Source organism: Gadus morhua, chromosome 12 (assembly GCF_902167405.1).
Source record: "Gadus morhua chromosome 12, gadMor3.0, whole genome shotgun sequence".
Classification (NCBI taxonomy): domain Eukaryota; kingdom Metazoa; phylum Chordata; class Actinopteri; order Gadiformes; family Gadidae; genus Gadus; species Gadus morhua.
Window position 1 is genome coordinate 20,746,573 of NC_044059.1, and position 144,179 is coordinate 20,890,751.

At 43.2% G+C, this 144,179-nt stretch overlaps 2 protein-coding genes across 2 annotated transcripts; one reads left to right on the forward strand and one right to left on the reverse strand.

Moving 5' to 3' along the window:
- The first annotated feature begins 29,150 nt into the window (after positions 1-29,150).
- On the forward strand, positions 29,151-84,448 carry LOC115556180 (BMP/retinoic acid-inducible neural-specific protein 3). The gene is made up of 9 exons (XM_030373334.1): positions 29,151-29,495; positions 55,605-56,070; positions 65,545-65,735; positions 70,397-70,587; positions 77,451-77,556; positions 77,798-78,034; positions 79,273-79,495; positions 82,222-82,564; positions 83,519-84,448. Exons 2-9 carry the CDS (start codon positions 55,805-55,807, stop codon positions 84,287-84,289), a joined length of 2,328 nt encoding a protein of 775 aa, XP_030229194.1. The 5' UTR covers positions 29,151-29,495; positions 55,605-55,804; the 3' UTR covers positions 84,290-84,448.
- On the reverse strand, positions 52,475-54,052 carry LOC115556181 (zinc finger MYM-type protein 3). Its single transcript, XM_030373335.1, has 2 exons — positions 52,909-54,052; positions 52,475-52,812 (listed from the first exon to the last, which is right to left on the reverse strand). Exons 1-2 carry the CDS (start codon positions 53,848-53,850, stop codon positions 52,504-52,506), a joined length of 1,251 nt encoding a protein of 416 aa, XP_030229195.1. The 5' UTR covers positions 53,851-54,052; the 3' UTR covers positions 52,475-52,503.
- Positions 84,449-144,179: the final 59,731 nt, after the last annotated feature.

Below are 144,179 nucleotides of genomic sequence, written 5' to 3' on the forward strand. Positions count from 1 at the left end.
CCTCTTCCGTGAACTGCCATTCACTACACTATATTACACTTGGATTGAAATGTGTGTGAAACTCCATTATAATTTCATCCTCTAAAAACACAGGATATTTTGGTGAAAGGACAGAGGATGGTCATCTTCAATGGCTATATTTGGGAGCGTCCGAGAGAGGGTTAAGTGTCCGGACAGTAATAGCATAATGCCAGGGTGAGTGTGGACTTGTGGAACTGTCTGTTCAGCGGTTGATATCCACGTCCGAGCAAGGGTTACGCTCCTCGGGCCACTCATCTATAACGCCACGGTGTGTGTGTGTGTGTGTGATGCTCCGTCTGGTCAGTGGTTGATGTTGATGGCCCTGCAAGAGACGGTTAAGCTTCTAGGATACCTAAATATAATGCCACTGTGTGTGGATGTGTGGAGCACCGTCTGATCAGGGATTAATGCTGATTGCCCTGTCCGAGGGATACGGTTGTAGTACACTTATATATAATGGCGTGTGTGGATGTGTGGAGCTCCATCTGGCCAGCGGTCGTGTTCATTTTCTCGGAGATAGTAACACCTCAACGGCACATTTCATGTACAGCAATGCTCGTTATAACACTACAAAACTAAGGTACTAAAAATAGGTTTAAAAATAGGTTGTAGCTATTGGGATAACATGCCCTGCACCTTCCTACAAGAAATCTTTTTTATTAAACCCATTCTATCTAGAGTAGTATCTAGAGTAGTATTTTATCCATTCTGGGCTACTGTACAAACATGGCGGTGCAACATGGTGGCCCCACTTGCGAGAGGACCCGCCTCCTATGTAGATATAAATGGCACATTTTTAAGTAACGAAAACACCCCAAAAAATTATATTGACATTAATTTAAACATACATTTGGATATTAAATCTAATAGATGCCTTTTGCACCTTGAAGCAAAAGGTGGACTTTCTTATATAATATTTCCGTCTAAAATCCTGTCATAGGAGAAGGGAAAGCACAGGGTGCGCCTGCACTAGAGTGTGGGGAGAGTTGATACCAATTATCATTGTTCCTGTGAAGTTCTTTCTGACCTGGACCCCGGGCGCTAGATGCAATATTCCGGGAGGAGATTTGTGCCGTGTTCCAATACCCGTACTATCCATACTTACTAGCGAATTTTGAGTACGTAGTACGTTCCAATTCAGATCCGGCGAAAAGAAGTATACTTCAAGGACCCGGATGTCGTACTCAAAACGCAGAGGCGGACAGAGTACACAGCTTCCTTACTTGAGTAAAAGTACAGATACCCCTTGCTAAATTTTACTCAAGTACAAGTAAAAGTACTACAGTCAGATGTCTACTTAAGTAAAAGTACTGAAGTACTTGTTTTTAAAAGTACTTGAGTATCAAGAGTACAAGAGTATGTTTTCTAAATATTGCATTACTACTGCCACAGTGCTTACATTTATGTATAGAAATGTAATTTTCATCTTTTTACCATAGCAATAGCACAATAGTATACAGTATAACAGTATACTCAAGAACATAAAAACAATTGCTCAGCTTACATAAATATGCAATATCAGAAAAGAAAATTCAGCTAACAATTCTATGTATGTGTGAGTTTCTCCGTTTTTTTATCAATCAAATCAACAATCGTCTCTCATCTAATTCTGACCATGGAGTTGGCTTTGGGGGAAAGCGAAGGTGATTGCTGATAGGCTGAAGGCTGTCCTAATCAGTTTGAGAGGGAATCACGTTTGAGAGGGAAACAACAAATTGAGGGTTTCCGTGATTTTTCTTTTCTCCTTTTATTTTTCAGAAGGAGTGACGGGTACTCACGGTTATGGATAGAAATGTAACGGAGTAAAGAGTACAATATTTGCCACTCAAATGTACTTGAGTAAAGTCATGAGTACTCCCAAAAAAATGATACTCGAGTAAAGTACAGATCCCTCAAAATTGTACTTAAGTACTGTACTCAAGTAAATGTACTCCGTTACTGTCCGGCTCTGTCAAAACGGGCTAATCGTGAAGTGTGGATCGAAGGAAACTTTCCGTACTCAACGGCAGCCATCTTAGCTAAGTAGCGGAAGAGGCGGAGCCAGGCTTAGACAAAGTCGGCGCATTTTCCACATAGCCTGCATTAATAGTCATTTTGTAGTTTTTATAGCTTTTTATTGCTGCTAGGCGTAAAGAGTTCACAGTTCAAAGCGGGATGTTTATTGCGGGGGAGGAGCCGCGGAGGCAGTCGTGATCGTAATTTCCGGTTAGTGCACCACGGAGTACTCGATTTGGAACAGCACTCACATCTGAAAAATTAACTCTGGAAGTACGGGTATTGGAACACGGCATTGGTCTCCCACGGAGGGGGACACAAAATCTTCCTCAACCAGTAACAACCTATAGCCTCTCAATAGCATTCCCACCAATCTATCCATGTGTGCTTTCACCCGTCACTGTGGCCTTCAAGCACATAGCACATCGCTGCAAATGAACTTGCATATGCCAAGAAGACAGTGCTTCAGTCTTACAACCACTTGCATCACAAAATAACGAGTCACGTTTTGTGCTGTGAAAATGATTGTTGCAGTTTAAGTAGACAGGTGCACAGGGCACAAAGCTCATGCCCAGCTTATGGCAATGAATATGTTGTGGTTCTCAACAGGGATCCCAAACCTATCCATGCCATGAGCCAACTGTGGAGATACTTTTTAAACACACAAAATATATAGTAATATTTAAAATGTGTGTGTGTATAGTGTGATTAGTGCTGTGGTCCCCCAAACTATTTCTATGGGTAGAATGATGGTTTTAGAAACAGGACAAATCTTAAATGGACAACTAGTTTCGGTATTGCTTAGCTAAAATTTGTTTGCAGCTATACATTATTATATAGCTTCCTTTGGAGTTTTTTGAACAACCATATATGGGGCAATCATTGCCCCCCAGCCAAGTCCAGACAGATAATCATTGAGAAATGCAAAGTTCAATATCTGGATGGTCTCACCAGGCTGATTCAGCAGTTGACAGAGAGTCATCTGGGATTGCAATTGTAATGATCCAGACTCATCCCCTTCAGAAGCAGCTTGAGTAGTCTTTCATTGGGAGGTTTAGATTCTATTACGCCAGTCTCCATTGGAATGAGGTGTCCTGCTTGGGGATTTGAAGGGACTTCATAAAATATTCAGGCACTTTGAAAAGCTCCATGGATGCTCTTCTGGGATTTAATGCAGATTAACAGATCTGACAGAGAGAAAGAAAATACAGTGATGAGAATAGGGAGTCCCTGCACACACCAACTTGGACTTCAGAATGGCCATGAAAATAAAATTATGGATTCAATAGATCCTTGTTTTTGTTTCATAAAATTACCCCACATACATAAGGTTTGGTTGACACAAATAAAAGCCATCCACGTTCAGTACCTTCAAAAGGTTAAAGAATGTGGTTGTTTTCTGTTGTGCCTCTAGCTGTCTGAAGGGTGAGCCTTGAGTTTAAAGCAATAAAGCAATTCCACAAGTGGAATGGAGTAGAGCTCACAGTTCAAAAGATGAATCACATTTCTGTGATGTTGCTTCAGGAAGCACATGTGCAAATCCAAATATGCTGGTTTTGAGTTGTGAGACAAATTTGAAGGAACTACTTTGTCACCAAGTACTTTTTAACAATTTAATAATGCCATTTGTCCAATACCAATGTGTGTGATATATTTTTCAGCCATAAATGTGGTATCAAACAAAATTAATCCTTTCTACAACCGGCTTAAATTCTCAAAATAGAAGAATGGCCTGCTGGTTACATCCTGTTTATTCCAATTTGTTCATTCAGTGCACAATACATTTATTGCACTTTGTTTTCTTTCTCAGAATTCTTTTGAGGTTATCGGGGATTGGTATTGAGCCAAATTGTGTCTTTCATTAAATACCTCTGTTGGCTTGTTGATGTGTTTGGGATGAATAACTCTAGCGTATCCTTGGAATAAAATGGTACTTAGTGCTGGGTGGCTACAATTTTGTAAATTTAACAAACGTTCAATTTATATTTGTGAAGTAGTTTTTGATATTCATAGTTTGTTGGCACGTTGTTTGGATAATCAAAACAGACATTCTTCTTGTTTCAGCAAACAGAATAGATAAACATGCAATCAAACATGTGTCTCGCCAGCAATGAACTTAGTTCCCTTTCTCTTCTTTTGTTTTACATTGATATCAAAACACTTTAAAAAGCGATGTAATGACATCGGGAGAAAACGTCTGCATAACATTCCAGCTATTAATTATGTATCCTGTCAACCATATTTTCTACCATTTCAGCCTCTGTGTGGCTCCAGTGCATCTCTATACATTTCCATCGAACGAATACACATATTAATATCCTTATACTTATATAATATATAATATAGTTATATGTCTATTCCTATACATCTATATCTTTGATTAAAAATGAAATAATAGAAAAATATCATTAGTAATATGTTGTTATTTTTTATAAATAGTACTGGTGTCTAGAAGCATACATAAGAAAAGGTTGCAAACTTTAGTCAAGACTTTTCCCATTTGATAGACTTTTAAAGCTCACCATATCAAGCTCTGGATCTCTGGATAACAAATGCGTGGTGGTGTTATTAGTAATTTAAAAGTTTGGGAACATTGAAAAAGCCAATTACTTCCAGATGAAACCAAATAGAAATATCTTCTGAAAAGTCAAGTAATTCATAAACAAATCAATTCTTAATGGCAGATAATTTATAAAGAATACATTGAATAGATTCAAGAAAACAAATCTTCATGCATCATTAATCATGCGTATTTGTATTCCCTGTATTGGCTGGCGTTTTCTCTGCTCAATAAAAGCTATTGATATAATCTTGCATGGAGGTTAATTGAATCGATGTTACTGGCTATATTTATCCAAATTTTCATATATAAATGCCAAGCTGTCATCCATCAAGGCTTCTCAACTGAAGGGGGCATAGAAAAAAGCATGAAATATCTTTAACTTTCAATTTGTTTTCTGATAAAGAAATGATAAACATTTTTTGGGACATGAGCCAAGATATATGACGGAAACGCCAATCATTCTCGGCATCAGGTCCGCTAATTCAATTTACCTTTCAGATACTGTGATATCGCCTATGAAATGAGTTGAATTTGATTAACCTGACACTGTTTTTTTGTTTTTATTCCAGAGCCGTCTCATTGTGCTTTATCCTATGCTTCAATTCCTCATTGTAGCCTCAGCCAACAGGATGCAGCCCTCTTCCACAGTGTGCCCGTGTGTGTTTGGTGTCAGTGAGCTCTGGGTCTTGGCAGATGCACGCGCCAGTGGAGGGCTCTCGTGGAGGTGATTAATCAAAGCTGACATTTGCATGGAAATGGGCAAAGTTGGAGGGCTCATCTCAGTAATAACAGTGTGCCGCAAAAAGCCATTGTCCAATATGCAGATAGTAACTTGCATAATATATTTGCCCGGGCGAACATTACTACTTTATATATCGGCGCAGAATGCAACGGAATCATTAGACCAAATAGTTCAATGGCCATATGAGATTTGTTCAACAAGCCATTTAAACCAGAGTTCAATTTCAAGAGCCAGGCATATAATATATCAGTCATGTCGGACATGGAGACATGTCATTTACCATCCCAGAATGGAACACACAGGGAATTATCCTGTGTCAATGTTGTTTATGAAATGTTTTGCTTACCCAATGTGAACCTTGCTTTCACAATGGCACTAACCCTATCGGCTCTTGCTTTGTGCTCTTAAGCAAATCTCTTTAACTATTACCATTTATGCTGGTTAAGGGCCTTCCTTTTCCGTTCACATTTTTTGAGTTAGGAACAACAACGAAAAATGTTTGACGCAACCGTCTGCCACAAACAGTAACAAGCCGACCAAGTATTTAAACCCCCATCTGGGGCAGATGGAAATTTCAACACAAATGAAATCATTGAACTGAAAGAAGGGCATCAGTTTGGATTTGAACAACATGAGTTAAAAAATATATATAATTTGGGAAGTTAGTTAGAGTATCGAAGCAGCTTATAATAAGAGATAGTTGAACAAACGACTGTATTCAAGATCAAATAATGCATACTTCCTAACGTTTAACATCCCCCAAAACATGATTTTTGGTAAACTGGCACTTCAACATACCGCACACACTTTCTGGAAAATTAAATTAGTTCCATGAGCCCATGTTTGAGGGCTATGATTATTTTCAAACCATTCCGCCACAACTTGCTACGTTTTCTTGAACTAAGATATGAAGTAACCAAAGCACATAGTAAATGTAGCTTAATGTGATTGCATTTCTGTTTGGTCAACATGGCATTCAGCACAAGGTACATGCCAGACGACGGTAGCCAGTGTAGAATTATATAAGCAATAATTCATCAATTAATTACATTTGGATCTAATTATATTGAGGTCCCTATGCCTCTGTGGTGTACCTGGTTAAGCTTCATAAACTATATTTATTGACTTGATAAATGTGAGTTTGTTTTGCTTCAGTTTTTTTTTAACAAAGACCCAATGTGTACATGCTAATTTGTTTAAGTGTAAGATGGTGAAGATTGAAATGATTATTATTCAAATTGGAGTGGGCCTACATATGAAGTAGCTGTATATTTCAGCTAGCAATTTTCGTCATTCCAGGAAGCCAGTTGTTACCTTCAATAGTCCTCTGTTGTAGTGGTGGACGGGGAAAAATAAAAAAAGAATCAGATATTCTAAAGCAGTCATTTTGCCTCCAAATGAGGTGAGTATGAATCCCATTGGTCATGTTTCCATCACCTTTGAAATGAATGACATTCAAATCCAAAAGAATCAGGTTGTACCTGAGGAACGACATTGTGTTTTGTTGCAACGCTGGCGTTGTTGTTGTTGCAGGTGTCCATAGCTTTGAGGGAGGTTGTTCACTGGCGGCTTTGTGGTCGTCAATTAAAGGATTTCCTCAATGGTAAAGAAGCATGAAATTGCTTCTGTTTGCAAAAAAATTGTGGGACAGCTCTTCCTTTGGTCATACCCTATCATTGCTTAAACTCTTCTCACAAGGAGATACACTAGTGGTAGGTACTAGAGATGACACCATTTCCGCCTAGCTCACATTTGCCTAGCTAGAACAACATAGCCAACATTTGTCACAATGGCTGATACCCACCACATAATGTCAATGCCTTCCCATGTAGGGAACAGTAATGCATGGGGATAAGAGAGGTTTGCAGCCTGATACTACATCATAATGATAGTAATACATTGAAATCCTTAAGTACAAAAAAAGAGCTCAGTGTTTCACAAAGCATTTCAGAAGAACACTGAATTCAGTAACAATATATTAATTTCATAATAAAATAATGAAACGATAAAATAACAAGGTAAGGGGTAACATACCTTACTTGTGCTTTACGATTTATTTTTATGATGAAGTAGATACCAATGCAATATATCAGCCTGTAGCATTTAGCAAATCCTTTACATGAACAAGCAGTCGGGCAATGAAAGGTAAACATGTCTACTTTATTCATGAATATGAAGGGGATAAAAGGGTACTGGAAATGAATGGAATACAGTAGGGGAGAAGAAAGGGAAGAGTGGGATATTTAGCTGTTTTTTCTAATTTGTTCTCATTTCATGCTATAATATGGCAAATGCAAAGCTATATTACCGTTGTGACAGCTGTTGGCTAGATCTGACTAATTGCTTGCTTCATAACATTTTTGTTTAATTAAAACATGTCTTTGTCAGGGGGGTTTGTGAGCTTGTCTTTGCTAGCAATTAGCCATAGCATATTTTGTGTTGTGTGTGTGTTTAACACAATAATGCAATACATAAATGGACCCATCTTCCCATGACATTTTTTCATATCTAAACGATGACACCATTCCACAAAATAATGAGATGGTGAGGATAAAGAAATACGTTGTCAGCCTGAGTCACATCACCATGCTAATCATTTCCCTCTTTATCTCACCCAAGATTCATATGTGATCTTGTGCACCTTGCACCAATTACAGTTCAGATTTTGTCTATTTGTAAACAAATTAGCATTTAACTTTGAAGGAATAAAGCATCTTTAAAAAAAACACCTGACCGTAGGAAAATGAGGAAAATATATCTGCAATGTTTCTCTTCCCTCTTTCCTTTGAATAATGGAGGTCTGCTTGTGTGTCTGGTGAAGTGTGTGTGTGTGTGTGTGTGTGTGTGTGTGTGTGTGTGTGTGTGTGTGTGTGTGTGTGTGTGTGTGTGTGTGTGTGTGTGTGTGTGACAGTGTTGTGTGTGTGTCTTTGCATTGGTGTATGTGTGTGTATGTGCAGGTGTGTGTGAATGAGTGTGAGTGTGGACAGGGCCGTCGAGATGTCAACACATCACATCAAGCATAATGAAACTTCACCTGTTTCGCTATTTCTCCTTCACATTTTTTCCCCTCGTTTTTTTTGTATTTTCTATTTAACCGCCACCTGTGGCAGTGGGGGCTCCCAGAGCCCAATCGCCTCATTAAATAGCCCTAAAGCATTTTGACTCTCACAAGACGCCAATCCATCACAGCTAGACCACTTCTGATGGTGCTGGGAGACCGGAGGGGGTGGGATACAGGGGAGTCGGGAGAGGGGGCCGCTGTGGATGCCATGCATAAAGGCTAGCAGAGACGAGCAGAAAAAGAGGAAGAAGAAGGGAAAGAAAAAAGGGAAGAAGAAGAGAAAGAAAAAAGAAAGAGCTGTCTGTGTGCGTCGAAGCGAGCTGTCGCCTTGTGAGACGAGATGCCAACGCCCCCTCCGGTGGTGGAGGATGGTGTGTGGGTGTGGTGTGTGTGTGTGGCGGGGAGGAGTATGGACAGGGTGGTGTGGTGGTGGTGGTGCAGGAATCCAGCTCGAGCAGCCTGACTTACGCATCGCGCAAACTCATGAACGAGGCAATTAGCAGAGGCCCCTGCGGATACTAGCACATTCCTCTCGCACAATGATTATTTCTCTACTTTCCTTCCTGTGCACCCCCCCCCCGTTTTATGCCCACCCACCCATCCACCCATCTCCCCTGTTCCTCCCCTTGCTCTTGCCTCTTCTGTGACTGCTAACTTCCTGCGCTCATTGCTTGGTAGTCCTTCTGTTTATAATTCAGCCATCAAGCGTACTTTGGGAGAGCCGTGGGATGTCTTGTTTGAGACACAGTTTAGGCAGTTATAGTGTTGAAACAGTGGCTCCTTCTCCAACTTGCTCCCTGAGCAACTTACTTCCCTATCCGGCTTCCCTCATGGACTGACATGACGTATAGGGGTGGGAAGCCAATTACTGACACACACTTTGAAACCAGCGTCCTTCATAATAATGGATGTCTCAAAGAGAATTTGTGATTAAATTGTCAACTCCTAATCATTGAGTGTGTCCAAACTGCGATATCTTTATGTTAAAAAGAATAGGTGGGACAACTGTGCACATAATTTGACAATAGAAGACTCCCAACCCCCCCTCTGTTTTATCTTCAGAAAGCGCAATGAAGAAATTCATGAACACTGCATATTTGAAAAATAAGTTTGAAATTAAAAAAAGTGGGTGATACCATTTAAGTTTGCACAGAAGGGCTAATTCCAATTGTCACACAGTATGGTATTCTAGTAATTCCATTAACATTAATTAGAAAAATTAAAGTGCTTTTCTTTTATGGGGAGAGCAAGTGAACTGAATTTAAATGTTTCTTTCATCCTCTGTGTTCTGGTATGCATGCAGAATTATGGGACTTTCAAATACTATTTTGTTTAAAAGTTTGAACATTAAATATTGACTTTGTTAAGACATGATTTAAAAGGGAAATCTAACCATTACATTTCTGTTGAGCTAGACTCCTAATGGAAATTCGAAATATGCATGTCAGTAAATGATATTGGCCATCTATTGTGAGATCAATATTGCGATTTGTTGCACTGTATTACACATACATAACCAGGTTATTACAGAGCAGTTATGGGGTTCTTGCATCCTTCTCAAAGAGCCTAACGATAGGCTGCAGACCTTGGGAGTATATTCTACAACCTTCAGCCTGAACTCAAACAGTGGGATGTCTATATATTTGTATATGCAAATATGTCTACTAACGAAAGAACAAAACAATTATCTCATGTTTCCAACCTAGTCAGGGAACTCATTGAACAGTGAATAACAAAAATCGTCTTATTCTTAATGAATCCATAGCAGTTTTTTTTTTTTTTTTTACGATACACTTAGCTACCCAGATGTTCATGCAAATGCATTAGTATTCATATTTCAGTGTTGTCCTAATTGCAACCTATACATTGACATTTTTTACATAAGCATGTGTTCCTCCAGAGATGCATAGTCGGAGGTAACAGAGTATAGAAAGTGATGATTCCACCTGGCATTCGTGTGAAATTGTCATCCATGCATCAGCAGCAATTCAACTAACCAACTCCATTAGACCAAAACTGCACAAGCATTCACTATGTTAATGTCTCCTCCTTTAGCCCCGAAACCACACGTTTCAATCAGACACGCCGCCTCCTGCCACACGCCTGGCTGTCCATGGAATGGAGAGAGAGAGAGAGAGAGAGAGAGAGAGAGAGAGAGAGAGAGAGAGAGAGAGAGAGAGAGAGAGAGAGAGTTGGTGCTGCATGTATGAATGTATGTAAAGACAGACAGTCAGAAAGACAAACAGGGAGAAAATGTGAACATCTACATCAGCCATTAGAGGGAAGATTTCGATTTTAACGGGATCCCAGGGCACATATCAACACTCTCTCTATTTCTCTCTCTCACAAACAAGCACACACACACACACACACACACACACACACAACACACACACACACCACACACACACACACACACACACACACACACACCACACACACACACACACACTAGGCCACCGAGATGGCAGGTCAGCTGTGGAAGAATAAAAAGTGGCCTTCTCCCTCATCCCCATATGTGCATGCTGAGATATTAATAAGCATCCTTCATTATTCCCCACAGCAGGCTCTTGTTAACCTCTGTACCCTACTTAATCAATCCCAAGGAAAACAAACATTGTCAGGCCTTAAGTGTTCCCACCCAGGTGCTGTTGCCTGGTCCATATGGGAACGTACACGACAGTAAAAAATGGACCGGATGATGCAGGATGCATAGGGATATTATAATGTGTGCGTTGGTAAGTAGGTACATCTGTCCACGAAATAATGTAGAAGCCTGTCATTGCTGGCTCTTTTAGAAAATACATAACCGGAAGCCCTTTGAGATAATTGTTTGAATAGATAGATGGATGGATGGGAGGTTGACGAAATGGATAGATAGATGAATGAATGGAAAGATGGATATCATCGTGGATTGATAAATGGCTAGAACAATAAACAGATAGATACATGGATAAATATGGATGAATATACAGGAAAATGCATGTTCCAGAACATGTCATCCCGGATCAAAAATTGGCTAATTGCAGAAACAAGATGGTTGTTTTGCAGCCCAAACTGAATGCACATATGAGGTTTTGACTGTGTGTCTCTAAAAGTCAATGCCGTTTGGTTCTTTATGTTGATCTTTACTGCACTGCTTGTCATTTTATTTCATTCATGAAATTCACAGAGGCTTGTGTGCACCCCTGTGTGTTGGGGAGCATTGGCAAACCAAAAGCTCCTAACACACACTGTGAATGTGTTAGCCTTTGGTAAAAAACAACACTGAAAACCTTTTAACAGCTGTCTGATTCCACATTGGAGTCAGTACACCAACAGTTAAACTACCTCTCTATTTTTGGTTTTTGGCAGAAAAACTAAGAACGTGTAAATATTTGGCACTTGACCAATCAAGTGGTAGCAGTTCACTTGGAAATTATACATCTCCAGAAAACCAATAATAAACTCAAGGCAATTTCCGCCAAATATCTGATGAAAAAATATGTTTTCTCTCTTTTTGGTTAACATTCATTAGGGATTAAGATGCAGCTGCTGGAACCTGAATTTCAAACATTCAATCACAGAGGCAGTTCACTGACATAATAATAGGCCATAGAATAATTTCATCATAATATCATTGTTATTTTCCACTAGTCTGTAATCTGTCTTTGAATGCAGCTCCCCAAACCCCCCACACACACTCATTTATAGCCACACATTGCGTGGGTCTATTTCTCGACAGACACCTCTGCATAGAAAATAAGGCTACATTAAACATGTGACATTGAACAGACTCTCCCGGCTCTTCTATTGATAACCTTCTGGAAGAACTCTTATTTAAATGGCTCCTTTGTTGTTGAAGGCTGTGTAGGTGGGGGTGTGATGTTCCGTTACAGCATCAGCTTATTATATCCAGTTCAACTGCTGATCTGCAGCAGCATCCACAACAGCAGGAACACCCCCGGGGCTGGAGACAGGCGCGGGTTTGGTGCCTACATATACGAAATTAGCACGAAACAAAGTGACAATTTTTAAAGAGGGGTCTTTACCCGCTTGGATGCAGCGGCATGTGTCAATGAGCGACGCATGTGAAGAAAATACTTGTGGTCCCTGCCGTCGCGAGATCGCATCGGCACTCGAGGGGAATGATAGTGGTAAAGAAGAGTATGGGCACAGCTGTGAGGGTTGGGGTGGAGTGAGGGTTGTAGGGTCGGGTGGGGTGTGAAAGGAAGAGGTGTAGGGGTTTGGGGGGGAGGGAAGGCAGTGGGCCTTCCTGACAAATGATTATGATATAATCCTTATTCCTGTTACAACGGATGAAGGCAGGGAGCCAGCTGGAGCATTCTATTCCGTCCTTGGCGGATGGGGAAGCCTCTCTTGTTAGAATCATCTGTCAATGCCTCTTGGAGGAGCAGATAAGAGGAGCAGAAGCGTCCGCTCTGCAGAGGAAACAGTCGAAGTCAAATCGATCACTTCTCGCCTTCATTTCGGCAGTGTAGACGGCTTCAAAAATGATTAGAGTTCCCAGAACAGGAAGTTAATTCCCCGCGATTGGGTCTCTATAACCAGACTGCGACATAATCAATGCAAATGATCACCCACTCTGTCCGTGAATCAAGGTTTCCTGGTAGACAGCAGCTTAATCAAGGACTAACACTCATTATTTAAGATAAGCAGCACTGCCATGATGGCTCTTCTTGTCTGACCTGTGGGTGTGTGCGTGCGTGCGTGCGTGCGTGCGCGCGCGTGCGTGCGTGCGCGCGTGTGTGTGTGCGTGTGTGTGTGTGTATGTCTGTGTGTCTGTGTGTGCATTTGGGTGTGTGCGCATGCGTGCATGTGTTTCATTGTTCGTCAAAAGTTCTTTGGCTTCTTTGAAAGAGGATCTCACATCACTATTTCTGTCTGCATGAGCTACAATGGACTACATTGAGAATGGTCACCTGCCGACAGTACGGGAAAGGTTTCAGTTGTAGAGAAATGCCTGCAAAGTTGTTTCTGTTCACAATATTCAAACAACAATCATTCATTTATCAGGACAAAGAGAAAATAAAATTGCATGAGTAAAAGCATTATTCCTCGTAATAATGTTTAAGTAATTTGTAAACATTGTACTTAAAGGTACTTTACAAATAAAGCAATACCAAATTATTTGAAATACAAATGCTGCTATTGTGTAAGGAATTAACCACAACTAGGAGTCTTATTTGAAAGAAATTTTTGATGTGGTTGATAGTTTATTTGTATGTCAGATTTGTAGCAAACTGATTCAGAACTGTTAAAAGGCAGAGGTCTCTCATTGTACAAAGTATTGTACAACCTTGGAGTATTGACATTTCTCGAAGGATTCAATACTTTCACTTACTTTATTTATCTGTGCTACATTTCAGAAAACTCTGTATCCGAAGGATTGCGGTAAGAACTGGCGCTGAATTCCAAAGTTCCAATTATGGTCACATCCTGTGAGACAATCACCAAAATCAACTCATTGAAAACTAATCAACCCAAAAATCCACTAATTGAAAACCACAAAGGATTACAGAAAGCTGCCGGGTATCTTTTTAGAACAGAGAATCTGATTTGAGAGGAAGCAGTTGTCCAACACCTTGGGCACTGAGCCCACTCTCCAGGGAGGATGAAAGCAAAACAACATACAAATAATAATAAAACAACGCTTTCAATGACGAATCGACAATTCAACACTACAGGTCTCAACTGAGCCCTCTAGCTAGCCGCCCCCTCCCCTTATAAAACAATGGAGGCTTTTGATTGACATTTGCTTATTTCCAGCTCACATGATCGGGAGTTGGGCTTTAAAGGGTGGAACAAAGGCCCGGGGGTGTCGGAGCAGGGGACCATGATAATGACGGTCCCAGCTGGGGACTCGAACCACCCTTAGATGTGACCCCTTCACATCCGGCCGGGTTCCCCACCTCCATCTTAATCAGCCTCTCCTTCGCTTTCTCCGTGACAGCAGTCCCTGCTGGTTGGAGGGGAGCGTGGACGATAAGCATTTAGCAACATTCTGTGTGCTGCCATTATTGCATGTAGAAACAAAGCGGCCTGTTTTGCGCCAGATAAAGGAACTAAATGTCACTGAGAGACGAGGGACCGTACTGCTGGAGTCAAACCAAAAACACATTGCGGAGGTCTGTGGGGGAATGTTCAGCTTGAGAATGTTGTGGGAAAGGATTGCATGTATTATATAATTTTTCAGCATCTGGTCGATTCTTATAATAACGTTTGGGGGCATAAACTCTATGCATTTTTCATTACAGTATACATCGTAAGTGGGTGATATTATCTTGCAGAAAACTTCTCCCCAAATGATATGAACGGCTTGCATAGACTAGAATTTATGTTAATGAGTGTAGGAAGAAGGGCTTCTGTCGAATACAGTGTGCTTAGTTAGTATGTTCGTGTCTTTGAGTACATGCAGATCTTTGCGTGTCCACACGCGGGTGTGTGTGTCTGAAAGAAGCAAAGAGATAAAACTCATGTTTGATCAGAGGGAATAACGTAGAATTTTCCATTCTGAAGAGGTGGCCTTGAATATGTTGGTAGAATTATTTAAAGGGGATGTAGGTAAGATTCAAGGAATGTACAGAGAGAGCAGAAAAGGATAGAAGACACCTTGACGACCAAAAATACGTCTCAGCCCCTTCTGCTTCGTTTCTCTCTCATTGAGAAGTGATGCATTTCACACACCTGTGATTGACAGTCAACATGGATTCCCCGAACCAATCCCGAAAGAGATTGAGCAGGAGAGGATTGATCTCAATCTTAATTGGCTCATATGCAGGCAGGCGCAGTCAACTTGAAACAGATATTCTCAGCGCATTTCACTCTTTCACTCCCTAATAGCTGAAGGATGGCTGTGCCAATTTTAACAAATAACACTCAAATAATAGCTCACCAACAGCACCTTCAACAACCATTCCAAATATACAAATCCTCACCAGCCATTAACTAAAGGAGTACTTCAGTAAGTGTTTCCGAGGGCTTTGCTCTTGAAAGACAGGCCAGCCACGGTCAGGTCAAACCGTAATGTGATCATGTGAGTGTTGCGAGAATACGGCGATAATGACACCGTAGTGGGGAGACATTAACACACAGTCTAGTACGCCTTCCATCAAAGGGGCAGGCTGAGCCCTACCTCTTTGTGACTGGCAATTATTTGACTTCATATGCGGTTTAGATCACATTCACTGTGATGAATAAACATTTTTTGTCCCAATACAAATATTGCTATGCCTTTATTACAAGCAGAAATACACCAACATTTGTTTTCATATTACTATATGACTTATATCAAATTTTTTCCACGTGCTAGTAATTTCTGTTTGTTGTCGAAACAACCTTTTAACCTTTTTCAACTTCTTAACCTGGACACGACTTTTACACGTTCCAGAGTGAAGTGAGATGCCTTGCTACATGAGTAGGATTTATTCAACCTCCATGGAGAACGTTACAGACAGCAGGTAAGGTACACACAACAGTGTGAATGCCTGACCAACGGTCAGTCATGTGACAAACAGTTTGTCTTCTGAATGTTCCTTATGGCTCATATGCAATAAAGGTAGGTAAGGTAAACAAACACTAACATTATAAAATGCTGTAGGAATGGAATAACATACAGTATATGCACATAATAACTGAACAACTGTATCCACATTTCTTCTGTTCCAACAAGACCGCATAATATATATTCATACAAATCAACACTATTCAGACAACAATTGTGGACATTGAGAACAACCAGAGTGGCTACGGTGTCATGAGCGGCTCCCAAGTCGCGCTACCTCATAACAACGCAGGCAGCAGGACTTGAACGTTGCTAGCACGCTAACGCCGACTGTTGCCGAATGACCGCAAGCGGACGGGAGCTCATAGGCATCCGTCCCCCCCAAATCCACCTCTCCTGTCCTCCCCTGCCACCACGCCCCACGGCCGGCGGTCGCTCCAGGGGTTTGAGACCGTGTCCCTCTGTAACTCCCACATGGCGGCGGGTGGACTTGATGGATAGAGCCCTGAAGCAATCAATAAGTGCTCGCGGACCCGCGGCCGGCGAGACCAGCCTACATATTTCAGCGCTATTAACCAACTTCACTTACCACACTCAGGGCGATGTTTTTCAATTTGACCTGCCTCTTTTTATCAGGAGATATATATGAAAAAATTAAAGAGGCCACTTTGGCTTGGGGATGGGCGGGTGTCGGGGGGGAGAGGGTGGATGTGTGGGAGGTGGATGCTGAGCTCCTTTATGGGCGGGTGTGGGAGGGTGGATGTGTCGGGGGTGGAGGCTGAGCCAGCCCTCCTTTATGAGCAAATGTGGTGGGAGAGGGCGGATGCTTACGTTGAGCCAACCCTCCTGTATGGGCAGAATTGGTGGGAGAGGGTGGATGTGTGGGAGGTGGACAAGCTCAGCCAGACCTCCATTGTGAACGGGTGTGTTGGGAGAGGGTGGAGATAGACGCTGGGCCAACTCTTCGTTATGGGCGGGTGTGGGGGGAGAGACTGGATGTTTGGGAGGTGGAAGCTAAGCCAGCCCTCTGTTATGGACGGGTGTGGGCGGAGAGGGTAGATGTGTGGGAGGTGGATGCCGAGCTACTTTATGGGCGGCTGTGGGGGAAAGGGTGGAGGTAGACGCTGAGACCAGCCCTCAGTTTTGGACTGGTGTGTGAGGGAGAGGGTGGATGTGTGGGCGGTGGACACTGAGACCAGCCCTCAGTTTTGGACTGGTTTGGGAGGGAGAGGGTGGATGTGTGGGCGGTGGACACTGAGACCAGCCCTCCGTTATGGACAGGTGTGAGAGGGTGGATGTGTGGGAGGTGGACAAGCTGAGCGAGCCCTCCTTTATGGACGGGTTTGGGGGGGATAGGGAGGAGGTGTGGGAGGTGGACACTGAGCCAGCCCTCCCTTATGAACGGGTGTGGGGGGGAGAAGGTGGATGTGTGGGAGGTGGACACCGCGACAGCCCTCCCTTATGGACACCGGCACTGGGAGACAGCAGGTGAGGGTTACCCCTCGTCAAAGATTTGTGAACAGTGACTTAGGAGATCTCTTCCAAAGCGCTTTTCTCAACCAAGATAGTGTTTACAAGCAGGCAAGATGATTTATGTCCTCACCCCCTCCATCCACCCTGCCTTGTTTTGGCCCCCCCTCCTCCTCCTCATCCTTTCCCCCGTTACCAAGATACAACATGTAAAGCAAAGTCAATTAAATGGCCAGCAGACACGCAGCGTCGTTATCGGAGGCGGCAACTTGGCAGAATTGGAACCGCTACCTTTGGCCATTCATTTGACCTTTAATTATCTTTTCCCTCAAAACTGGATCGAGATAAAGCTGTGCACTCAATGGAAACATGCTGCTATCTATCCATTCAATTACCCCGGGCTGCTTTGACGAAGGGGGACAAAAAAACATTTACTTCAAAGATGAGAACATGGAAGTTGAGGTTTCTTCTACATCATTTAAAAGTTACAATTTGTTTTTGGTATACTTACTTGTATTTAAAATTGGTTCAATCACTCTCGATACATAATGGGGTTCACCAATTCATGACAATGTAGCTGTGTATGTAGTAGAGATGCGCGGATGGCCTATTATTTCATCCGCAACCGCATCACAAAACGCTTGATCCGCCCGCAACAATTTTTTTTGACCAATTTTCAAAACCGCACCCGCCCGCCATCCGCCTGTTGTTTTATGCGCTGCTGACGCGAGGCTAGAAAGTTCTTGCCTGTTCTTGAAAGGAGACTGATCCAATGCCGCAAAGATATTTAAAGGATGAAGTCCCTAGTATGAAAGCCTATTGGCTATGTTGTAGCCTATCCCCAGAATATTATCAGTGAAGTGACGTCTGTCTCCGATCGATGCACAGGGAGAAACTTTAAAATAGCCAAGCACATCGGCAAACCTGACCTTACCATAGGCTAGTAGGCCTACACTTTTTTATCATTGTAATAAAACGCAATTTGGTACACCATTTTAATATGGTAATATAGCCTACTGTGTTGTTTTTTTTGCAAAATGAAAGATAGCCTTTTAAGGAAACGCCGACTCGAGCCTATTAATTCCGAAATTTCACCGCATTGAAGGCTATATAGGCTACTGTAAAAAGCCCAACACTTGCTTGCTTGCCTTGCAAATCAAAGTTTTCCGACTATTTTTCTTACCTTCTTTCACGAGTGGTAGGCTACAATGACTGGCTGTTTTAAAATATAACTTATACGAAACAAAATAACCCAGGCAGTTTCATCTACTGTCTCATAACTTGCAGGTTTGTGGAGACGCAACATGGGACGGATCGTCACTTAATTTAAACTTTTTTGCTTCCGTTAGTGTGTGTGTGTGTGTGTGTGTGTGTGTGTGTGTGTGTGTGTGTGTGTGTGTGTGTGTGTGTGTGTTGTGTGTGTGTGTGATAGAGACAGAGAGGCCAATTTACTGCCTGATGAGAATTGGATTATTTCAAAATGTGCTTGGAAGTAGGTAACGACATTTAACAATGTGTATATATTTTTAAATTTCGTTGGTTAAACCGCCAACCGCCCGAATTTAATTAAAATATTATTTTTTGTCACGTCACCCGCCCGATCCGCGGTTTAACCGCGGAGTCCGCGGTTGCAACCGCCAACCGCGCATCTCTAGTATGTAGCTAAATATTTTTCTACCACAACCCTAATTTTTTGCTTGAAATTGATTCAATAGTAAATTCCATGAATCTACCACCAGCTAATTTAACCCAGGGATGTTGTTGTAGGTAAAGAGTGATGGTAAGAAAATCTTAATAAAGGATGGCTAGGGTATGATTTATTAGTATCATCCATGATTTCCAACAGTGGAGGGAGAGTGGTGGCTTCAGTGGAAGTGTTGCATACTCCCTGTTAAACTATAATTTCACAGGGAAATTATATGGGATTAAGAAAGGAGAGAAAGGGGACTCATTTCAGCACTTTATTTGAAATAGGCAGACATTGAATGTGAATCTGGTAATTGAAGCTTTTTAGATAATTGGACTGAACTCAATTTTGTCACACTGGAACCATCCAGAATATGAGCAGGAATAACTGGGCAGAGTCCTTCTCAGTGTCTTATATTACGCCTTTAACCATCTTCAGAAGAGGCAGGAATGAAACTTCACATAGAGGAAGCACTCTGACATCAGTTTACTTTTTAGAATAAAAAACAATAATTTGATTTAAATCAACTGTGCGTTTGAAAGCTAATTGCGTTTTGTAAAAAGAAACACAAAAGCAGCGCATTCACCTGTGATCAAATCGGATGCCAGATTTCCCCATTCAAACCCAGCAGCAAACAATGGCCCCGGGAGCAATGCCGCTGAAATTAATCACATAGTTGTGGGACACTGGAATGAGTCCGCAAACAGAATTAACAAAGCAGATGAGGCGGCAGACAAGGGCATGTCCCGTAGTCACCATAGCATTAGTGGCACAATAGACCCACACTGAAGCGTATATCTCAGACCTAGCCTCCCACACTCCTTTTTTTGTGTCGCATGCCGGCGCATCTGGGTCTCTATTAATTAATTTGGCATTAGCGAGGTTGGCTTTTTTTGTCCAGTGCCGCAGAGTGCACAGAGGTATTTTAGGGCTGTTAAATTAGGGGTGGGAAACATGGGAATGGCTTGCTCCAGAATCACTGCGAATTACAGACAGATTGGATCGCAGGGGAACAAGAGCGCGAGAGCTTCCTCTCTTGGAAGCTCTTGTGTAATTTAATATGGCTGTCAATCACGGTTTTCTAAAAGGCCCCTTAATCTCCTGTCTGGAGCAAGGAAGAGACAACAATGCGAGGGATTGGCAATAACTATTTTTCTCTATAAATATGCACTCAAGCCCCTGCAAACAGTCGTCTAACACTTACAACACACACACTGAATGGCTGTGATGTTGAATCATACACATTGTCCTCGATGTTTATTTGAAGAAACAACAAAAAATTGAAAAATTGGAATGATCGGCATGTAAACATTTCAGACTGAACCGTGTTAGAAGACAGAGTGAATATGTATGATCATCAGTTTAAAAAAAAATTAAAACGCACACCTCAAGAAAATTATTTTGAAGCACCAATTTCATAAACCTTACGTTCTTATATGTTCAGACACACCAGTAGATTAGATTGCAGTATTCTCTCTGCTGCTCTCAACAGAGCTCTGACACACAGCCCCACGTATCCAGTGAATCCCGATTCCAGATTGTGTGCTCTACCGGTCTCAGTCGGCGGTGGAGGACATTTGGTAGGTCCAGCACTCCAGACGCTGAACTGGCACGTTCAGATTTCCCCCTGCGCGCATGCTACCTCATCAACCTGATCAAACTAATCGCACTCCACATTGACATGCAACTAATTTAATGACACTCTAATTATTTATTTGCGATCCTTGATTACTTTTAATTTGCAATCAATCAGGGCCCTGCTGTATTATTGGTAGGCTGTGGTAATCGCTGACACACATAGCAGGTGACGAGTAGGTGATGAGCTAGGCACTGCCATGGTAATGGTGTCATCGTTGACTTGTCGTTTATATTTATATTTCCGCCAAAGGAACAAATCTTCAAAGCTACTGTTCTGTCCTTGCAATCAACCCTGATCCATGCTTTCTTTTTATTTTACATTGTTTACATGTGTTTAACATACAGCATACAAAGTCAAATGATTTACATATACAAATGAAACACACACACAAACACACACACACACACACACACACACACACACACACACACACACACACACACACACACACACACACACACACACACACACACACACACACACAGTGGTTCCAGGGATCAGAGAGTGTGAGGAGGCAGAGGGATAGAGTTACGAGCGCTTGCGCCGTAGCCAAGAAAGTTCCCCAGCAAGCTGCTGAGCTCTACACCTGATTGAAATTTTCAAGATGATTCATTTGGGTAGCCAAATATACAGCAGGGGAGAGAGGGAGGGGGAGAGAGAGCTGTCACTTATCTTCCAAAGCCGCCATCAATTCCCCTATTGAATGTTGTGAAGGGGGCTTGTTTATTGGTTTAGAGTGACATTTCATGAGGAGGGTGAAGCAGGTTTTTTTTTTTTTTAAGTCTTTAGAAATGAAGTCGCCTAACGAGGTTTCGTTTGATACACCTGTGATTCTAATGACGTGTCATCCTCAGCCTCATCAGGTCACAGATCACTTTCTCTGCCTGGTTATCCCGCCATTCAAACATGACCATTTTCCCTGTGTTGCATTTTAGGGGTGAAAGTGACTACAAGGGCATTGGTGGGCTCTGAAGTGTCTAAACTGTTGATTCTTAAACACCCATTATGGTAGAACTAATCATGTTTTCTTACTTTATTATGAATTTAATTGAAACAACATCAGCATGCCGTATTCAGCCGATCATTATAATAATTACATGGCAATGCAGGAATATCATCAAAAAAACATTTAAAGCAAGCACCATTGTTCCCACAATCCATTGGAGCAAGGCAGAGTTTAGCAGATTAATTCACTCAGCATCACTCATTAACATCCTTTTCTAAAATGGTAAATTAACAACATTTTGATGTGCTTCCGTTTCCACTACTCCGCTTTGAAGTTCATTGCTATCGCCAAAGAAGAAGGGAGTGATCACTACGCAAATTGAAAAAGTCCTAATTACCTGAAGAAAAAAGAGAAAAAAAGAGCTGTGCCCTGCCGTGACCAAGACAGCGTAGCTGCCAGTTCACCCTTGAAAAATGAGCTATGGACAATGTGGTGCCAAAGCCATCCTGGCTGGGACAGCTCGGGTCGGGGTGGATAGGTGTAATGAATGATTCAGTGGAGCGGAGAAACCTGGGTGTCCATTTATGGTGCCCTCCTCATGCCCAAATCACGGCCTTCTACTGCTAAAGTTTACAGAGCGAACAGGGACGTTTTTCTTTTTCTGTCTTTTATACATTTCATTTTAATGGCACAACACCTTCCATTCCGCTGAGTCATGCTCTCAGCCCATCCTCGGCTGAGCTGCTCTTCCCCAAAGCTGTCACAAAACGCTTCTTCCCATCTGCTTTGTATTATCTCTGTCAGCAGAGGGCTAGCAGATCTATCGGGCGGGGGGCCAAGCTGGGATGTACAGATAGTGACAGAGGTAACGTGGACCGGGTCACTTCACATGTCTTTCGACTTTGTCCTTTTTTTCTTACTTTCTGCACTCAGTCCCATTCTGCAAACCTGCTCCGTGAACATGTCAGATGAAGTTATTTATTTTTCACTTACGGTCCTCTGGTAAAACAAGCAGGGAAAGAAACGCACCCCCACCCCCGTTCTTTTGTATCTTCACGCCTGAGCATTGTAAGAAATATTAGTGACAAGGATTTTCTTTAGAGGAAGCCGATATTCTGTCTGCAGGAGATGTTACCCAAGGGGAACAAGGTACCAACATAGTAAAATAACAAGCTATTACCCACAACCTCTGGGAACACTGTGCCACAAATAAGGAAGGCTGTGTGTGCCTGGATGCTATCCTGCGTCTACAGACTGGGGACACATTAGCAACAATGGTGGACGGAAGGGAAGACTTTGTCTTTTACTGCACTGAAGATGAATCGTCTGTTTGTTCTCCTTATATTTCTCAGCTACTGCTGAGTCCGAAATCGACTATGCTGCTTGTAATGGTGCAGATATGAACGATCGTTTACTGACACAAGCTCTGACCGCTGTATTGAGATGTGGGGGAGCGTGTGTCTATGTATGCATCTATGAGGGTCGTGTTAGAGTATATGTACGTGTATGTGTGTGTGTGTGTGTCTCTCTCTCTCTCCCTCTCACAGACAGACAGAGAGACAGCGTGTATTTGTTTGCATCACTTGTCTGTATGTGTGTGTGTGTGTGTGTGTGTGTGTGCGTGTGCGTGTGCGTGTGTGTGTGCATGTGTGTGTGTGTATACCCTCGGATGGAACAAACACATGGGTTTCGCCCAGGGGTCAGTCTCTCGGTAGGAGTGCGTTGCTGCCTAGTGGTTTATCTGCAATACATCAGTGGTGATGGATGGGTAATGGAAGAGCCAAAGCCTTCTAGTTCACTGCACTATATCACCTCTGATAAATCTCCCAGCTATCTGTTATTTGGCTGTCAATGATAGCTCTCCTTTGTGATAAGAGCATAAGTATGAAAGCGAAAAATAAAATGCACACAAGCTAATCCACGTCAGTCCTCTTGATTCACATGAGGGCCTATCCAATTTTAAATGGAACAGAAGCGGTTGATAAGATCCTTGCTGCTGAGATGTTCCAGGGGAATGTTATTGCTTGGCACAAGGAGGAAGGTCTGTGTAAGTCTGTGTGTGTGTGTGTGTGTGTGTGTGTGTGTGTGTGTGTGTGTGTGTGTGTGTGTGTGTGTGTGTGTGTGTGTGTGTGTGTGTGGTGTGTGTGTGCGCAAATGCTGCAATCCTCTCCATAATCTTGACGCCAGACAATGTGTGCTTGGCCGCGAAGGGATTTGAACCGCAGCATTTGACAAATCCTATCCTATACCAAGGAGCTATTGCTGTATGCAAAAATAAATAGACACACATAGTATATGACTATCTATTTTGTTGCTTGTCATTGTGCCACGCAGTTAAATAGTGCATTCAACTTTAATAAGGCATACCTGCGCCCTACTGGGTATCTGGAACAGTGTGGCTAGAGAATAGAGTGTGGCTTTCAAACATAACATGAACATTATCTCACTGCAATGTTGGGTTGGTGGGAGATCTGTGTTTACCTAAGGGTAGACAAAGCTGCTTACTTTCCCCAGCACCCCTCCACATGCCCTGGCCCGGTCTCTCCACACACACACGCACGCACACACACACACACACACACACACACACACACACACACACACACACACACACACACACACACACACACACACACACACTCTATCTTATCCAACCCGCCATCCCCACTGAATTAGCAGCCTCACTGTTAAGCACCGTGCGGCCCCCCTCGCTGATGAACACCCCCCCCCCCCCCCCCCCTGCAGCCCCTCCCTTGAGTGAAAGCATTGATTTCTATCTCAGTATCACTGTGGCTTCACGCCCCACGCAAGGTCAACCCACTGCCTCATCACAGTAACAGTCTCCTCTACTAACATATGGGGGACGGCGACACACTGACAATGATCATCCTTTGAGGAGGCTACTTTAAGATGTTAAGATTAGCAAGATTAGAAACGGGGTAGGTTAGATTACTATGCAACAATCAAACAAAGGGTATGGGGGGGGGAATGGTTGAAGTATATAACAGTCAATAGGATAGCCTTAACCAGCGATTATTTGGAGTTATCCCACCAGTCTTGCTCATGCTGCTGCGAGCCGTCACGATAGATCCGTTGACTCATTCAGGAAGTCGGCCAAAGGACTCACCGCCAATGTAAAAAGAGCCTCAAAATAGGGCTGTTGTCTTTTCAACCACCCGCACATACAGACTTTGTCATCTCATTTCGTACAGGATATAATCACCTTAGCTGTCAAAGCCAAGAGTATAGGGGGTCCGAGTCTCTACATTCGCTGATAGGCCCAATAATTCTAACTTTGAATCTCGGTGGATGTTAACAGTGGCGCTGGGCTAAAGGTTTCTCAGATTGATCTGAACACTTTCGTTGCCGGTGTTCAGCAACAAGCAACTGCGAAATGCAATTGAGGAACCGAAAAAAAGGGCAAATCCTAATCCCGTCTATGGCTTGTATTATAATATGAATCTGGATCTGGGGAGTGCAAGGGGAATAATACAAAGATATCATGAAGTAATCTCCGGGAACTTTTGAGGTACATTCATTTCCCATGCCCACTAATCCCACCTGTTGTAAATATAGAGTAGAAAGCCCCTAGCTCTGATGGTGTTCTGAGGAAGCAATAGCCGGTGAAATTGAGCCAAAATGAATAGGGGCCCATACTGGAACAGACCTAAGCTCATTCCACAAGCCCTGTGGAATGGAGTTATCAGAATCAACCGTCCTCTGTGCCTGCCGCTGAGGGATATTGGAGACGACGAAGGTCAAATTACATGGGGAGGGGGCTGGGTAGGAGTTAGGGACGCGGGGGACAGATGGACATGGTGTTCAGCTTGTTCTACCGCGACACAAACCGACTCTTGAGGATCTGAGGCATGCCTGTCCCTCCCTGCAGCCCTGCTCACGGAGACACATGCTATGACAACACACGATATGCAAGTGGTTGTCAAAAGTCAGTAATGTAAGAGTAGATGAAAAGGGTACTTTTTTTCTTTCACACTTCTGTGACATCCTTTCTTCTGTCAGATACGACGTGGTTTTTCGAAGAAACTTAAAAAATCGACTAAGGAAGTCCATTGCAGCCGAAATGGCACCGTATTCCTCGTGATGCAATTGTTTGCAAGTGTACAAAAAATAACATAATTGTTGCGGTGTCAGGGGCATTCAAATGTTCTGCAGTCTCTTCAACAACTTTGCGCTGTCCCCTGTCACCCAAACGCCTGTCTCTTGTTCATTTTAATAGGCACCGTCCGTGGCAACTGAATAAGCTTGGTCTGTGGCCGTTTAAACAACAGTGTCCTGCAGATCACCGCCAAGACCACCACTACCACAGCTACAACTTAATTTCAATCGTTTTTCTCCATGCCTTTCTTTCATTTTTATTGAGTGGCTTGGGTTTATGGTCCCCTAGCCCTGGACAAAAGCGCAATCTGTAGAACAAGCCCAGGCCAGTCTCCAACACATTCCATAGTCCTCCCGGTAAAGTGCTGCGCTTGGAGTGTAAAAGTCTCACACACACGCACACCGCTCATCAAATGGAGACACCCCGGCTGCTGCTGCAAATCCACCGGGTGACCCACCGCGTGCTGCTCTCCTCACCACAACGTGGCAGGGATCCATTTCATGGACATCACTCATTAATATGCTAATGGAAAGCCATTAACACTTGATCGGGAAAATTAATGGAATTAAAAGAGGTATTGGGTCACGTAGGCGAAAGGGTGGTTGCCAAGAGGGACAAGGGCACCATTATGGAACAAAAGCCTGTGGGGATAAGATGATATTCCTTATTTTCTGGGAGCATGAAGTAGCACTCTCTTCCAAATAAAGCACAACCCTAAGTGATTAGCAGTGCTGTAGCATAGTGTTTATATGAATTTTATGTGTGCACGCTGCGGTGAAGACGTTAGACTCTCGACGAGGTAATTACTGTTGCGCAATATATTAGAGCCCTTCTTAAAGCCTAACAAAGGTTTTAAGTGCAGGTGTTGGGAGGGGATCTGAGAAGCAGATGAGGAGCGGCTGGTGGCAATCTGTCTGGCAAAATGTTGTTATTGAAGAGATTACAAAACAAGCAATCTGGCACCACGGACCTCACAATGTTATTGAGAAGACCACAATAAAAGTATTTCAGTACCATGGACAGCTCATCCTTGCCGTTTGTTTTTACACAAGCTCACTCTGTCTCTGTCTCTCTCCTTCCCTGTCACACACCCACACACACAAACACACACATCCAGGACACACACACGCATACGCACATCCTGGACACACACAAACACACAGACAGACACCCACGCACCCTCACATCAACATTGACAAGAACATGAAATGTTAGCTACATGTCACAGTCACAGAGATTTGATGGGGATGAGACATAAATCAAGTCGTGCCTCACACATGCTAACTCAAGCACATCCCTGCATATCAATCGCAGACCACAGAATACACTGGGGGACCCCCTGGCAATTAACACCATTCCAATGCTTGGATATATATATTTTTTATGTTGATTGCATTCACATCAAACATATTGTTGCCTATTTGTTTTCCTATGTGTTTGTCTCTGACAAGTCGTTACTGCACACCATGTGTGTATAATCAGCGGACCTATAGACACATCATCCAGAGTGACACGCAGCTCAGCCGATAATCAGTGGCATTTGTGTAAAATGTTGACAAGAACCTCAACACTCCTACAGGCACAGAGTCACAAATCAATTGGAGAGAACATGCTGTCGGATTGAAGGTGCAGCAAAGCAGCAGGGATTGTTATGAATAACTGCATCGGCCCTAATCTGAGGAAAATAGGACTTATTGACGTGTACAGGCTGTAATATGTCATTTACTTCAGAAAGGTTTTGAAGGTTGGGGATGGGTCCTTAGGATTCATATATATATATTATATATATTGATTTCGAAACCACAACTATTATAGAGACCAAAATGTTGCTCATGTGACTGTTTGTATTAAATGATGCAATATAAAACCATTTCAATGATGCCTCCTAAACAACAGCTGATGTTACAGAGGGCTGAACTGTGAGACACACTCATTTTTTAAAAGGATAAGAGCTGTCAAAGTCATTGTAAGAAAGGAAATACGAAAAGGACAGCCTCTATTCACGCACTCAGTCACTTTGCTCTCAGAACAGTCTACAAAGGCTTAATAGCATGTCATTCCGACTTTGTAGACTCTAAGCTACTTGTTAAACCTGCTGCATGGGTTGGCCTACAAGACTTCCTATATATGTCCAGATGATGAGCCATGATGCTGACAATGCAAATAAAATATGAAATATTACTTTACAGTGTTCTTATTCATCATTATCATTCATACAGCTTGTACGACATCTCAGGGACAGGAAATGGGGGTCATAGCTTAGGCCTATATCATGTCCTGCTATTAGATCAGACGGAGGACAGACTACGGCTGCGTTGACGTTATGTTAAGATAAGTAATGGCTTGCGTGTGGTACTTACCTATAGGCCTACTAATAAATCAAGAGGAGGGGAAAAAAAAACTACGTTGTTAAATGTTGGTCCAATTTAGTGTGACATTAAGTTAATAGTGTGCGCATAATAATTTCGTTTTAGTGCACATCAGTGGATTTTCATTTTCAGTCAAGAGAGGCTGTGTTGGCTTGTTGTCATTCCATGCACGCCGTGCCACGAAGCCATCTGAGTCAGTCCACCCTCTCTCTCTTCCTCCCTCCTTCCCTCCCTCTCTCTATCCCTCTCTCTCTCTCCCTCTCTCTCCCTCTGTCGTGCAGACATTACAGAGGGATACTTGTATCTTTAGACATGTGACTAAGTATGCGAGGCGGGACAGAGCGAGCTTGAAAGCCCATATGTCGGGCGTCTCCACGCTGCCCTGGAACCTGCGGACAGCCCAGCTCCCACCTCTCCATACTGAGATCTGGATCGCAACCCCCCCCCCCCCCCCCCCCAGCTCTCTCACACACACACACACACACACACACACACACACACACACACACACACACACACACACACACACACACACACACACACACACACACACACACACACACACACACACACAGCTCACACACCACACAGAGACGATGCGGGAGTAGGAGGCGGGTCAAGTAGAGAATTTTGCTGGCGTTGAATTTTCAACAGAACGGAATATTCACCCATCGCCTTCTCCAGTGCAGTTGCTGCACATTCCGTTAAGCACCCGCGCGCCGCCACCGCCGCCGCCGCCCCCGCATTCCAGTGCGACTGTCCAACACGAAGAGATCCGGCGCGGGAAGCGCGCACGCATCCTCTTCTCCTGCAATCTGTTTTTTTGGTTGCGCTCCTCAAAGATTCTCTCTCTCTCTCTCTCTCTCTCTCTCTCTCTCTCTCTCTCTCTCTCTCTCTCTCTCTCTCTCTCTCTCTCTCCTCTTCTTCTCACTCTCCCAGAGCCTCATCTTCTCCTTGCGTCTCACTGCATATCCTGCTGGATGATTTAATTCTGTAAAGTCATTATCCCCCCCCCCCCCCCCCCCCCCAAGAAAAGGTCAACGTCGCTGCTTCCAGGACCGCTAAATGATATTGGGATAAGGACTTTACTCCTCCAGTGCACCTTGAGAAGCCTGTCGGAGCCCAAAGTTTTGCAGCTGCTGTTTACGGAAGGCAGCAGAGCAGTAGCAGCGGCAGCAGCAGCCACCGGTGACTTTACACTCTTTCGGGGATTCTTCTGCGAATGTTGGAGATTGTTTTTCCGCCATAATCTTTGAAAAGTGAGATGAGATGAGGCTCTACCATGTCAGCAACTGCACAACAACGGAAACAACGGGCTTTCAAGAATCCGAGGGAGAATGGGAAATACTGAGTTAAACTTTGTCTGTTTTTTCGAACCGCGGTAGGTTATCTTTCTTATTTATCTATAGGCCTATGTGTTGTTTGCTGAAATACTATGATTAACAGGAATTGAGTATAAATGCCGTAAAGACAATACAACAATTATAAAATGCTATTCAATTCGATTTGTCTGTGATACGCTCTGGCTAAAAGCTCGCCAACCAAAACACGTAACCGAACCCCGCTGTGTCTTGGAACAGCGCGGAGAGTGTGCGCACTGCTCTCTACCGCTTGATCGCCATGCAAATAAAACACAAAGAAATACGAACACTGAAACACAAGGGCGTGCGCATGGAAGCGCACGAACACGCCTTTCACGCACACAAAGGTGCTTGCGAACGTACCCCTGTGACACACACGCGCGCACACACACACACACACACACACACACACGCACGCACGCACGCACGCACGCACGCACACACACACACACACACATTCTCCGACTCCGTCAAACACACACAGAAAAAAGTGCACTATAGCCCCACGCGCAAGACCATCGCATGAGCACTCACTCTCCCACTTCCACTGTCTCCACCCCCACGCCCACGTCGCCACCTGTTTCTTTTCTTGTAATCTCTCTCTTTTCCCCTTCTCTGCCATCGTTTTTTTTCCATTTTGTTCTCAGGCTTGTGGCAGGGCAGCTCAGTGACAGTCCCGTGCAGTAAGTGAGCATGGGAGTAGGGGTGGGGGTATGGGGGGGGGGGAAGGGTAGGCTACATGCCAAGCGCCCGTGGGTAGAATGAGGAATAATTTGGTGATTATATATTTCAGCCTTAAGCATGGTGGGAAGACTTATGAGTCATGGCAGCTGTGTGATATTACCAACGAAGAAGAATTTAACGACAAGCCAAATGCCCTCCCTACCTATCCATACAGAGACAAACAGACACACACATACACAGACACATACACACACACACACACACACACACACACACACACACACACACACACACACACACACACACACACACTCACACACACGTATTTACATAATTACATCAAATCGTAACTTTATAGAAATATATTCTCGGATATATATAGAGAGCGAGATAGAGTTATAGAGATAGAGCGCAAGAGAGATAAAGAAACGGTGACAGACTTTAGCCAGAGGCAGCAAAGTCGCAGGCTGTTTATTGGTCTACAACAGGCTCTCTGTTCAGCCCAGCGCTCATCTATCTGTCCTGAGGGACTCGTGAGGCCGATCGCGTCCAGGCCTGAAAGGCACACTGTCTACTGCCATGAAAAGAGAGATTTCTCCCCCCTATCAGTCAGCTGCCCCTGAAATAAAGGAGGGCGACGCAGACAGAGAGAGGGAGAGCAAGAGAGAGAGACAGGGACAAAGATAGGGCGAGAGGGAGAGAAAGAGAGGGAGAGGCAGACAGAGAGGGGCAGATAGAGAGAGACAGAGACAGAGACAGAGGCAGGGAGAGTGGTAGAAGAGATAGAGAGAAGCTTAAGAGACAGCTTAATGCATTACCATGGTCATTCTCAAGTAAGAACGCAGTTTTGATTGTTTTGAGAGTCCAATGGAAAGTATACGGTACATGTGCCGCAAGACGAAAGTGCACACATCATACAGGTGAACACACAAACAGACGCACACACACACACAGACAGACAGACAGACAGAGACACACACACAGACACACATACACACACAGCTGGTTGGGTGTGAGTGACGTGAGTATCTTTCCATAAGTAATGTGATCAGTAGTTCCCGATAGGGGAGTCTGGAGGAAGGGTGTGTCTGAAGGAGTTTGGTTTCCGATCAACCAGGGGTTGGTCCACCGAGGGCAGCATTATGCACATAATATCAGGAGGGTGGTGAAGGCTGTGGCGGCGGAGTCCTTTGAGTTAGCGCCGCATGTTCACTAGGAAAGATGAGCTGAGGAAAACCAATTAAAGCCCACCTAATTTCATGCACGTCCAGACACACACACATGCACACAAACCCATGCACGCACGCATACACACACACAGATCCAACCCTCTCTTCCTCTCACCCTTTTCTCCAACTGTCGCACTCAGACACACGCACACACACACACACAGGCAAAGTGGGGACACACCACACCCCCAGCAGCTTCAGTCTACGTATTTACATGTGTCCCCGCAGTGCAGGAGAACACATCTAAAGCCTCCGCCTTCCAGCCGACGGCCCATTAATTTGCCCTCAATATGAGATGTTGTTTTTGCAGCTAGAGCGCAAAGAGCCTCCCCTCTCTCGTATTTATTTCTTCAGTCACATACTTCCTGATGGGACAGGGACTTCTGAAAATAAATGGAGTAGGAGTGTTGTTTGCATTCCTAAGTTTGTCGACGAGTGTGTGCGTGCCCGTGCATTTTGCAATTGCGTGCGCGTGATTGGGTGTTGGCCGTGCGCGCGTGTGTGTTTGCATGAGTGTAGGTGTGCGTGCGCGCGTGTGCGTGCACGTACGTGCATTTGTGCATGAATTGATGCGTAGATGTATGTGAACGTGCTTCAGGAAATAGTAGGGGTTTGGTTTCCCCATGAGTGTTTGCTTGCTTAATAAGAAAGGCATGTGGTAACGTCGTGACACGGTGTATGCAGCATGAGTCAAACTGCGCCCACCATCGCTGGGAAGAGAGCCTGGGTGGGTGGGTGGGTGGGTGGGTGGTGTGGTGTGAAAAAGTAAGGATGAACCTAGTCTGGCCTCTGAATAGAAGAAAAGTTGGAGTGCTGGTGGAGGTGGAAAGGAGTGGATCATAAGACGAGATTGAAGTGGAGGCGGAGGAGGGTGGATGGAAAGTTTTTGCAGGGTCTGTTTAATATCCAAGTCCCATTATTTTATGATAATAAGCATACTCAACTGCGGCTTTTTCCCAGATTGGGTTTTATCCCATTCAAATTTAAATCTGTTTGTGTGTGTGTATGTATGCGTGTGCATGTGCGTGTGTGTTTTTGTGTGTGCGTGTGTGTGTGTGGGCATGTGTTGCTGAAAATTAGAAGACAAAGTGATAAAGAAAGTGTCTCAACGCAGGCTCCCGAGACAGACTAGAACATTAAAACTGGAACCTCTCAAATTGAGAATGACTGGGCATTAAATCCAAATCCCTTTTAAGAGGCAAAAGTTAATTCAATGTTAGAAGGAAATATAGTGCTCTGTCACTTTCTTCCCCCTCTATTTCTCACTCTCTCTGTTAAAGCATTTGGGGCTCTCTGAAAATAATGTGAGTATATGTATGTGTAGGTATTTATAAAGAGCCATGGGTTGGCAGCCATAATAAGGGTGGCATAGAGCCATCTTTTTAAATAAAAGCATTCCAATTGGGCTTTTATTCATTCTTATCCTTGTTATTGTTTCTGTCTTGGACTCCCAGGTTCTAGGCAAAAAAAAGCTAAAATAAAAGAGAACAACAAAGCATTGCCTTTAACCACCCATAGCGTTCTTAGAATTGGCTGTTTAAGTGGCCCCTTTTCCACCTAAAATGAATGTGTTGTTTCAATTTATATTTGACAAATAATAATGCAAACGATAAACATTCAATGAAAGTATAGAGCACTTCCTAAACCTAATTACTCTCTACACCAGCACTGGACGCAACTGGGAATTCAGAACCACGGACAGCGCACGTTTTCAAGCTGCTCTTTTAAACATACACCCTCTTTTCCTCTTCCCCCCTTCCCCTGTCTCTGTTTGTCTCACGTAACTAGCCAGTCAGAGTTCATATTTTGGCTCTTTTCTTTTTGATTATGATGCCAATTTATTGGACTCTGAAGCCGAGGGAAATCGCTTGACGGATTCCACTTACTGCGAGAAGCTTGCCGCCTGCCTCTAACAAATTGGCATCTTGCTAACATAAGGAGCGAGGAAGCTAGTAACATTCATCTGGATGCAAAAAACATGACTGTTAATATTGAACCCATTGTTAAAAATAGTAAAAAATATATTCATATTTTTGTGTATACATATTATGTTGGACACAGTCCTGTGAGCGGGATATATCTGTAACCAATGTAATTATTCAAAGTGGGATTTATTTCCACATACAACAGACTTAACCTCGTACCTTAGGGTGCAAAGATACGATCCAATAAACCAACCACATTCACACATATAAACAAAGGATAGATGAATTCAGCATTTTGTTCAAGCGGGCCTATGTAAGGGTAAATGTCGGCTGCCCTGTAATGTACAGTAAAGTGGATTACACGCCCTGTGAGGAGAGCGTTTGATTGTAGAATGTGAGAAAGGATGAGGGGCGAAGAGAGGAAGCAGAGGAGGGGGGCATATACACGATCAGTTCCCATCTTCCCTCCTCACAGCTGCGCGTGATTGAATTAAACCCCCCCACCACCCCCCTACCGCCCCAACAACAGTGTATTCCAGTGATATGAGAGGCGCTGGAAGCTCCAGTCCCCCCAGCAGCCTCCACCAGGAACCTGACGAAGCTACGTTGAGGTGCCGCGGGCCGGCTGGATTTAGCTGTGCTCTGCTTCTTCCTCTGACCTTCTGCTCACTCTGGAGTTCATTCCACTCATTCCACACTATCTACGGCGGGGGGTTAATGTACACACACACACACACACACACACACACACACACACACACACATACACACATCAAAAGACATTCATTTGTGTGTCTGTGTGTGTGTATATGTGTGTTAATTTGTGTCTATGTACGTGAGGTGTGTGTTTACAAGTGTGTGAACACTGCAGTGTGCTTGGAGGGATTGAGTGTGTGTGTGTGTGTGTGTGTGTGTGTGTGTGCGTGCGCTTTGTTGTCTCCAGATGACTCATCTAGAGGCCCGTGCACAAGACTACAGTCGTCGTCCCTGCTTTCTGAGCGGAATTTCATTTTTGATGTCTTCTTCCTCAGGACGCGTTGGGTGGGTGGGTGGAGGGCTGGTGTGGGGGTTGGGGTGTTTGTGTGCCAGGCAGCCAGACGAGTGAGACTGACACTGGTATTATCATTTGAACAAAGGCTCCCGTTTCACCCTTCGGCGCCGGCATCAACAGCTATTGTTGACACTGGTGGAATGGGAGATAACTGGGTTAATTAGGGATAGGGGGGGAAAATTACTTGTTGGTTAATCAGCATGTGGGTAACAGGCTTAGAGGGTAAGGGGGGGATGCTGTTATGCGGTTGGGGTATATCCTGTTTTCCGTTTCCCCTACTCTGGGAATAGTTTGTTATAGTGTGCATGTGTGTGTCCGTACGTGTATGTGTGTGCGTGCGTGCGTGCGTGCGTGTGTGTGTGACTGCTCGTGTACACGTGCACACGTGCGTGAGCATTTGTGCTTGTGTCTGTGCGCATGTGGGCTAGTGGCTGACAACCAAGGCTTAGCTAATCGCCCAAGTTAAACATTGTTATCCTGTTAACCAGATTATAATGGCCGGTTCTCATGAACCACACACGCAGGCAATTCACTTCCCGATTTGTGTAGCATGACTCCCCCCCCCCCCTCCCCGTCTCCGCCCCACCACCAGTAACACGTCCATCATCTCTACCCCTTGTCCTCCGTTTCCCCTTCAATCCTTGCACAATGAGTGAAGTATTAGCATGTCCTGATTTACATAGCAGCGGTGGTACAGTAAAGGTGACCCGACGTGATCATAGCGTCCCAGGCACAAAACCACTGACACTGCAGATGAACACGGCACTGTGCCTTTGCACACATGCACACGCACACACATGCATGGCAACACATGCACGTACGCAGACACATACCGAGACACACGCACATACGTGGACACACATACACTTACACAAACACACAATGACATACATACACGCACACACACACACATACGTGCATGGAAACACACACACACACACACACACACACACACACACACACACACACACACACACACACACACACACACACACACACACGTGCACAGACACACACTCACACACAGCTACACAAACACTCAGGTACCTTATGTCTACAAAGCCCTGGCATGGCACCAGAAAGTGCGTTTGAGCAGATGTCAGGAGACAAAAAGCTAAGTAGCCAACGGAATGCCTTGGGTAAAACTCTTGAGAAAAAATGGAGCAGGGAATTTTTCCAACGTCATCAAACCGGTGATCAAAAGACCCCCCAGCATCAGAGTCTTCTCCTCCACTGCAGTAGGTGGCAAAATTTACCATCAGCATTCAGCATACTTTTCAGTACACAATAGGGAAGGGTACACATAGTGTACTTTAACATGGAATATATAGATATATAGTATTGTAATATTGAATATTCGGCTACTTTAATGTAGAATTGATGAATACTGTCCCGAGTATTTTGAGTCAATCATCTTGATTTGTGAATTGTGAGTGAAAGAAGCGCAGACTTCTAGAGGTGAGGGATAGGTCTTGACCATTTTTTGTATCTTATGTTGCCCTAACAGTTGCCCTAAAAGTCATTATTATTATTTGTGGGAGCAGAGATTTGCCTTCTTGCTTGCGCACAGGAAAAGATTAGTTGTTGTGATTTATCGCCTGCGAAGGTTTGAATCAAGGTTTTTACAGTTCAGCATCAATCATTATTGAAATTCGATTTTTCAGTTTAGTTTATGATATTTGGAAAAATAAGTTTGTTAGTTGATACAAAAAAACAGTTTTGTTTTATTGTTGGGTTTTAATGTTAATTTAGTTTTTATTAGTTTCATCGTTGCATTAGTATTTTGTCAAGGGCAAGAATAAAAGGTCAGAAAAGGCATCATGTAGCAAAAACTACTTCACCTAGGGCAGATGAAAAACCAAACAAGAAAGACGAAAAGAAAGGTTCTACATCATATGGGTTTATTTTAGTTTGTTTTGCAACTGACAGTACAATTTAAGTTAACTATAATTTTTTTGAAAAGCCTTGTTTGAGTAAAACATTCCCACCTTATTTATTTAATTTTGTTAGTTTTATTTAAGGATAACTTTGATTTGAAGTTGATTTAACAACACTGTTCATACATCCTGGTTAAACATTTAAATGTTTAAATGTAAATAACATTCTGTCATTGAGCCTTAATTCCATTTCAATGCATCAATGACCTTTTTCAAAAATTACTTTGATAATTATTAAAATTACTTATTATTTTAAGTTATTACCATCATTAGTATACAAGTATAAGGAGAACATTTTTGTCTTTCTTGTTCTGTGGAAGGTGGTGGCAAGTCCATCCATGGATTCACAGATGCAGAAACACTTGAGTCTTATTGACACAGAATTGTAACTCACCCTTAATCAAACTTTAATTATACCTCTGACATCCTGCTTTCTGAATATCCATTTACTCCGCTTTTTTCCAAACACTTAACGATTGCTTGATTCTACTTCACTGGAGCTCAATGAAATGTGTCCTGGAAATCGACACATCTGAAATGTGCCGTTATCTGAAAGAAAGGGCTCTAGGTCATGTGTAACATGCTCTAAATAGGATAATGTTGGACACAATGAAGAAAAAGCTAATTTGGTAGAGCAAAGTTCTACCACCTGCCACAAAATTTGATGTAGTGTCTGGAAAACATCGTTCAAACGTTGGCACCGCTTTTGTGCTTATCCCCAATGCATTAAGAGCAATGGCACGACTAATACAATTGCCACATTGCACAGAGGTGCCAAATGCAATTAATGCCAATGGAGACCTCCTTCTGCTGGCTTTGCACTTACAAAAAGATACAAAAAAATAAACCTTTCTGTATGCTGTGTCAACATTTCACCTGTTAAGCTAGCCTTCTAACATTATGCATACCGCGCTTGCTTGTGGGCAGAGCATTTTCAAAAAAGCATAAGTGTGTTATTAGCAAACATTCTCAAATTCTCTCCTCCCACCACCCAGCCCGATTGTTAGGCTTCCTGCTTAAACATCGTACTGTGCGGTGGGCCATAAATGTAATGAGCTGCCATGCCGTAAAAGAGTACTGAGTGCCGCAGGGGCGGCACACAACACAGTACACAATTAGTAGCAGATAACATCACCTAGCCCCAATTTGAGTCACGGAGGAGCAGCGATGCCACTGTGTTTAACCAGAGTAGGTGTGGTCCCCCAAGGCAGATGTTCCCAGTTCCCGGTTACTCAGGAAAATAAAACAATAAGCTGTGGAAAAAGAGATTCTACTGTGACAAAACATTTTGACTGTCATTTATACTGATCTGGCTCAGAGACGTCGCTAAGTGAGGTACTCTTGGAATCACTGTAATGTGTAATGAATGCTACGGTATACACGGTGCTCTGACAAAGATTGTGTTTGTGGTTTTGCTGTTGATTTTTGTTCTTCTTCTAAGAGTATCCTGTGAATGTGTAACTGACTCTGGTTGAGTCCCATGTAGAGAAGCCTGGATTTCCAGCCAATCTTGTGACGCTTCCATTTGGCTGTGCTCTGCTGGCGCAAGAGAGAGCCCGGAGGAAGTTAGGTTGGCGCATGAGCTGCGATTGGGCGGATTGGTCTTGACACCAGTCAAAGGGCTCAACAGGCAGCTTGATGGACCAATTGCTGCCAGCAAACCGGCAAAAGAAACACATTGGGCCAGACTACATGTAGAGTACAACATGTAAAAGCTTTCAACAAAACAAAAGGCTTCACTGAACCTTGTGTCAGATTGTTGGTGAAATATTCCATGTTAAGACCATTCTCTGAACATAATTATATGACTCATTCGTCACCAAATGCATATTTGATGAAAGAGCTGATTTTAATTGGAGCGTAATAAATACAGCTCGTTATTAAAGCCATCAGTGGGCATACAAGTGTTTGAGCCTTTTTAATGTGCTTGCAAAACCTCAGATGAACAGCCATTTGTTTTAAACATTCCTGAGTGCTTTCAAAAAATGGTGTATTTCCATTCTGATCCCACAAATAAATACACTGGACCTTGTCACAGAAGCCATTTAAATGACAGATTGAAAGTCTCTCCCTGCTCTTTTCATTGATGGAAACCTCAAGAGGGTCCTATACAAACATTTTGGACAACAGTCCTTTGAATGATAAATGTTATTGTCTTGACAAGGCTGAGATGATTATGCACCAGGGACACATGACTATACACAGCCTTGCACATCCGCTGCCAACACACCCTTTCGGAAACTTCTTTTTGTATATCATAATTGAAACTGTGATTCGACAGACTAATAATAGTGGATTATTGAACACAGAGCTCAACATTATAAACAAACAAAAGCGTTTGGTTTTGAACACAAAAGGTTATACAACTCTGGGCCACACAATAGCCATTGCTAAGCTTTTTTTGCACTACTTCCTGAAATCTGCTTTTTATCTCAGCGAATGCCAGGCCTCAGTCCGCACTGTGTCGGAAAATCTATTTCCTTATCATTTGCACTCTGGCACGCTCTCGCAATTCCCCAGAGAAGGCCGCACAGGAGGAACAAACTGCGATTTCATTTTGTACCGTGCCTCCAAACAGCCCAGGGTTATTGTGGCTACGTTTGCGTTGTGCAAAATCATATGTCGAGCCGGCCCACCAGAGGACACTCCCCCCCGCTTACTGCCCCCCCCACCACCACCACCACCCCACTCCTCCCATTGTATAAAATGAAAACACCTTTCTCTTCAAGTGCACCCCGACATTAGATGTGGTTGTTGTTTTCAGATTATGCAGCAGTAGGGTGCGTCTGTGTGTGTGTGTGTGTGTGCGGTGTGTATGTTTGTGTGTATGCATGGAGGTGGCAGGATGGGGGGGTGAGGACGCTCGCCTGGAGGCTCAGTGTTGTAAACAGTCCTCAATGCAAAAAAATAATGTTTGCATGAGGCTGTAAATGTGCGTTGTGATCCCCATGGCACAGAGGAAATAGGAAGGGGCGATGTAAATGTGACGCAAACCAAACTCACAAAAACAATGAATGCAAAAAGAGAAAACCAATGCATACTGATAAACGTAGAGTTTGTTTACAAGAATGCATTCCTGCTTACTCACAAGATGTTACATTGTGGGTTATAAAGGAAATCCTTCGGAAAAAAAGGAACTGATTGAGAACTGCGTGTATTAAAAAGGCACTCTGGGAAAACGAGGGAGAACAGAGAAAGGTCAATGGGAGTAAAGAGAGAAAATGTGTGTGTGTGTGTGTGTGTGTGTGTGTGTCGGTGTCAGTGTCGGTGTGTCTGTGAGTATGTCTGCGTGTGTGTTTGTTTGTGTCTGTTTGTGTGTCTGTGTGTGGGAGAGTGAAATTGGGAGTTAAGTTGGAGTGGATGAAGCTTGCTTGTACATTCATTATGTGGCCCTGATTCCCGTCACAAAACACACAGCTTTGACTTGTCGGTAATTTAAACATCATTTTAGTGGAGGAAATTTGTGATCTGTTTTTTAAACACTTTTACATTCCCCCTGTACATGTAATTTAATACACATTTTTAAAGGTTGTACAATCCCAGACTGTTTGTTATTTCCCAGTCCATTTTTTTGTTCTGTTTTTACCTGAAGGTGGCAATTTTGTTTACAGTTTTTACAATCATTTTGTGTTATTTAAATTTTAATACATTGCAAATGTTTGATAATAATTGTAATAATAAGGTTTATGCGATGATATACCAGATGGTTTTAGTTTATCAACATGGACCATTGTATTGTAGGGATGAGATTGCTCATCACTTCAATTCACATTGAGTATACCATCAGCTTTGGGTCGCGCCCAATACTCACGCTCTCATACTTGTTTCAATGAATGTTTTTAATGCTTGAGATACATTAACCGAATTCCAACCTGCCTCTTTTGCAGCAAACACACACGCATGCACAGACATACACATACACACACACGCATGCACGCACACACACACACACACACAGACACGCACACAAAAGCAATTCCAATGAAAAGTGAGGGTCAGGAGGGGATGTCGTTTATGGTGAATGAGTTTGCTAATACATAACAGTTGGACAGTAATGGGAGATCTCCATGAGGGCCAGCAGGTCGCCACATCTCGAGTTGCAATAAACCAAATGGAGGAACTTGTGAAAGAAGCTATGAGAGGAGATTGAACAGCAGAGTTTAAATATAAAACAAAAATGTAAAACAATGTGTTTCTCATCGTGCCATGTATGCATCCAAACACATGTCCTATCTTTTCAAAATCTGAAAAACATGAACATTAACATGACAGTCGAAATGACAATTGGACAAAAACAAAGATTGAAATAACAAAAGAAGCATATGAAGCTTATGCAAATATGTTTTTAAAAAAGACTGTTAATTGATAATTAAACAGACCATGCAACATAACACAAATCTAGTGAATGGCATCCTGACCCCGGAAAAACTTGGATCAGTGCATCCCAGAGGAGAGACAGAGATAGATAGACAGAAATAGTGGATCTCTCTGTTCTTCCTCCCTGTATCTGCTTTTTTTGGATGACTGCCTGTCTTTAAAAAATGACCCTGCCACGCAGTTCTTTTCACTGATATTAACACACAACACACTCCCCTCCGCTGTGTGCAAGGTCACTTCATATACAATACACACAACGCACAACACACACACACAGTGTGTAAACCAAAGTGACGCCGCTATAACGTGTAAAGTGCTCATTTAATAGTAGTTGCATGCCAACTGTAGACAATAGGGGCTTTGCCAAGTCCCTGCCAGGTCCACTCACCGCTATAATAGGAGGGACGTAGGAGACAGAGATATTTTCATCTTCCATTATTTTCAACCCTTTGATTTTCCACCGGTTTTATAAGTTGAAGAACAAATATTTCAATGGACAGTCTTCTCAGTTTTTCCTGTACAAGTGTAACAGGGTGTGTATCCTTTAAATTATAATTACACAATTGCCTTTGATTTCTGTATTACCTGAAGTTTAGCTTTCCATGCCGCTGTCACGTTAAAATTGTACCGGGGGCGAAAATTGTACCGGCCTACGTCATCGTTTGTTTACAACCTGACAACCTGCCCGGCAACAGACGACGCGATGCAGAAAACATGTTTCCAAACGACGAAATAACATAATACAGATAGCGGATCGCTATCTGTATTATGATAGATAGCGATAACACTTGTTTTTACTTTATATTTGTATTGTATTTAATTGTTTAATCGAAACAATAAAAAGATTTGCCCGCGAAACGGGCGATCGCGTCAAATGACAAATGTTTTGCCCGCGAAACGGGCGATCGCGTCAAATGACGTAGGAGGGTTCTTGAAACATAATACAGATAACGGATCGCTAGATAACACTTGTTTTTACTTTATATTTGTATTGTATTGAATTGTTTAATCGAATTTAGCTAGTAAACTGAGTGTTTGAAGCAGGTTTCATAGTCTAGAATGTTCAAGAACCTTCCTACGTGATTTGACGCGTCATTTGACGCGATCGCCCGTTTTGCGGGCAATTTTTTTTATTGTTTCGATTAAAAAATTAAATACCATACAAATATAAAGTAAAAACAAGTGTTATCGCTATCTATCATAATACAGATAGCGATCCGCTATCTGTATTATGTTATTTCGTCGTTTGGAAACATGTTTTCTGCATCGCGTCGTCTGTTGCCGGGCAGGTTGTCAGGTTGTCAGGATGTAAACAAACGATGACGTAGGCCGGTACAATTTTCGCCCCCGGTACAATTTTAACGTGACACCGCCTTAAGCTCTATTTTATTTATTTTTTTGATTTGGCTCCACCTCCTTCTATACTCCCGCCCACATTCCAGAGAACCCGATAAGTTTCCCGCGCCCCCTGCCCTCTGCCCTTGGTTCTGATCCCCTTGGGAAGAGAGTTGGAGTAAGGGCACAAGGCGGAAGCTATTTGTATATGTGTGTATTCAGATCGAATAAATGGACGTCAGAGTGCCCGAGTCCAGACACATCGTGGGTCACGTCATTCATAATTAGAAAGAAACACAACGCAGAACGAACCGGTCACACTTGGTGCCGTTTGATCCGTCGGATCGCCGACCATCATCGCCTGCCTGGTCGTCGGGGTGCGCCCGCCGCTGCCTGCCCTGCTCTGCTGCTTGGCCCTATCACCATCGTCTCCTCGCCGTGTTCGCCGCTGTCTGCCCTGCCCCTGCCCCTGGTATTATAAGCGCTGAGTGCGCGTGAGGTACACGGTAGTCGTTAAGAGTGCTTAAAGGGGAAGTAAATACTGCACTATTTTGCTATAGTTGGGTGCGTAAGAAATAAATAATTATATATATATATATATATATATATTTTTTTTTTATATATATATATTATTTTTCTGTCTTCTGTTTTACATTGGGGTTATTCTTTGGAAGTGTATTGTCGTGTTTAGTCTCTCTTACTGGGTGTATTGGGGAAGGGTATTGATTGTAGAGGTTTTTATTTATTTTTTATTTTTTAGTCAACAAGACTTATTTTCTGTTCGATTTATTTTATTGATTTTTTTTTTGTCAGAGGGTCAAATATCTCGTTTTGTAAGATGTCCAGTGGGGATTCTTTCAGTGCAGATATTTTGGCTGGTCAGGGCCCTGTTGGGCGTAACGTCACTTTTGGGTTGGGGAGGGGCCAGAGGGTCACTCCATTTGGGTTTGGGAGGGGTAGGCCGGTAGCCCCTGGTAATCAGGAGTAATCTGTTGACCAGTCAGAGTTTAGTTTACCAGTAGGTCCCGCCGCCAGCTCTACACCCATGGCACCCATAGCCCCTCAGCCTACCCAGGTTGTTACCGTAGAGTCATTGGGTGGCCTAGTAGCTGATTTGGCCAAACAGATAGGCGATAGCATTATAGCCAGCCTCAACACCATGCACCAGCCCAGTAGTACTCTGCCCCGGTCCCCGGGCCACCAATCCCTTGGCATTACTGATCCATCACAGCTGAAGGTGATTGTTCAGTCAGACCCTAGAGCTCCACCATACTTCAGGGGTGACCACACGGATACATTCTCCATTCATGAATGGGAAGACATGATGAAGTGTTATCTGGGTAGGATGAAGTGCAATACGCGCACTGAGGTGGTTGATTTGATTATGGCGAGACTGACTGGTAAAGTGAGAGACGTGGTGAAGGTATCTCTTCGCAGCCACCCTGAATTAGATTCTAGTGAATTCCCAACAGCTGTATTTGACATTCTAAAGCGCAACTTCAGTGAGCTTACGTTCTCATCCCTCCCTATGAAAGACTTTTACAGCACTGCCCCGAGGGCTGGTGAGGACATGATGGATGACTGGATCCGCCTTAACAAGGCTGTTGATGTCGCTGATGAGTGCCTCCGTAGGCGTGGAAAGGGCGTTGAGGACCCTAGTACTGAGGTAGTCATGATGTTCATTACCCACTGCTCTGACCCCGGTCTCGCCATGTCGTTTAAGTTGAAGTCCCCTGAACTGTGGACCGCAGCGGAGGTTCAGGAGAGACTGGATGATCACATGACGAGTCTGAGAAGAAGTACAGCTCATGCCCAAAATGCAGTGAATGTGTCGGTGTGCAGCCAGAGTCCTGTGGCTGTGTCTTCTCATCGTCCCCAGCATTGTGAACCACATCAGGCCCCTTCGGTGATACACCAATCACTGCCTCATCCTGTCTCTATCGCTCCTGTCTCTGCCCATTGCCAGCCTCAGTCAGCCCACATGATAATGAACCCGCCCCAGGCCCCTCCTGTGTCCCCCCTCTATCCTGCTCCAGCTACTGTCCCTGTTCCCGTCACTGCCAGTTCCTCTGGTGTTGAGCTTGGTCCTCAGCAGGTGGTCGCTATGTTTGACAGAGTCCTCTCTATGTGTACTGCTTCTCTTGCCACTGGTCAGAGGGGTCCTCGTCAGAACGCCCGGCCACAGAATCAGCAGAGTTCTCTGTGTAGAGTATGTAGCTCTGGGGATCACACAACCAATGCGCACTGCAGGTTTCATAGGCTGTGTCTCAACTGCTTCAGACCGGGTCACTTCAGGCATGAATGCCCCAATGCCTCCCAATCTCCAGCTGTGTCGACAAGCCGTCCTTCCAGCGCACCTTTAAACTAGCCAGCCCACGTAGAGAGAGGGATAGCGTGGGCAGTGATGGAGTAACCCTCATTGGAGAACGAGATTTGCAATCTGTCTATGTAAATAGTTGCAGCCAGCTTTCTGAAGACAAGACGGTCATAATGGTGGGGTCGCAGAGAGTGGACGGAGCTAGTGAGTTGTTTTATGCTACAGTGTCAGTCGGTGGCCAGTCTATATTGAAAGGAATGTTAGATTCGGGCAGCATGTCATGCACGCTTAGTGAGGAGGCAGAATCCAAATTGAGAGCTGCCGGTGTTCTCCCTTGTCAAGTGTATCTACGATCTGGATGTTGATGTCTATGGATTTAAGTTCATTGTGCCGACATTCGTTGTTCCTGGACAGAGAGATGAGTTCATACTTGGGAGCAATGTAATCAGACCTATCATACAGGAGATGAAGTCCACTGAGAGGTACTGGGAGCTCATCTCCTCCAGTAGCAGTGACCCAGAGTGTGAGCAATTCCTCCAGCTCCTGAGCTGCATTTCACGGTGGTCGGGCCCTGAGCTGCCGAGTAAGATAGGCACAGTGAGGCTGAGGCAGGCCGTCACTCTCCTTCCTCAGCAGGAATATGTGGTCTGGGGGAAGTTGCCGAGCAACGCTCCTGTGTCCCCAGGGAGCACTGTGATCGTGGAGCCCACCTCGGCGCGGTCAACCCCAAAGAATATTCTGGTGGGGCGTCTCGTGACACCCATGTGGGGGGATCGTTGGATTCCTGTCAAGGTCCTGAACCCCACACACAGCCCTGTGATGCTCCGCCGCAATGCCAAGCTGGCTGACGTCTCTCCCTGTCTGGCTGTTGAGGACCTGCCCATCACTCAAGGTCTGTGCGAGACACAGTCTGATGTTTCTGGTTCTCCTACTCCTTCGAAGTCCATGCTTGATCCTGTGCCGCTGCTGAAGGATCATGGGTTAGCAGACATAGACATTGGTGGCTGTGAAGTGTCTGCTGATTGGAAGAAGGAGCTGGCTGAGCTTTCAGGATGTCTTTTCCAAGGGCAAGCTAGACTGTGGGGAGGCAAAAGACTTCGTCCACCGTATCCACCTTTCTGACGACCGTCCCTTCCGACTGCCCTACCGTAGAGTCCCTCCTGCTCATTACCACCACCTGAGAGAAGTACTGTCTGAGATGGAGATGAAAGGTATCATCAGCAAGTCTCTGAGTGAGTACGCCTCTCCACTAGTCATGGTGTGGAAGAAGAACGGGGACCTGAGAATCTGCACTGACTTTCGCTTGCTCAATGCAAAGACCGTCAAGGACGCCCACCCACTGCCCCATCAGGGTGACTGCCTTGCCGCCCTTGGGGGAAATGCCTTTTTCAGTACCATGGATCTAACATCAGGGTTCATTAACGTCCCTCTGAGTCTGACAGGAGATTCACAGCCTTTACGACACCTCTGGGCTTGTATGAATACAATAGGCTCCCCCAGGGCCTGTGCAACAGTCCAGCGTCCTTCATGCGGATGATGCTTAGCATCTTCGGGGACCTGAACTTCTCCAGCCTCCTTTGTTACCTGGATGACCTGTTAGTCGTTGCTCCCTCTGAAGGCGAGGCCCTGAGTCGTCCGTGAGCTGACTCCACAGGACTGGACCCCTGTCTGTGAGAAGGCGTTTGATGATTTGAAGAGGGTGCTCCTCGATTGTGTGGTGTTGGCTCACCCAGATTTCGATAGGCCATTCATCCTCTCCACCGATGCATCATTGGATGGGTGCAGTCCTCGCCAGCAGTCCTTTCGCAAGTTCCTGCTGGCGAGGAGAAGGCCAGGCCCATAGCGTTTGCCAGCAAGTCCCTCAGTCGCAGCCAAGCAAATTATCCTGCCCATCGACTAGAATTCTTGGCTCTGAAGTGGTCTGTGTGTGACAAGTTCAGCCACTGGCTCAAAGGTCACAAGTTCACTGTCTGGACTGATAACAATCCTCTCACGTACATCATGACCAAACCGAAGCTAGACGCCTGCGAGCAGCGCTGGGTCTCTAAGCTTGCACCATACTTTTTTCGAGATCAAACATATTCCAGGGAGACTGAATGTGGTGGCTGATGCCCTCAGCAGGGACCCCTTTGTGAAGCCTCTGAGCCAACGTCTTCTGTCTGAGCCATACTCCGGGCTGCTGGAACAGGTGTGTGAAGTGGAGGAGGGATGTGTGCAGGACTCATTCCGCCTGACATGTCAGCCTCAATCATTAGGGCTTGTGCGGCCGTCGATGTGTCCATGTCAGAGGATGACGTCTCCTCTCTCCTCTCCTCTTGTGATGACTGGGACTCAGCACCGAGGCAGAGGGCTGCTTCTATGAGTGACCGCTTGAGCTCATTGATCCCTCCTGGCCAGGATTTGTTCTCCTCTCCCTCACTGGCAGACCTGCAAGACCATTAGCAGCAGGATTCGGTCGTTTTGAGAGTATTCAGCTATGTAGATAGGAAGCAGAGACCCTCCAGGCGTGAGCGCTGCAACGAGAGCCAGTGTACTCTGAGGGTTCTGAAACAGTGGGAAAAGCTCACTATACTGCATGGAGTCCTCTACAGGGTTACCAGGGATCCACTGACAAAACACAAGAGGTTCCAATACATCCTGCCTGAGTCCCTGAAGTCACAGGCATTGTCTGGTGTTCATGACCTGGCTGGTCACCAGGGTCAGCCTCGTTCTCTCTCTCTCGCCCGTCAAAGGTTCTTCTGGGGTGATATGGAGAGGGATGTACGCGATCATGTCCGTAACTGCCACAGATGTGTTCTCAGCAAAACCCCGGAGCCCGCAGCAAGAGCCCCTCTGGAGAGCATTAAGACCACTGCCCCTCTAGAGCTTGTTTGCATTGACTTCTGGTCAGCCGAGGACAGTAACAACAAGTATGTGGATGTGCTAGTGGTCACTGACCATTTCACCAAATTAGCACATGCTTTCCCCTGCAAGGACCAGACGGCGAGGAAAGTGGCGAAGAAGCTCTGGGACAACTTCTTCTGTGTCTACGGCTTCCCTCAGCGTCTCCACTCTGACCAGGGTGCAAACTTTGAGAGCGAGCTCATCGCTGAGCTTCTGGAGCTGGCTTGTGTCAACAAGTCTCGGACCTCCCCATACCATCCCATGGGGAACGGCGGCACAGAGAGGTTCAACCGCACTCTGGGCAACATGCTACGGTCTCTCCCTCGCAGATCCAAACAGAAGTGGCCCCAAATGGTTCAGACGATGACGTTTGTCTATAATTGCACAGCACATGAGACAACTGGCTTTGCGCCATTCTATTTGATGTTTGGGAGGGTCCCTCGGCTGCCGGTTGACCTCCTGTTCAAGAATGTCCTCCGTGACGAGACAGTCTGTGACTATGATGCCTATGTGAAGTCTCTGGCGAGCGACCTCCACTCTGCTATACTCCTGGCTCAGAAGAACTCTGCTATTGAGCAGAAACACCAGTCTGACCAGTATAACAAAAAGGTTAAGGGTCTGCCTCTCTCCGTCGGTGACCAGGTTCTTGTAGCAAACAAGGGTGGCAGAGGGAAGCGTAAGCTTGCTGACAAATGGGAGCCGGTTGTTCACACGGTTGTGGCCTCCAAGCCTTCTCTCCACGTCTATAAGATCAGGGATCGAGTCGGACATGAGAGGGTGGTGCACCGGAATCTCCTGCTCCAGGTCAGCTTCCTCCCCTTGGATGAGAGTCTGGATGCCCTGGGCGTCGGCAGTCTGAATGATGGCTGCCCCAAGTCAGACTTACCTGAGTGTGAGGAATCAGCAATTGAGACGGACTGTGGTGCAGCTGATCCCACTATGGCTGATTCGCTCTCCTGGGTCAGTGACGGTAGTGATGACCGTACAGCTTCGTGGGTCCGTGAACAGTCCCCAGTCAGGGATGAGGATGACAATGGCAGTCGTGACTTAACCATTCTGATGGTCCCTCCTGCATTGGATGGGCTTGCTGGTGCTGTTGGTGTTACTCCGTTGTCATCCCCCTCCTCTGAGCCCCATGTGTCTCCGGTAATTGATGCTCATCCTCAGGGTTCTCAGACAAGTGATCGCCTCACTTCAAGATTTGGGAGAGTTATCAAGCCGGTCTTTAGGTTGATAGAGTCCATGGCACAACTGGAAACGATTCTGGGTGTTCGGCCAGTATCCACTGTGATCCATGTTTGAGCTTATGTTGCAGGTGTCTCCTGGTATTACTCGTGGCGAGTGAATTATTAGTGTTTTTATTTATTTGTTTATTTGTTTTATTTGTTATTATTTGCCTGGTCCGAGTATGGCCTATGTATGTGTGGTGTAAATGGCACTTCACGTTGTCTATAGTGTTCCCAGGGGCTTAGCTAACCTCTGGGTGCTCTTAACTCTTTATTGGGTGGCACCTATTGCCGAAGTCGTGGTTTTCTTGTGGTCGGTTTACAGTCCGGTCTGGGCAAGTTTTATTTATGGTTCGAATGTTTGTGTAATTCTGGGGGGTGAGTGTAACAGGGTGTGTTATATCCTTTAAATTATAATTACATAATTGCCTTTGTTTTTCTGTATTACCTGAAGTTTAGCTTTCCATGCCGCCTTAAGCTCTATTTTATTTATTTTTTTGATTTGGCTCCACCTCCTTCTATACTCCCGCCCACATTCCAGAGAACCCGATAAGTTTCCCGCGCCCCCTGCCCTCTGCCCTTGGTTCTGATCCCCTTGGGAAGAGAGTTGGAGTAAGGGCACAAGGGCTAAGGAAGCTATTTGTATATGTGTGTATTCAGATCGAATAAATGGACGTCGGAGTGCCCGAGTCCAGACACATCGTGGGTCACGTCATTCATAATTAGAAAGAAACACAACGCAGAACGAACCGGTCACACAAGTATGTTCATGAAAATGAATTCCTTCAGTGTGTGTACAATGTATATGTAGACAGATAGAGGAGACATGCAGCAACAGTAACATACATATTTTCCAGCTGTATGTTTATCCAGTGAAAAGCAACAGCACCAATGATAAGGAATTGTTGAACACCTTTCAAAATGGGAAAATGGGATATTGGTATGCGTCCAGATATCCATAGGACACAATTCCTTATCCTATCCTACCTACTTATTTCCTTCAACACCCCTACTGCTATGAACATATGTTGTTCATATAGCAAGTCACTAATCCACTTAACCATTTGAGTCAACCACATATAGTGATACTGTTGTATTCTAACTATGATTATTTTAGGAATGCTTTGAGGTGCAGAAGGATAAGCCCATTTCACTGCTTATTGCCCGTCTAAATGCTCATGATGGAATGGGAATGTAATGCACAATGACAAAAATACACAAGAAAACGTTTTGGTGTTTGTGTGTATATGTTGTCTTTTTGTAATAAATCACCAGGAATTGTTGATAAAGGAGTATACCCCTCCACATTTGAAGTACATTGAAAAGTAGTATAAACTGTACAGGGAATCTGAAAAGAGAAAATTATCCGGGGAATTGTATGTCACTGACAGGGGTATTCACACAAAGACCTCGTGCAGAGACCCAGTGAAGATATATTTGGGTTTTATCTTGAATGTTGTAAATATGTCATATAGAGAAGTGGCACTCTCTTGCTGACATGAGCCGGCCCCTGTAATGAATAAAAGAACAGTGCCATGCTGGGGCACAAACAGGGACATGACTACATGCTCAGAACACAAAAGGCAGTGTGACACAGAGAGAGAGCGAGAGCGAGAGCGAGCGAGAGAGAGAGAGAGAGAGAGAGAGAGATCTAACACTATGGCTCAAACACTGAGGTTCAATAGCATTGCAACTAGAGCAGTTGTAGCCACAGGACTCATATTTAATTTAAAAGCATCGACAGTTAGAAAGGTGGATTGGTACTTTGACAAGACACAATCCTTTGTTAAATCACACATTGGAATTGGAAGTGGCTGATGTGTGCCAATTTATTTGAAAAGCGTGTTAATTAAATATTTATTTTATCCAATTCACTAGATTCACTAGATTAGACAAGATTCCCGTATTCCATTAAGGCAAGTAAATCTGGTTTCCATGGATGTCGGATTCCACATGGCCGAACTTCATCAGGCTTCCCTGTAGTACAAACACACCCTCTGACCCTATTTCTTTCTCTCTGTCTCTCTCCCCCTCACACGCACACACGCACACACGCACACACACACACACACACACACACACACACACAAACAGCCACACACACACTCACACACAAACACCCACATTCTCACTGTATCCCTCTAACCCAGTCACACACAGACACACACACTTATAATAGACACTCGGCTCCAAAGCACAATGGCTGATGAGGTAAAATGGGCCTTGAATCAATTTGGAGACATCTAGCCATCTTATTACAAGCATGCAGACCTTTTTTGAAAGATTGACTACCCCGCTCCCATACTCAAACACACCTATATGTTTGTCTCCTCCCCTTAACCTCCCTGTCACTGCATGTAGTTAGCTTAAACAATCTATAACAATCTAATTCCTCAGCCCCTCTGATAGCCCTTCTCTTTATTTGCATGTTACTATGTTTATAGCATACTTGTAGCATTAAACATTCATTCGCACACACACACACACACACACACGCTCACAAACATTCATTCGCACACACACACACACACACACACACACACACACACACACACACACACACACACACGCACACACGCACACATATATATATATATATATATATATATATATGTAAGGGATAATGCCCGACGAGGTGTCCATTATCAGGAATTAATGGACGACGTGGAGGCGTGAACCGTCCGACGCGAAGCGGAGGACGGTTGCCTCCGCGAAGTCCATTAATTCCTGATAATGGACACCTCGAAGGGCATTATCCCGCTTATACCACGGTCACTTACCAACGGTGACCAAATTAAGACCATTAATTTATATTTTCATGCGTTTTACAATCCGAATATAAAGTTTTCCACAAAACATACATTTGTTTGCCTGGTTACGCCCGAGGGTCTGACTAATACCCGGAACCACCATTACACGACCGTTGGGTTCTCATGTAACGGAAACGTTGTTCACTCCTCCAGTAATTAGGACGGGCCATAGCTACGACTTTAGAACGGGAGGTAGCGGGAGGTATTATAGTCCGCTGAGCTTTGTTTTGTTTCCCTTGAAACGTAGGACGGACCATAACTACGACTTTCATGAGGCTTGCAACCATAATTCATGCCATTTTTCATGCCGACTGGATGTAGGCATATCGTGCTTTTTCATGTTGAAGACCTTTAAGTAATATTTTCATTCGTTTTACAATCCAAATATAAAGTTTTCCACAAAACATACATTTGTTTACCTGGTTACGCCTGAGGGTCTGACTAATACCCGGAACCACCATTACACGCCCGTTGGGTTCTCATGCAACGGAAACGTTGTTCACTCCTCCAGTAATTAGGACGGGCCATAGCTACGACTTTAGAACGGGAGGTAGCGGGAGGTATTTGTTTGCCTGGTTACGCCTGAGGGTCTGACTAATACCCGGAACCACCATTACACGCCCGTTGGGTTCTCATGCAACGGAAACGTTGTTCACTCCTCCAGTAATTAGGACGGGCCATAGCTACGACTTTAGAACGGGAGGTAGCGGGAGGTATTATAGTCCGCTGAGCTTTGTTTTGTTTCCATTGAAACGTAGGACGGACCATAACTACGACTTTCATGAGGCTTGCAAACATAATTCATGCCATTTTTCATGCCGACTGGATGTAGGCATAGGTACCATAGGTAGTTTTTATTTAAAAGAAACATGCAAACAATTAATAGGGCGTGGGATCCGCGTTGCATTGTGGGACGTGGCGGCCATGTTGATGGCTACGAAAACGTGGTTAACATAACTCTGACATAACGTTGTTGAACGAAGAGAAGTAGCAGTAGAGTTGAGAAAGAATAGCTAGAAAAAATATGTTAAAATCCCGAAAAGGATCTGGAATTTACCGGGACACATTAAATAGAGATGCCAGGGACCGGTATGGTGATAATAATGACAAAATCAGCATTATTAATAATTTGGATCCATATGAAGTTCCAGCGGCAGGTAGCGGTAAAGGAGGCCATCAACATGGCGGTCACGCAAAGTAATTACTTCATGACACCCAAGCCCTATTGACAATTAATTAGCCTGTTCAGCTGTTTTATTTAAAATTAAATTCGACGTTTCCATTTATGGTGCAATTTGACAGCGTTACAGGCAAGTCCGGCATAGCGGCCTGTGAAGGAGGGTGTTGGACAGCAGGGGCACTGTTTCTCGGGACACTTGATGACAAGACGTGGCTCCATTCTCGTCTCTCCTGCACTGACGGAGCCCAGTAAGCACGAAGGCTGCTCTCGCATCGATGGCCTGTCACCGACATTATTTGACGACTCTCCAGGCCGGCGTCTGAGAGCCGACCTACAGCGGTGCTTCGGAGGCTGTGGTTTGTGTAGATCTGCGAAAGACCCACCTGAAATGTAGAATGACAGGATATTTATTATATTATGGGGATGGAGGGAAACTATTTAGTAGCTATGGACTGATACAAAATTATAGCCATAATCACCTCTTCGCTGATTCTTTTTAACATGTTCCCGAGGTAGTGGACACCCATCGGCTCCCGGGTGTACCACACGCCGGAGGACAGGGTGCGCTTTGGGTGGAGGTAGAACGATTTGGCATCTGATGGACATTTCGCAATATATTTCTTGAAACTTTCCACCGGACAAAGCGGATCATCAGGCCTGGCAAACATAAACCCTCGTAGGTTTTCCTTTTCAAGTTCATTCGGGTCTTTGTGATTCTTGCTTTGGGGATTGTGCGCCAGGCTGACATATTCCACCCCATCCTCGTCTCTCTGTAGGATGAAAGATGACATGGATAGCTCCCGGGTTCCCTCCCTGCCACGCCGAGCCAAACATATTTGGATGTCGAACCACACTTTTCTGACCAGGCCGACGGGCGAATCAGGAGACAGTGCAGTTGAAGATCTAATACGTTTGAGGTCCGACTCGGAGATACGGGGATGGTGGAGGCTGGTATCTTTACCACTTTTCCTGTACCGTTTAATTACGGATGTAAACACGGCATTGCTGGTCCTGAATCTGGTGTCAGTTATAATATTGAAGCCAACTATATAACGTTTAATACCGGCTCTCAGACTCCTTAGGCTGGCTATGCTGTACTCCCCTCCTGTCTTGGTGGACTGGACAGCGGCATAAAACTCCCGCAGAGTCTCATTAAGAGCATCAGCGGTGTAGTTTACCAAGTTGGGGTCCATTCGTTTTTGTTCAAGAAAGTCTCTCAGTATATTAACTGCCCATTTTGTTGTTTTTTTGGTGTTGATCTCATCTTTGTCATCTTCTATTTGATTTAATTCTCCCGGTGTTAACTCCTTGTGCCGTTGCTTTCTTTTCCTCTTTTCCATTTCTTTTTCTTCTGCTGCATCCCAGTCATCGAAGTTGTCATATACTCCAAATAAATTAAAAGAAATGTTGAAATCACTCATTGTTATTTTGTTGCGGTGTTGTAATAAATTGTAAACGGCTTTGACTGCGGTCCCGTTGTTATGGTTACTAATTTTATAGACGATAGCGCATTAATTGAGAACGGTAAACAGACAATTTGACGGAACTACTTGTCCAGGTGTCCGTATATCAGGAGTTAATGCACACCCAGCAGCCAATCAGAATCGAGTATTCCCGCAGACCGTGGTATAAATATATATATAAGCATACATACTCCCATGCACACACCCACACATCGATCTTTTGGTCTCCTCCCCACAGCTTCCCTCTCTCTGCATGTTCGACTACACTATACAACAATTCAGCCCAATTTGCTTACCCCATCTGGCTCCCTCCCCAACAGTACTTCACCTTGGTCTGCAAGTTGTGTATTTCACTAAACCTCTCATTTCATGTGTCACACAAGGTTTGACACATAAGTGCTTTATAAGCCTTTGGTTTAAGAAGTAATCACTTACAATGCATTAATTTGTAAGCCTTTAGTTAACGATTAACAAATCATTAAAAAAACGAATGTACATTTGTAGATGATTAAAAAGTGCTTTGTTGAAAGCTATTTTAGTAGCAGGTGTGATATGGACTATCCTTTGCAAACTATGAAGGTACCGGACTATGAATGTAAACCAATGCCCTGAAGCAGCCACTTGCAGAGCAGACATGTTGACCTCTTATTGTCCTATTGCCATTGTTTGTTTTATTATTTCTGTTTTTTTTTTTTTAAACGATTTATTATGAGAGAGGAAGTTGTAATGGCCCTGTTATGGCTGCATAACTCTGTTTTGCTGCATAATGAGTGTAATCATTCTGGAAGTTGCTCAGACCAGCATAGATCTAATTAAAGAAGATGAAGGGATACCATAAGCCACTAGCTACAATGCTCCGATGTTTTCCTTGTTCTGCGTTTGTATGATGGCTAACTAGTGTGTGTATGTGTGTGTGTGTGTGTGTGTGTGTGTGTGTGTGTGTGTGTGTGTGTGTGTGTGTGTGTGTCTTTCAATGTGCATGTTTTCCTTTGTATAATTGATATACTCCTATAATGTAAACTCAATTGTGTGAGACTGCATTTCCTTTTCTTTGCAAGTGTGTATGTGTGTGCATGGGTTTGTGAGCCAAGGCAGCAGCTAGCCAGATAAATGTGCATAAATGTATAACAAAGAAAAAGTCATAGCCTATTGAAAATCGAAATTTAACCATTGTATGTTGTTTTTTAATCTGATATAGCCACTCTAACACAACATTGGAGTTTTCATAGAAGATAGAAGTGACGTCGGTTGAACTCAAGTTAATAATGTGCGTATTCAGCACCGTCAAGCTGAGGAGATTGACCAGCATCCACAGCACGCCCGTACACAGCAAGACACGGCTAAATAGGTCAGGAGAAAAAGAGGGGTTATTCTGGACGAGAGCCATCGCTTTGGTGTTTAGATCTTTGGGAGAAGCTGTCCTCACTCTGGTCCTGCGGGGCAGGCTGTGAATGTAAACCGCTAGTGTTTGTGTTTGTTAGTTAGACCATGAGAGGGCTCTGCGAGTGTCAGGAATGCCAAAGAACAAAGCTGAGGCACTCGTAAGATATTGTTCTGTGTCTGCAACGCTTGGCCGATTTGCAACATTCGAAGGAGAAGTTGCTTTTTGTACCCACAGTGGTTGTGTTTCACCAAATGCATTGTTTTCGTTGTTGGTTTTGTTTTTCGGAATACAAATCCAATGCCGCTTTCCTTCGTTCCTTCACTTTTAGGTGCTTTGCGGCCGTCAAGGTTATGAAGATCCTCCGGGGGTCCCAGCGGAGGAGCAAGCTGTCAACACTGGGCTTAATCTTGTGAACACCCCCGGTCCCCATCCCCGACCCCCCTCCACTACACTCCCTGATCTTCCCGGCCCATCTCACCCCCGAACCCCTTTACCCCACCTCCACCACCACCTACCCCTCCGTCTCTGATGGCTCAATGGGGCAGACCCAACCTGAGCCTCCACTGCTGGATGTGTGTGTGGTCGGCGGTCACATCAGCAACATCTGCAATGGCGTCTGGGTCAACCGGGGCAGCAGCCGCAGGTGCAGCGGCTCTCAGCCTCCCTCGCGACAATGCTGGGGGCCCGTTGGATTGGCTGCTGTCGGACAAAGGCCCCTTCCACCACTCGCCGGATTACATGGACTTTGTGGAGAAGAACCGGCAGGGCTTCTCTACCAGATATAAGATCTACAGGTGAGTGGGCGCAGAGTGGCAGTTTAACTTTAGGATATGTGCATGGGCTGGTGGATGCGGAGTGTTGTAACTGTGGAGATCAGACGAAGCAGCTTCAAGTCTGCAAGGGCTTTTTGTTTTCAAAGGTACAGAAAGCTACCAGACTCATCTGGTTATTGATTGATTTTTTCAATCTCTCGGTCCGGGATCAGATGAGAGTAGAAGAGAAGAAACATTGACTTGCTGTGTTTCAAGCGTATGCATATATCAAGCATATATGAGCATTTTAAAATTGAATTCACTAGATAGATAGATGGGAGTTCCATGCCTAAGGGAATTTTTGGTTGGTGTTAAACGTGTGAGTATGTCTTACTCTTATATGATCTTAAACCCAGAATTTCTTTCTCTTTCGTCCCCGTTCAAAAATAATAATGATGATATCTATTGTATATAATGCTGTAGCTGTTCTTCACCAAGCAGATTTTGAATGTTTTGCTCTGATTCAAATCAAGGTTTTGATTTCTTTCATGACGATGTTAGTATACCTGGGGTCACTTGGTCCTGATGTCGAAGTGACACAGCCACAGCGTGTGTTTCGATCTGAGGAGTGGTTAATATTAATGCCTGCGTGGATGGCATGGCTAAGGTTCCCGAAGACTTTTAGTGTAACGCAATGTGTCGTGCATTTCATATAAATTGGTCATTATATCGCTCACTCAGCAACACAGAGTTGCTGAATATAAACAATGGAAAGTCGGACTGGACCGTAACCATGGGGATAACCCCAAACCCCCTTCATACCCTACTTAAAATTGCTTTTCCAAAATATGTTTTTAGGGTTTTTGTGTTGAATTCGATATGATACGAGGGGTTTACTTATTATTTAAATCCTTTGTTTTTTACTTTTATAGAAAGAAGTGAATGTCGCTCATCCATCAAGGTGAATGTGGCAACACACACCCTGTTGCCACCTCCACCAGATTAGACAATCCCAGTGTAACGTTGTCCATTTAACAACTATCCCAGGTTCATTCCGAGATGTTCATCTTGTCAAACCACACAGTGTGACACATAAAAAAGGAAAACATAAAAAGATTGCGTCTGTGCCAGCCTGAAATTAGTGTCAATAGACTGCTGAAGGATTTTGAACGTATTGATGAGACTTAGAGATGCATTTAGCCAGAAATTCAATTTTTTTTTGTCATTGTCAGTCTCTGTATTATAGATTATAGCCGATGGAAATTGTATGCGAGGGAGAGAAATTGCACTCCATTTCAATCAGGCAAGGTGAATTAATTAATTGAGATGAAGTAGGCTGCAACTGAACTATTTTTATCCGTCAGGGTCCAATTACCTGCATTGTCAGATAGATGGAATGTCCTTTTTCAGGGAGAAAATGAAGAGCTACGGATGAATTGGAGTGTAATATTGATCGGGACACAAAAAGCGTTTTCTCTGAAATTATATTTGATCCATAGTATTATAAGATTGAATAATATACATATATAATATAAATATATATATATAATATCAATTATTTCATAGTCTCATATCATAAATTAAACATGCATTCCATTAGCAGTGAACATAAACTAGAACTTGAAAAAGGTATATGCTTGTCTGAGACCATTAATAACGCGCCATTGTCATAGCTTTGATTCTGATTTTCAATATTACAGTAACCATTCTTTGGCTTGGTGTTGTCAGGCTCAAATGTTGTTGGCAGTCAGTAATCACATGACAACTGGCACATGGCGGGACAGGTGTGATTAATGTCCTGTGATTTATTACAGGGAGGAACATTTCTCCTGGGGAGCTGTATATTATAACTTTAACTGCCTTCAAGTTTTTCATTCCTTTCTCCACACCCAGTCCTTAGGGGATGGAATGCTGATTGTTTCAGGTGATCAGGTGAAATACGCTGATTGGTTGAAAGGGAGAAATGATGACTCGTCAAGATGACAATGCGGTCTGACTGAGGCATCAGGCTTGGGAGCAATTAACACTGATGGCATCGTAACTCATGCCTATTGTCGTTTGGAGGGAACAAGATTCAGGCCACTGTAAAATATACAAAGTGAATGGACGGGTGGACGGGAGGTCTCAGACACCTATGGATCACTGCAGGGATGCTTTATGGCCCTTGGAAATTGGCCGCTTCATTCAGGATGTTTAATTAGGTTTTTTTTCTTCTTCCTTTATTTTTTTTTTCGGTTCCAGGAAAGGCAGTGGCCCTCTGGAACCGAGCGGCATGGGCGGCAGCAAGATTAATAGTCTTATCATGTGGCCAAGTGATTAGTGAGCTCTTAATACTTATTACTCTGCATTATCACAGACTCCCGTGAGAGGCTTCCGTCAGCTGCACGGTTGTGTTTGAGGCTCCTTAGATTACCACAACACAGCATTGATTAATTGTGATGGTATTAAAAAAAAAGAAATTGTGAAAAAAAGTAAACATTTAAATCTTCCCAAATTGAAATCCAATTGAATTCCGGCCCAATCCAGTTCACATGCCACAAACGTAAGTCAAACGCATTAATCTGGTGAAAAGGGCTACATTCTGCACTTTTGCATTGTAATGCAGTTCATTCATCATAGGCCTTCAAATGTCACTCTCCGATCCAATGCCATGTCTCCACCCTTCTCATGGAGGCACACGCTCTCTCACACACACACACACACACACACACACACACACACACACACACACACACACACACACACACACACACACACACACACACACACACACACACACACACACACGTGCACACAATACACAATCAATGTCACTACAGTGTTCTCACATCCCTTTCTTTACTGAAAGAATAGTTAAAATCAATGGTTCACACCTTATTAACACCATTTCGAGATTTGTAACCAAAGTCGTTTTAATTCCCTTTAGAATCGCCACATTTGCTGGCAAACCATATCTCCCTAACACTCCATATCATTCCTGACATATTTCAATGAAGAATTGCAAATGGCATTAGAATACATACCGAAGCAGGCAATTACAGAGTCAGGAGTGCCATTACTGCCGTGCAAGAACTGCACTGCAACTGACATTAATAATAGCCATACCTCTGGGTTGACTAATTAGAAAAATATATTTGAATTTTCTGAAGCCTTGGCCCTCAAGCAGACCATGACATAATATATATAATAATACACAATGCACCAGTATAAGCAGACCAAATCAGGCTTAACATCTCTATATGTGGGTCAAATCAATTGCTGTAGTCGATCGCAAAAGGTTTGGTGCTAGCAGCTTCGGATATTCTTCATGCTGCTGTTTGTTTGAGCGGAATTTTTTTGACGGCCCATTCCTCAATAAAAAGGCCCCATAATTTCTGCGGCTAAACCAGTAGAGCGTTGATTGAAAGTGACAATATTATTTTCGCTCCGGACCGGTTGTCCTCCTGAGCATGCTGGATCTCTGCTAAATCCTAATAAAGGCTTGATGACAGGAGAAGATGAATTACCAGTAGTGGTGCTTCTGGTTAAAGTAGCGTCAGGCATTCCCGAGAAAATGAATGCTGTAATGAATTTGCACCTTCTCCATTCCTCTCCCTTCAATTTCTTCCCTCCTCTCACTGATTGAGTTTGAAAGATTTTTTGAATCAAGTGCTATGAAAAAATCAAACAATGCTGTGTGTTTGCATATGTATGTTTGTGTGTGTTTGTATGTCTGTGTGTGTGTTTATGTGCGTGTTCGTCCTCCTCAGTGTGACAACACGCGTGCCCCTGTTCACCTTCGTGCATTTGTCCAACGGGGCACCCGCACACACGCGCTCACACACGCGCACACACACACACACACACACACACACACACACACACACACACACACACACACACACACACACACACACACACACACACACACACACACACACACACACACACACACAAACACACACACAGAATTGTTGGAAGGGAAGACAATGTGTGACTGCACATATGCGTTCACATAATGTGCGTGTGTTTGTGCTCTGCCTGCATGTTTCTGGAGATCCACCACTAGAGATGGTGTGACTATGGCTTCCACTGGGCCAACACAAAGTGGGCCTTCCGTTCAAACCACCTGTCCATTGGAATCATTGCCAGCCCTAACGCCTCCCTTGCAGCCCCTGCAGGGAACCAGCAGAAACAACAGCAGGCTTTTGGCTGATCGCAGGGCAGTCGCATGCCAACATTAAAGGGGACCAGTCAAGCTCTGCTATTGTCTTACATTAGGAAGTACTGCTTCATATGCGTGGTGTGTAGAATCCCAGTCTGCCATATCAACTCTGTATCCAAGCATAAATCCTTGATAGTCTTACTAGTGGCATCAGCAGCCCGCCACAATAGCAATATTGCCTTGCAAAATGTATGTATTTCGTTCCCTATTAAAAATGGGTAAATCCTATTTAATTGTTAAGCTGCCCGCAGCCCATTGATTTGTTTAGACCATCCTCGGCCCACTCTCGTTCTCTCTCTCTCACAAAAATGTTGACAAAGGCCCCGTCTCTGAATAGCCCATCCCCCCCGTGCTAGCTCTGAATCAAAACATAATCATGCAAGGAAGGAAGAGTCTCTGGCCGAAATCCTGAAAAGAATCAATCCATAGTTCATCAATGATTTTCTTAAGGGACGCAGGAAAAACATTAAAGATCTAATTAAATACATGGTCCCAATCTCAACGAGGACTAGTGTACTGGTTTAGTAAGCTTTTCTTTGGAGGGGGGAAGTCCGAGATAGTTTCCACTAATGTAGCCTACACATAAATAGTCAGTTCAACCTATTATACAGTCTACGTGAATGATGTTCCCACTGGTGCTCCACTGGCCATGCATTTAGTAAGGCTATTGTTTAGGGCAGTGTTCATTACATTTTGCTTATTGTGTTAACATATTGACGCAATGGATCTAATCCAGTGGGAAAAAATGGACGTTGTCCTCCAAAAAAATCGAGGATCAATGATGTTAACCGCCCTCTTTTCATCTTGTTTCTTTCCAATGCGCCTTTGATTGGGCAAAGATTGTAACAAATCCAAAATAAGTTAATCAACTTACTAACATTTTGTAGTATCACACCGCCATTGACAAATAATATGGATTTATTTATTTTTGACAGAGGAATATTCCACTCTACATGACTGACAAAAATGTGAATGAAGTTTAGTAAATAAAGACCGTTGCTTCAACAGCATTGAAGGGGTAAATGTTATTTGCTAAAAATTAATAACCTATATAGTCAAGATTTTTTAATCTGATGCACCTGTAGCCTTAGAGCAACAGGCTTGATAAAACTAATGACTTGGAGCGTACTCCCTAAAATCAGCTCTGTGGTGAACCCCATTTAATTTCCTTCTCTCCTTCCAGGACAAACCATTTGCTCTATCGGGGGTTTAAGATAAGACGGGGCCAGCTTATCACAGTCGACGATAACGCACGAAAAAAAAGAACGAACTAACAGGATTTCTGCGAAAACACTTTCTATAGCTACTTTCTAATAGCTCTGTGTACAGATACAAACACACACGCACACACGCAACAGACACATACACACACACAACCTATTTTTCCATCCCTCTCTCTGTACGTGGTGTGTCTTTGAACTACCTCCTCCACTTTGCAAGTTGGGACTTGGGAGAGTGTGCAGTGTCCCAGTTGAAGAGGTCATTTATTTGTATGCCATGCAATAAGGTGAGGATTAATAGCTACACCAGGTACATCTGACCGAGAGATTTGTCATGGACCTTTGTCTAAATCGTACATTGTCGGCAGAAAGGTCAATGGGGTACCTCATATCCATTAAGTTCAAACTGAACTTTCCACTCCCTTCCCCATTACACCCACACATGGAAAACCTCTTGTATGATACCGCGTTAACTTCTCTTTACAAGGCAGCACCAGAATGAAAAGAAAAAGTGTTGCTGATTTGATGCCTTAGCTGAGAAAAAATGTTCCCTCCACCTTCACAAAAAGTGTTGAAGGTGTCTTTGAGCGAGAACTCCTTCACCCCTTTTTCCTCCACAGACCAGCAGATACTCGCAGCCGTGCTATGAGTCACACTTTTCCATCAGTGGTGTGTGGAGTCCACCTGCGCTGGAATGAGGCAGAGGAGGTTGAGGACATAACCCTGGTCATCCGTGGCTGATAGGAAAGAGTTTTAGAGTGGGCTCTTAATATATACGTACACTAACAGCTTTTGCAATGATGCATAGATGTGTGTGAAATGTGTGAAATGTTTACATTTAAAATGGAACATTACATTAGTATTTACAAAGGTCATGGTATTAGTGTTGTTATTTGTAGTCGTACAGTCGTAGTAGTGTGTTTAGATAGTAGGGCTGCAATAAATTGTTACTGCCATTGTCAAATCATCAAACAATTTCTTTATATATTATTATATTTTCCCATATTCTGTAAAATGTCCTAAATAACAGCAATTGTGGTATATTTATCCGACAAGGATCAAGGAAAAACGAATCTATTCATTTTGTATTCATCTTTTAAGCATATTTGAATTTAACTCCAAAGTTAAGCTGCAAATTATTGTTATTTGAACTTGAAAAATTACTCGACTGATTTATCAATTTCAAAAATTAGGCCTTGGTTACACTTATGTTATTCTTGCTGTTTAAATGGTCCGATAGTTTATATATAGTCAAAAGACCTTGAGATTGGGCAGTCATGCATTGATGTTGAGAGGCTATTTAAAATAGGTCCATTCAATGCAAGAAGCAGCTGGTCCGGGTAGGCGGAGTTCGTTCAAGTTCTGACCGTACGGCAGGAACATCCAGATATCTAAATTTAAAGTGAAATGGGTAGTAGCATATCGCCGCTGTGGTGTACAAATAAAAAATCACACATCTCAATGGCAGCTTATTCAGTTTGAAGGGCGTTTTGTTTTTTTGAAGTTAGAAAGACATTGGATATTCAACAGACATTCATGTGAATTAACGATGTGACCCGGGTAACTAAAGACACAATTACCAGTGTGAGTCCCAGTGTGTCTAGCGGTGCATACTTGCCAAGGAGATGGAGGACAATCCTTGTGGGCTCAGTGGAGGCATGGGGTGGTGGTTTAATGATGTAGCCTGCAGTTTGCCCGCATCGTGCCCAGATTGCTGCCTACACACTTATGCAATCCGATCACAAGGCTTGCCTGACCATCTCGGGATGTAGTCTAGCTCATCGGATGACAGTGTGAGAAGGATCTGTTCTGGGACTGCCCGGACCAGTTAATGCCTCCTGTTTCTATTGGATGAAAAGTCACACTGACATGACAAATGTAACGAGTCCTTAGATTCGATTACATTTCTGACGATCGAATAATCAACTGCAGCTCTGATTGATAGATCCAGTAGTGTTATCAGCTGTAGTAGTTATAACCTTTCATTACCGTTTCATATTTTTTTTACTTTTCAGGGACCATGCAATTCCCACTTGCACACGATAAAGCTTAAATTTGGTACCCTGTCAGGGATGCAATAATACATGAAATGATCATCGGAAATCTTGCATATGGGGCTTATTCCATCACCCTAAGTTAAATATGAAAAACATTTCTGTTCAAACAACCTCTCTCTCACTAGCAAGAACAAGGTGAGGATAGACATGCGGCCTAGGACAATGTTTAATAGAAAAGTGTATGGATGCCTGTAAAAAAACAGATACAGGCTCGCTCAATGAGCTCTGCTACAGGTTTAAAGCCTCAACCATGACATCACAACATCTCGCTTATGTTCTCCTCAATCTAGATGAACTATAATATATACTGGTAATCACCAAAGTATTATTATATTATAATTGAATAGGACTTTGGTAATAGGTCTGTCTGGCATTTTTTATTATCTTGTCTACCATTTGATGTTAATATACAGTAGCTGAAGCTTATTTAGACTGTTCTTATTAGGATTGACTTCAGCTGTAGTTTCAGTGTAAGCAGGGACATTTATTGTGAAAGATAAAATGTAACCACATTCATGCGTGTATGTTGACAGATATAAAATATCAATATAATGAATTGTGAATGTGTGTGTGTGTGTGTGTGTGTGTGTGTGTGTGTGTGTGTGTGTGTGTGTGTGTGTGTGTGTGGGGGTGGGGTGGGTTGTTAAATGTTACTTAATCTATTCAATGCGTACCATATGTCAAGGAATCAAGGAAAAAACATTTTGTTCTGGCTTTTCAATTTAAGCTTTGCATCTATATATATATATATATATATATATATATATATATATATATATATATATATATATATATATATATATATATATTTGTATGTCTATAATTATTACCATATAGAAAAATAAAGCTGTGCATATCAGAAAACCACAAACACAATTCTGCTGATGCTACACTATTACTGTGAATATAATTCAAAAATAATTTTGTAATTACATTTAATTGAATAAAGTTTCTTAACAAATTTGGGGTAAAATTATAATCATAGAAGTCAGTTAAAGGATAAACAGAATCTTGTGCATTACAAAATACAGCATATATAATTGTTTTGTAAAAGCTGGGAATGTGTCATGCAAATACAGAAGTCCTTGATTTATGTACCAAAAGCCATAATTGTATATTGTATATCTCCCCAAAGAATTGTGGTTATTTGACTTGGACATAGCAATGTTTTTGCGCTGTGCAGAAATAAACCATGGCTGCGACAAGCTGTGTGGACCTCAGACATCCCACTTTAACTCATAGCTTGCTAATGTTTACACAATAACAGAATCCACAAGAACACAATCTGTGAAGAGGAGATATGAAGGAAGAAATCTTCTGTGCCTTTAGAGCAGACAAAGCTTCAAAAAAACAAATGCCATAAATTTGGCATTTGGATTTTAATTTGCGGTTGCCCAGAGACACACAATGTAGATGATTCATGTTCGGTTCCCATGACTCATAACATTATCATCTCATAACTGTTTTCGGCAATTAAAAACGTCTACTTAAAACGAAATAACCACTGAAGGACAAGTTATTTAAACATTGTATGAGATACACTTTACAGAAAAAATAAGATAGAGGAACATTAAGTAAACAAGCTGCTGATGAGATTATGGTTTGTTTCAAAAACGTATCAGAGAATATGCTGGCGTTGTACCTTCCCGCTCATGTTCTTGGGCTTTCGGGTTGTTAAATCCATGTAAGGATGTCTCTCACTGATGGTGCTTTCAGCGTGTACAGTACCTTACTAAATGCTACTAGGATGTTTCCTCAGCCTCCCAAAGTCCCACGCTTCTCTGTATTTTTCACCCCCTCTGTCCCTGCTTTACTTAAGCACCTCTCTCTGACTCTGTCTGCTCCCCGAGTGACCCTTCACATTTCCTGCGGCTGTTGAGAATTTTAAGCTAACGACCGTGTTGTGTGACATAGCATCTGGCCCCGTGCGCTCACCTCCTCTTCCCCCTCACTATAGGCACACATTAATAAAAAACATGCCATTAATGCCAACCACTGGTGCCATTTCCCTTTTCCCCCTTGCATACCTTCTCAGGGAATTTGGGCGGTGGAAGGTGAACAACCTGGCAGTGGAAAGGAGAGAATTCCTGGAGTCTCCGCTCACTTTGACACCCGAGTTCGTCAGGAACATTCGGATGCTGGGTCGCAGGCCCTCCACCCAAATGATCACGGACAACCTCATCAGGAAGTATGGGACCCATTTCCTGCTGTCAGCAACGCTAGGAGGTAAACACAGAGGATTGTATGGATTAACTTTAAGAAGGTTGAGTGTTGCATGTGTAAGGCTACCAAGCTCCCCCGAAGGGTCATAATAACATAAAAAATGTAATGTTTAAATCCGTGAGCACAGATTAGTAAAGTGTGCGGTCAGATTGGTAAAACTTGCGAACGGATTGGTAAAGTGTGCGCACAGATTGATAAAGCATGGATTTGCCATCCGCATGCCTTTTGTGAAGTAAATCGACCAGCCTTGAATTACGATGATAACTTCTTCCCAGTACATCAGATTAATCTAGATTTAAATTTGAATTGGTTTTCATGTGAAAAGCACTAATAATGCACACAAAGCTGTGAAAGGTCCAAACCACAAAGCTAAATGAATAGCACTGATTTCATTATCATTAAAACTGCCCTTAAATCTAGATTAATTGTATTTAAAGTAAAGAAGTAAGTAAGAGGTAAGAAGCGGTCAACGTGGTCCAAGGCAGGTCCATTTACTGAAGTAAAAGATCCATGTGGTCCTCTGAGGGCACACTTTACCAATCTGTGCTTACACTTTAAAAATCTGTTCACACGCTTTACTCATCCATACGCACAGATTTACACTTTATTTTTTTATCAAGGGGTGCTCCGTACAAACCCTTATTGGGTTTGCTAATTGTACCCTTCGGAATAAACCTACCAAACTCTGCACCCTGCTCTTCGGAACATTTCTTGTGAGCTAATTATGCATTTGGGACCAGATTCTTTTCCACTCAAATGTAGATGTTGCAGAACCCAGAGTGGCAGATCCTATATTTTTTCTTTCATTTAAGTTCATTAAAACTTGCAGTCTGAGGTGTTACCCACACAGGAAACCGACAAATAAACCCGGTTCGATAAGATAAGTCAAAACAAGTAACTCAATAGCAAATCACAGGACTGTGGCAAAAAATGATGTGTCATTGCATTGCAGAGATCTGTGAAAAAGCCTTCACATCTTTAACATGTTACCATCCATAGCCAAACACACACACACACACACACACACACACACACACACACACACACACACACACACACACACACACACACACACACACACACACACACACACACACACACATTAATAAATAAAGGCCAAAAAAAGGCCCACTCGGCCCACATTTAGCACTCTTCAACAAAGCCTGCTTTAGCTTGGACTGCTGCTTTTGAAAAGTTGTGCTTGCAACCAGCACAAATAAGGCATCTTTGGCTGTCTGGCATATCGCCCATTCTTTGTTGAAGAAAGTATAGAAAAATGCAGAATTTGTCGCGCCTTGGGCTTTGACCAGAAATGTGCTGTTCGGATTAAAAATTGATTGCTTCAGTGTCGACAAATGTATCAACTTCATGAAATGTGTAAACGGCACATAGAATGAAAGACACAACTTGAGCTGAACACTACCGCTTAAAATTGTGCGTAAATCATGGAAACGTTTGAAGTTTATTCAACCACTAGCACAAGAAAGTAGCACAACCGGTGCTCAAAGCAGCAGGAAAGCCAACATCCTGTTATTGTTGGTGGTTGCTACTAAATGGGGCATTTTTGGGGTTCATGGTTTCGTCATCCGCAATCAAAATATTTCTCATCTAATCCTCTGCAGGTAGGTGTGAAAATGTGACAAATGTTATTTTCTTACCAGAAATTTGTGTAAAACAAACATACACTAACATTCACCTTAACCCCAAAGCTAATGCCATATAATATTGTGCATAACTTCATTACTAAATGTTAATTAATTGTTAATTTGTGTTCGGTTATGGTAATGTGTTACCCCAAAGTTTAATGTTTAATGCTAGGTACTATACTGTTCATTATGGCACAGAACTGGTCAAATTATACTTTGATCTTCGAACCATAATTATAACAAAGAGTAATACAAAATAACTTGTATTTGTTGCTTCAAGGATAAGAAGCATCTTCATGGTAATGTTTAATACCGAAGTCTACGTAACAAAAGATTTTGCAGCTTTGGGGAAAAATAGCCTAATATTTGTTCATCCCACTGACCTATTAAAAAATTGACATAACCAGATGATTCATGATTCTATTGTTAGCCTTCCAAGCTATGTGGCAAGACTGTCTCCTTGTTGCATCTCACTTCTGCATAATTGCAGAACTTCCTTGCAATTTAAACAAGTTATTAGGGCAAAGTCTTCTACGTATAGGGCCACTTAAAATATCTGACGGATGGGAACCATTCATGGATTTTCAGAATACAGCTATTGACTATTTTGAAGTATTTTATTGGGATCAACAAAAGACAGTCGATCACATTAATCCCTACTTAAAGGATAGATATGTACCATTTACGCATGAAAATATCTAAAAAGGACTAGACCTTTGTTATGAGTTCTGTTGAGGAGTGTACTTAGGTAAGATTATCCAAATTGTGTCCAACAATTTTCAAACCCAGAGAAATCTGTAAGTTTAACTCAGGGTAACGGTTCATTACATTTGTTCACACGTCAATGTGTGAACATCGATACGCCATGTAACCCCTAACTGTCCGCAATCGATAGTGTTTCCCATATATTGACAATTTCTGTTAAATGGGTGAAATCGTTTCTCATTGCAGAGCAGCGCACAACACATTGATTCCCTCTCTCTCTCTCTCTCTCAGCAACACACTGACAGCAGACCTTATTTGAATAGCCTTCCCCTCCGTGCACACTCTGATCAAAACATGACCATGCGCGGGATATCAATAATTGTTGTTGGATTTTCCCCACAGTGAAGAAGGCTGACCGAATTCATTAATAGACTCAATCCGGAGTCATCATGCATTCGTTTTTTCGTGTATTTGTTTTGGATTTGGTGTGAAAATAGCCTTCGATCATTTTTGACAAAAATGTACACATATGTGAAGCCGGTTTAATCTCTGCTATACAGACTATTTAAAATTTGGTTCAACAATATGTTATACAATCTATGGTTGTAAAACCTGCACCGGAGCTCCATTGGCCTTGCAGTTTTTAACCTGCTTATTTCTGTTCTAGGGAGATACACTTCTATACGCACAGCACATTTTGAATATATGTAAAAGGGTTTTAAGTAATAGGTCATAGTAACATAGGACTGTACATTACTGATGTTGCGGTTGCCAATGTCAATGATGTTGGTTGTGCCACCAAATGTAATAACACCTTTACCAATCGTCATTCTTCCAGTGAGATCGTTTTTTAAAAGTCTCCCTCCAAATGTATCATTATTATTATTATTATGATTATCATTGTTATTTTATTCGTATTGCTAGCTCAAGTACTCGCAGAAGTCAAGGAGACGATGCAGACCTCCTTGATACTTTTATTATTGTGTACAGTGCTGCACATCAACCCGGTCCGCTGCTTAAGGTTGACGGTTCAGATGACCTTTCTATGGGTTAGCCTTTGGTTAGATACATTTACTGTATGGGTTCTGTGTCCTATGCCAGTTCCACTGGTGCATGGATGCTTGCGATCCGTTTGGTGCATTGGATCACAATTGATACATAGGCAGATACAATCCAATGCGTACATTTTAATACATCATATACAATTTAATGAATTTGTTTGTTAAAATGCGTCACATGGTCCTCTTTTTGCTGGACATGGTACTGATAGTTAAATAAATCAGGACTGTCCCACACAAATCCGTACGTTTGGCTGCCCTAAAATGTTTAAGAAAGGAAGCAAACGAAAAGATTCTTCTCATAAGTATATAGGCCTTATGACATTTAATCAGCTTCATCACAGTCAAATACAGCACAAACCTGCGTAGCCCCCTCAACCTGAATGCACTGTGCATGCCCTTCTAAGTTACGAGCGTAACTGCTGAAAATAAGCTAACACATATATTTAATTCACTGTTATCATTCATTCCAAATCTTACACGATTGCTGAACTCCACATGTTCTCTTGATTTTCTTATTTTTTGTCATTTAGAAAATAAATTGAAAACTCCAAATTAACCATTGAAAGAGAAAATAAGGAGAACCAAATTTTCTTACAAGTAAACACAATGATTAAACATGATAATTAAAAGTGCACCTTCACTCATTCAATATTTTGTCCGATGTATTGTTCACCCCAGAAACAATACCAGTTAGCTTGAAATAGCCTGATGCATTGTTCCCCCTATGCAAGGGGCACGTAAACAAATTATTTATAGACTTAGCTATGCCCATAATCTTGTTAACCTTTTGCTATGCAAAACAAAACAAACTAAAACAAATTATCTCAAAGTCGACATCACCATTCGGCTGGGCTTTACAGAAAGTGTAGGATACCACCAATCGATGTAAATGAACAAAGGAAAATACCTTGTGCGAGGCATGATTTTTAACTCGTTATCTGAAATCATAAAGTGTTATTGATCACCTTATTGATCGATGCATTATTTTATCTCTTTATGCCCAGTCAGAAACTCAACATCTGACACAAAGACACATATACTAGACTACAGGTAACCTGTAGTCATAATATGCAGCGACACCAACACAAATATACAATGATTAAACACGATGCAGAAGATGCCATGGTATCCAATCCACGTGACAACCAGAGCCACAGTCATCTTTAAAAATGTATCCTCTGCCTAAAATTTCCAAACACTTTATTACTAACGAGCCTCATGTGATTTCCCCTTTGACACCCTTATGCGGCAGGAGAGGAGGCTCTCACAATATTTGTGGACAAAAGGAAGCTAAGCAAGAAAGCCGAGGTGAGCGATTACTCGGGCAACTCCTCGGCGGTGACCCTGGAGGCCCTGCACCAGCTGGCCGCCTCCTACTTCATCGACAGAGAGAGCACCCTGCGCAAGCTGCACCACATCCAGATCGCCTCCACGGCCATCAAGGTAAAGCTAACCGCTAATCTCTAACCTCAGAAATTAGCTGCTAACGACAGCCGCTAATGCTAGCCCCTACATATGTCAGTCTGTGCGTGTGCGATGACTAGGTGGAGGGGGACATTGGGGTTGTAAATGACAGCGTAGATGGTAGGCGGACATACCGATGAAGGCAATAACAGCGGAGCAGTGAGCAGTGGAGAGGGAGAGGGTGTGGGGTTGCAGGACTGCGACCCCCCCATGGGATGTGGTCATTAGATGCTACTGAGTACAACTCGCTGAAGTTAGCTTCAGCATATATGCTCGGGGAAAAATAGTAAAAAGACAAATGATCTTGGTAAACTGGGGGCACGTGATTGATTTTTCCTCCCCATGGTCACTTTTAGATAGCATAGGTTAATAAGGTGATTGAGGAGAAGAGGACTGCGTCAAGCAACCCCCCCTCCGGCTGCCCTTCTCGTCCTACAGTTTGTGATACAATGGCTATCTACCATAGCATGACAGATGGATGGTCCATTGACCCCTGGACCTGCATACACACAAGGCCCTTCAATAGCACACACACACACAAACACACACACACACACACACACACACACACACACACACACACACACACACACACACACACACACACACACACACAGCTAGAACCAACATCAATCACGTAAAAGTACATTGTTGTACCGGCCAGCCAACGTCTAATTGCATCATATGCAACCAAACGGAGGCCTAAGTACGATTATTAGGTGGAAGAGAAAGCTGGTAAACATGGGACAATCCCAAACTCCATGGAAATACTGAATATTGTCTTTTGCATTGTTCATCATGCATTCAAAATCTCATACAAAGGAATTCATACTTGGTCTTACACACACTATTATAATCCCGCATATACACCACTATACTCATACACATACACTATTATACTCCTTTTACATGTATGTATGAGAGTGTATAGTAGTATATATGTGAGAAAGTATAGTAGTGTATGTGAGAGAGTATAGTAGTGTATGTGAGAGAGTGTAATAGTGTATTCGAGAGAGTATAGTAGTGTATGTAAGGGAGTGTAGTTGTGTATGTGAGAGTATACTTTGTTTATGCAAGAGAATATAGTAGTGTGTGTGAGAGGGAATAGTAGTGTGCGTGAGAGAGTATAGATGTTTAGGCAAGAGAATATAGTAGTGTGTGTGAGAGATTATAGTTGTTATGCAAGAAAGTATAGTAGTATGTGTGAGAGAGTATAGTAGTGCTTGCGAGAGAGTTTGAATGAAACGGAAGTGGGTTTGAATGAATCTTAAGTAAGTTTGATTCCTCAGTTCCTGATTGGTTGAGAGAAGAGGCGGTAGCTTCTGGCGCTGAAAATACTGCGCCGTCATTTCACTATTGAATCTCCAGCGATGTTGTTATGCTGCGTTTGGTCCAAAAAAATATTTGGTCGCTTGTTCGCGTCGAGAGGCTTCCTTCCGCCAATTCATTCTCAACCATGGCCAGTTTCTACATGTCGTGGAATTACCAGAGACGTCGGAAAAACCAATGCATTCGTTTAGGATTCAAAATATCATCCGTTCTATAAAATATTCTAATCTAGAACACTCCGTGAGCTCCGGAGTTCAATTGTAATGACCACCTAAGAGGCAGTGAATGAAGTATTGCTTAGACAGCGATTTATTAGATACCACCACTAACAAACCGTTGGAACACACACAAGGCCGGTAACCACGACAACGCTGTTGTTGTGCCAAAAAGTGATCAGCTGCCAGAAAGTGATTTCAGCCGCGGGAGCGCGCACAGCCTGTTAAAGCTAGGCTATATCGCCTCGAAACGTGTGTGCGGCAGCAAAGTCCGATCAGTCATACTAGTCAATAGGACTACAGGACTATTGTCCGCTGTATTAACACAGATATGTATTTTAAGGTGACAAGACATCGACGTTGTACGGGGATCGACTTCTGATCAGTCATACTAGTCAATAGCACTGCAGGACTACTGTCTGTGAGTCAATTATCCTTCTTTATGTTTTTAAACCAATTTAATCGAAATTATTTCTGTGTGTCTTTTTTATACAATAAAAAATGTATTTTCTTACTATGCATTATTTTTTCCCACCTTACAGATTTTTCAAGAAGAAGTTTTTTTCTTCCCAAAATGAATTGATTAACATTCATGAGTAGGTCCTATCACATTGAATAGATTAGGATTCAAACTGACTCTATAACATTCATGTGGGCTATGTGGGGTAGATAAGAACGAATCCAGTCTCTTTTATCAGCTGTAATAATTAAAGCGAAAATATGACACATTAGAGTCGTATCCTACTGCCAGAAAATGATCTCAAGCCCTCTCTTGGTACTGAAATGTTTTATATTCCTTAAAATGAGTTGATAGCATTCAGGACAATAGTCCTGTATTGCTATTGACTAGTATGACTGATCAGACACATGTTACGAGGCGATATAGCCTAGCTGTGCGCGCTCCCGCGGCTGAAATCACTTTCTGGCAGCTGAACACTTTTTGGCACAACACCGGTAACCACAACAAATCCTGCGTAGCCGAATCCCGACAAGAGCTCCCCCGCTAAGGCCCGCCCCCATCTCCCAAACCCTGTGACGCTACAATCTCATATTATTTAGAAATAGAGCTCCTGGACTCACGCCGGAGTTCCCGGAGGTTTCTAGATTAGAATATTTTATAGAACGGGTGATATTATGAATCCTAAACGGCTGCGTCGTTTTTTCTGAAGTCTCTGGTAATTCCACAACACGTAGAGACCAGTCATGGTTGAGAATGAATTTGCGGTGACAAGAGGAAGCCTTTCTCAAACTCAGGTGGCCACGTGAGCAGCATAACAACATCGCTGGAGATTCAAGAGTGAAATGACAGCGCAGTATTTTGAGCGCCAGACGCTACCGCCTCTTCTGTCAGCCAATCAGGAACTGAGGAATCAAACTCTCTCTCAAGCACTACTATACTCTCTCACACATACTACTATAGTCTCTTGCATAGTCTTGACTAGTATGACAGATCAGACGTCGATCCCCGTACAACGTCGATGTCTTGTCACCTTAAAAAACCTATCTGTGTTAATACAGCGGACAATAGTCCTGTAGTGCTATTGACTAGTATGACTGATCAGACTTTGCTGCCACACACACGTTTCGAGGCGACATAGCCTAGCTTTTAGAGGCTGTGCGCGCTCCCGCGGCTGAAATCACTTTCTGGCACAACAGCGGCGTTGTCGTGGTTACCGGTCTTGTGTGTGTTCCTACGGTTTATTAGCGGTGGTATCTAATAAATCGCTGTCTAAGCAATACTTCATTCACTGCCTCTTCCGTGGTCATTACAATTGAACTCCGGAGCTCCCGGAGTGTTCTGGATTAGAATATTTGATAGAACGGATGATATTATGAATCCTAAACAAATGCATCGGTTTTTCCGACGTCTCTGGTACTTCCACAACACGTAGAGACTGGCCATGGTTGAGAATGAATTGGCGGCCAGAAGAGGAAGCCTCTCTCAAACTCAGGCGACCACGCGAACAAGCGTCCAAATATTTTTTTGGTGCGAACGCAGCATAACAACATCGCTGGAGATTCAATAGTGAAATGACGGCGCAGTATTTTGAGCGCCAGAAGCTACCGCTTCTTCTGTCAGCCAATCAGGAACTGAGGAATCAAACTCACTTCCGTTTCATTCAAACCCACTTCCGTTTCATTCAAACTCTCTCGCAAGCACTAATATACTCTCTCACACATACTACTATGGTCTTTTGCATAACAACTATAACCTCTCAGACACACTACTATATTCTCTTGCATAAACATCTATACTCTCTCACACAGACTACTATATTCTCTTGCATAAACAACTATACTCTCACATACACAACTATACTCCCTTACACTACTATACTCTCTCACATACACTACTACACTCTCTCACATACACTACTATACTCTCTCACATACACTACTATACTCTCTCACATGCACGACTATACACTCACATACATACATGTAAAAGTATAATAGTGTATAATAGTGTGTGTGTATGAGTATAGTGGTGTATATGCAAGATTTGTAAGACCAAGTATGAATTCTGTCCCAGGCGGCCCCTCATAGGATGAGCATTGTATGGTTTTGTATTGTTTTATATTATTTTTATAACTCTATTTATTTATAAAGCACCAAGAGGACTGCAATCCAATTTAGTTTTCCTGTGCAATGACAATCAAGAATTCTATTCTATTCTATTCTAAGTATAGAGCAATTTAAAGGATATCAGATTAAAATGTATTTTCCTTTCCTGTTAATATTTCAAATCTTGCATTGTGAAGCATATCAGGGCATCTCTTCCCACTGGACTTAGAATACATCTTTATGGATATTATGACAACGCTGCACACGCGGTATGCCAACACTTTAACACACCACCACATACAGTTGGAATTACATGAGGGTCCACGTCAACTTTTGAAGGGTCTGCATGACCTTCTGAAGGCCCCTATGAACCTTGATGGCCCACATGACCTTCTGAGGGCCCCTATGACCTTCTGAGGGCCCTAGGCCCTGACAGCCGGGTGAGGGATGCATGCTTGTCAGCAGCTGCCACAGTCCCATTCATCTCAGTCTGAAAGCACATGCCTTGGATCTTATTTTTTGAGGTGGGGGAATTCCTTATGTATGTGTAGAAAGACAAAGATGAGAGAAGATGGCGAAAGAGACAGCAAGAGATGGTGTCACGCTCCAAAGGCAGTCATCGGGCGTATCTGACAGGTGGGAGCAGAGGAGGACGAGAGAGCATCACCTCCATCACTGGGGAATTGAGAGAGAGAGAGAGAGAGAGAGAGAGAGAGAGAGAGAGAGAGAGAGAGAGAGAGAGAGAGAGAGAGAGAGAGAGAGAGTATAACACATTCTCGGAAGATGTACATCATTTCCACAAGGTGTTGACCCACACAGTGGCAGACAAGTGCAACAGACAAGGGCTCTTCTATGTGACTTTGGAATTGAACAAGATCAGCAGTGAGAGTGTGTGTGTGGGACGGGAAGCATTTTATTTTATTTTTAAGAACAAATGTTTTTTTTTTTTTCTTTAACTGTTCATGGAATAAAAAACTGGTCTCTTAAAGGAGAGTTAGTGCATCTCTAGGAGCCAAGTGATCGCTCCAGATTGTTTGCACAATGAGTAATGGCCCCAGCTGTTGAGAGCGGTAGGGATCATTTGTGTTATGATTTGACAATTTCCCAGACTAAATCGATGTCGACTATATTTGCCGTGAGTGTCTTACAAAGAGTGATGAACGAGACTGGGGACAGGAACACGCAGAATCTTATTTTTTTCATTTGATTTCAGGGTGATCATTTGGGTGCTAGCGTTGGCTCAATATAAGCGCTTACATATACCAGGGCCTCTATTGTTGATATCGGTGGTCCAAAGCTATCCACAGTTCACAGTACTGTCTGTATTTTTCAAGTTTGTGTTTTTTTTCTTATCCTTTATTTGGTGGGGGGAAATTACTTTGCACGGAAGGAAACACATAGTTAAATGTCCCGCCTTCAAAATCTTCAATGTGCATTTGTTTGAAAATGTCAATACAAATGTTTCAACATTGTATAAACTCTTTGGTGAACGGCCATATTGTTATGATTATCTTCAACACCCGAGTATATATTACAAAACGGCGAAGTAGCTTCATTATGGTTATTTTCACAATCCCCCTACTTTGCTCTGAAATCTCTACAATGTGATACAGGTGGCCAATAATGTTCCAATAAATATGTTTTATATATGCCAGAATGTATCTGCAATGAATATGATCTGCTATAGAGAGCGGAAATTGAATCCTCTGCTCATCAGTCAACGTTTGCCATATAGCAATATCGTATGGCATATCAAATAACGTCTCAGAGATTCAATATTCAAGAGCTTTGGAAAATCCACCCATGTATCTAATTTCCTCACATCCGTATCAGCGGTAAGACTCCACCGTGGCCAAAACAAGGGATTCACAATGGCATGTCAATATCTCACCACAGGAAGAATGGCACCAAGGTGGACTCAATTTCCCCCATTCTAAAGAGCATATTTATTCTTCAACAGCCTCCCCCCCATCCTGCAAATCCCTTCCTCCTGGATTTGAAAGCTGATTATGGAGCTCTATTCAGTTTTTTTCCCTCTCTCCCTCCGCAGAGACACAGTGCTCATCTGGGCTCCCAAGTCCCTCCAAGCCCTTCATGATTGTCTTACTGATCGGCTGACCCTCATTGTCCCACCTCATCCATCTGTTATGTCACGCCAACTGTCCGCTGACAAGCTTGACCAGGACAAATTGCCGAAAGAAATGCATTGTCGCGCAACCACAAAGATAGAAAAATTGCTTTCCACCATTTTGTTGAACACCCCTGCTCCCAAAAAAAACCTCAGACACAATTAAAGATTTGTTGAAGCTTAGATCTCTTGTTGTAATTTAAGTGCGAAAGCATCATTAGCTTGAGCTGTTTTGTAAAAAAGGTCAATGCAGGTGTATTTGGTGTTCGACGAGACAAGAAAAGACTGGCATGACCATGATTCAATGCAGTTTTCCTTTTTTTTCTTCCATGCTCTGCCCAAATCGATCTCTTTCTGGTATTTAGGCATTTATAAAGGGCTGGCGTTTGACTTTGGCAATGGATGAGTGATGATTGAAATGTCAAAGCCAATGCAAATTCACTACAAGAGCGAGCAAATCAGAAAAAACGCAGGAGGGTTCCTGCATTGTTGTTCACATTTTTTTCTTTCAATTTAGTACTTCTAAAGATTAATACCTTTCCACAAATGTAAATGTATTCACTTGATGAAAAATGCAAGGGAATTGTGTTATTTCTGTTGCCCAGGTGACAGAGACAAGAACCGGTCCTCTCGGATGCAGTAACTATGACAACCTTGATTCCGTTAGCTCTGTTCTTGTGCAGAGCCCAGAAAATAAGGTCCAGCTGCAAGGTAAGTGTTACTTGCCTACAGCCTCAAACATACCCATGGCAGACACTGTAGTGTGTTGTATAACATACCCATAAAAGCATGCATGCAGTACCAGCACAAAATAAGAAGCCTGAAGGCTGAAATAACCTATGCACATTTTGTTCAGTAGCTTGTAAGCTCCAGTCGTCACTTCACTCCACTATACTGCCTCCACTGTCTCTATAAGTTCAGGGTTTGATTGTGGCACTAAAATCCTTTATAGGCTTGCAGGTCATCCTCCCAAACTACCTGAGGGAAGGTTTTGTGCAGGCGGCGCTGAGCTACATTGCGTGCAACGGAGAGGGAGAGTTTGTGTGCAGGGAGAACGACTGCTGGTGCAAGTGCAATCCAAAATTCCCAGAATGCAACTGTCCTTATATGGATATTCAGGCCATGGAAGAAAGCCTGCAGAGGATCACAGAGACATGGGGAATGCTATACAAAGACTTTGAGGAATCAGGTAAGAGGAGAAAAAAAAAATCTGGATTACTTGCAAGGCCTCTATCTGCCTTGCCGGGTGTGACCAGCAAGGCTGATAGAGGACACTGTTTCCAGGACGCAGAGTTATGCTCTCCATATTTCTCACTTCCAGCCCATCACATCCTCTGTTAATTAACACATGAAATGTAATTCCAGATCACTGATCATACTATTCACCTCAGTATCATTTACTGGTTATCGTCCTAAATTTTCAATTACCAACCTTATCACCATCCCAATTACAACCCTATTTGTAATGGTTTTTAAGAAGAGTAATACATGTGAGCAAGTTCAAAATATGAAGAGAAAATGTAATAGTTTTGCGTTAATTTGGCACTGGTGACAAAGTAAGATTACGGTAGGGTAGTAGGCCCGTGCTCCTCCCTGATGGTTTATTTACAGGCCTCTAAACTGTAATGAGAGGCTGTGATTCCCTAGTTTTGGAACACTGTGCGCACCTAGCAAATCAACTCAATGATAGCAGCAGGTAAAGACAAAAAATAAAAACACCAGCTCTCACCTACGGTAGTTTACAATATGTCTGAAGCAGATTAATCAACTATAAAACCCATTTATGGCCCGTTTGCCTTTTCACATCAGTGCAGAAACAGCCTGAATAGAAGCACTTAGCATAATGTTTGGTTATTATTGCCATGCTCGGTCACCCTGCCTCGACTATTATTACTCAGGTGAAATCAAAATGGAGGCCTTTTTTCTGCTCCGGAAATTTGGCGGAAATCTCTCTAAGTGCAATTACTTTCAAAGTTTATGTTTTAATAGCCGGGTGAGAAGAGAGGGCAGGAGCGTGCCCAGAATGCAGAATTCCTCATAAGTGTCATAAAAGTGTCCTTCAAGCAGGGGACGTGAAAAGACTTTGCAGAACTACCGCTGCCTTGTCAGCAGGATTAAATGCCAGTAGTCGGAGCAGAAGCATGTTTAAACACTGGTGACAACCATCGGAATGCGCTGCGGTGATCCTGTCGCTATTGAGCATCGCTAAGTGTGACTTATGCGTATGTACGTGGGGTTCAAACTTGGCCTTGTGGCTGCTAGCAATAGCGTCACACTTATCCAAGTAATGTAGGCTCAAAAACAACAACAAAAACGTATGTTTTTAGAACCAAAATCACACAGTATTTAACTGGTGTAGCATTACTGACTATTTTATCTCCCTCTTATCTCTCCCATATCTACAACAACAACATCTAAAACAAAAAGATGAGTTCAAAAGCTTCCTCGGGAGGCTGCCCCAGAATGTGTTCCTTAACGTCTCGGCCATCCGCCACACGTGGTCGCTGGACAGCGCCTTCCAGTGGCGCTACGAGCAGCTGGAGAACAGCATGCAGTCACTGCTCAGACGGGCCCAGCGGGTCGTCTTCAAGCTATTCAGCCTCAGCAAGCGCTGCCAGAGACAGCCACACATCCACCTACCCAGGGAACGGTAAAGCCCCCACTACGTTATCTCTACCCATGTGTGCCGACACGTACACACCCACATACATACAAAACACCCCCGTCACCCAATGTATGCTTCAATCAAGGAAGGCTGGCCTCAGTATTGCCTGGAGATGTTACCTGCTAATGCCGCCTGTTTGATTCCATTCTACTCTTAACTATTCCTGGCTCGCTCTCTCCCCGTCTCTCACACACACACGCACAAACTCTTAATACTCTCTCTATTTGATGCCACAAAATCAAAATAAACATGGATCATTGATCTATGTGGTGCATATAATCCCGCCCACTGGGGAACTTGGCTAAAAGCGAGGCAGCACCCCCATCCCAGCCCCTGTTTATCTACGTTATTCCTGGCAAGTGTTGAAACACTCTCTCTATTTCACACTGTATAGGAATCTCCATATTCAATGGAACATGATAGAGGAAGGAATGCCTGCCAGTCTGTGGAGGCGCTTGAAGGCACACGTGTACACACATACATACACACTCACAATCACACTCACACACACACACACACACACACACACACACACACACACACACACACACACACAAACACACATGAACACAAGTACACAAACATACAAGCACACACGTGCACATGCACACTAACAAGCACACACAAAGATGCACGCGCACACAATCACATCCACACAACCCCCAACACACACACACACACACACACACACATACACACACACACACACACACACACACACACACACACACACACACACACACACACACACACACACACATACACACACACACACATACACACAGTAATGACATCGCGTCTCATGGGAGAGATGAGAGATGTGATTGATTTTGCTTCCGCTCGCTGCCTTCTCTCTGTCCTCGACTGTAACGAGTGAACAATAGTATGAAAAGAGCAGTGCTTGGCTTGACTGTACCAGCATATGTAGCTCAAACCTTTTCCATTAGGCAATAATGACGCTTAAAGTCCAATTTCCAGTCGCTTTTCTTCACCATGCACCAGAAAAAGATTAAGCTTAGAGAAGCTTTTCCTTACATGTAAGCTTCTGATCAAGCCCCTAGGAAACTATTAAAATTGGTCAAATAAATAGACCTGCTTTTGAATTATTCAAATTGGATTTCTATTGAATTAATCATAAGACCGCCCTTAGCTCTGTTTGGAACAAAATGGCGGCTGGATTTGACTTTTGACCAAAAAATTGCAGCTGTTGAATGTTGAAAGTGCTGTAATTTCTCTTTCAAAGGCTTTAGGAACCTTCAATAATGCTTCCTCTTTAATACAAAGGATGAGCACAATTCATGGACATATTTCCTCATGGTGTCTCTTTGTTATTATATAATCAACAATTGCATTGCATCATAATCTCACCAACCTGCATACATAACCCATACGTTTAAAGTTGTAAAGGCTAAGGCATTGGTTGAAATAAAACCTATTTATTGCATTTTCTCTAAAGCAACGCAAGCCCCAAACAGCATTTATGTATCAACCGCCTTGAATGAAGAGCTAGCTTGTTATAGTAGCACAAATGCAACTATATACCAACACAACAATGAATTAACAATTCGCTATCCAAATGAATAATTGGAGAGTTTTTCCAAGAAGCCCTTGTGTGTAAATACCACAGAGAGTCTAGAAACAAGAGAATAATGTCACACGTTTTTATTTATTTCTGGGTTAATAAAAAGTAAATAAAGTATTGGCACCTTACATGATGCCATGTTTTCTTTCTCTCAACACGTTCCTTAACCATTAACCTTAACCATTATGACATTCCCCGAATCCTCTGCCAGAAGCACCATAGCGGCCATGCTTTGGATACTCAATTGCTCTATTCTGAGACCAACTTACAGGTGCCCTCCTTGCAGGAATTAATGGCATAGCGCGGGGAAATGGAAAAAGTCTCGCTCTTCCATGGTCCCCATGGGAGTTTGCAATGGAACGGATTTTCAATCAGGCCATCTTGAAATCTTAAAACGTTCTGCTGATCCCCCAGAGTACATTGTGTAACCTTCAGGACTTCCAAGACCTCCCACACTATACCATTGCACTGGCAGGTGGTTGTACCCGCAGAGAGAGAGAGAGAGAGAGAGAGAGAGAGAGAGAGAGAGAGAGAGAGAGAGAGAGAGAGAGAGAGAGACTAACCTGTCGCCATCTTGGGCCATCGTTAAGTTTAGCACATTAAGCCCCTCATCAAAGGAAAAACAACATTGCTTTTAAGTGGCAGGGCCAGCAGCATTTACGTCGTGTTCGTCGCGTTTTGCAGACACGTTGAAAGTGGGATAAAAGGCACAGCAGAGATCATAGCAAAGTGCTTCAGACGGATATCAAAAAACCCAGGCCACGAAGGGATTTCATGTGTATGTCTTAGTCGGTTACCCCTACGGCTGAGAGCGCACTCCTAATGTCACAAACTGATCAAAGTCAAATTTTTTCTCAGCCCTGGTGTGTGTGTGTTTGTGTTATTTTTCTATGTTCCCCACCTTCTTTCACTTGCAATTTACCTCATGGCACTGTCACTCTATTCTACCTATTCTATCTTTATCTCCTGCCCTTTCTCTCTCACACACATACAAACACACACTATAATAAACTAAAAATCGCACAGGTTTCATTGTTGGAGCATTACTATGTGTTATGCAAGTGCTGTGCTTTTCTAGCAGTAACTACATCCTGTGCTGATCCTTCTCCACTCCTCTGCCCTCCCGCAGGCCTCGGTCCTTCTGGCTCAGCCACTTCCAGTCCCTGCTCTACTGCTCGGAGAACAACCAGCTGGGCACCTTCTCTGAGGAGCTCCATAGCTGCACATGCCGCTATGAGCACAGCCCCTGTCAGCTGCCACCGCCCTGCGTCACCGGGGAGGGCCCCGCGTGCGCTGCCTGTGCCCCAGACAACCACACCCGCTGTGGGGGCTGCAATGCGGGCTTTGCCCTGGTGCAAGGGGCCTGCAGGCCGATGGTGGCCGACTCCACAGAGAACTACCTGGGCTTCGAGACAGACCTTCAGGACCTGGAGCTGCGCTACCTGCTGCAGAGGGCTGACCGCAGGCTAGAGGTGTTTGTTCGCTTTAGAGTGTTTTTAACCGTTTGTTAAAACCGTTTGAGTAAATGCAAGCATGGTTCGGAATGCATGAGTTTGCTGCCATCTAAAGGTAAAAAAAAAAGCCTATTGCTAAAGGATAAAAAAGACCCAAGGTGTCGTGCTGAGTATCTTGATGTTAATATGCATCACGAAAGCCGTCTGCGCTTCTCAACGCTGAACGATATGCAGCCCCAGAGATCAAGAAAGGGAAACCAAATCGATCCTCCACAGTGCCTCTCAAGTAAAAAAATATGATGATTTAATGTTGTTAATTATAACTCCTATCCAGAGTTTGTGACCAGAATGTAACTTATATTATTAGTATAGCACATTAGAATATTAGAAACTATAAGAGTATAGCCTTGTTGACGTAAGCATTGTTGTTTTGACCTTGAGTTGGCTTTAAACTCACATAGCCATGTGTCATTTTATGTCATTTTATGCTAATCTGGTTGTGGGGGTCCTTCGAACATCGAGAGACCCCTCCTCAGTTTTCCTCTTCTAACGGGCCAGTAGTCATTTATTACTTTGCATCACATTAGTTTTTAATGAAAGTGCATAACTCTTCCACAGAATGTTAATCTGAATATAAAAAAAGAAAAAACAAAACACCCGATCACTCAAGGTCATTTTGATGATGATTGAATATATTTTAATGTGTTGATAACGTTTGATTTGCATTTATGCGTGTGTGTGTGTGTGTGTGTGTGTGTGTGTGTGTGTGTGTGTGTGTGTGTGTGTGTGTGTGTGTGTGTGTGTGTGTGTGTGTGTGTGTGTGTGTGTGTGTGTGCGCGCGTGCATGTTCATGTGTGCTCATGTGTCTGTGTGTACATGTATCTCTGTGTGTGTATGCATGTCTGCATATTATTGGCAACAATTTGGCATATCATTTCGTTTTTGTGTACGTGTGTGTGTGTTTTCCGGTAGGTCCACGCCATCTTCATTAGCAACGACATGCGGCTCAACAGCTGGTTCGACCCCTCTTGGAGGAAGAGGATGCTGCTGACACTGAAGAGCAACAAGTATAAGACCAACATGGTGCACATGCTGTTGGGCGTGTCCCTGCAGATCTGCCTGACCAAGAACAGCACCCTGGAGCCCGCTCTCACACTCTACATCAACCCCTTCGGCGGGAGCCATTCGGAGAGCTGGTACATCCCGGTCAACGAGAACAGCTTCCCCGACTGGCAGTCCAACAAGCTGGACCTCCCCCTCGAGTGCTTCAACTGGACCCTGACACTGGGCAACAAATGGAAGACGTTCTTTGAGACAATCCACATCTACCTTCGGAGCAGGATTAAGACGCCGGGGAGCACCAATGACAGCGTCTATTACGAGCCTCTGGAAATGACGGATCCCGGCCACAACTTGGGCTACATGAAGATCAACAGCATCCAGGTGTTTGGCTACAGCATGCATTTTGACCCGGAGGCCATCCGGGATCTGATCCTGCAGCTGGACTACCCGTACACCCAGGGCTCCCAGGACACGGCCATGCTCCAGCTCCTGGAGTTAAGGGACCGGATAAACCGGCTTTCGCCTCCCGGACAACAGCAGTTGGATCTGTTTGCGTGTCTTCTCCGCCATCGGCTCAAACTCACGGCAAGTGAGGTTGTCCGCATACACGCCTCACTGCAAGCATTCAGCTCTCGGTTGCCTAACTCGCAGGATTACGAAACCACCAAACTTTGCAGCTAGCGGCTGCTATGGTGAAGCAAAAATGGGAAAACTGAATGTTGGAAATTCGGAATGGCCCATTGTGATGCAGCAACAAGGTTATGTTGGAGTCATAACCATGAACCATGGAGATAAATGTGGGTTTATTTTATTTTTTACCAAATTATGTTATAAACTGAAGGTGTGGGGTGGGTGGGAGGGGGATGGGAGTGGTAGTTATCAGCAGGGGAAGCAATGTTGTATTGGTTTGTCTTGCTTGGCGAAAACAAAGAAGAAATCACAACTTGTTACACAAGACCAGAGATTCTTACAAATGACAGTCACATGAAAGTTCAAATTATACTATATCATGTTGAATCATCCTGTTTCTATATGAGCCCCATTTATACCGTACATACTGAGGCCAAATGAATGGATGTTTTAAGCTAAACGATGGTACAGTATATTTGTTTGTAATTTTTATATGTTATTTTGCTTCAGTGACAGTGCACTTTCCATGAAGACCAGAATACAGTGGTGTTAGTCAAGATTTTGTAGATAAAATTGATATTAAAACATACTGTTATGACACACTCCAGCTGTGGAAAATGTTTCATCCTCATTGCATTTTGTTATCATTTAAAGGTGTCTAGAACCATGAAGGTATTAAATGTAACATTATCCCCTTTTACACAGCCTGTTCAAGATGGTTACATTATGTATAAAACATACAAACAAGGAAAGGGGTGGCATTGTTGTTCTGCCTTCAAGCCAGCAGACAAGGAATGGGGTGGCATTGTTGTTCTGCCTTCAAGCCGTCATCTGTGTAGCAATCTTGAACTGGTATTGCGGGACCGGGGTGTGATGACATAATGTTTGCAACCATCCACCGGGGGATTTATCCATGTCTGAAGAATAAACAGACTACCTAACGTCTCCGTATACGGTGTCTAAGGTCAATGCACCTTTCTGCCTTGAACTGCTCCATGGTTCTCTTCAATATCTCCTCCAACCTAGTTCTGATTGAACGAGGAACACATTGCTCGCAGAAATCAGCCATTTTAAGATTTAAGATTTTAAGAGTGTGCAGTGCTAGCATACGCATCTCAACACTCGCCATCAACCGCTATTATTATTTAGGAAGTAACGTTAATTCCTGATGCCAATATTTAACGCCGCACTAAACGCTGATACATTGTGTTACACTTCTCACCTTTGTTTCCGGCATTAAGCTAGCTTTGGCTGTGTGTTAAAAAGCAAAGGTAGCATAATGACAGATCATCTTTACAGCAATATTGTGAAGATCTCTGTGTAAAAGGGGCTATTGCCGCAAAGCGTTTAAAATATGTACTGCATTTCAAATACACAATATTGGAGAGAGTTGTCTCTGCCCTCTCCTCCTCCCCACACTCGGAGCTCACACGGGTTGTCAGGTAGAGGACACTGAACGAAAAAACAAGCGCAAGATGTGCCGGTCGATAAATTATATTTTGAGATGAGGCAATTATTCAATTTTAATAATGACAAGCGATGGCGAGTCATACACTTTAAGTTGATCAGCTAATGCATGAACAATTTATTTATTGTTTGCAAATTATAGAGCTGCTCACGTGGACTTTTTGTAAGACTGACAAACCTCAAAGCTCAAATTGGACAATTTGGCACCCATCTTGAAATCTTTCTTGGCTCTTAGCCGTCTCCATTTTTCAAAAGCAAGTGCAACTCAAAGATTTACTCGCATTTTAGCATGGCTTCTTTTCGAAAGAGGGCGAGGCTTTTTAGGTTGGGTATCTAGTACAGTATCATTGGATCCATTTTGGGTGCTTCCATGGCTGCAACACGCTGTGTTTTTGTGCCAATTTCTTTTCAATCTGGCAACCAAGGGTATCGAAATGGGCAGTGGGGGGAATGACGCAGGCCAAAGAAAAATACTTTCTGACCCGGAATGGAAAATTCAAAGGAGAACATTCTGGCTGTAGTATTGTTGTTAGTAGGCTAGTATTTAGATTGAGGATATTTCCTAATTTCGAATGACATATGGTAATTTTTATGATTAAGTACAGTACATATGTTACATATAGCTCTTTTAATTTATTGGTATTACATCCTATTAGTAGACAATTAGTAGTAGTAATTTATGTCTGCAATTAATAGAGAACCCTTCTCTGCTTAACTGCAATGCCAACCATTCCTCTTCAATGTGCCAGGCTATAATTTCATGGCATTTCTGGCATTCTTCTCTACAGATTATTTCATCAATCAAATGCAGCAAACTCTCCAGATTGACTTTTCACACTTCCAGGATTTTTTTGGAGCTACACCAACACCAGCAGTATTTGCAGTATCTGCTACAGGTTACCATAGAAACAACTTAACATGTATCACACAAGTTGCATCACATCCTGTGTTGCAGTGCAGTTTCTGCACATACCACCCAGCACCAAAGAAAGAATCACCTTGTCCAGAGAGCATCACTGTTTAATTTTATGTTGAATTAGGCTTTGTAAGACCAAATATTATCAAACATATTAGGCCTAATAATAAAAAAATACACATTCAAAAAATTTGATTCAAAAATATTTTAATAAAAAGGTATTTAGGTTTATTGATCCCTGGGTAGGTTAGATCCACTCAGTATAATGTTGAACAAAGAGTGATGCCTGGAGACGCTTCTGTGTTCCTCACAGTGCTGTCGCCGTCTCCTTACAGCTGATGCTCAGTTAAAGAACATGTTGATTCCTAGGAGCCACGACAGCACTGACAGCGGTGATCTCAGACATTTGTGAAGGTCAACAGTCATAACCTAAATTAGTCTGCCCCTCTCATTAAGAACACCTTGTGTCAATGGCTCCTTTTTACAGAGGGCCAAGAACAGATGTTTTTATTTGTTATGATTACTGAAGCGCTTTGCCAAAAAAGGCTAGGATAAATATAACAATTTCAGACAGGCAGTTGCAAATTTGACCATGTTAAGTTTGATCTGAGAGCAGCTGATGTTACGTGTTTTTGTGAAATGGATGATCTCATCTTTTCGCAAGAAAAAACAAACCTATTTGTAAAATCAATGTGAAAATCTGTGTCCTTTCCCAGGGATCAGAACAAGGAATAAACCATAATGACTGCACAGAGTATGTGAGCACACCTTCCGTCCAAACTTTTCCTCCAAGGAAGGCGAAAATACGGGCCAGTGGGGGTGAAACCTGAACACAGGAAAAGTGGACGAGTGCTGAAGTGATGTTTGTGTGTTTTTCAGGCTTCATGGGTTGGGGGTGGGGGTGAGGGAGGGGAGGGTGGGGGGGGGTTGTAACCGTCGCCCACCGATAAATCAATTGTCTGCTTTATTACTTTAGAGAACAAAGGTAGGTTCTGCAGCAGGGTCGATGGCGCCAGGGAGAGAAGCCCCGTAATAAGAAGATATAGGAGAAAATTCATCGGCATTTGGTTCCTCAGTCTCCCTCCCACGGCATCGCCATCCATTTATTACTGATGCGTTGGTTTCTGCCCGATGGGTTCCTGTCTGAGCACAAATCAATCGCAACTTTATTAGCCGCTATGATGCACTGTAAAAGAACATTAATCAGCACACCAGGTGAATGCCATTCATTAGGAAGGGTTTGGTGTATTGACCGTGGGTGTGCATTCTCACATTAGCAGTGAAGTTGAGAAGAGGAAGTGAATGAGGTTGTTCATGCTTTACTAGTTTCGATAAAATAGTTATGTGTACTTCACAGAACGTAAAACACCGCCGCAAAATAAAAATTATGCTCCCTGTGTGACTCTTTGGCACCATGTTCCAAATATTCAACCTTAATAAACCCACTTTAGTATATTGTAATCAAGCAATGCATCATTAAATAATTACTCAAAATTGATTGTTCGGTAAATGTAAAAGGCACTCAAATGTATTAAAAAAAAATATTGTCACAGTGTCTCAAGTGAGGGTGCAAATATATAGGAGCAACCTCCATGAACTCTTCTTCTATAATCCTTATTTCCCCTTTAATAAACCTTCCTAACACTCATTCAAATTGAATCATCTTGATTATTAAAAGGTGTGATTAATAAAAAAATATTGTCGAAAAAGGCAAATCACCTCTTAAAACAAACACAAAAAACAGAATAAAATATTTTAAAATAGGTCAGCAGTTCTGTGTTTCATCTAACGTCTTAATCCTTATCATGTTACGAGTTATAATTACACACATTTTTAATTTGCATTTATGAATAGGGTAAGGATATGATAAACACACTGTAGCTAGGTCTATCATAAGAAAGCACATTGATGTTTATAAGACCAAAACTACTAATGCACAATGCATAGAACAAAAGCCATCGTAAACCTGCTCTTTCAAACACCTCATTCATGATTCGTCATGACAGTTTACCTAAGGCGACATAGAACTGAACAAATGCTCTGTGTTTGCTGTAAGACAGGTGTTGGATAGGTTTAAAGAATCCCTATGACTAACAAATTATAATTTTCATTTAAATAAGAAATAACCTGTGTTAGCAATAAAAAGGGACCATCTTAATGTGTTATGCACCTGTGAGAAGCAATGTGTCTAGGAGACACTGTGGAAAGCATGCCTTTCTGAACCCAACTACGGGGTGAATAAAACAGCATGGCGTCTTTTTCGCAGAGGCGATGACAGTGTTTTGGACTGCTTATGCTTTAATTATGCAAATCATCTTCTAGGTTTTGTACAGACTGCCATTCTATATCCCCCTTGACTCCACAATTTTCTGCAACAAGCATTATAAGTAGAACAACATGCCTTTAAGAGCACAATTATGTATGTGTGTGTGTGTGCGCAAATAATATGCATGTGTGGGGCCACAAAGTTCAGTTCAAGGAAATCCTTTCATGAGTTACAAAGGCATAAGCACAAACACTGGTGTTCTAGTCCTATCTCCCCCCTCTGTCTTTTGCAAGCAGGGCACTGTCAGCCGAGCCCACATGCCTTCCCGGATCCGAAAATAAGTGGAGCACAGGGGCACTTGCAATCCATCTCAGGAGGCCACATCGCTATTAGCAAAACCAACACAAGGACAGCCAAAGAGACACAGTTGCATTTAGAGAGAGAGAGAGAGAGAGAGAGAGAGAGAGAGAGAGAGAGAGAGAGAGAGAGAGAGAGAGAGAGAGAGAGAGAGATGTTTTTTAAGAGTGGAGAATGCATTACCATGCATTAGTGGCAACATCCTCAGTTATTAACTGCATTGGGCATAGCCTTTGCATTCAACCCTTTTTCCTCAACAAAGCCGGTCGGGGTAAAAGCACTCAGGGGTCCCCTTGTAGCAGTGATACACTCGCTCTACATGCTACATCAACCCAACCAAACGAACAACATATTTATTCCATAGAGATGACAGACGACTTCAGGAGAATTGATGACAAAAGGGGCGGCACTTGAACAATAACCTTGACGCTAAAAAACTAAAAAACAAACTCCACTTAATGTCGGCCCACATACAGAATGTGATGAATGGGATAATGGTTTGCAAAGCTGTCATCGAACCGGTCCAGGGACAGTTTGGTGATCAGTTGATGGCCAGACAGCCACATGGACAGCCTAATCAGCCAAGGACTGCTGAGAGCCCTCTCATATCACAATATAAATTACCAAAGCATTGCTTTAAGGCTAACTCCTGCTATAGAGCTTCCCAATGATGTCCCTTGTTAGACACTTCCTTATTGTGACATGGACCAATCAGAGGAGCTGAACCACCGCCGGTATCAGAGAGGGTCTTTTAGAAATTGTCATCTTCTCAACCATAAGGCTATTTTATCTTTACTTATTTTATAAAAAAGTAACTTTGACTTGGATCGTCCTCTTTAATAAATGTTTACCCAATATTCCTACATCTCTATGCCAGAGACGGGATTATGTTTTTTTTTGTATAATCAATACATTATTAGATCACTAAGGGTGATAATTATTGAGGTGCTTGACCAAGAATGATTACCTATAGCGAGCTAGCACAAGCTGAATTAAATCCCAAACATGCTGCGAGAGGATGGTAATTATTCATCATATCTAGGCACAAATGAAATGCTTCTTTAAATCAAAGAACACATCAAACACTTTGCGCATAGGTTTTTGATTCCATTTTCATGCCAATTACACTGGATGTGTATCATAAAATATACATATATATATATGTATGAATATATATACTGTATATATGGCAACTGTGGTGCCATTTTATGTGCCGCAAAGGATCCTGAAAGGGTTCGGACCATCGCTAGTTGGACCTGTAGTGCCCTCCTGGGTCCTTTGCTGCATTGACATTATGTGGTCTTGATAAACACTGAATGGGGATTACACCTCGGCGATGCTCAGGTCGGTGAGAATCAACACAGAGGTGCTCATTGTTGTGGGTTAGGTCGTGTGTTGTCTGTTTGTTCTTTGGCAACTCACGGGGGCATGAGAGTTGCAAACTCCTTTGAACCTTGGCTCTCGTCTGCTCACTCCCGTTTGCCACAATATGTATAGGCCTACATCATGTATTTCTTGTTCGCTGCATCCTTGGAAAAAGGGGGCAATACAAATGTTATTGTTAATCGAAGATGATGATGATGTTGTGTATAATTATGAAGGTTGCTGTTGGATGTCAGAGGGGTCCTCATGTCAAGATAAGGATGTAATCTTTCACCTGAGCTCCACATTTGCTCCTTGTTCAACTTTGGACTCAGGGGGCATTGAAATCGATATCGTATTAAAAGAGGGAGGACATTATAATAGAATTGGATTATATTGTATCTTGATCTAGTTTATTTAATGCTTTCCTGTCAATACTGATCTATACCTACTATGAATATGTTATTTATACAATACAATACAATACAATACAACTTTATTAATCCCACTAGGGGCAATTAGTTTGAGCAGCTTGCATACAGACACAGTAACATACAAGCAACAAATACACATACACAACTACGGAGCATTTAGTAGTCGAATTGCAGAGGGGGTGAACGACTTGGAATGGCGGTTTGTTCTGCAAGCAGGTAAAGCGTAGCGACGCCCTGATGGCAACACAGAGAATTCACTTTTAAGAACATGACCAGAAGAAGCCAAAATACCTGCTGCTTTCTTAATGATTTGCCGATTGCAAAAAGAACTCAACTCCCTTTGTTAACTCCGGTGATCTTAGAACAGATGTTGACAATACTGTTCAGGCTGTTTCTGTCTTTTACTGTGAGGCTGTGATTACTATTTGTTTTGTAAACAATCCAATCAATCAATATTATTCATTCAAATATCCCTATTACATTTAAATGATATGTACCGGTTAGATGGCTAACATGATGACACTTTTCGCAGGAAAAGATTTCTTTATGCGCTCAAATCTACAAAATATCCAATTGAGTCCTATAAGAGTGTCAACTTCGAGAAAGTAGAATAGAAAAAAGACCTAATATTAACAATCCTCATGGTGACGCTTATGAATATAAGCACTTTTGTCAAAAGATCTGGTTAGATGACACGAGCACTTCAAATTCAAATTGTAGGCAGACTGGAGTGGTGGGAAGCGGTCATTAGCGGCATCTTCAACGGCACTTGAGACGGTTGCTGGAGTGTGGTTTCACATCCCTGGTGGTCAGCGAGGGACAAACAACCTTAATCAGCTCCTAATCAGACAGCATTTGTGCTGGTTCACCTCGGCAACACATTTATTTATTTATGTATTTCTATGTATTTTCCACATAAACTGCTCAAATGGTGTGTTTCAGGACGGATGTAAAACAATGTTTTTTTTTAATCTTCACATCAAAATGACTTAAGTCCTACATGAAGCTAAGGGAATAAACCCTTCTACATTCACACTCCATATGTTTTTCTCCGTTAAATCGATGCTAGAAATTAGAAGATAAAGTTGCATTGCATGTGATTTGGGCTTTACGAGAGGAGAATTTAGCACACAGAATTGAGATGATGTAAATGCTTGAAATGATGTAAAAGCTTATCTCTCAACATAACAACATTGTCTGTGTTAACACCGGTGCAAGTAGCACAAAACTAGAGCAAGAGGCGAGTCAGACCTGCATCAATCATAAAGATGTGTTTGAAAACGGAACACATGACTAACACAGGAATTACTCATGCTGGTTAAAGCGCAGAGTAATTATTTTAACACTTGATGAACACTTGAAACACAGCTTCCTGCTGTTGAATAACATATTTTTGCCCTTCTCCGCCCCTCTCTCCTCCTCTCATCTTAATCAATTATTTTGCTGCAGGAGCATGAAATTCCTTAAAATAATAAGGAGGTGGGGAAGCCTCGACTTTAATTAAGGAATGGTATAGTTGTAATCATTTTGATTCATAAACGAGAGCCAACAAAAGCTCATAAAAGCTCCTTTTAGAATAGAAAGGGATATATTATTGATTAAAGGGAAAGATTAGAATTTAATGACCCATGCATCCCAGCTTGAATAATCAATTTCAATTAATATCCATTTCACAGTACAGCTGCTTTGTAACAGTCCTCTGGCTTTGCTTTTTGGCAGGGTTCATTTTTCAATGAGGTGGGCTAGGGAATTGGGGGGGGGGGAGGGGGGAGATGCACCCTGTAGGCAGAATAAAGGGAGCCTGCCGGAATGAATCGCAAGCCTCTGATCTGCTGAGAAATCCCCCAACCCAACCCCCCCTCACCCCCCCAGGCTGCCCTTGGGCGCAATTATAACCACAGAAGCCAACCGCAATGCCCTACAGGTAGATTATGTGTCCCGTTGACCCCTGACTCAGAGCCCCCCCCGTCGCGAGGCCCTCAAACAGCCGCAGCATCACCTGTTACCTCGTGTGGTGCCTTTGTATTGGGGCCCCATATGCTCGGCCCAGTGGTCGCCTTTCATAGTCAAGCCCCAAGCAGCCAGAATGCGGTGTTCCAGGAGGGGACGTTTTTGTGTGAAGCTGGCCGAGAGAACCCAATGTTCCCTTCGCTCGGTGCTGAACGCGTGGCACAGCCATCCATCATCCCCCCTCTTATTAGCCGTGACCAGGGTGATGTGCCATCAACATATGTGTGTGTCAACTTGGTGAGGTGACAGCTTTGTATGTAATGAAATGAAGGTTCCCTATGTGTGTGTGTGTGTGCGTGTTTGTGTGTGTGTGCCGTTGGGCGTGCGTATGTGCGTCCGTGGTGTGTGTGTGTGTCGTGTGTATATGTGTGTGTGTGTGCGCGTGTGTGTGCATATGTGCGTCTGTGTTGTGTGTGTGTGTGTGTGTGTGCGTGTGTGCGTGCGTATGTGCGTCTGTGTTTTGTGTGTGTGTGTTTGTGAACACACTGGGAATAGGTGACCGTGTCCCTTGGGAGAACAGAGAAGGGACAGATTATTTGAAATCCAAACGGAACGGACGGGGTGATTTCTCAGCGAGAAAGGCCCACAGACACCTCAACAAGCCTGCCCTTATCAGGAAATAATAAGGTTATTCTCGAGCAGGAATTAGACCCAGAGACAGTCAGATCAGGAGAAAAGGTTTTGCAGAGATAGTGCTTATTAGAGTTAAGCAATTAGCATATATTACATGGCAGAGATGAATGCGGCCAAATCTTTTCTTCTAAAAAATAAGAGATTGAGAGGCGGTCCAATTAATGTCTCTTCATCACTTCCACCAATGTCTGCTGATCTACCTGACAAAGCATGTGATTAGTCATGACATTCAATCCAGTTCACACAATACCCCTTTAATTTGATATAATTTCTACATTCATAGGATCATTAGCATTGTATCATGTATCACTCTTTGTCACAGTTTTGTCTAAACTAAAAATACAAAAGATGGAAATAAACAATGATAATACAATAACTCACTTCTGTTATCCAAATCGAGAATCGGTTTAAAGTTATGAAATGTCTGAGCGGTGATTCTACGTCTTACTGAAGGAATAGCGTAATGTGAAAATTATATGATTTGCAAAATGTCACAGAAAATCCATCCCAAATGCATAATCTAAATACAAAAGATTTGATGTGATCAAGGAAAATAAAGTAAAACTTGAAACATGACACAACACAGAAACATAAGGTCAGCCCAAAAAACCGCTTGAGCCGAATAAACGGATCAAGAAATATCTAAACTGAACACTACCGCGAGAATGACCTGGAATGTTAAAGTTCTGCTGTAATAAGGTAGGCTACCACAGAGATAGACACACACAGACAAACGCACACACATAGACACACACCAACCCTCCTCACCTTTCCCTCTCCCGGGGCCAGACCAGCAGGCCCCGCCAGCATCGCAGACTTTCTCAAAGTCGATGATGCACATAACTTTTCAGTTTCTCGCAGCTCTCTGTGACTCAGACTTCTGACGGATCGGTCCGGTCTCACGTGGCTCCAGAGAGCTCGGCAGATCAGCTGCTGAGCACGGTATGCCACCGCGCCCGTCAGCGCCACTGCTGTTTGAGATGCGAGGCGGATAGGCCGCACCCATAATGTCAAGTGGCTTTGACGCCCGAGACAAATGATCCGTCCCCCTCTCTTTCTCCTCCCTCCCCCAAAACGTACAACGGCATTAGAAGGCCGAGGATTGACATGTGGCATCGGAGACACGAGACGCACCACAAACACACAGCATTCTGACATAGAGCCGCTGCCATTGTCTTCATCCTCATCATCATCATCATCATCATCATCATCATCTTCATCATCATCACCCCGTTCCCATTCACTGCCTCCAACAAGCCAGATCAGTCAGGGAGAGAGAGAGAGACGCTTTTATCGAGGCCTTCGGTCACTCTCCAAAAAAAAAAAAAAAACTACAAGCATTAATTAAGAGGCCATTATGTGCATAAATCCATCAGAAACAGGGCTATTACACACAACGGCGCCCCATTATTCCAGCCCGCATGGCGTTGTTTTTTTGTGGTGTGAAAGCGGGGCAGTGCTTTCTTTCTTGTGGGTTTATGTCGTGAGACGAGCCAGGCCATCTGCTCATAACGGTTTAGGAACGCATGCTGAATATTGATAAGGGTGTCAAGTCCTCTGTGCGGTGTGTGACAGCGTCAAGTTTCAACTTTAGATGGCCCCGCGAGAAAGTTTGATACGGCGTCGCTTGTGTCAAAGCTATCAATCCGACGCAAGCAGGTGAGCGGTATGGATCCCAGCATGAGTCCTCCCAAGGTGTTGGGTTGAGATGGGGGGATGGTGGAGAAATCACTTCCACTTTAGGAACTAGTATCCTGATAAAGATACATAACAGAATTAATTACGATAGAGACATTTAACATGTAGGTGCTGAAAGTGTTGACACTTTGGTGTCTACAGCTTCAACAGGTGGGATAACTCGAGAGTGAAAACTAGAAACTGAACTGCTGCCATTTCTGAATGTACAGTATGTTCACATATGACAGCAGGACATTCCACATTAAAAGTTCAATAAAGTTTAAGTTCATTTATAAATTCCAATATAAAATCAACCGAAGTCCTGAACTAACAACAATCAAAGACAACGGGGCCAATCATTTGAATAAATGAAGACAACGGCTAATCAGAGACTAGTTAAACAAATGCTACAGGGAACAGATGGGTTTCAGGCAAGTTATAAATGTGTCAACAGTGGGGGCACTTATGATGGGGAGGGGGAGCCTGTTCCAGAGTCTAGGGGCGGCTGTTGAAAACCACACTATGAGGATTCACAGTGCTCTTCTCCTGCATATTTTCTATTGGACTTAAAACTAATGAATGCGGTTGGGAAAACTGAAATCAAGTGTCATAAACAAGCAAGAAACAAGTAGCAAATCGTTTTTTAGGCAATGTAGTAATGGCGGGTTCTTTTACACTTTTTATGTAAAAATTCCAAAAATTGGTTATCCATTTTACTTATTATCCCTATAACTTCACGTCCTCTCATGGTGATTTTCTTGCCATTGGTCGGCACAGAATAAACTCAATGAGAGAGCACTATTCCCTGGGTCGATGTAGTCGTTGATGGATTGCTTTTATTCTGTAGACATTCTGTAACTTACCACATTCATTTAAACAAATGCAAAAAACATGCAGTGAGAAGCTACAAATTGCAGCTTTGAGGTTCCGGGTTTAAGGTTCTATCAATACAGCCTGGGCGCAGGGGGACACAGCGGGCTGTAATTGATTAAGTGGAGACATTGATATTGTTTCTAATACAAAGTGTTAAGGTAGAGCCTTAGCCGGCGATCTAGTCTCCGAAGGCCAATGGTAATTTAGAGTGATTATAGCGATGACACCTTCGCATATGGGCAGTCGAACGGGTCAGATTGCCTCACAACTAAATATAAGCCCAAAGGTTGTGTACAAGACACACGTAACTAATGGTGTTCCCTCCCACTACTGATGCCAGAGTCTTTGCGATCGAAGGAACGAAGGCACACACACACTCACACCCTATCCCCCACACACACTCCAACACACAAAATTCATCTTAAATCCCTCTAAGCCGTAATCGAATGAGCCCTTATTCACATTGAAGCCGGCTTTCTAGAACAGATGTAAACAAGAGGCAGAGGCAGAACCGCAAATGCAAGCCATTAAAAAAGCTTCCCACACAACCGTGTATACCCGCCAACACGCATCCAAACCCTGTACAGTCAGAGGTCGCACTTCTATGCCACGGAAACGAATAAACACATTTGAGACACTTTTTTCCACTTTTACTCCGTCACAATTATCTTGGTTGAAAAAGTTGGGAATGGGTGGAAGAGAAAACGGGCCACATGCTAAGTCTAAATTTAATGTCTGTACGCTTGCCGAATTGTGATTACTTTTGGAATTATTGAGCCAGTTGAAGCATGATTAAAGTTAATTGCTCCCCGGTGTGCCTTGAACAAGTGTGACAGATTGCATGGGTGGTAGGCCTACACGTCCACCTCTTTCCGCAGCATCCCACGAGCATGATGGAATACCTGGGTGACCACCGCCAACAGGGATTTTCCAGACGAAGGCTAATGTGAGAGCTATCCATCATGGTTTGATCCACTATACTTTTAAGAGCCACTCGCTGGAAATTATGATGGAGTGTCGAAACCTGACTCTTTGCTCTCTCTATATATCCGTCGGCAGCACACAATTGTTTGTTATGTTTATGGCCGTTTTGTGGCAAGCTTGTCTAAATATGTGAGCAAACAATGTGTGGGTGTGAGAGTGGGAGAGTGTGTGTGAGAGTGTGTATAAGAAATAGGGTGAGGGATAATCTCAGTATTGTGTGTGTGGACATGGTGTGGGTGTGCCTGTGTGTGCATTGGAATGCTTTCACATGCAATATATTTCTATGGTCAGGTTTAAGATTATCCGGTAGGTCTCACTTAACTTAACTTGCCTGATATAACAAGCTCTCACAGCTCCAAGTCCAATTATTGGGTCACCACCACAGTTAGCTGTTGATGTTCTAGCAAATCATAACACATTAATTGCAGGAACTGGAGAAAGAAGAAACAACAGAAGATGTCAAACAACTTTAAACTAAAGAAAGAACTTTTCAGGTGCACTAGGGCACGTGTAAATTACGTGAAGTTTCTTTCCTTTTTCCTTCAGCATTATACAACAGCAGGAATAATATATCCTGATACCTGTTGGCTAGACGTGCAGCTGAACCAAACCCTTACCAAAGCCAACATGACAGACAGTGGGATTGTTTTTAAGTCACTTGATATTTACATTTAGTAATTTAGCTTATATTAAAAGCTTTTAGCAAAAGCCTTCAAATATAGGCTGGGGACAATAGCATACAACCAATACAGCACAAGAAAGCTGTAAGACTCAGAAATCCATGCAGCCCCCTCACTCACGCACGCACGCACGCACGCACGCACGCACGCACGCACGCACGCACGCACGCACGCACGCACGCACGCACACACACACACACACACACACACACACACACACACACACACACACACACACACACACACACACACACACACACACACACACACACACACACACACACACACACACACACACACACTTTACTGCAAGAGTCTAGGCACAAATTGAACACCTCATTATGATTCTAGATGCATTCTTAAACATTCTTGCTACTTACTTACTTGATAACACTTTTATTTAATCATATGATTCAATAAAAGCCAATAATATGCGTAAAGCTAATGCTAGCTGGTTCATGGTTTTCACTTTACCAATGACACATAGGGACCGGATAATATAGGCAAATTGGTTCTTTATCCAAAGTATCACATACAACTAATTGCAAAGAAATATTAGGATAGAAGGTCCTAGGGGGAATTTAACCCGTAACCCTGTCATGCTGTTCCTACTAAACTACTGTTACGTATTTTAGGAACACAAGCTGTATTTCCCTCACTTAACCAATAGGGGGTAGGACCAAATATATAAGCCGTAAATACTACACATAGCCACAAGGGAAAGCAGTACATTACTGAAGGCTGCAATAGATACTTTAGCCACAGAGGGCAGCATCACAGACCAGGCGAGGAAAACCGAGGATTACGTCACACCGGTTCCTCTCCAAGTCTTCCGGTCCTCGCTGAGTCCATAAAGAAGACCACCTGGCCACAAACTTTAGAACTCTCCCGGCAGCGATTACCATACGTGGGTTTGTGGTTAGGATCAGCTAGGAGAACACTCTCGCACGTGCTAAGGCACATCTCCAATCTCTCTTTACTTCAGAGCATCAGTTTACCATACCGAAAATACTTTATACAAATAAAGTCTCGTTAAAGCTATTCCTTTGGATTCGACCCCTCTTTCCAAGAAAAACATTGCAATTTGGTGACCCGCGACGTTTGGAAGAAAGTCCCGTAAATCCCGGGGGGCGCGACGCTAAAACAACTTCAACAGGCCACACACGTCTGAGGTAAGTATAAATCATTGTTTTAAAGATTAAATCTGAAATAGGATTGGTTATAAGAACACTTAGGTGTAAGCTTGTTTTAGCCACCGTCCGATTGTGCTGCTGCAGAGGCCTAGCATAACAACACGTGTAGATCAACGGTTGCAAGGAACTGTGAAGACCCCCCCCCCCCCCCCCCATCCCTTTGTTTACCTGGGCGCTCCTGGCTGTTTGATAAGGCAATGGTAGCCTGCACAAAGGGACCCCCGGTGTGTTATGTCTGTCTGTCTCTGTCTCTGTGTCTGTCTGTACCACGTGGGAGACGTAGTACCTGTGTTTTTTTTTTGATTTATATGATGAATGTCTCGAAGTTAAGCCGAGATAAGGTAATCATAAGGTAATTGATGAATGTCTCGAAGTTAGGCCGAGACCATCTAAGGTAAATAGTGAAAGCGCCGAAGTTAAGCCGGGCCACTATAAGGTTTATTTATTACCGGCCACAAACTTCCAAACTCTTTACGGTGGGGTGAGGAAAGGTCAGGTTTTTAACGTTAATCTAGCTTAGTTGCATATTAAAACGGAGGCTTGGCCAAGGAGTTCAAATTGGATTGATTCCTCCCGGTTCATTTCAAATCTAATGTGCAATTTTGATTAGTATACAACGCAGCCGTAGAGTGTAACCACGGGGTGTTAAAGAGACGGCGCGTCTTCGTGACGTGGGTTTCCTTTGTCCAGACGTCCGCCATCTTGGGTCTTGCAGAGACCAAGAGCAGCGGGGAGCCCCCCCCCCCCCCCTCTCTCTCCCTCCTCTTCCCCCCCCACCCTCTCTCTCTCTCCCTCTCTCCTTCCCCCCTCTCTCTCTCTTCTCCCCCCCCCCCCCCCTCTCTCCCCTCCACCCCCCCCCCCCCCCCCCCCCCTTCCCTCTAGAAGATCCTATCGTGAAACCCCCCCCACTCCCTTTGTCCCAGTCTTCACAGGTCCAGTAGTCAGACCCCCCATCCCCCTGTCCACAGGTCCAGTCGTCGGATCCCCCCCTCCCCACCCTTTGTCCCTGCAAACATTCTCTTCCCCTACCCTTCCTTATTCATATTGCTTAAAGAAGATCGGGAACGGTGGGACGGGGGCTTCGATTTAACTAACAATAGAGAGGCCTCCCACCCTCACACCTAGCCATGTGTTGGAACCAGGATGTAAATTTAGCCTTTGCAACCTGTGTTTGTGTGCATTGATCTTAATATTCTCTCTCTCTCTCTTCAGGAAATAGCAGTATATGCAGTAACGAATGCCTAACACTCAGACATTATGTTTTTCAAGGTTGCTGGGCCCTTCTGTCTGTTTTCATGCGTTTTGTGTATCAAAACAGGAGTGCAATAGACACGGATTGTGTCATGCACAATGATATTAGAGAACCAGGATGGTTCAAATAGACACAGGGTTCAACTGCTAAAATAATATGTTTAATTAATAAATGATGCACATTGTTTTAACCGGTGCACAAGGCGGGAGTTAGCTCAACTGCTGTAGTTCAATTACAATAACATTTGTTTCAACCGATAACTTCTGAATTTTTCTTTTAGGTTCAGTTTTTGTTTTGTTTATAGAATATCACCATATATTTAATACCAAGATGTGCATAATTGTTGTAAGTTTGGATGACTCTTTATTCTACCTAGTTTAGACGGTTTTGATTGACCTAGCTCAAGATTCACCAGGTGTCAGACGTAGGATTGTGACACTTCCTGGGAGCCCCCGAGCCACACGTCGACTGCACAAGGTGTCAAGACGTAGGATTGTTGCACTCCGAGCCTCCGAGCCACGCGTTAATCGACTAATCGTTCCTGCAGAGTTCTGAGGTGGTAACGGTGGAGCTCAATGGGAGGCTCCGGGAGAGTACAATCGCGGGCTCACACGGGGAGTGGTGGCGGTGGGGCTCATGGGGAGGCCCCGGGAGAGTTGTCATTCGCGGGCTCACACGGGAGAAATCGGGTGGGTCAGTAAGTCAGAAGGTTGAATTAATGTATCGATTTGATGTTGACCAACAAAAAACTAGATAATTATAATAATAAATACTGTTCATGTAATGGTATAGTTAGGTCTGGGACCTGCGTAGCTAAAAAAACTGTTTTGGAAATAGTAATGAACGTGTCCGGGACATGTGTAGCTATAAAATAAGTAAAGATAAAACTGAGTTTTACTTTACTTCACTTTGCTAAGACATATTCACGTTTGATGTGGTATGCAGAAAGTGGCGAAATAGGATATTGTGCAGAGAATAAGGCGTATTCACGTTTGATGTGGTATGCGATGTACATAGGAGTGAATCAAAGTGTGGACAACATCAAATGCGAGCAATAGGTAGAATAAATGAAGATTAGATCATCCAATATGCATAGTTAGTGTAGGACAATCGGGTAGTATGATGAAGGTAACTGTTATTATGAAATACGGTTAACACAGAAGTGATATTGAACATGCAAATTTTAACATTGTTAATTCCCTTTTACATCTTTTTGGTTATAGCAACTTGGTTGAACTACGGTGTTGTTATCTTTGGTTGTCATTCAATGCACATGGCTGAAGCAATGCGCAAGGAGGGATGTAGTGTGAAATTAAACCAAAGTAGATACTGTAAAACAATTAAAATTAGAATTCATGGAAATATGTTTTTGAACAACTAACTGCTGTACATGAGTTTGTATTTCTGCAATAGAAGCAAAAAGTTCCAGAACCAGATGCAGACACACCCGGAGCCTACAAACTACCACCGCCGAGCAAGGACTAACAGTCACATGAGGAGATCAAATAACAGCAGGATTTGAATCGCACCGGATGGGTTGGTGGCCAGGGCACTGGTATGATTACAATCCCTCAGGTTAGAATTGGCAGAGAACTCCGGCATTAATGACCCTTTCACAGGATGGATGGAGAATATGTCTGGGAGGTGGAAAGGCAGAATCCAGTAAGTGCCCGTCGCGGGAATAAATGCAGAGACCGTGTTAATTGTCACCGGCTGCCGTTGTATTCCCTGCGCACGAGGGCTACTGCATCTGCTGATCACCACAGCAGTGGGCGCTACAGAAGTGCCAAGTGCCATTCAGGCTTACATTACCTGAGGGGCCCGACCCTATCCAGCTGCAATATGTAGAATAGTCAACACCTATACTATTCTAGTAGAATCGACTGTATTTAAGATAATCAATATCCCGGATTTACTTGAATAACACATTTTAAAACAACCATACCAGACTATGTTTATTATTCGGTAGTATTGCTTGGTTGCGAGTGCAACCCGTTATTTCTGAATCGCTGCATTGATAATGGTACTGTTGATCTTTGAGACGGTTGTTTACAGGCCACCTGTTGCTGACACGACGACGACGGAGAACCTGTTTGGAGGCTCCCATGATGTAGGAGTAACCTCTCTGAGTTGAGCCCTTGACAAGGAGGGACGAGTCTTGGGTTCATGAACTACAGGCCCGACGGCGACAGAATCCATGCCCAAACCACCCACATGCAACAGCGAACCAATGCACGAAGATCTCCTGAACCACCCGAATCCATGCTAGGCTATCAACAATCTTGAATTTTTAAAATTGTGTTATGACCACCAATTTTTACGTTACTTTTACACCTGTTGAATATTTTATGACCTTGTTGCACATAACCAAAAAGTATTAGCTCAGGATTTCTATGGATAGTTTTGTTTGTGTGCTGTTTGGCCATGTGATTGTATGTTAACAAGATTTGTGTTCATTGTTGTATTGTTAAATAATGACCTGTATTTCCAATAAGACCCACAACGTGAATGCCGTCTCAGTATTATGGGGACGCGTAGTGGTTTTTCCCCTCTCTTCAAGAGGTCTTTCCGCGACGGTTGATGGTGTTGATGATTGATCCTACTTTGACTATGTTTTCGGTGTGGTAAATGGTGTTTATGATTTAAAATATTATTGTATGGTCATCTAAGATGACCAAGGAGGGACTGTTACGTATTTTAAGAATCTAAGCTACCCACACATAGACCCAATGATGCAGGACCAAACATATAAGCTGCGTTACCCTCACATAGCCACAAGGGGAGCATGACGTTATTGAAGGCTGCTCCCTCTTCACCTTTAATTAAGTGAAGAAGCCGAAGCCATAACGTCACCCCGGCCACGCCCACTGCATAGGCCACACCCACTTGACGTCCTGTACGGAGGACGTCGAGTGAACGCCAGAGAGAGATTTTCAGCGACACCCGCGAAGGGTCACGGGCCTCTGCCCGTGGCCCATAGAATCCCAGAGATCAATAGGTAGACGGCGCAGCAAGCCACCCGGGCCTTAGCCCGGGGGGCTTGAAGTAGATCACGGTATTTTCCTCTCACTCGCGTTAGAAACAATTCCCTCCGTATAGCTTCACTTACCATGCCGAAACATGCCGACGACTTTATAATAAATGAAGTGAGTTAAAGCAACCCGGGATTGGACAACTTTCTTCGAGAATATGCAACAATTATGGAGAATATGTTTGGGAGGTGGAAAAGCATGATCCAGTAAGTGCCCGTCGCGGGAATAAATGCAGAGACCGTGTTAATTGTCACCGGCTGCCGTTGTATTCCCTGCGCACGAGGGCTACTGCATCTGCTGATCCCCACAGCAGTGGGCGCTACAGAAGCGCCAAGTGCCATTCAGGCTTACATGGGGATCAGATATGATCCGATGAAAGTGAATGATACATCACCTGAGGGGCCCGACCATATCCAGCTGTAATATGTAGAATAGTCAACACCTATACTATTCTAGTAGAAGCGCCTGTATATAAGATAATCAATATCCCGGATTTACTTGAATAACACATTTCCAACAACCATACCAGGCTGTTTGTTATTGTATAGTGTTGCGAATGCAACCCGTTATTTCTGAATCGCTGCATTGATAATGGTACTGTTGATCTTCCTTGAGACGATTGTTTTACAGGCCACCTGTTGCTGACACGACGACGGAGAACCTGTGGGGAGGCTCCCATAGTGTAGGAGTAACCTCTCTGAGATGAGCCCTTGACAAGGAGGGACGAGTCTTGGGTTCATGAATTACAGACCCGACGGCGACAGAAAAAACAATGACTACAGTAATAACATCGCCCAAAACCACCCACAGGAACCGGCACACCAATACACGAAGATCACCTGAACCCCCCAAATCCATGTTAGCTTATCAATCCTTTTGAAATTTTAAAAATTGTATTATGACCACCAATTTTTACGTTACTTTTGCACCTGTTGAATATTTTATGACCTTGTAGCACATGACCAAAAGTATTACCTCAGGATTTCTATTGATAGTTTTGTTTGTGTGCTGTTTGGCCATGTGATTGTATGATAACAAGATTCATGTTCATTGTTGTATTGTTAAATAATGACCTGTATTTTCAACAAGACCCACAACGTGAATGCCGTCTCTATTATGGGGACGCGTAGTGGTTTTTCCCCTCTCTTCAAGAGGTCTTTCCGCGACGGTTGATGGTGTTGATGATAGATTCTACTTTGACTATGTTTTCGGTGTGGTAAATGGTGTTTATGATCTAAAATATTATTGTATGGTCATCTAAGATGACCAAGGAGGGACTGTTACGTATTTTAGGAACACAAGCTGTATTTCCCTCACTTAACCAATAGGGGGTAGGACCAAATATATAAGCCGTAAATACTACACATAGCCACAAGGGAAAGCAGTACATTACTGAAGGCTGCAATAGATACTTTAGCCACAGAGGGCAGCATCACAGACCAGGCGAGGAAAACCGAGGATTACGTCACACCGGTTCCTCTCCAAGTCTTCCGGTCCTCGCTGAGTCCATAAAGAAGACCACCTGGCCACAAACTTTAGAACTCTCCCGGCAGCGATTACCATACGTGGGTTTGTGGTTAGGATCAGCTAGGAGAACACTCTCGCACGTGCTAAGGCACATCTCCAATCTCTCTTTACTTCAGAGCATCAGTTTACCATACCGAAAATACTTTATACAAATAAAGTCTCGTTAAAGCTATTCCTTTGGATTCGACCCCTCTTTCCAAGAAAAACATTGCAATTTGGTGAAGCCCTGACGTGATTGGAAAGTTCCGGACCGAGACTTGCGACCGCGGGGCCGTCGGGAGCAGTACAAGCTACTTACAGGCGCCACAAGAAAGGTAAACAGAACCTGTTGTCAATGACTAAACTCTGTATAGTTAGATTAGTAACATTAGGTGAATAGCTTGTACTGCCTTCGACTGGTTGCGGGGACGTGTAATCTCGGACTGGTTTAAATTCATACAGCCGGTTAGACGAACGGCCTAGGATACGCTAACAGATTGAAATTGAATAACGAGCTCACGAAGTAAAGGGCTCGGAGTGTGTTTTATATGGGTTTGTAGATAGACTGTATCCAATCCTGATTAGATCTAAATGTTTGTACCAACGTGGGAGACGTATTACCTGTGGTTAAGTGTTATTTATTTGGTGATAAGCTTCGAGTTCAGCCGGGCCACCATAAGGTATATTTATTACCGGCCATAAACTTCCGAACTCTTACGGCGGGGCGAGGAAAGGTCAGGTTTTTAACGTTAATCTAGCTTAGTTGCATATTGAACCGGACGGAGGCTTGGCCGGCGTTAGCCAAGGAGTTCAAATCTAATTGATTCCTCACAGCCCGGTTCATGTAACATCTAATGTGCAATTTTGGTTAGTATAAAACGCAGCCGTAGAGGTAGCACTTACGCAGTACAACCCATCTGCTATCAAGTCCCTCGCTAACCCGCCGTGGGGACAAACTTGCTGGAATCTCATACTTCTTATAGAGATCCAAAACTAGTTTGTTTCTGCAGCATTTTGGATGTACCACGTGGTGTACGATTTAAAGGGACAACGCGTCTTGGAAACGTGCGTTTCCTTTGTTCGTACCTCCACAGTCTTTGTAGTCGGAGCCCTTTCTGAAACAAACGCCATTGCTCAAGAGCAACAGGGGGTCTCGACTTAAGTGTTACATCCTCTCTCTCTCTCTCTCTCTCTCTCTCTCTCTCTCTCTCTCTCTCTCTCTCTCTCTCTCTCTCTCTCTCTCTCTCTCTCTCTCTCTCTCTCTCTCTCTCTCTCTCTCTCTCTCTCTCTCTCTCTCTCTCTCTCTCTCTCTCTCTCCCTCCAAGCACACACTTATTGAAGACAACAAGTGTCATTTTTGACCTGGGTGTTTTGATAAGGCAATGGTAGCCTGCACAAAGGGACCCCCGGTGTGCTCTGTCTGTCTCTAGAAATATGTTCTCTCTCCATAAAAATATTCCCTTAAAAATCCATCTGTTTCAAATGATAACAATGTTTTGGCAGTTACTTATTCAGCCAATTGTATATAATTGTCACATTTCACTAGTCAATAGCTGGAAGTATTATATTGTATATTTCATTCCAATATTTGAGGTATTCCGCACGCTCATTAAGTGCCCTCATCCTCTACGAATCAATAAATCCATAGCATTAAGTTGAAAACCATCGGTAAAGCAATAGTTTCTGACGCATAATATTTTGGCTATAGTTTTGTAACTAATAGAATTCAACATCTATGGGAGAACAATATTTATGTATACATGTGATAAATCTGTAAATCCACTTTGTTTGTACAGACATATTGCTTTTGGGCAACCAGGAAGGTTGTTCCACAGTTTCAATATGGAATATTGAAAAGTAATTAACGTTGTACAATCTTGTAACTCCCAATTCCTCGCTCTTTCTCTCTGTCTGCCTGCCTGTCTAAAGATAGGCCCTCCCTCACCCCTTAAATTCCTTCCCCATCCTTTAGTCCCTATCTCCAACCCCCCCCCCTCATAAAGACCCCCCCTCATAAAGACCCCCCCCCCCTTCCCCAGAGAATAGAACGAACCCCCACCCTTCCCACATCACCTCTCTCTATGTCGCTATTTTTAACAACAATGACTTCTATTTGTAGTTCCCCTTATCATCCAAGGATCTCATAGGGCTATCTGTGTACATATAAATTTACACAAAGCGCAGAAACAGAGTGTATTAAGAACACAAATTGCGGTTAAGTGGTAGCCTTATGCTATAAGGTAGCACCGTTTTCAGCCGGACAGATAGAACTCTGAGAAGTTTCTGTAGTCAGCTGATACGCATGTAGTTTGCACCGCAGCCATATTTGTAGTTCTTGGTAGTGAATCCAACCCCCCCAAATCCCCCCCTTCGTAGATCTCCTCGTCTCTTCCTCCCGCCTAAACCCCCTCTCGTAAATTCCCTCCCCACCCTTTTTCCCTGTCTCCCACCCCCCCCCCTTCCCCACAGAATAGCTTTGTCTTAAATGCCCCACTGGCGTCGTTTTGAGTACTTGTCGTTAACGATTGTTCATGGTTATGGGTGCGAGGTAAGGTCCTCCACTGTCGGTCTCTGTGAAGATCGAGCCACAAAAGAACATTAACGAGAGTTCCAATCATTATTATCTTTAACTTCTCCCATTCTTCTGAACTTTCCTGAGGCCGGCACGGTCTGTGTTCCTAAGCAATAGCTCCATTGCGGACGGTCAGAGTAAATACCACCTATCTGATGATCCGCTAATAACATCCAAGACTGCATGATTACTTTTATATTCAAGTCTGTTGATATTTTGTTATTAAAAACGATGAATTATTAATCTACGAGTCCCTCCTAACCCTTTACACTCGTAAAAGTCCCCACCACCCCCCCTCCAGGCCCAGTCTAACACCCTGTCCCCTCACTGGCCTTCCATCTCTCTCTCACTCCAACCCCGTCTTTCTCCGCGTCTCCTCCTCCACTGTCTTAATGAACCCCATCCCCACCACCAATCTTCCTCCCTCTAAACCCTCATCATAAAGACCACCCCCCAGCCTCTCCCATGACACATCTCTCTCTCTGTCGCTATTTTTAACAACGATAACTTGTTTACATATAAATGTACACACAACGCAGAGCCATAGTGTATTGAGAACACAAATTGCGGTTAAGTGGTAGCCTTATGTTATAAGGTACCACAATTTTCAGCCGGACAGATAGAACTCAAAGAAGTTTCTGTAGTCGGCTGATACGTATGTAGTATGCACCACAGCCATATTTGTAGTTCTTGGTAGTGCCCCCTACTCGTTAACACGAGATTATTCCCAATTACATCTCAACATCTCCAAATGTACCACAAATATATAACTATTATGAGTCCCAACTAGACGACCCCCAGCTTTCCAAGTAGCCGATCTCTTGCATTCGTACTAAATTTGTTCTCTTTTCTCGTCAGGCCTTGGCAACCCGAGCAGTAATGGATGCCCGACATTCATCATTTTTAATCGTTAACATTACTACAAATATTCTCTTTTCTAATCAGGGAGTGGCAACACAACGATCAGTTGCCCACGATCATCATTTTACTTCTGTGCATAAAATATTTATTCTTTTTTTTTTTTCTTTAGGAGGTGGCAACACAAGCATTATAGTTGCCAAACACTCATCTTTTTACTTCTCTGCATTGATCTTAATTCTTTCTCTCTCCAGGAAATGGCAGTATAAGAATGAATGCCAAACACGGACAGCAATTATTATTATTATTATTATTATTTTTTTTTTTTCAGGTTGCTGAGCGCTTCTGTCTATTCAACATGCGTTTTGTGTAGCAAGACAGGTAGAGAACCAGTCTGGTTCAAATAGACACGGGGTTCAACTGCTAGAATAATATGTCTAATTAATAACTGGTACACATGGTTTTAAACGGTGCCCAAGGAGGGAGTTAGCTCAACTGCGGTAGACACAATTACAATACGTTTTTTGCGAATATTAAAGGTACATGGGTTAAATTCTACAATAATCAGCTACTACAGACGAATAGACTGAATAACACTGCGTGAGGTGTTCAAGGGTCAACTATTGCTTCCATTGGAGCGATTGCAATAGATATAATATCATACCACCAATATGCATGCAATATCTTGTATTCAACAATTAGGAATGCCGGATTCCAGAACCGAAAGAAGTCCTACAAAAGGACACCAACCCAGGGGTCTTGCATCAAACCAGATCCCTATACGACAGTTACACGGTGATCTTAAGATAGGAATAATTATCTAAACTCCGCATCATGAACGGTTAGCCTTTAAAGTTGTCCATAGCATGCATACCGCTCGTCCACAGAAGTCCGGGGATTAACCAGGCCTGGGAATTCTTATTAGAAGAGTTTTGGGACAACCTGCCTCATAGGAGAGCAGAAGAGTCCCCCCCAATAGAGGATCCTGAGGACAAGCGGTAGAAATGCATAGTTCAACAAACCTGACGAGGTCCAAAAATGCCAAAATAAGAACGATTAAAATATATATTGCAAACTATAAAAAACGTTACGGTAACAACAGAAGTATGATGCCTAATATTGAAATGCAGATTTTTAATATTAAGATATTTTTGATAATGTTCAAATTTAAGTTTTGTATGTTTGTATTTTCCCATGTGGTCTTGTCACCCTGTTATTCTGCAGGGTCGTTCAAAATCCTTTGAGGTTAGTGGAAATCAGTTCTCACTCTGTTCCTTTGTTGTCCTGTGTTGGTTTGGGCCCGATATCCTTTATCCCCAGAGAAGCGCAGAGAAACGCAAGTGATAAGGAACGGCCAACCCCATATTTATGACATCTTAAGGAATGATGACTTAGATGACCATATGGTTAAAAAAGGCTTTTGGTTTGTTGTGAGGCAGCTGTCCTCAGCAACACTTCTGAATGTGTAAGAACTCCTTGCCACTCAGCAGACCTCTCTGCGGACCCTTTAGAAAATGAAGGGCTCCACAGGAAAAAATCCCATCTGAGGTCTCAAATTGTTGAATAATATGCTTATTTTTAGGTCTGTTGATGCATGTTATGATGCATCTTCGTTCGTGCTTTTCTTACGAATGTGTATATAGAGATAAAATGAAAATAAAAATAAGTAAAATATAGAATGAAAACAAATGGTGGATTCATATACCATGTGTAAATTTCCTCTTGTGTGTGCCAGAGCCACCAAAATAATGGAGGTTACTCGACTGTTACATACACGAGGGGATATTGAAAGCATACCACATATAAAACTAAGATAATTAGAAAATGGTTCATTATAATTAACTTTCAATAACTTTGCTTTATCCAATAACTTCTGAATTTTTATTTTAGGTTCAGGTTTTGTTTTGTTTTAAAATATCACCCTATATTTAATGCCCAGATGTGCATATAGTGTAGGACAATCGGGTAGTATAATAAAGGTAGCTGTTGGAACCAGATACGGTTACAAAGAAGTGATATTGAACATACAAATTTCAACTTTCTAATTTCCCTTTTTTCATCTTTTTAGGTTTATAAGATAGGAAAGGGCTTAGCAATACATCTGCTCGCCAGGGACAACATAGGCTCAATTTAGATTCAGCAGTAGAGGGTTAACCTTTCAAATGCCACTGCTACTGCTGTAACGCTTTGATACAACGTCAGAGTCTCATAGTCTGATATTTATTTTTACTCTGATAAGTTACGGCGCATCTGACTTATGAAACATTTATGGTTTACTGCATTTAACAACAGCGTGGTCTCAAGACGGCTGCATAGACCCACAACTATCGACCTTTGGTTTTGTATGTACTGGTCTTCATATATCTTCATAATGGATTGGTTTAGGTACAGATGATTAAGGAAAGGAACTTCAACTTTATTGCACTACACCGTTGTTAGGATTGGTTAATTCTAATGCGCATGGCTGAAGCAATGCGCAAGGAGGGATGTAGTGTGAATATTAAATCAAGGTTGAAGGTTGAAATCAGCTCAGAATAAGGAATGGGACACTCAAAACAAAAATTTAAAATCCGCACAAGCACTAAATAGATCAATTATAATGCAAACATGTTTGAAACGCATACAATTTTCAGGTCCTATGTTTCCAGAAGCAAGGTGAGTACAGTGTATCACTCTGACACAGCTAACTTTGCACCTAATGCTTACGGTTAGATTCATGCTTACACTTACATTTCTAGGGTCCCATAATGGACTTCCATTAGAACAATTAAAAATAGAATTATAGGAAATGTTTTTGAACAACTAACTGCTGTACTTGAGTTTGTATTTCTACAATAGAAACAAAAGTTCCAGAACCAGATGCAGACACACCCGGAGCCGATAAACTGCCTCCGCCGAGCAAGGAGCAGTCACGCGAGATCAAATAACGGCAGGAGTTGAATTGGTTCTGTTTTGCTTGTCCACCATATAAAAATTATGTATATATATATTGTTTAGATAAATTACATGTATCACAATCAGCAACACTTCGTTCAGTTTAACAGATAAAGTTAAAAGGAATATGTATATATATGGAAATGTTATTGACAGAGCAAGGAGGGATAAATGCGATAGGCACAACGTGTTGTAGGCCAACTTTATCCCCAATAACACAGCTCTGGATGGGTTGCTGGCATAATTACAATCCCTCAGGTTAGAATTGGCAGAGAACTCCGGCATTAATGACCCTTTCACAGGTTGGATGGAGAATATGTTTGGGAGGTGGAAAAGCATGATCCAGTAAGTGCCCGTCGCGGGAATAAATGCAGAGACCGTGTTAATTGTCACCGGCTGCCGTTGTATTCCCTGCGCACGAGGGCTACTGCATCTGCTGATCCCCACAGCAGTGGGCGCTACAGAAGCGCCAAGTGCCATTCAGGCTTACATGGGGATCAGATATGATCCGATGAAAGTGAATGATACATCACCTGAGGGGCCCGACCATATCCAGCTGTAATATGTAGAATAGTCAACACCTATACTATTCTAGTAGAAGCGCCTGTATATAAGATAATCAATATCCCGGATTTACTTGAATAACACATTTCCAACAACCATACCAGGCTGTTTGTTATTGTATAGTGTTGCGAATGCAACCCGTTATTTCTGAATCGCTGCATTGATAATGGTACTGTTGATCTTCCTTGAGACGATTGTTTTACAGGCCACCTGTTGCTGACACGACGACGGAGAACCTGTGGGGAGGCTCCCATAGTGTAGGAGTAACCTCTCTGAGATGAGCCCTTGACAAGGAGGGACGAGTCTTGGGTTCATGAATTACAGACCCGACGGCGACAGAAAAAACAATGACTACAGTAATAACATCGCCCAAAACCACCCACAGGAACCGGCACACCAATACACGAAGATCACCTGAACCCCCCAAATCCATGTTAGCTTATCAATCCTTTTGAAATTTTAAAAATTGTATTATGACCACCAATTTTTACGTTACTTTTGCACCTGTTGAATATTTTATGACCTTGTAGCACATGACCAAAAGTATTACCTCAGGATTTCTATTGATAGTTTTGTTTGTGTGCTGTTTGGCCATGTGATTGTATGATAACAAGATTCATGTTCATTGTTGTATTGTTAAATAATGACCTGTATTTTCAACAAGACCCACAACGTGAATGCCGTCTCTATTATGGGGACGCGTAGTGGTTTTTCCCCTCTCTTCAAGAGGTCTTTCCGCGACGGTTGATGGTGTTGATGATAGATTCTACTTTGACTATGTTTTCGGTGTGGTAAATGGTGTTTATGATCTAAAATATTATTGTATGGTCATCTAAGATGACCAAGGAGGGACTGTTACGTATTTTAGGAACACAAGCTGTATTTCCCTCACTTAACCAATAGGGGGTAGGACCAAATATATAAGCCGTAAATACTACACATAGCCACAAGGGAAAGCAGTACATTACTGAAGGCTGCAATAGATACTTTAGCCACAGAGGGCAGCATCACAGACCAGGCGAGGAAAACCGAGGATTACGTCACACCGGTTCCTCTCCAAGTCTTCCGGTCCTCGCTGAGTCCATAAAGAAGACCACCTGGCCACAAACTTTAGAACTCTCCCGGCAGCGATTACCATACGTGGGTTTGTGGTTAGGATCAGCTAGGAGAACACTCTCGCACGTGCTAAGGCACATCTCCAATCTCTCTTTACTTCAGAGCATCAGTTTACCATACCGAAAATACTTTATACAAATAAAGTCTCGTTAAAGCTATTCCTTTGGATTCGACCCCTCTTTCCAAGAAAAACATTGCACTACACACAGAGTAGTCAGTGACAACAAGACAAACAAAAACAAATAATACTAGGCCTACTCCTGTGTGTCTCCTCGGTTAAAATCTATAATTTGTGTGGGATTAGACATTTCCTCTGCAAACACTAGTTACGTACGGATCCAGCTTATTACGGAATAATTCTTCGCCATTCAATGTCATCCAAGGGACTGAAACCGACGGTACCGTGGCATAAGCAGCTTATGGTAATGTGACTTTAAATTACAATTGTTTTGACACCAGGAATACGTGGAGTCATAGTCATGCAAAGTCCCCTCTCTGCACCTCATTTCACATGGCGAAAAGCACACCGCAAGCCACAGCAACACAAAATGACAGCCATTACCGTTTGTCAAAGACAAATGACGCAAAATTGAATCGTGCGGCCACTTTCCCTCTTGACACTAACAGCTGGCACGTGGCCAACAACATGAGCGAGAAGCAGTTCCACCGGGGAACAGGATCCACACAGTGTGTGTGTGTGTGCGTGTGCGTGTGCGTGTGTGTGTGTGCGTGTGCGTGTACATGCATGTAGCACAACTTAAGTCGCATCTCGCTATGGATGTCACGCTTTGTTTATTTCTTCTTTCCTTCTCTTAGTTTCTCTATTTTGTGTGCATGTGTTTTTGTCAGAATATCTCTGATTTGCAGCCCTTCCTAATTACGTGAACGAGGAGTGAACAGGAAGGAAATTAAATGTTGCTGTGAGTCACTATGATTGGGCCAAACACGCTGCTTTGGCAGGAGTATAGGTGCTTTAGAGTCACTTCGATGAGCCGTCGCGGTGCTTAGCTCCTGCAAAGCTTCTCTCTTGGTACACATGTTCACACAGTGCTTGGGTGACTTTCAAAAATGTAATTAAAAAAGTCTGATTCAGAGCTCTTTTGTATTTGTATTCATTATTTTTTTCATACATAGAGATCATATTGTAGCTCTCTGGACCAGGTTGTTTTTTTATCGAAGCTATGAAGTTAAATGCCTTTCATCAAAGATTAAACACGTAACCTCTCTCTATATATATATATGAATAGTTTGGATTAGATTTGATTGGCTTTTTAAGCCTCCATAACTGCTTATTAAAACAGCAAACGTTAATGGCCGGCATACAGCCTCGTCACCCGTTGAGCAGTTGCGCGCCTGCATTTTCTGAGTCATTAACGCTGTGCCACTGTGGAGCGGGCTGCCATTATGGAACAGCAGGGTCAACCAGGAAACCCGGCAGGCAAAGACACGGGAGCTATTCTCAGCAATGGGTACAATTTCAGAGTATAGAGAAGCTGGCCGCGCCTCCTCCTGTTTCAGATCCCACCCCCCATGCAGTCATGATATGAAAGGATACTTTAATTTTATGGATCCACCCCAACGGTGCGAAAACAAGTTACAGGATAAAAGACTTGAGTGCCCATCCTCGAGGGAACGCGAATCAGATGATAGCAATTTGAAACATTCTGTATGTATATATGATCTACAGTATAAGCTTAAATTGATAACAGTCTGAACAATAATTATCGGCTTGTTTCCATATTTATCTTACTACTATATAATAGCTGGCCTGTCAGACAAGTTACTCAAGTTAGTCAGTGCACATGTGCCAATCAACCTTCAGCTCACACACACACACAGCACGCGCGAACGCACACACACACACACACACACACACACACACACACACACACACACACACACACACACACACACACACACACACACACACACACACACACACACACACACACACACACACACCGTGCATGAACACACTTGCGCGCTGACGCAGACGTTTCAAGACAAATGCTGCGCAGGACACCGCATACCCACACCGCACACAAGCAAGCACACACATGCACACCAAGCGGCCTGCAGCTCACACACACACAGCACGAGCGAACGCACACATACACCGCACGCACACACACACACCGCATACACACACACACACGCACGCCGACGCAGTGGTTCAAGATGGCCTTTTTATGGCCCCACATTCCCGCAACGCAATGACCATGCAGACGCTCCGACGCAGTCGTGAACGTTTATGGTTTTGTGTTGGGTTTTAATAAGCGGACCAATCACAGCCCTTGCTGCTGCGTCTCCTCGAAGGAAGGTTACGTTTTTTGGGAGGCGCACGTCCGGCCCTTGCGGTGGATGCAAGGAGGGTCCGCAAGGACGTAAGGGGTCCATAAAGAGCCCTAAAGGCAGCGCAGGACACCGCATACACGTACACTGCACACACACACGTGCGCGTTGGAAGACAACGGCAAGATCGATACCGCATCCCGCAATGTTTTGTGATATTGGTATCCCCCCTCCCCACTTCTGTCTGTTTTAACCGCGACGCCGTCGACAAACTCTCGTAGGTAAGACATACTGTCTATTGACTGTAGAAATTGCGATAAAAGAAGTGAAGAGACAATTTCTCACCTCGACAAGCAACGGCAGGTCTTTAATTTTGTCATATAAAAACCTTGAATTCAAACATCGCGCTGACCGGCATATCAACACAATTCACGTGGTCATAAAGAGACAACGTCCCTATAACACAGAACGAAAACATGTCAATAACACAGTATGGTGAATTATGTCTATAGAGTCCACCACAATACTACACTTTGTTGAACAAATGTAATCTTACTCTCCTCCTTGAACCTCCCGAAATGTATTTACGCTTTGTTGCTCAAACTTAACATTAAGCTCCTGCTTGAGCATCCCGAAATGTCTTACGATATTGATATCCCCCCTCCCCCTTGTGGACTGCTTTAGTTGTTTTAATTTTTCTTATGTTTTGTGTATGCTATGTGTGACTGAAGGCTACTGCTGCCTGTCTTGGCCAGGACACTTGATGTTGAATCTTAATGATGATTATTATATTAGACTAACCAATAGCATTTGCCATGCATTTTAAAATGTCAATACATTTTTCAGCCCGTAGTATACTACACGTTCCATTGAACATTTGCCCCTGATACCCATAAATTGACTCATTTTATAATGTAATCAAATGCTCACACACTAGCTGCTTTCAGACACACGTGTAAGTCCTGATACTCTCTTGATGGGCCTATGGGCCCTATTTTAACGGTCTAAAACGCAAGTGAGAAGCACCAAGCGCAAGTAGCTTTGTGGGCGGTTCTATGTCGCTATTTTACCGGCGAAAAATATGACTTGAAATCTAAAAAGGGTTGGTCTGAAGTAGCCTAATTCAAGAGATGTGGTTTGGGCATAACGTGCAATAAACCAATGAGAGTGTCAGCTCCCAACCCCTTTAAGAGCCATGAGCGCATTTAAATCTGACGAGTTGATATTTTGACAGCTCGTCTGCAGTCTCCGATGAGACAGATGCACATCAATTTCAAACTTCAAATGGCTGAGTTAATGGCCAAATAATATGGCCTAATACACACATGGAATAAGGTTTTCTTCCACAACTTCAGGAATACTGAGTCCTCAAATAAATTTAGGCAAAAAAAACGTATATGATATAACATATGATATGCGGTATTTGTGGTTCTATTTAATTCTATACGCAATACATTATAAACATCGTTTCTTATCAGTATTGTATGCATTATCGTTATCGACTTGTGTTCCTAATATGCATGTGTCCCCCCGTTAATATACATCGCCATGGACTGTATTATGCGTTACATGTTTAGTTTGCGTGTGTTTAAACAGATGGAGGCACACATGCGTGCCCGCATTCATTAATTATTTTACACATACACACAAGCGCCCGCATTCATTCATTCTTTTTAACACTCCCTCGCGGTAAAACAATATTTTCTCACGATCAAATACTCCTCAATCCTAAAAGTTATGGGCATGTACACGATGTCTGTGTCAAGAAAATATGTGTCTGCTGTACGGTGTTTGCAGATGCATTGATTTAAAAGTACAACTTATTACCGCTGTATCAGCTGTTATTTCCCAAATAATTTCCCAAGAATGTGTGGCTAGGTAGATGAGAGAAGCAAAGTGCATGCGCGAGGTGCACAAGCAACATTATGCATGCGCCCTTAAAATAGCATCTGAACAACCCGCCAATGACTTTAAACCAGGTATTTCCTGGTTTGTGGCGCAAGTGGCTTCTGAAACTGCAAAATAGCACCAGGGAACGTTTACGCCGGAACATGCCTCTTCATTCACCGAATGGCCCCTTGGGGCGCAAGATTATTCCCTAATTTACCGATGCGTGGCGCAGGAGGGAAAAGAACACTCTGCGCCAGTTGCAAACTAGCAACGACACATGCGTCAGTGATTAAGTCAATTGCGCCGGATGCAAGATAGGGCCCATTGTGTGAACAACAAATCCTGACATTTGTACCCTGATAATCTCCTGTATAATACTACCCCTGAGGTAGTATTTTCTCTGTAGGAAATGTCAATTACCTTATATGTGAATGAGGAGTAGAAAGTTGGTATTTCTCACACCACTTCAGTGGGCGTGTTGATGACGCTTTTGCATGTCATTGAGTGGCCCCCTAAATGATAATCAGCCTGTTGCCTTCTGTTCGCTGAATGGTTAAAAAGTATATTAATGTTGGCACTGCTTTTAAGAGTCACTTTGTCACGGTTAGCGGTTGGCAGGCAGGCAGGTAGGATCCAATAGCAGACAGTTCAGGTAAAGGATAACTTATTAACGCAAATGGCAAGGAACACCGAGAACACAGGTGACGCAGGTAACACCAGGAACACCGGGAACACAGGTAACACACATGACACAACTCACCACAAACTTCAATGATCCGACAAGGAACAAAGGAAAGACAAGGGCTTAAATACCAAACACACAGGGCACGCAACGAGTAACAGCTGAAACACATTAGAGGAGGGAGCAGTAATCACACAGGAGGGAAACTTGACCGGACGTGGGGAGAAACAAGACGGAGATACCAAAGTAAAACAGGAAACACATCAAAACAAGACAAGGAAACCGACAGACCATGAGAGTACCCCCCCCTTAAGGGTCGACTACCAGGCGACCCACGACATGCAAAAAAAAGAAAGTCAAACCCAAATAGGGTGGGTGGGGGGGTGCCAGGAGGAAATAACCCCCAAAAAATTCTGGCAGCCTGCAATCCAGGAGGCCTGCAATGGCGAAGACCCACAGGTGGCCGGCATCGGCGAAGACGAAAGCGAGGTAGAGGGCGGGCCCCTTCTGGAAGGTCTGAAAGGTTTGGAAGGCGGAACCTCTCGGGAAGGCAAGGTAGAGGGCGGGCCCCTTCTGGAAGTCCGGAAGGCGGGACCCCTCTGGAAGGGAGAGGGCGGGCCCCTTCCCCTTCCCCATGTAACGACTCAAAAACGGGCCGGCGCAAGGTCACCGGGACCAGCGGTCGAGGCTGGCCTGTGGAGACGTCGCACCATAGCCTCACATCTGAGCTGCCAACCGCGACCTCCTCCAGGAGCAAACCCGTGTCCGAATTCCTCAGGGTCTTGGCCCCATGGTCGGAGGCCTGGTCCACGCTCATGCGGACGTAATACAGGCCCAATTGGACGGCTCAGATGACTGTCCTTGAGAGGCAGTCTGCGACCACGTTGGACTTGCCAGCAATGTGTCGGATGTCCGTGGTGTACTACGAAAGCTGACGCTGCTGGCGGGCAGACCACGGTTCTGCAAACTTGCACATGCAGAATGTTAGAGGCTTGTGGTCCACGAAAGCCATACTCTCGGCCTTCCAGGAGGAACCGGAAAAGGCGGATCGCCAGCCAGAGTTCCCTGTCGAACGCGCTGTATTTGCGCTCCCTGGGGGTCAACTGGCGACTGAAAAAGGCGAGCGGCTGCCAGGCACCATCGACCCATTGTTCGTGCACCGCGCCGACGGCGTAGTCAGACGCGTCGGTGGTAATGGCGATGGGGGCATTATGCGACGGATGGGCCAACATGGCAGCTTGGCCCAAGGCAGCCTTCGTGGCCTCGAATGCCTTTTCCTCTCCGCCGTCCAGTCGACAGCCTGGCCAGGGGATTTGTCCTTGAGAGCCCCGCACAGCGGGCGCATGACGTGAGCTGCCTGGCGGATGAACCGGTGGTAAAACGTCACCATCCCCAGGAATTCTCGGAGCGCTCGAGCTGTGTGCGGGCGGGGGAAAGCAGAAATCGCCTCCAACTTCGACGGAAGAGGGGCGGCCCCATCTTTGTTGATGAAATGCCCCAGGAAGAGGATGAAGGACAACCCGAACAGGCACTTTGCCGGGTTGATGATTAGTCCGTGCTGGTCTCATGAAGAGGTTGTGTAGGTGACCCTGGTGCTCCTTTTCGGAGGAGCTGTCGACCAGGATGTCGTCCAAATAAACGAAAACAAAGGGCATCTCCCTGAGCGCCGAGTCCATTAACCGCTGGAGGTCTGAGCTGCGTTTTTGAGTCCGAACGGCATACGCAGGAACTCGAATAACCCGAAAGGTGTCACTACCACCGTCTTGGTGATGTCCGAGGGATGCACTGGCACCTGGTGGTAACAGCGCACCAGGTCCAGCTTCGAGAAGACCAGCTTGCCCGCCAGGTGTGCTGAGAAGTCCTGGTTGTGCGGGATTGGGTAGCGGTCGGGCGTGGTAGCGTCGTTCAGGCGGCGGTAATCCCCACAAGGTAGCCACCCGCCGTCTGGCTTGGGAGCGATGTGGAGGGGTGAGGCCAAGGGGCCGTCTGAGCGACGGATGATACCCAGGCGCTCCATGTTGGCGAACTCCGACCTCGCGACCTTCAGCCTGTCGGGGTTAGTCGTCGGGCCCTTGCGTAGACGGGTGGGCCCTTGGTGTCTATATGATGCTCTACACCATGTTTCGCCGTGACCGCGGAAGAGGTAGGTCGGTTTATACCGGTGAACTTCCTGAGCAGTTGTTGATATTCGTCCCCCTCTGAGAGGGAGCTTGAAAGCCCGCCGTAAGCCGCTCGTCCGCGGGCACATGCAAACGAGGAGAACGTCCGTGCGTCCACCAGGCGGTTATTTTTGATGCCTACCAACAGATTGTGCGCACAAAGGAAATCCGCGCCGAGGAGGGGAAAGGAGATGTCGGCCGTGACAAAATCCCACCTGAATTGCTGGCCTCCAAAGCACAGGTCCACAGTCTTTGTACCATACGTGCGGATGGGTGCGTCGTTAGCGGACCTCAACTGTGGACCGTGGACGCCAGGCGCGGTGTCCTCCACCGTAGCCGGCAGGACGCTCGTCTGAGCGCCGTTGTCGCAAAGAAACTCGCGGCCGGAGAGAGTGTCCCTGATGAACAATAGCCGGGTTGACCTGCCTGCACTCACGGGCACTAATGAGCGCAAGCCTTAGCGTTTCCCGTTGGTTTGAAGTTGCACGGGGACCGGCACCTCTTTGCCTTAGCGCCAAAACGCGCGTGAAAATAGATCATACCTGTGCTGGCACGGCCTTCAGCGGCCACTGGGGCTCTGTTGGCTAGCCTGTCATTGTCCAGGGGGTCGGCACGGCGTGTTGGGGCTAGCACTTCGGGTGCGAAACTCTGAGCAGCCAGGAAAAACCGGTCGGCTTCCTCTGCCAACGCGCGTGGCTCGGTAATCCTCATGCCCGCGAGCGCCGTCCGGATCTGCGGTGGCATGTGTTGGAGGAACAGCTCCATGAAGAGGAAGTTAGGTTCTTCCGCACCCAGCAGGTTGCGCATCATCTCCATATGCTCAGAGGGTTTGCTGTCCCCGAGGCCCCGAATAGCCAACAACCGTTGGGCCCGCTCTGACTGCAACAGCCCAAAAGTCTGGAGGAAGGCTTTGAGGTCCCTGTACTTGCCCTGGTCCGGGGGATTCGCTATGAAATTCTCCGCCCGGGTCGCAGTGGATCTCCCCAGCGCCGAGACGACGTGGTAATAGCGTGCGGTGTCGTCCGTGATGTCACGGATGACGAACTTCGCCTCCATCTGCGCGAACCACGCTGTCGGTTACAAACCAGAACTCCGGCAACTTGATAAAAGCGTTATTCGCCATGTTCGTTTTGGTCCCTGAAGCTTCAGCGAGACCTACGTCGGGGTCACCAGTGTAGCGCCGAGAGACGGGAGTCGGAGGCGGAGTATCCAGCACTGAGTTTTAATTAACACAACACAATAAACAGTACATTCAAAAAGCCAAACCGGACTGAACTGGACGGTCGTTCCGTCTGCTAAAAGTGTCTGTGCTAAACACGCCCCCCACCCATAGTTCCGTGGGTGAATTATGTTAACCACCACACTCGCTTCTTTATGTAATGATTGAACCAAAATGTTGTACCTTGTAACATTATAGGCCAAATGTTATCATGTTATGCTCTCAGAAATGCGTTACATTATATACTGGGGTTTCCACATTATTGCTATGGGTTTAATTACAACTAGAGGTTGAGCGCTCGCAGAAACTCGTTGCTTAAAAAAAAACCTGGACTTATCTGTCGTAAATTCTGATCTATTGTGATTATAATAATATTATCAATAAAGTCACATCCTATAACACATATATTCTAGATTTAAAAATACTGGCCCGCTCGTACCTCACTTTGTTTACAAGAAACGCACTATTGAATCTTACCAAACCCCTTCCACTCATGCAATCAATCCAGCACAGCCAGTTAGACTGAACAATACAATTTTTTTTTTAATTCAGAACGTCACCTTACCTCTAACTGGGAGGTGCTCAATCTTCCAAACTCCGATCTTAATGTTGTTGTTGGTATTATTATTACATCCTACCTTAATCACCAAAGTAGCCTCACTAAAGATGTGGACCACTCCTTTTGTAACCCCTCAAATAAAAAGCACCACAGATTTAGTTGGTATCATAGGCTACCTTGCGTGACTCATAGTTCTGGTCCTAACTGATATGTGAGTTGATAAAAAATAGCTACATCTTCGAAATGCATCTTTCACCGCTTGAATTTTTCAGAAAATGTCTACGTTAGCTGTGTATTCTAAAAGATAAAAAATTACCCAAGTTATGCGCAAATTAAATAAACTGACAATGTTTAAGCACACCATGCACGTATTCAATAATCTAATATTCAAGCAAACCTTGCGCAAATAAAACATTTTAATACATATTTGAGCACATCATGTGCAAATATAAAACGTCAATAAATCAAAGAAATACTTTAGCACACCACACTGAAATAAAATCTGAAAATACATTCAAATAATATACAAGCGCACACAACGCCAGTGATGTCATGGTCTTATGCAGAAACAGAAGGAGCTTGGTTTGGAGTAGTCTCACAAATCAGACAACATCAGAAGCACATCTCAACTTTGTTCAGTCAAATAAGGTTAGGTGTCTTTGCGGGGTTTACCATCGCACACGGGTCATCGCACACGGGTAGTTTGACTCTATATGTAAAAATACTATAAATATAATATGTATCCATCTGTCTATATCCATCTGTATTTAGGATGAACTAAGTTCAACACAAATGCACAAACCATTTCACCCTTTAAATATATATATATATATATATATATATATATATATATATATATATATATATATATATATATATATATATATATATATATATATATATATGAGCTATACTTTATGACATTATTAATTAAAGCATTTCTGATCATAAAAGTGGCTTGCTTAAATCACTTGTAAAACGGCCATCTATTTCTATAATTTCTGTTAATGAGGCGAGGAGGACAGTGGGGAACGATAAAAGGGTCAGGATTTGGCACCACAGTGGTTGTGGTTAAAAGTTGACATGGTGTAGCGTCACCCGTGGTGCTGGCGGATGGGCTCTGAGATACGGTGTCGGCCCGACCTCTGCGGTCAACGTACTGAGATTACCTTGACATCTGCTTGGTGGGTTTCAAAAAAGCTAATTAATCCCATGTGACCTACTGGAATTTAGTTCTCTTTTCCACTATCTCTCTCTCTCTCTCTCTCTCTCTCTCTCTCTCTCTCTCTCTCTCTCTCTCTCTCTCTCTCTCTCTCTCTCTCTCTCTCTCATTGTATACCCTCCGCATTGGTCCCTTCTTTCTTGGAAGATTGGAAGATTTATACAAAGGTTTTCGATGCAGACGTGATGCTGCCGACACGCAATAAAATACAATACTGCTTTTTTTATAGGCTCCATCATTCTTGCACAGAATTTTGTAGTAAATGTTTTCAATTTAAATGTTTTACATTACTGCAATTTTTTTTAAAGTCACTTCAGACCAAAATTCATATTTCACTTTCAGGGAAATATAATTCCTCAATTATTTTGAGATCATTGTTGAATCTTTTGTTATTGTTAATTTCCTGGGTGTTGCAAACCCAAAGAGGCAACATCAGTTGTAATGAATAAAATGTATAGGAAACAAAAAAATCGTTAAACAATACAATTTCCCCAAGATGTGCATAAGACCTTGTGAACTTTCAATGTGTGGAAGTCCTTAATTTCCCAAGGCTCATGAGAAAGAACAGCATGCCCTTGTGTCTGCACAGTTTGTGCACGGTCCAGGAAGCAGGTATACTTGAAGATATTTGCTAATTTATTGCTTTGGTTAGAAGCAGGTGAAGAGAGCCTTGGGCAAAATTAGGTCTATCTGAGCGATGTTTCTGAGGAATTCTGCAGGGACAGGCTAACCCTTTCCGTTTGTCATTGCACACAGAAGAGTGTGCTCAGCTGTTGTGCCAGGGGAAATTACTAGGGATGTTGTCTGCTCACAAAATCCACTTTTCAGAAGTGAGATGCCCTTTTTTAACCACATTTTGGGGTGCATGCCTAGATCCTAACTCATAATAGTGGGTGTGATATCTACTAACTAAATAGAACCACTGCAGTTTGTATATCAAAGTGAAGAATTATCATTCCTGAATTAGCTACTACAAATGTAATGCTGGAATTGGATTGGGTTCATAAGAAGAGGTTTATGCATCACAATTTGTAATCTACAAATGTGGGTGCAAATAGCACATGGTACACGAGCACTATTGTACTACTTTCACAACGTGTACTACAAATCGCTCCGTTACAAAATAGCAAGCAATTGTTCCTTTCTTTATCTGCGCCACGAAGACAGAGCCCTCCGTTGACCCAACATCTTTCTCCCAGCAACCTTTTTCCAATTTCTCTACTGAACTTTAACCACTCTGGTACCCTTTTACCCACCTCTCCCATGTCCCAGGGCCTATCGCCTTTGCCTCGAAACTCCAATCACAGATTAATCTCCTCTCCTCAACCCCAACTTCTCTATGACAAAGGACCCCCCTACATCGGATCTTGTAGCACCCAAGGGACTATGTCCTTCTTCCATCCATGTTCCCCATGGTCATTTACACCCTTCTGAGAAACCCCTGGCCCTCAGGCGCACCGCCACTGAGGTCTTTTGGTGTGGTCCAGTCAAATTTGAACATGACATTTATCTGAGGCTTCATGTTTTGTCAATATAAAGCGTCATAAAATAAATAATCATCTGTCATGGCCACTGTTGTGGTGCTCTGTATTCTCCCCCTGTGTTGGCCACACCCCCTGTCTGTCTCTGACCTTTGCCTGCCACTCAACTGCTTACACCTGGCCTGCATCAACGCATCAACTCCCCTTCAAATAAACCTGGTTTCCCCGCAGTCATTGCCAGATCGTACTTCGAGATACCGTGGTAGTTACTCGTTCCTGGCTCCAGTGTATACTCTCTCTATAGGTGAGTCAATCTATGAAAAAAAAGGGCTTAACCCCAAAAAAATTGATACAAAAGGTTTTTCAATGGATTCTAGTAGTATTTGGTGTGCTGAATAACATACTAAAAGTATACCAAAATATACCTCCCAGAAAGCCCTCATTTCCAAGATGGCGGCCGAAATGGCGGCGGGGAGCTTGAAATGGCTATATCTCAAATTGAAAAAATGTTGCAAAGGAATTTTCAACTGATTCTGGTACTTCTGGACATGCTTATGAACATACTAAAGATCTAGGAAAATACACCTTCTGGAAAGGCTTCATTTCCAAGTTGGCGTCCAAAATGGTGGCCGGCCAAGCTTAAAATGGCTATATATCTCAATAGAAAATGATTTTTCGAATGATTTTTTACTTGATTCTGGTACCTGCAAATATGCTTATGAACATACTAACAATATAGGAAAATATAACTCCCAGAAAGGCTTCATTTTCATAATGGCGTCCAAAATGGCGGCCGGGAGCTTAGAATGGCTATATCTCAAATGGAAAATGTTACAAAAGAATGTTTCAACTGATTCTGGTACCTCTATACATTAAGAACGTGCGACAAATCTAGGTAAATATAACTGCTAGAAAGGCATCATTTTCAAAAAGCTTACATTGGTTAAATGGTTAAAATTGGTTACTATTCAAACTAAAAAGGTGGTGTTGGTGTTGAACAACATAAATGCCACACTTATTGTGGTCTTTATTCATCATCATCTTCGGGCTCCTCTGGAAGAAACTTGTTATGTGGATTGTCACATTCTTTAAGTTGACATGGTCAACAGACAGTAGTACAAGGTAGTCCATATTTTCTGCAAGAGCAGCGGAGTGTCTTGCAGGCAGTGGTACAGTTACAATGAATGACCTTCAAGAGACTGTCTGGAGCAACATTCATTGTTGACATGAGTGGGACAAATCTATTGTCCTGCAGGCTCCACCCCCAGTTCAGGGAATCCATACCATCTTCTGTTCCCATCCAGACCATGACCTGGTAGTATGCTCTACGACAGTGAAATTTGGTTGCAGATTCAGTTGGTGGCAGACGTTCAGGCGTTACAGTTGATGAAGCTGAGACAACCTTCTTGCTGAAAATGTTATATCGCATTGCTGCAAGGGAATCTGTGCACTTTCCACCAAAGAGGACAGCCATTACTGGGCACCCAAGGTCATCGATCACCTCTGTGGTCTGGTTTGGGACAATGAATGCATTGGCACAAGATCGAAGGACAGGATCCCCTTTTACAAGCTTCTGGAAAGCAGTCTTTTTGCCAACCCCGAAGATCCGAGAAGTTGTGTCACAGCCAGTGAAAGCATGGATGAACATCAACTGAGAACACACATCATGTCCAAGTACTTATTTTAAATGGTTTACGGCATACACTTTAAAACTGCCATCAGCTTTTGACTTGTCTGATCTGAAATAAACGCCCTTACTATCTCTCTGTGCATAGTGAAGTAGTAAGACAAGGAGATCTGTATCTTCTCCAATCAGCGTAGTGGTGAGAAGAAGAGATGATTCCACTGCGGCCCTTACGATGTCTACATCAGCATCTCCAATTGAATTGACCACAGTGCAACCCCTTTCTTTCAGTTCATCGCTTATCATTTGGATCAGCCTCTGTTTATTTAGGAACTCCTCCTTCTTACCTGAGAACTCTGTCTCAGCAGTGAAGTTGACAATGGGATGAATATTGTTTCCTCTTCTTTGATGTGTGTTGTCTTTAATGGATGGCCCATCCCCATAGCCATTGAACACAATGGTGGTAGCTGAGCCATAATGTTGGATGGTGAAGTCTGCATATGACTGCGCAATTTTACCGTAGCTTTGTCCGAGCTTCCATGGTATTCGGTGAAGGAGTGAACCTCCATCAAGAACATAATGATCTGTTTCTGGTACAGTATCTATGATTGCATCACTTGAATGATCACAGATTGCGTGTGCAAGTTGTGGTTTATCAGCCTTGCGGAAGATGTTTCCAGCTTCAAAGAGGGCAGGAGGGAAGGGACTGAGTTCGTAACACATAACCACCTCCAATGATAGCTCTCCAGTTTGGAGAGCAACCTTGATAGACGATTTTTGTCCAAGGGTTATGGCTTTATCCTTTCTACTAAATGAGAATGTGAATGCAGGCTGTCCAATCATTTTGTGCATGATATTGCGTCCAACAGAGTTATAATCATGCACGTTCACTCCGTCCTCAGTAACAACACCTGTGACAACATTCCTTAAAGAAGAGTCTGGAGAGAAAGGTGACCATATGGCAAGTTTTGAAGTGATCTTCTCCAGGTCAGCAGCATCCCTTTTCATCCTTGCCTCTGTTGAGTCCTTGTGCTGTTCTGATGTTGTGTATGTCTGGTTTGTGAACTCCTGCATTGCGGTGTTGTACTCTGATGTTATGCACTTTGACATAGGGCTCCAAAGGGCTCTCTGATTGTCAGTCATTCCACTTCCATGCGTCATACCACCGGTAGTCTTCAATGACCTCATCAATGTCGTCAATGAATCGAATATGCTGCTGCTGCTTAAGTTAGGTCTTTACTCAAAGTAAGTCTAATGGCAAATGACAAAAATGAGAAGCAGAGCAAGTCTTATAAAGAAGACACTCCCCCTTCCACTGTGTGTGTGTGTGTGTGTGTGTGTGTGTGTGTGTGTGTGTGTGTGTGTGTGTGTGTGTGTGTGTGTGTGTGTGTGTGATTTCCTCGCACAAAGCACAGGAACCTGTCCGTTCCCGCAGTCAAAGCACGGGAACTTGTCTTACTCCCGCAGTCCATGCTCCCCTATTCCATCAGGCAGTCATTTTGAAAATTATGCCTTTCTAGCAGTTATATTTACCTAGATTTGTTGCACGTTCTTAATGTATAGAGGTACCAGAATCAGTTGAAACATTCTTTTGTAACATTTTCCATTTGAGATATAGCCATTCTAAGCTCCCGGCCGCCATTTTGGACGCCATTATGAAGATGAAGCCTTTCTGGGAGGTATATTTTCCTAGATTGTTAGTATGTTCATAAGCATATTTACAGGTACCAGAATCAAGGAAAAATCATTGGAATAATCTTTTTCTATTGAGATATATAGCCATTTTAAACTTGGCCGGCCACCATTTTGGACGCCATCTTGAAAATGAAGCCTTTCCGGAAGGTGTATTTTCCTAGATTTTTAGTATGTTCATAAGCATGTCCAGGAGTACCAGAATCAGTTGAAAATTCCTTTGCAGCATTTTTTCAATTTGAGATATAGCCATTTCAAGCTCCCCGCCGCCATTTCGGCCGCCATCTTGGAAATGAGGGCTTTCTGGGAGGTATATTTTGGTATACTTTTAGTATGTTATTCAGCACACCAAATACTACTAGAATCCATTGAAAAACCTTTTGTATCAATTTTTTTGGGGTTAAGCCCTTTTTTTTCATAGATTGACTCACCTACTAGTGCTTTCTCTTGTTGAGTTCTCCTTTGTTTTCTCTTGCCTATAGTTATTTGGATCGTCACCTCCAGCCAGGGAGTCTTCACTCCCTCTAGCCTGGAGGGAGTGAACCCACTCCAGCCTAACCCACTCTCCAACCCACCTCCTGCCTCACGCCTCGTGCCCACTGCACCATCAGTCAAAGGACGTCGAAAGGCGTGGCTGACGGATGGGGGATTTTTCCAGGGGCGTCAGAGCCCGAGTAGTGTCACAGTGCTTAAATTTGCATATGTGATCTGATTGGATGACGGATCCGTCGCTGGCGAAAAAGTTGAACAATTTTCAACTTTTTGTCAGAGCGCACGGATCCGGAATGCATTGCGCGTCCGTCCCCATACAAAGTCAATGGGGATCAGTCAACGGACGGATGCAGTCGGCACGAGGCGTAACTCCTGGTTTTACTCAATAAACTTGTTCACGGTCACACAATTGGGCTACACCAATTGTTCCACTAATGAAAAAGGACGGAACCCCAAGGATCTGTGGTGATTTTAAAGTAACAGTGGACCCCTTTTTGATTGCTGAACAGTATCCTTTACCCCTCATAGACGACCTCTTTGCTGGTTTGGCTGGAGGGAAGAAGTTTAGGAAAATAGACTTATGTCAGGCATATCTGAAGATGCTCGTGGATCCAGAGTCACAGGAACTACTTACCGTGGTAACACACAAAGGCCTCTACAGATACCGGCGGCTCCCTTTTGGGATCACATCTGCTCCAGCACTGTTCCAAAGAGCAATGGACCAAATTCTGAGTGGGCTACCAGGGCTGCAGTGCTACCTGGATGACCTGCTTATCACAGGACCAGATAAACAGTCACACTTAAGGAACCTGGATGCTACATTACAAAGGTTGGAGGAATATGGACTGAGGGTCAGGAAAAACAAGTGTGAGTATTTCCACACATCATGCCAACAGGAGAAGAGAGACCGATTGCCTTTGCATCAAGGACATTGAGCAAGCCAGAATCCAATTATGCACAGATTGACCGGGAAGCATTATCTATAGTGTTTGGAGTGAAGAAATTCCATCAGTATCTTTTCGGGAGAAAATTCACTCTACTGACGGACCACAGGCCTCTCACCTCTATATTTGGTCCTCACAGTGGCCTCCCGTCACTGGCAGCTAGCCGTATGCAGCGGTGGGCCCTGCTACTGTCGGTCCAACAGTATGACATCAAGTGCAGGAAGTCGGACCTGCATGGCAATGCTGACGGACTCTCGAGGCTTGAAAAAAACACGCACACTGACCCGGACATGTCTGAGGTTCTGGATATGGTCACTTGTGGGAGGGGAGGAGAGATGTCACCAAGGTTTAAGCCTTACCTGGTGAGGAAAAACGAGCTGTCCGTCGAGTCTGGATGCCTCTTGTGGGGCTATCGGGTCATCATTCCGCCGCCTTTGAGAGAGAAAGAGATTGACGAGCTCCATTCAGGACACTGTGGTGTAGTGCGAATGAAAGAAATTGCACACAGTTATTTCTGGTGGCCAGGCCTGGATGCAGCTATAGAGGAAAAAGCAAAGTCATGAGGTGCCTGCCAGAAAGTGAGAAACGTCCCGCAGCTGGCTCCCTTACCTCTTCAGTTGCTTTGGACAACAGCCAGTGATAATAAGAGACAACCCCGCACCCGACTCGACCTACTGAGACCTAAAAAGACAAAAGAGGTTGTACACCTTTACCAGAGATCTCAGTGGAGCAATGAGGCAAAGCAAAGCTTCAGAGTTTTACGCCTGGAGACAGGGTTCTCTCCCGGAACTGCACCAAAGGTGTGAAGTGGATACCGGCGACAGGTGTTGCACAAACAGGTCCTGTGTCAAATACAGTGGAAACCAGTGACCAACTCGTTTGGAAAAGACACCTCAATCAACTGCTCCACACTAATGGTTGCCTTGACGGCTCACCTGAGCCCATTGTTCCGGAGCTGGTGGCCTGCCCTGAACCGTTTCCATCAACCGAAGAACCCCTGCAACAACCTTCGGAGATGAACACTGTTCCAATCAGACCTACTCTGGTGCTGACCCCAGACAACCTGTCCCCGAAACCTTGGCCCATGGCGTCCTCACCTCAAGATAATGTGATAGACTTACCTACAGGTCATACTTACCACAAAAGAAACAGACAACCTCCTGATAGACATTGTAGTTTAGAGTTTAGAGGCTAGCCTTCAACATTGGGGCAGAATAATCCCCAGGGTTCAGTCTGGGAATTTAGGTTGTCTACCCTCTTTCCCTAGTTCAGGCTTTGGTTCTGTAATAACAATAATTTGTTTAACGTTACTTTGGAAATGCAGATACTTTGTTTTAGAGAGAATACTGAGACAGTGAAATGTTTTTGGTTTTGTAAGTTTACATAAGAAGTAAAGGGGTATGGGATATGTTGTGTATTAACTGTTTAAGTTTGTCCCTCCTGGGACGCGGTCACGCCCTCTTTTATGCTACATGCTGACGTTGTTGTGTGCCTTCTCTGAGTTTAATACTAAAGCAGTGCATATCTAATACTCACAGTCTTGTGTCCTTATTAGTTGTTGTACTGAACATGATATCCTAGTATACAACATTTATAGCTTTATATAACTTTGTGGAAGCCAAACTTTGAGAAGGTACATAGGGCCTGGCTTAATGACGAACCTTTCATTGGTTTGTCATCCGCAACTCAGTTTTGTTTGCTTTTGTTATGATGTGTTGATGAAGATACAAGTGCCATTTGCATTAAATGTGTTCATGGTTAACATATTTGTCTCAGGGTCTCTCATAATCCCTGATCTGATTGTATCGATGAATACATTCATTTGCATGACATTAGAAAAGTGAAAGGCTTTTCCTCTTGTCCGTGTAAGAATCTAATAACTGTAAATTTACAATGGTGACCTTCTTTTCTGCATTTCCTGAGTTTCTGAATGTATAACATCCATTCAATGTTGGATGAAGAAAACAAACAGTTTATGGTAAATACATGCTACCTCAAGGCAATTGTTCATAAAAAAACAAAAGTTGCTTTTGGAACCAAATTATAATTATTTTAATTATAATATTTCCCCTTGACTTCATCACATCAAACACTTTTTGTTGCATTCTGAAAGATGTTGCCATTTGTGTATTTCACCATTGAAAAAGTATCTGGATCAGCCATGTTTTCATGGCTTCGAGAGTAAAGTACAAAAAAATGAATCCAACATAATTGTCACAATGATGTTGAATTACTGACCCGGCTTCAAATTACCTTTCCGAAAACAGAGCATCGATAATGGCTGTACACAGATTGCATCCCTGCAGGCTGCCGTGACAAGGGCACGGTGTCATGACACCCAGCGTGGGGTAATGTCCCCAGCCTTGCTCATACAACGCACGGTCCGATGCACAAATAGAGCAGACCAGCAGCACACACACACACACACACACACACACACACACACACACACACACACACACACACACACACACACACACACACACACACACACACCTTTTTAAAAAGGCAGTGGGCGCCCGAGTGTGTAATGATGCCAGCAGCAGAGAGCCACATAGCTGCCAACTGCTACCGTCACCCAACCAGAGATTAATTGCACCTGATTGACTATCTCAGATAGGAGCCTCTTATTACTGCTGCCGTTGCTCAGTCAATACATATTGGCTAACTCATCTGAGTCAATCTAATTAATCACCATTTTCACATATTCATACCCCCTCCCCCATCCTAACCCCCCATTGCTTCCCACTTTCACAAACAGGAGGAATGTGGAAAGGAGGATATATAAATGTACTGGCAAGCTGTGGTCTTTGTTTCCTGTTGTCAACAAGCTGCAGATGGATGGTTGATGAGTGAGTTTTAACACCAGTTAGTGTTCCTGTACACTGGACATGCGACAGATGGACAAATAGGAGTTTGTCCTTAAAATAATTAATATATTCTTTGTTTATATGTTCGTTTTTGATTCTTTGCTATAGAGCGTTAATTATGAAAAGTAGGCCATGGTGTGAGGATATAAAGTTATATACAGATGGTGAAACTTTAGATTTATTTAACATTCCAATAACTCTACACATCTAGTTTTAATATTACTCCTACGCTCCATGCTATGTAACTTGAGCTTTAAGCAGCCAATACTAGAGTGTATTTACAAAATGAACTCCCTCATCTGACATACATATCCTCCTCTCTAGCTGCCTGTACATCTCACCTCCTTCATCTGACAAAACAAGTACGGCACAAAACCTAGCTAGGATTCAAAATACTGAAAACCAGTGTACATTGGCCCCATAAATGTGTCTTCTGGGAAATAAGGGCATTAATATTTTAGTATGTATGCCATCACAAAATAACGTACAGCTATAAAACACCCAGTTTCTTGTATAAACCTAGCTTGAATTGGTTCATACATTATAAATCAACGCAGTGGTAGTACCAACTTGAGACGTGTCACAATGTTCAGTGTACACATACCGGACTAATACCTCTATCGACTGCGTTCCAACCCACCGGTGAACCTGCCTCTCGTGGCCCACCTAGGGTTCACCTTTAAGCAGGTGACAGTGGGAGGAAGAATTTCAGTCTTTCGGCTCCTCAATGACAATTGAGGGGCCAAAGAGCACTTTTCTAAATACTCAATGACGCTTTACAAATAAGAAAGGAATACATACAGACAGTAAAGACAATCAAACAAAAGGGAAAAAAATAAACAACACCACAACAATAGGCAACACATTAAGAGAGCGGGAGAGAGGGGAAGATGCCGAATGATTTGTCAAATGTTGTAGGTGGTCCAGAAGAGATCGGTTTTAAGTTGACTTTTGAAGGAACAGAGTGTATTAGAGTACTGATGTGAAATGACAGAGGCCCTTTCTTTTTGCCCGTTTTAATCAGACTGAGTAACAATTTGTTTTACTACACTCAGTTCAGTCCGAACACAGTTCCATAGATTCTGAATACAGGGGAGCCAATTTCTAGATGTTACTCGTAACGACATTTAGAACACATGGGTGCCCGTGAGCGCAGTTGAGCGAAAGACCTATATCGAAAGTCTGATGGCAGCAGTAAACTTGGAAGTATCTGTAAAGGATTCAAATCAAACCCCTTGTAGAATGGCCACTGTAGCAATACACTTTATACAATAAATCTCCCTATGATAGCTTTATCCAATGGTGCAAATTAGTTTTCTTCAGTAGAATATCTCCCTAATGAAACAGGAAAAAAACTCTGCTTCTTGCAGTTTCTGTTTCCCGGGCATAGTCTTTGTGCAGTCTCTCCACAGAAGTTCATATAGCAGCACTGCTGGATCCAAGATTAGCTCCTTATTAACTTGATTGGCCACCAGGGCGGACTGTTCTCTTGGCTGTCATCATGTGCATGTTACCATTTGACAATGTACTTTGCTGTCTTGTTTATTTCAAACTCATCACGCCTCAACAAGGCTGAGGTGTGATTAAACACATGCCCACACAAACGCTGAAAATGTTTCTGCATGTTGTTGGCTTCAAACAGATGCATTCAGACATGGTGACTGACAGGAGATACACTAGGAGCCAAAAATGTTCGCTGTGTTCTGTTACCAGTTCTTAAGAGTGTCTTGCTTCCAGATAATAACATTAGTACTTATTTGAACCGCTATTTATTCCTAAAACTGCATAAAAAGGACAACTCTAATTTGACTTACTAATTCATAATATGACCCATACATAAAGCCTCCCTGTAGTTGAAAATTGTACTACTTTTCTTTTTGCAACAAAAAGCCTGCTGCTACCTCCATATACATTACAAAAGGGCTCTACCATAAAATTTGACTGGTCGAGCAGTCAACTCGAAGTCTCTCAGTGAGAACACTGCGGCAGTAATCCTTTTGGGAATAGCGCCCATTAATGAAAAGCATCTAAAATTGTTTAATTGTGCCACTCCTCAGATGCTATTCTATCATCATGGAAAGGATCACTTCAGATGAATAAAACATGATATTTTCCTTTTCGATTGATCACGATCCTTTTGTTATGTGTCCAACCAAGTCTCCCTCAATAAAAAGTCTATCATGACATCTCGTTGTTCCAGGATGTTTCCCAATTTTCATGACAATCTCAGACCAATTCACCTGAATCTTTTAACTTAGATAACAACAAAACAGCCACAAAAACAAAACATACCCTCTGCTCTCCAGCTCTCACTCATGTTTCCCCTTTTCCCACTCTTCCTGCAACAACTCAACACTCATTGCATGAGACATGGACGGGGGATGTCATGCTTCAGACGGAGGCTTACTTCATGTTAGATCTTAACAAGAAAAAAACCTTGAATGTCAATTCTGCAAAGGCAAATACAAACGATTGGGACCATTATTGTAAAAATATGTGGTCGAGCTGTGCATGTTAACTTAAGCCAATTAGCGTTATACTGTATGCGACTGGAAAAACGTTTAGAATAATCGATTGAACTGGTGAATCAGAGTTGAAGTTTAGAGTCACATTTTTAGTTGGGTACAGCCCAGCATTATAACACTACACTCTACCTATTGATTTATTATAAATAAGTATATATAGAGCTATCTATATAAACTATCTATATAGAGCTATCTGTATAAACACACACACACACGCACAAACACGTGTGTGTGTGTGTGTGTGTGTGTGTGTGTGTGTGTGTGTGTGTATACAGCCTATTTCCCTAAAGAACATTATCCATTTGTGTACTGCCTTTTTTGAGGAGACATAAGTACATTATCTTCGAAAAATAAATCGGTTGAGGGCTTTTGAATATCTAAAGAGGCCTTCATGGGTCAGTCCCTTGTCGTGTTCGACATGTCAACGGAGTATTTTATGCTGCCGCCATTTCGAATCAACCTCGCAACTCTTTCACCTTGCTGTCTGACCCTTCCTGGGCGAGTGGATGAAAAAAAGAAAAAAAATGGTTTGAGTTTCCAAGACATTTCTTGTCGGGGGCGATGGGGGGTTGTCTCAACGCCTCAATGTGTGGCAAGTTCAGGCCGACAAAATCCCTGTCAGCCAGCGTCACCGTATTTCAAGCCTCGCCTTAGAATCCCTACAAACTGTGAGAACACAAAGCCGTGGTGAATTTGTCACCTCTCGTCACTTTTTATCTCACGCTGCAGAAGGCAGTCTTTCTCTGTGAAACAGTGCGAAGAACAGCAGCAGCTTTGAGGCAATAGGGGGGGACGGGGGCCGGGGGACGAGTCCTTCTCTCATCAACCTCTAAGAAAAAAAGAGAAAGAATTGCGCTGAATGTTATCAGAAAATTATGCAGGACAGGTGGACATAAGGCTTTCATATCTCGATATGTTAAAAGACCCTTTACTTTCTAAGTCTACACCATTTGGGGTAGGCCATCTTGCTTAATTAGCCATCTTATGCCACTGTACACGTCCGACAATGGGACACAAGAATGTTTAATGGGCCGATTATACTGCCATCATTATGAGATGTTCAATAGCTTGAGTCATCTCTTCCTCTTGTTTTTAAATTGTGAGAAGGTTGGGGGGGGAGGGGAGGAAGAGATGAGTGAGGAAGAGAGAAAGACAGAGGGAGAGAGAATTTTCAAATTCTAGACATACACTGACATGCAGCTGTAGATATGAACAAAACAACGCAAAGTCTGTAGATGCACCAGACCAATTCCGAACCACAATAATGCACTCATTCTATGAAATATGCATGTTGTCTATGAATAATATGCTCTTTCCCCGAAATTTATATATTATATACTATATGCCCATGGTTTCACTATCAAGCTAGTATGACATTAGTTTGTTGGTATATTGCATCTCATGGAGTTTATTCTCTTGATGGTCGTAACCTTTCAAGATTTGTTGCACATTACCTCTGCTCAGGCCGAGAGTGGCTAATCGGTGAGAGGCAGGACGAATCAAGGTGGTTTGCTGGCTTCTGATCCGGTGGAGAGAAAAGGTTTTTGTAACACAATAATTGTCATCGCCATTATCTCAAGAGTGGTGTAGGTGTTGCTGTCCGGTCTATTGAGAGGCTGCTTACTGCAGGGCCAATGGGTAGAGCTTGACCTACGTAGACCAGCTCCACCTCTAGGTCCAGCCGAACCCTCGACTCAGGGCCAGCTCCTCCCCAACTCACTCACACAATTTCAAGTAGTATCTAGCTACAGCCCCAGAGAGGGAGCTCTGCCTGGCTGGCTGCTGGGTCCGAGAGGGGTTTAAGCTCTATCGTATAACACAACGGGGTTTGTGGGTGTGGAGCTCCGTATGAGCAGTGGGTTACTTTTTGTTTATCTCCTTGTCCGAGTGAGGGTTAAGCTTCTCAGTATAAAGCCACAACGTGTGGCACATTGCATAGACAATGACGCTAATTCTAACATTCATACACAACGATGATACTAAATAATGTACCAAAAAGTTGCCTTGGGTCGTAACACACCTCCATCCTTCCTAGACTCCTAAACACAAATTACATGTTTGACTAACAGCTGATACTGTGGGCTCCCTGATACCTTAACACCTGAACCTGTAAACCTTACCATGGTGGAATAATATGTCACCTTTAAGAAATATAGTCCTATATTGAGAGTTTGCTATATGTAATGCATGTGTTGCAGCTTTTGATTAGTTGTAAACTTGTTTTCAAGTGAATCACTTATCTTCAGACACATTGTACTTGTATAACTATTTGCTCAGAAGGGGAAGCAGGATTTAATCGAAACCAGACAAAGCATTAGCACAAATCGTCTCCCCCATTTCATTCGAGCCAGTGACAGTCAATCCTGTCACTCAATGATTCTGAAAGGACAGACTGCGCCTCTCACATCTCGATAAGTTGAATAAAATTAACCCAACTTCAAATGTTGCCCCCGTCCCTATGAACACCTGTGCCATAGCCCACACAAACAACACAGCCCCGTTATCCTTTTTCAATTTTAAAAACAATACATATAACATATATTTGTAAGATAGTGAGTTGGAAGCTTAACCTGTCTGTCAAACCGATGGTGTGAGTTACATGAGAACAAAAATAAAAGGAGGAGTATGATGGGTCAATTTAATTAAAGAAAGGAAGAAATAATTAGATGCAACCAAATTGGCCGACATATTTCATCAAAATGTGCAGCTTAGTATTATTTCGAGTACAGTGTCAAAAGGTGTAATAGCAACAGCAAAGGGATGCCTCTGACAATTGGCTTAAGTTTAGTATTTCATTGTTATTATTGGCTATTGGATTGGCTATTGCAATGAGAGAAGTACAGCCCCTTCATTTATTTATTTGTAGAAAGTAAAACTAAACATACAGTATGTAGCCCAGTTGTTTTGGCTGACATTTCATGAGCAGTGATCTTTACATTGGCGTTTACATATTGACTGATCTTCATATTGTATAGGTTATCGTTGTGTTCATTATCAGAAAGACTAGAATATTATTATAGATTAGTCTAATCAGTCTTCTTGTCCTGAACGTGGTATAACTAATAATACAGTGCAGCTAGACATGTGTTCACCCAATGATAAAGATGCAAACCAATCTTTTGCTCAAAATAATTTAAACTGTCAACAAAATGAAACAGTCCAGGGCTTCACTCATATTTGGATCATTAACAATACATAAAAACGTTGCTATTTGGCATACCCTGTAGCTACAGTGAGCACAAAAGTGTTGCGTCATGAAGCGATTGACCTGATCTCTTTTTTTCAGGACACAAGTTTCTACAATTTTTCAGATTTGTATGCGATCAATGGGCTTCAAAGTTTAATAGCAAGGTATTTGATATTATCTATTTTCATGATGTTGATGACATTTTTTTTACAAGATAGCAGCTTTCCAACTTCAATATGTGTGCCTGATTTGTAATAATAGTCTGATCAAAAATAAATATATTTTTAATATTCATCACAACTTCAATTCTCCCAAAGATTTCGTCATCCAGCTGTCTCCTTTCCTCAAAAATGGCACTCAGTGTTCAAACGCTGCACTCAGGAGTGCTTGAGCAATGCATTTGGTTTGTTGATTAGTGTTGGCCCGAATACATAATTTCAAGGTTATGATAATCGTTAGGTTTTCCAACCGAATATTCAAATGTTTGGAGAAAATAAAGTAAATTCATACTTTATATCCTTCCCTGCCTGAATCTAAACCTACTGAAGTTTTACAAAACTATGATATCACGTAGGATCACTGTGAATCACCTCATCGTTCCAAATTCGGCTTGGTTACAGAAGGGCCTCAATGTTCCGAAGACACACAGCATCCATTGCATGAAAGAAGACCTATCTGCTCAAATGATCACAGAGAAAATAGGTGATTTTAACTGAGTGGAGAGTTTTGATGAAATTGCAATTGTCATAAACGAAAAAAGATTGCAAACTGTTGTTCTACCAATCCTTTTTATGAGTATAGAACTTTTAGGTATCTTTTGGCCTCTTTTAAACATTGAAAAAGCTACAAAATTTTACAGCAACAAATCAACTCAAGTCTTCTTCAGATCGGATCAAGCGAAAAGGTCAAGAAAAGGTTTTATTTCTCTGTAGGGATCATTTCTATAATGTTGTCAGACACCTATAATAACAATCTGAGCCTATCATTTAAGCACAACATAGGTCTAGGACATACATTGACAGGGTTAGGCTAGGCGAGGCTGAGGTGCTCTCGCTTAATGCTGGACCAATTTTAAAGAATGTAGTCCACATCATTCAATATTGGGAAAATAGACTTAAAGTGGAAAAATACATTCATTCAACTTTCCTCAAGAAAGCATTCACCGTTTGTTCAAGAAGAAACTTTTGGCACCAATCCACAAGTTATACAATTTAGCTCTCTTAACAGCTCTTCAACAGAAGTAGATTGTCCACTTTAATAAATATAGAGCACATCTTCCTCCACTTAAAATTGTCACACTTGTTCGCTGGTTAGAGTTCACCCTTGACAGCTGAGATTCAGGGGCACTTGGCATCGAAGGTTATTTCTGGTGTCCTCACCTTCTGAGTATCACCAGTGAATGCCAACGTGTGGGGAAGGGACCATCTGGCATGGCTGAATTAAAGAACTGTCAACCGCTTTCCCTGCCAACTGACCTTAGGAACGAGGGTTTAGGATCCCGAAGTTGGATTTATCATGCAGAATATCCCTCAGTGGGTGCACTACTAAGAAAGGTATTATAATACATTTTCAAAGTTTTGTATTTTATTTTTATTTTATCAGATAGATGTAAATCCATCAAGGTCAGATAACTTTGATGTTCACTGTGAAAACAGAATAGCCCTGCTATGTAATTCTTAAAAGGAAGGAATTGATTCGAAATCAACTCTATGCTAAATGTTTTTTTTCTTCCAAGGAGGGAGTCAAGGCATGCTTGACCATGGAAATTAGGCTTTTCATATCAGGCTATTCCCTCTTCAAGGCCAACGTTTGCATAGGATTGATTAACTGGGAATATGGCAGAGGCTTGCATTTGGCCTTCTATGCAGAGCATTGTTTTGTATGGTGTGCAAATATTCGAGGACTTTGACCTCCTCTCGACTAGATTTACAAAACAAACCTGTCCCAGTGGGATTACTTTTCACAAATAAGTATTGTTTATAAAGTTTTACCACTTTACAGTCAAAGTGACTCTTTCTTCCATTTTCTTCTGCCTAGAGGATCATCCAACCTTGCCCACAATTCATATTTTTTTGAAAGCGCTTAAGCTGAAGTGTTGTCTTCTGGAACAATCCTGTCTATCCCCTGAAGGATTTGATTTACACAAACTGAAATGGAGAATTGTGTTTCAATGAGTTCTAATGACAGATGGCATTTTCACATCCGCCTCAAACTATGAACTCAAAGGAACTCCACAACACCAACCTGATCTGCAAAATATATTTCCCGGTAATTGTATCAGCCAAAAAGCGAACTTTAAGGCAATTTTTGTCAACATGTTGCGAGTGGGCCAAGTACATTATCGTGTCAGGAATATGTTCATGTGGGGAAAATAGTACAGCAGCTGCTTTGGTGAACTGCAGTTCAAGGTCAATTTTTACTCCAGTAAAATGTTTGCTTGGTGAAAATTGCCACAAGTAAAACAAATCTAATGTTATGTCTAAAAAATACTGAATTTCAGCTTGAGAAGTACAACGCAAAATGACAGAAACCATTACTTTCCAGCTGTTCTTTTGAAAATGTATGTGTTAACCATGGCATCCTTAACATTTCAAAGGAACCTCAGTATGTGTGTGTGTTCATGTCTTTGTGATTGTGTTTGGGTCCGTGCAGTGCCGTTAACATATCTCACGAATGTGAAACAATGACGGCCATTCTGCCTTAAACAGTCATTAACTTTGCCATGGCTGCAATTACTGGCCCTCCATCCCACTCTGCTCCTTTGACAGTCCGTGTCAGGCAGGCTTCTCCTGACGGCTCAGGCTGTGCTGGCTAATAGGCCTTGGTGCACCACGTTAACTCCGCCAGTGGTAACATCCACAATCCCAAATTAGTCATCGTGTGTGTGTGTGTGTGTGTGTGTGTGTGTGTGTGTGTGTGTGTGTGTGTGTGTGTGTGTGTGTGTGTGTGTGTGTGTGTGTGTGTGTGTGTGAGTTTTTCAGGGGGAGGGGTATTTGTTGTATATAGTTTATTCTAGTTGATCTTTTCAGGGAGATAAAAAAAAACCTTGAGAGAAGCATAAGCATACATTTGGTTTAGCTCGGTGGAACTTGTTACTTTGTGACATTTTGTTTGAAGTTCTTCCTGCTCACACTGACGTGCATTTGACAGCTTTGCGACTTGGTCTGTGAGGGTGTGTGGTGTGTGTGAGGGTGTGTCTGTGTGTCTGTGTGTGTTAGAAGCACAAATATGTTGCAGGTGCAATCTCTCCGCTAGTTTTCCTATGAATGCTAGTCAATGCTGGAGTAAAATGCTGTAGCGCGCAACCACGTGCAGTTGAAACAATTTATGTTTCAACTGCATGTACTACTTTGATGTATTGTGTCACCAACAAGTGGAACCAATGATTTTATAGTGTAACGCCTTCTTGACAATTATCGCTTGTTTCCACTCCAATTGATTATTGTCTTTATTATCAGTTTGAGACCTCCGCTGTCTACTTGGTAGAGAGTTGATGATGATGAAAACTGTAGGACTCTCAGATTTGGTTTCTCCCTCACCCAACCTTGGTCATGGGTATTTGGTGAAAAACGCCGATCCACAATGGTCATTATTCTAATGCTTTACTTTTCATCAGAATTCAGCACAAAGGGAAGCAGGCAAGAGCGTCTGTTTTTTTTCATCTGATTGGCTAGAGCTTTTTGAACAACACCCAACTGCGAAAATCAATTGCTGCTCAGCCAAGGCAAGGCTGATATTCAACTTAAATATCTGGATGGTCTCACGAGGCTGGTACACTGTGCAACAACAAACAAAAGTAGAGAGCAGCAGTGTGTCAGTCCACAAAGTTATACAGTGAAGTGAAAAAAAGTTGAGAATTTATACCACTGATTCTGGGAGGGAGTCCAATTGCATCCCAGATGTCTTTTTTGACAGCATGTGCATGAATGCTGTTGGATTCGTCATGGAGGGCAGTGTTTTTTGTGTCATGATGACAAGTCCCTCAGCAGTAGCTTCAGCTATTTTCTTGTCTTCTGCCCCCAGAAATACATTTGGATTTTAATTGGCTGTCTTAACTGTGAGTCTGTGTTACATATTAGTGATTATTTAAGATGTACAGCTACCACGCTGTTATGTCATCCTGACCAAATCGTCAATATTTACGCAGGTTTACCGTTGCAGTCTGGACTCTGCGCTCTGCTTGCCAAAGGTAAGTGAAAATATACATACATACAGCCGTTCTTAAAGAAAAGTATTGTGGTTGTTGATGAAGGGCCATTACTTCCGTTCAGTGTCTAGACAGGGGCCCGGTGGACAGGCCTGGGAGGAGAATCAACAGGATGATTCACCACAGGAAGTCTCGGCAGAGCGACGGTTGAGGGGATTGGGGGTGGCGGATTCTCAACACATTTTCTCTATCAGCGACTTGCCTCCTACTCAGTCTCAATCATCAGGGCTATTCATAGTCTCCCGATGGCATTTGGTGCCTTGCAGCACGGCCCCGTGCCACAGCTCATTAGCAATTAAGCGATATCCCTTATCTGACCACAATCTGCTATCTGATAACAATCGCTTGTTGGGTGCCAACACAAGATGGACAACCAACAGAATTAAATGAATAGCTGATGAGATACAAGTCTTGTTCCAGGACACTTTGGATACACACGTCATTGTAATTAAATTCCACCACAAAACAGATTTATTTTGTCCTTCTCGATTCCGAAAGCGATTTCTCCAAACAAACCACAAATTTAAATATTACAAAGTTATATTACATACATCAAATTTTCAAAATGCAGTCAAATAAATTCAGTGGGTTAACAGATATTATTATTAGTGCACAGGCTGCCATGCGGGCCCACACTCAGCAGGTATCTTTGGAAAGTAATGTATACACTTTGAATGAAGAGGGATTAATTAATAATAAACAATGCTAAATGTAATTAACACTCAGTTACCTCACTTCACAAACCCGCACCAGCAAATTTGTGAACTTGCAAAACATATGTCAAAGTAATCTACTAATATATGATACTAGAGACCAAGGCTGGTACTTTTTTTTAATGGCTGTATTTTATAGTGACTGTGTATATATATATATATATATATATATATATATATATTAATATATATATATATATATATATATATATATATATATATATATATATATATATATATATATATATATACAGTATATATATTAATAGAAGCTATGAAGTTCCAAAGGCAAATTTCCCCAGAAAAAGGAAATGATGACTCCAGAAAACGACTGCATTTTTATTCTTACAATCCCCTCCTTCATCGCCTGATAAAGAAAATGAATATATATAGCAGTGAAGCGTTGCAGCAGCATGACCAGTCAGGGACTACCATCTTCTTTGGTTCAGGCGTGGGGACCATAGACTGGACCTTGTGAACAAGTGGTACCCCTTTAGCTGCTGCTCCTCCTCCTCCTCCTCCTCCACCACCAGCAGACACAAAGCTATAAACGCATGAAAAACGGCAGCAGGGCACAGTGCGAGCGGGAGCCTCAGCCTCCTGATAATGGAGGCACTTGGTTCCCTGGCCGCCGTCGCCAGGACGTGGTCCACCGTGGGTTTGCATGCATGCATCTCTTTTGAAAGGGAGAAATGAGGCCCCTGGGAACACAGGACCGAACCGGTAGGGGGATAGGGGGGAGGGGGAGGAGGGAGGGGGATTGGAGTGTCAAACGGCATACTTAAAATGAGTAATGGAGGAAGCGGCTGTGTATGCTGACCTTTGTGTTTGCCCGGTACACAGCGTGGAGTGGATGGAGGCACGCCTCGCGCAGCATTAATGGGTCCAAAAGCAGGGCAGCTATTTATTTTCCACAACGCGGAGGAAAATTGGTGAAAAATGTTAAATATGTCTCTGTAATACATACAATTTGAGAGAGAGAGAGAGAGAGAGAGAGAGAGAGAGAGAGAGAGAGAGAGAGAGAGAGAGAGAGAGAGAGAGAGAGAGAGAGAGAGAACACACTTTTATCTTGCCCAAGGCAGGTGTTTACCAGAATAAGTTGTTCATGGCAGTAGCATAAAGGTACCTAATCCCGGTGCTTATTTGTTCAAGAAAATATAAAATGATTAATGTAATATTATGAATATATAGGTGACACCTTGTAGCTTGTGTGCAGGATCCCATCAAGTTCATCCTCGTTGGTCAACACGACACATAGACCCCATTTCGTAGTCCCCTGCTGCTCAGGCACCCTTCGGTTATGATGTCACCTAAATCCTTCCAGCCTTACCACCATTAGCGCCATCCGACAGTTTACTTATTTCAATACATACACTGTGAGCCATCAAACCCACACACACTCTCTGTCGCGGGCACATGGAATTATCTTTGATTCCCTTGGCTGGCTGTCAATTTGCAGGCGGAGATCAGAACCAAGGTGGCTTGCTGCAATGGCAG

Coding starts and splice junctions, on each gene's coding strand:
- LOC115556181 (XM_030373335.1), bottom strand. CDS start 53,850: ATGAGTGATTTCAACATTTCTTTTAATTTATTTGGAGTATATGACAAC. Junction 52,813..52,908: donor TAAAAAGAATCAGCGAAGAG/GTGATTATGGCT, acceptor TCTACATTTCAG/GTGGGTCTTTCGCAGATCTA.
- LOC115556180 (XM_030373334.1), top strand. CDS start 55,805: ATGGCTCAATGGGGCAGACCCAACCTGAGCCTCCACTGCTGGATGTGT. Junction 79,496..82,221: donor ATCCACCTACCCAGGGAACG/GTAAAGCCCCCA, acceptor GCCCTCCCGCAG/GCCTCGGTCCTTCTGGCTCA. Junction 82,565..83,518: donor GGGCTGACCGCAGGCTAGAG/GTGTTTGTTCGC, acceptor GTTTTCCGGTAG/GTCCACGCCATCTTCATTAG.